This window comes from Brienomyrus brachyistius, chromosome 12 (genome assembly GCF_023856365.1).
Source record: "Brienomyrus brachyistius isolate T26 chromosome 12, BBRACH_0.4, whole genome shotgun sequence".
In the NCBI taxonomy this organism is placed as follows: Eukaryota; Metazoa; Chordata; class Actinopteri; order Osteoglossiformes; family Mormyridae; genus Brienomyrus; species Brienomyrus brachyistius.
Genome location: NC_064544.1, coordinates 23249047 through 23393225, shown reverse-complemented (window position 1 = coordinate 23393225; position 144179 = coordinate 23249047). Strand labels below are relative to the sequence as shown.

The following is a 144179-nucleotide window of genomic DNA, read 5'->3' as shown; positions in this document are numbered from 1 at the left end:
TATTGTGGTGCTTAGGTGCTACACTCACATTGTCATCCTTGTGGTGGGTGTGGCTCTCAGTACATGCTCCTTACCTCTTTTCAGCATCTTGAGGTTGGCTTTTGGGCTGAACTTGCTAGCGCAGCCATGCTGGCAGTTGTTTTAAATGTTTTCCACTTGTAAATTATTTTCTGGACAGCGGAACGGCTGATTCCAAACTGTCTTGAGATATTTTTATATCCCTTCCCAGACTCATATGCATCTACAAGCTTGTTTCTGAAGGCCTCGGAGAGCTCTTTGGATCTCACATGGTGATATCACTCACTTCAACAATCAAGGGCAAACCAGACTAAATGTCTGTGGTTTAAATAAGACAGGCTCCATTAAAAAGCACTGGGACGATCTTCTAATCATTTTCGCCTGATATGGTGCCACCTGAATCTAATTCTAGGAGTTTTAAATAGTGATGAATGTGAGTAGAAATTAACATCTGAGATAATATATTTTTGTAAATAAGTGAATTTGCTTCCTGTTTTTGCATAGATGATGCAATTCCACCAATTGATCTACAGATATAATTTGAAACAAAATTTAATAAATTTAATAATTTAATAAAATTCTCCCATGCTTATTTAGCATAAAGCTCTCAGTTCCTGTTATGTGGTGTGAAAACGACACACAAATGTGACCAGGAGCTACAATAGTCCCTGGTCAACACAGCCCAGTAACAGGGACCAGGTTCTGGAACTTTGGTGTGAAAGCATTTAGATGTAGTGTTTTAACATGTGGTACAGGATTAACAGAGAGTACTGTATCATGATGATGATCATGATAGCAGCTTAGTGCAGGTTGGCTAGAAATGGAGGTTGGGCGTGTGGGAGGGGTAGGAATGAGTCAGGAGGTTATGCAGCATCCTAGGGAATACACTGTTATCCCCACATCATTTTTTTGTGTGCCCATCACAAAATGGCTGCTCCAGAGCCCTTGAAATAGAATACTGCAGTAACATTGGACATGGAGATAAAAGCAAATAGCTAATAACATGCTAACCCAGTGTGACGATGCTTTAGAGTGTCCAGGAGCACCATAAACGGACTGTTCCAAATGCCTGGACATGGCAGCCTTGCAGGGCTTACCTGAGCCCAGCCCTGGGCCTGCCGACAGTCGAACAGTGAAGCGGCACACAGATCCTCCTTCACACAGATGCTAAACTTGCACTCTCAAGGTTGGCTAAGGATCTTGGTCTGATAAATACCAGCTTCCTCTGCCCCCCCCCAACTGAGAATCTGTAACAATAAAATGAGTCATTATCACCTGCAAGGGTCCTTTTCATCAGAAAGCTCCCATGCTGAATGACACTCACTTAAGGTCCTCCTTCCCTGGTGCTCGCAAAGGGCAAAGAGGATTAAAAATCTCACTTTGTCACTTAATGGATATTGAAGTTTTTCTTTTCCGCTTAAGAAAGGCTATGAAAAAACAAGCTGGCTCAGAGCAAATTTAAAAGAGGGTTACAGCTGTCTGAACGTGATGGATTGGGGTGACTTGGCATATTTTACGCCCCCCCCCCCCCCCCAGAGCACCTCTGCCAATGCACACCACTTGCGTCACACCCCCGCATCTATTCCTCTTTGATAACTTTGACATAGTAGCTTCCCTTCAGGGAAGAATATTTATAACCTTTTGTTTTTCATTAATACAAAGGCAATGTTTTCAGTTTTATTTATGCCACAGACTTGATTGGTTAGTCCCATAGAGGCGTTTTAAACATTTTTCAGTGACAGTTTATGTTTCACTGACAGTTTGACTTTAAAGATGGATTCTTTCACCTTCCGAGACTGAAGAGAAGTGACTTTATTTCAGAGAAGCCGAATGTGACTCCTTGCTGATAGGAGCAAACAAAGGCAGAGATGTGATCCACGTGACCAAGTAACTGCTGAACATCATATCTTTCTTTTAGTCCAGATCCCCCATTATTAGAAACTAGCCTAAATATCAAGCAGGGTCCAAGATCCACAGATATATGATCATAACTAAACGGCGATTAGATCTTTACAGATCACTAGTCAAGGCAGAGAGACAGGGCCGGACAGGGTCTTGTTTTTTGAGTAAACTGCAAGATAATTTTTGAAGAAAACAACTGCAGTTGAGCTATAGTTAAGTGATGTCTCACCATTTAGCATTTTAATTAAATGAATGGAGGTGCATTTAGTTACATTTTTTTGCTTACACTTCCTTTTACACTTTTTTTTCTGAACTTCATAATTTAGTTTTCAAAAAGCAAGAAACCCACAAATGAAAACACAGCTCGAAATGGACTATAAATAATGGAAAAGCTTCAATGAACACTGTAAACCCTACACTCACCTCTTTATAAACATGTTTGCTGGGAGGTGGGGGGGGGGGTTTGGTGGATTTCTCCGATCAGAGACTTTGTCTGGGCCCCTTGTGCTGGTCGGGCCCCATGGAGCTCTGCTTGAATCCAGCCCTGTCTATGTTCGCTCAGATTACTTGGAACATGGTTCAATCTCCTGGGGATCAGATGTAATTTTGTCAATTTGAGACGCCGATCCTAGGCTATGTTCACTGTCGGCTATTTAGAGAAGAGATGTAGGTTTTGGTAGGCGTTTAAAGTCAAAGACAGATGTCACAAAAATTCAAACTAAATTTTTGACTCATGCTTTAGTTTTATATGAATTTCAAAGAAATGCTCTGTTACTATTTTGGTGTCAGTATTCATTAACAATAATAACAAGGCATTGGTGTGTTATTCTCATATTCATGCGGAAAAATACAGCAGCATTCTGCTAAAATGTAATACATCTGGCCTGCAGCTCACAACACCCTCACTTTATCTTATTTCATTTAGCAGACATTTTTGTCCAGAATGATGGACAAATGAGGCAAATAACACATTACAAACATACATCTGTCGATTAGCCATAAGTGCGGCTTCATCATCAGTCCCTAAACTGCAAACCCCCCGAGAAGAATAACCGATAAGATTTCATCCGACCCAGTTCCTCTGGTCCCCTTCATCCAACAGGACACCGCATGCCATTGTGTGTGGGGCACGGACTCTATTAGCTCTGGGAAAACCAAGAGAAACGAATAAAACTTTAACGCAAATGTGAGATCAAAAGGAACAATAACAGCCATGGAATCTGATATCTTCAGTCTTCTTCAATGGCTGGAAGTGGCTCCCTTTTTAGATCCTGTTTGTCCTTTGAGGGTTTGTTTATGAAAAGTCTTTATGGTGGGAATGATTTTTAGGTCACAATTGAAGAGGTGAAGCGGTTGGTTGAGACTGGTCACGATTGCAGAATAACCCTTTTGATTTCCTTGTTCCTGAGGAAATGGGGGATTTATTTCTTCAGTTTTTGCTCCCTGTTCCTTACAATGAGACCTTATTCATTTCATCACATGTTGAACTTCACAGTTGAGAGTCTCCGCTATACCTTGTGATGTTTGATTCCTCGGAAGAGGTCAGTTACACCAAGCTTCTAGAGAACTGCAACCTTTCATATCCTTATTTTTAATAATTAGTTGCCTATCCATCTTCTAACCACTTATCCCAGTCAAGGTCCCAAAGGGGACCTGGATCCTATCTGGGGCAGCACAGGGCACAGGGCTGGGGTACATCCTGGATGGGATGCCAGTCCATCAAAGGGCACACACTCAAACATAACTCATACTCTATCGGCGATATATAGAGATGCCAGTTAAGTGTCTTTGGACAGTGTACGACCTGGCACTTAATGCCAGGTACCAGCAGAAGATGGTTGACTGCCAGTGCAGAATGTGCATGAAACATATTGCTGCCAGTGTGAGTGCAGCACAGACACAAAGGGGGGGCATGCACTGGACAATATACAACTGCCAGACAAGTTAATGGGACTGTCTCCAATCCTTCCCTCCCCAACCATCAGTTATGGGATTTAGAAGACAGAGCCCAGACACGCCAGGACAATGTCTTTGCCCAGACTGACAAAGCTGTTCCCTTCCGAATCATATACAGAGTGACAGTGGACTGCATGTTATTTTAATATCCTGCAAAGAGTCAGCCTCTACCTGTCAGGAATATCACCACCATGCTCTCGTACACTGTGGACTTTAGAATGAGGGCGGGGGGGGGGGGGTCATTCTTATGCCTTAAGGGAAATGTCAAGGTGACCCAATCCCAACTCTGTAGGAAAAACAAAACATACAAAGGAAGAGTATAGATCATAGCAAAGAGTATAGATTATAGCATTATGCTGTGTACAAGTTGCAGGGGACAGATGGAACTAGACCAACCCACCCAGAATTCATTTCTCTATTGGTTTGAAATTCCTTGTTGGTCATTATTTCTATATTTCAATAAGTTTAGTCATGAATTAAACTGCATTCTATGTCTCCTTCCCAGAGGCAGATATGAGTGGTGGGGAAAGATAAAATAGTGAATCAGGCTTGTTGATGCCAGCTTAGCACGCTCTGCTGCGTCTGAGTCTCGAAGCTCTGTTTCGCACGGCAGCATGTCTGCTTTAAGGTATGTAACACTGGATCTCACCAAAAAGCACTCTGCAATTCACATCTACACAGGTGACATCAGTATACTTAAAGCAGTTTGGAAACCTTACTTTCAGGAGGCCAGACAAGGCTTTAGGATGGTAGGTAGGTATGAGAGATGCAGCAGGTAGCACATACAGTATGAGGTAGGCAAACGTGCCAAGGTAGTTTGTGGCTGATGTGTGCGAGTGACCATAAGCCAAGCTGAATTCACCAGCTATAAATTCCGAAAGTTGGTGTGGATATAGGGAAGTTGTTCAGCTTCACTATGTGTTGTAGAGAAATCAATGACAGGTCTTTCTGTGGCAGGTCTTTTTAGTAGAAGAATGTGAAACTAAGACTTCAGTTACAGATCAGATGTAGAGTTAGTTCCTGGAACAGGAGCAATATTATTATATGCCCATCCCTCAGTGATTATCAGAGAGACAGGAATCGCGTCAACCTGCACATGAAAGCACGTGCGTATGAGCAGTCCGTCATCTCGACCTCATCACTGTTGTAGAGTAGTAGGCTAATCCTGTTGAGGTCCGGCTGACAAGGTGACAGATCCCCTAGATATGGCCATACGTCATGTCAGCCATCGTTTTATAGACCTCACTCTTATCTAAGCTCGACAATGTGAACCGTTCACATTCCAATGTGACGCTAGTCATTGACAAACCTTTAGCTAGCAGCTGTTCTACAAACATCAACAGGACATTTTGTCTGTAGGTAGAACCACTTGGATATCAGCATGAAGCACGGTCAGGACAGCCAGGGAGGTATACTCAAGTGTAGGATGACCAAAGTAAAAACAATGAGGGCTAATTAAATCTGCAAGTGAATTTGAAAGTGAAAGTGAAAATTAGACAGGGCTCAGGCATTTTAACTAGGAAACACAGCAAAGCACAGCAAGAACTCGAAAAATAATCTGAGGAGCTACGTGTTTGATACAGAATTATACCAAGCAAATGGTGAGGGAGTTCTGGTGATGGTAAAATTAATCAATTTCCTGTAAACGTTTTATGCCAGCTACTCATTGACTCCCTGCAGACCAGTAGCTTGTGGTTGGCATGTTGGTTAATGCAGACTCACAATGGGGAGAATTTCAGGGGGAGGATGGAAACTAGAGTCACAGAGACGCAGAGACTACAGGGAATGGGTGCAGTTTACACACTAAATAGAGCCATTGTTTGGAAAGATCACATGAGATACTGCGTCTGACTCTAACGTCGATACCATGTAACACCTCTGTATGGTATCAATCATTTATATCAGCTAGCAGTGTTCATTTTAAAATAGAATCACTGCACACTATCCACTATAGACTCTCCTCTCCTCGTTATGCAATAAATGATGCTGTTAAAATTCCCTTAAGATGCAGAATCAATGCAGTTATAGAGCATATGCACATGACGTCACAGCAGGCAGAAGTCACTGCGGTTATACCCACTGAGGGGCAAGAAGACTGAGTGGCAGCATTACGTTCAGCTTCAATGCTGCTAAAAACATGAAGGAACTGTCAAGCGATTTATTACACAAATCAATTAAAAAAGAAATCTCAGCTATCTTTTTGGAAACTGCCAAAAACAAAAGAAAAGAAGCAAATGAATCACTGCAATCTGCTGAAACAGCTGGAATCCAAGCTATGAAATATTGATTTGTGGTTGTCCTTTCTGACCAAATAAAAGTTTTAATGAAATACAATTATATGTACAAACCTGTCCATATACAAACAGAATATCTATTGGTGTCCTACTCACTTTAGACATTGCTTTGTGTTTCTCTCAGGCCACTAAATCAGTAACATATAATTCGATTTCAGTTTCAATTTCAAAGGTTTTATTACCTTTCCTTTACACACTGTGCAACGTAATGGTACAAAATGTGTTTATTCAGGTTCTGGTGCACAGTGCAAAGAAATATAGGAAGATATAGTAAATTAAAGGAATGGGATTAAAGACACAGTAAATATAAACGTAATGGGAGATTGCAGTCTGAGAATGACGTGCTAAATGACGGGTACCCATATAACTACCAGGACCCCCAATTCCTACTTGCATAGCATTGTCCACGGTCCGCTACCTCTTTGTTAAGTTGTACTTTTCATGTCAAGTCTAACTGCTTTTTATTTAAGAGGATAATTGTTTGTTTCACAGTTTCGTCAATTAAATAAGCCAGGCTGCAGCATGTTTTGACACTCAGTCCATCTGATGGGTCATGTTCTTGCAAGAAAGTGAAGTCAATGTGTACCCTCAGTACAGCAGGTGTGGGGGGAAGGGGGGGGGGCATGGCTGACCATCCAGACGGGTTTTGTAAACAAAATCTCCACCCCTTGGAGCCATTTAGTAAGAGCTCTGATCAGATGTATGAAATGGAATTTCTGCTCAAAGCAGTAAAGCAGCAGTTCATGAAACAAGACCGAATGGTACAAAGGATAAGATCATCTTGAAAGGCCGCGTGTTGTTCAGCTGGTGGGTGTTGAATAAGTGAGAAGAGAAGTTTGCTTCTTTCCCTAAGCGGTTCAATGTACAGCATTGGGGTTAGCATTGTTCCCATCATCCTCTAGGGTGCACCATTGAGAACACAGAGCACAAAGGTCTCCCAATAAGAAGAACATGGAAGCGATATACTGAGATATTTTGCTGAACTAAATCCCACACCATTTCAGCTGAAATCTAGACATCTGAACTGAGACAGAGACAGTCATGAGTTCCGGTTTCAGGCTCTCCCACACTGTATGTCTGTCCGGCATGGCCTTTCCTCCTGTACTGCAAGATCCAGCTGAGTTAGTTCTGTCAGGAAGGCGAGGAGGTGGAAGCAATGATGATGCGATCACATAGAGAGACAGCCTGCCGGCCCTCTGGGCCTCTGGTCAGGCCTGGAGCAGCCCTGATGGATTCGCTCTTTGCTCATTGGGAAATGCCAAAGCTCCTGGCAGGACTCTCAGAGGGAAGGATGGCCCAGGGGTCTCCATATGGTCTGCACCAGACCCCCCCCCCCCCCCAGGAAGACAGCCTGCCGAGTAGCAGGACAGCATAACACTGCTGACATTCCCTCACTAGCTTTGAGGGGAATGCTCCAGAAAAGTGGATACAGTACATCAGCAGAGCAGGAAAATCTACAAATATACGTATACTTAGCTGGCGCTTTTGTCCTAAGTGACATACAAGTGAGTGCCGGAGATGAGGGTCAAATGGAGAGTCTAACTGGATCACTCTACCAAGCACAGGATCTGAACCAGCAACCTTCTGACCATTAGCACATGATCCTAACCATGCAGAACCACACACCACCCCAGAACTCGAACCAAAATCAGATGGGATTACCTCTAGAATAGTGTCAGATGAGGCTTCTTACTTACCTCTAACGAAACACAGTAAACTTCAAAAGACAGGCACAGGAAGAGCCAGTGGTTGGGTAACTGCTGAAACCTTAAAATACCACAGGCATCCAGGGCAGGTTCGACCCGCAGAGTGAATTTTCGTGGGTTAAAGAAATGTTTGTCGCAGATCTGGGCCCCTGACTCGTCAGTCATGTAACAGTAATACCCCTCTGTCACTCTTCATGCTGGCTATCAATCAAACAAATGTAACACTGGCAGCAGATTTCAGTTATTGACAAAACAATTTACAGTCAGTGTAAACCTAGCCGTCACGTCCCGTTAGTGCATCCATCTTTGGACGTTTCTGAATGAGACTGAACAGTGAAAGAGCTGTGCACTGCTCAGAGGTCAGCATGGCTGGGGGGCGGGCCAAATGTAATGGGATTCCAGTCCTCATGTCACAAAACATGATGATGTGATGGTGGCCCCCTTCGTGTTGGGACATCTGCTATCTCTAACATGTTTATCTCGGGGGGGGGATTGGGCAGTTTTTCTCTTCCTTTCAACATGGCACTTGACATGCTGAAGGATAAGGAGACAAATAAAAGGGTGTAGTGAAGAGTAGGGGGGTGGTGAAGCTTTTGGGCCATGGTGATATCAGGATGATGTTGAGGAGCAGATCGATCATTGGCTGGATGTTACTGTGGCTTATTTTTCAGTTTGTGAGAATGAGCTGGATACAGACAGGACAGAGTGTCCAGTGAATCCCACGTGTGGCTTGTGAATCGCTCATCGTCCTCCTGTGCTCGATACCATCTTCTCATATCTTTCTTCTTTTCTTGCTTTTTAAGAGTTTGACTCGACGCTCAGTGACAGGAACATCGTGTTAAGGCTCTTACAGCCGTTTCCAGGGGTATGGTAGCAAGCGGTGGACTGGAGCACAGCACCATCTAATTGGAAAGAATCACACTGTAAGTTAATTGAAAAAAGCAGAGACACAGGATACCGCTGATGAGTTTACTGGTCCAAAGAGAGACCTGGAGCCTGACACGCTGAGGTTAAGTCCTTCTCTTCCACACTCTATTTCTCCAGCCTGACAGCATGTCTGGTTGAGAGGGCTATGTGAACTGCACTGGCTTGAGTTCAACTCCCCCCTCCCTGCTCACAGCAACAGGCCTCTTCCTGGGGGGAACAGCTTGCAAAAAAGGCCAATGTTCATCCACTCGAAAAAAAACAACTCCCTCCAATCATTTGCTGGAGTGACTCTGGAGCCATCTCATTGGTCCGCTGGTTGTAACAGGAGACACATATTGCTGGCAGCCTCCCAGTACTCTACCTCAGGGTGGGTGTACCCTTATCATCACCAATGGCCAGGGTGGGTCTGTTAGCGAGGCTTGCTGCTACATCCTGTAGGGCTACTTGGACATTTCACCATTCTCCATGAGGAAACCCCTCCCCGTGTTCATAGGCCCACTGCTGTTCACCCCATATCCTGACTGGTCCACCTAGAAGATGTATTCAGCCCCCTATTGTTATATACAGTAGGAGCAAAAGTGTCATTTGGCAGACCAAAGTACTGAACAGCTGCTTATACTTATACAGTGTGGCTTCCCACCACAATCTGCGGTAAAAATCTGTACCTTTGCTTGTCACTGGGGTTGTATTCTTAGCTGTAGGTAACTGTACCTTTTAAAGAACATTTTTGTACTATTAATGTGCTTGTGAATCAATTAAAAGTGTTTGTACCTTTGGGATGTTCCTCAGAGTGAATTTCTACACCTTAGAAGGTACAATTACAAGGGTACAGCCCCAGTGATGAACAAAGATACACTTTTTACCCTTTTTTCTCAGAGTACAGAGTAACTATGGCAGAAATAAAATTGACCAGGATAGAGCTTCTCACTTAATTTTTTACTTGTTACCATCAAATATACTCTTCTGGGCCATGTCCTACATGAATGGTCAAGATCTTCTTGACTTGTTCAGCATACTGTGTTTCACGCTGACCAAAGCAGTTGCATATTGTTTCTGCTCGTCACAGTGGGAGCAACAATAGAGCATTTTGTTGTGACATTTTGCATTGCTGACTATCTCCAGCCACCAGTCCCATGTGATGCCCTGGTAACTGTGGCTGCTCAACAGCCTCACTCATTCTCTGGGGAGGGACCTGAAGTTTTTACTGCATAGTTTCAGATATCACTGACCCTGTTGATCCCTTTCCATTGATTTCCAGTTTCCAGCTTCCCTGCTCCATCTGGAGCTCTGGGAAGTAAACATAGCAGATACACCAACATGGAAAGACCTCTTCAGATGACCTTTGACTAGGATATTTTCAAGAATCAATTTTCAGTTTCACAGATTTTGGCTTATCTCAGCCCCAAATCCTTTATGTGCTCAGACTATGAAGTTCTACCTTCCCACTTTAACATCAAGGCTTTCTGCAGGATTGCAGAGCCCACCTCAGTGGCTCACCAACTTCGCCTTTCCCTCACTTTGCCCTGGCTACACGTGTGTCTGGTTGTGTTTTTTTAGGTATTCCTTTGCTCTACTGGCCCCAAAATAAATATGCTCCAATGAAACATGCATTTTGTTATGCTACATTTTCAAACACTTTATACGCTTTCTTTTTCTTTTTTCATATGAATAAGGTAGACACTGAGAGTAAAGGGGTTGAAATCACATTGTTATTATGTGAACTGAGCCAGTAGCAGCTCTGATCTGTAAGGTAAAGCATTCTTGAATGTGAGAACGGTGCTATATAAATAGCACATTATTATAATAATTATTATAATTATAATAACAATAATAATTATTATTATTATTATTATTGGGACACCAGTGGGAGCAATGTCAGAGGGGTTAAGTTATAGAGGACAGCTTTATGTTTTAATCATTAAATGTCACATTCCAGCCAGGAGGAACTCCATCAATGTCACTCAGCTCTCATAGAGAATCCTCAGCATGGCACCCACACCCTCCAGGGAATCCACAGTCAGGGAAGCCCTCTCCAAAAGCCTTATGTTCCCCCGAGATTTCCATTTCTGGTCACGCCCTTTCCCAGCTATTTTATGTTTCTTCTGATTGCTCTTACTATTTTAGTTTTCTTGTGGTATGAACATGAGATGTTCTTGTTTACTGAGATTTCGAGCAGTTCCCTGTTACTTGTTTCTGCTTTTCCAATGCCGTTTGGGTTCTAGGCTCCCCGTTTGCCTTGCCCATTGATCATTGTTTGCCCCTTGCCTGACCTACGCCTGCCTCTTCAACCATTGATTTTTGCTTTGTGATTTGGATTCACTTTTGTCCATGGCAGTTTTGACCTTGGATTGTTTGACTTCGAATTTGCTTGACTTATTAAAGTTTCCAGTCACTTCATATCCATGTCTGAGGCCTGGTTTTCCTGCTACACGCTTCAAATAAATAAACGATTAAAGTTAAATCTGACCTCACCCCCCTTCCCCAAGAAAATTGACATCATCCACCTATCTCTTAGCCTTGAATGTGACTAAGCGGGAATATACCTAATATTGTTTCCAAGCACATGAGTTCTGGCCCTCATTCAGCCAGACTCCTCAATGACTTTCATGTGAACTTCGGAACAGAACACTAGCCTCCTCAACCACATAGTTTACCCTGGGGAAGGACAGCATGACTTTCCTGCCTCCTGCATCAACACAAATAACTGAGACACCATAAATTTACTTTACATAGCTTCCAAAACCAATTATGTCCATGAAGGGTTTAGAGAAATGTTTCTTGAGCTGGTCTTCAGGTGCTGTCTTGGGCTCCTAGAAAGCTGGCTTGAGAAACACTGATTTAGAGCAGATTTGGTCTAGAGAAAACTCCACCTCCAGTCCAGCTATGTTTATGACCCACTCATACTCCAGGGAGTCCAGTTCAGTCACTGGAGATTACTTACTACTGGTCACTGAACTTCAGTTTGCCTCCTTAGCTCCTAATTTTTCGAGTAAAACAGGGTGAAGTAACGTTACTACTTAATGAACGTAAGCTAATGCTACATTAGCTCTTACGTCTGTGATACACTGGAAATGTCAATCCAGCCCTTTATAAAAAAAATATCACTTACATGACAGGACTTCAGCACTCATTAAAAAGCCAGCCAATGCAATAAATGCTTGTTAAGCCTTAAATGTGAGGTTTTTAAGAAGCCAGCATTTCCATGGGAACAGCAATACGCTGTCTTATGTTTAGTCACATGGAGTCCTTTCTTTCCCTAGAAGCTAATGAGAAATGAAATCCGCTAATTAGGCTCCTCTTGTGTAATCCATGTGCTAACGATGCAGGTACAACATTCAAGGTCATGCCTGTCACTTTGTTCCAAGGTACAAGGTGATTTTGGCCTAGGGAATAAAAAAGCAGATGAGCACTCCCTATACTGCCCACCTACCCACCCAAAACATAGCACCAATCCAGAGAAAGAGATAAGAAGACATTCTCAACTAACAGCAGCTGGGGTAAGACTTGACTTGGGTGTGGAAGGTGACATCACAGAGGAACTATGATCTTATGAATGAAGACATTTTTGTGGTTGGCTGTTTGCAGGTGGATAAGTGGAGTTCCGGGGGGAGGTGTGGGGGGGTTTACTGCACCTGGTGATTTTTGAGAGAGCTGCCTTTCTTTCTACGCCTGAACTTCCCCATTGCTTTAGGAAGAATGGGCTTGTTTGCATGTGACGACTGGGCTGCAATAACAGTTAGAGGTTTTTGACTCTCTTCACATTGCTCTGTTCCTTTATCTCTCCATTGTAGGCAGAGACAATGTGAAGAAGGGCAGGTCCCAGACTTCAGATTGCCTTTCATCTGTACCTCTGTGAAGCATCGGATTGTCATTGTCATTGCTATTACTGATAGCAACAAAAGAAATATTGCTCTTTTGGACATTTATTATAAGTTGATCTTTTATTAGCTTGAATTAATCAGAGGTTCAAGTACACTACTCGAAAGTATATGCCCAACCCCAACCATCTCAAAGTACTATTTCAATACTAACAAACTGAGTAACTTTACATGGTCCCAGTTCTAGAGTTCATCTAATTCAATATTTTGTGAAAGAAGCCTAGTCTAAATTGAGTCCAAATGATCTGTAACTCATGTTACAAGGCATGCTGGAGCACAGGCTCGCTGACATTTTATAATCCACCTACAGCAACACGCCCCCTCTGGTTTCGCCAGTCTCAAACTTGGCTGTTGGTCTTTGGGTTCTGCTTGCTCACCTGCTCAATTGTGATGCACGACTTCTGTGCCTTATTTAGCTGGGTTATTTTAAACCTACAAAATGTATAATTCCCATAACTAAGAGCAACTCTTAACCCAAGAAAGATGTTCTTCAGTGTTCAAAGTGTTGGGCAATAACAGACTATCAGGAACCTTGATCACGCTCACATTGTTTCGTGTCCCAAAAATTTACATTCAGTGTATGGTGTGTAATTCTCAGTTAACCTCAGAGAAAGTCTAGGCATATGTATTTATGCTCTCAAGACCATGGTGGTGGTGGTGGTGGTGGGGGGGGGGGGGTCAGCAATTTTGTTAATACAAAAGGTTTCTGTGGTAAGCCTGCGAAAAAACAGCAATTTATATGAAATAGGAAAGTGTGTGTTCTCAGTCAAGTGCAAAAAAGGCACATTTTCACAGAAGAGCTGTTTTAAATTGCTAGGGATTAAAAAAGGTTTGAAAACAAACCTTTAAGTAAATTACTTTTGCATCTAGGAGATTTATAACTGCAAACATGTGGGGTATAAACTTGCAAAAACTGCCAAAAGTTTGAGCAAGAAATAAATAAGATGATATGGGTGGTGAAATTAACATTTTTCACTCAGCAGAGAAGAGGGCTGCTTTGGTTCATAACACACATACTGTAAAACTCCAAAGTTATTACATTTGAAAATCCCGCACACAAATATCGAATGCTACTTTTTTGAGACGGGAGACTTTGCACTTTTCAGACAATGTTAAACTTGAATATCTTCTTTTTTACACTTCCTCTTTGATTTTCCTTTCTTGTGTAAAGTGCTGTTTCTGACCTAGAGATGATCGCAGGACACCGACAGCATTTACTGGTCTCTGCCGACACCATTGACTGTATTGGTCTGGTCGCCTGTCGTGATCCTGGGCCAGTTGACTGTAGAGACGTGGGACTTCACTGTAATCGCAGGAATCACATGGTGCTGGGCAAAAAGTGGCCAGGTTTTAATAGAAGGTCAGTCCTATTAGAAGACGTTTCTCACCAGTACGGAACCTTATTCCTGACGGCCCTGGATGGCTGTTCCGTTTAGTCTGATCCACAGGTGAGAGGGCAGATGCTCTCGTAAGACTATCAGGATGCTCACAACCTCGACCTTTGAAGTCCTACCTACAGTGCCAATAAGGTTATGATGTAATGTTATTCACCTGCTTTCTATACTTGTCTGCCCAGTATAAACTACCATGCTATAATTATATTTTAATTGCTTTATAATTACATTTTAATTGCTCTCCTTGTCTGCATAAGCAGTGCTATTAAAGTACTCCCAAAATGGGCCTGTATTTTATTCAGCTCTTAGTAAACACTGATGATGTCAGAAACAGGAAGTTAAATGTGTTCAGTCAGGGCAAGTCAGGTGGGTAAGTGCTAGACTGCAGCATCCCTAGACACCGCTCACTGATGGTTCCGAGAGCTGATTGGCTGATGTTTCAGAGAGCTGATTGGCTGATAGTTCAGAGAGCCGATTGGCTGAAGAGCACAAACAGGCCATGAAAATAATGCCAAGACCGGCCATGTTGCCCTAAGAAGACACATTGGACAGACAGTGCCATCAGCAGGGGATGAAGACAGATTCACCTTGTGTCTGTGATGAGATTAATACAAACACACAAGAAAAACAAGTTTCACAAAAGTATAATTATTTACAATGAACTGGAACATGATCATTCTTCCTAAAGGAAAGACGATAACCCTTCCTTTTATGTTATCATAAATACTAGCTAATTATCTTGTAAATTTATGGTAAATTATTGTTTATTATCAGTTAATTACCACAGGTAATAAGTAGGTAAATACTACAGAAACTACAGCTGAAATACTAAGTACCATCCCCATTATTACCCTTTAACCCAACCACATACTGTGTAATTGTGACCAGCTTAGGTTGGTAATAACTCCAATATAATTCTGTACTTCCTAGGAAAGTAAGCAACTAATTGTCAAAAACATCTCCTTTGTTACTCATTCATTCGCATGACAATTGTACTTATCCAAGGTTTATATTTGTAACAGTCCAAGTTTAATTATGTAGTATCTAGAAATTACAATAGTATTTTCCAATTCATTGCTTTTCCTTATATAGTTATTGTCCATGGATACAGCTGCTTATAAAGGGTTTATTAAATTTGACCTCATGCTTACCTGGTAACAACCCGGGACTGTTTTCCCCTGGTGTCATATTACATATTATTAAATATTGGGTACATCCTAGCAGATGTTTTTGCAATTTACTCAGTAAGTACCATGTACATAATGTATTTAATGCAACATTACTAAGGAGAACATGGCAATTTACTCAGTAAGTACCATGTACATAATGTATTTAATGCAACGTTACTAAGGAGAACATGGCAATTTACTCAGTAAGTACCATGTACATAATGTATTTAATGCAACGTTACTAAGGAGAACACGGCAATTTACTCAGTAAGTACCATGTACATAATGTATTTAATGCAATATTACTAAGGAGAACAGGGCAATTTACTCAGTAAGTACCATGTACATAATGTATTTAATGCAACGTTACTAAGCAGAACATGGCAATTTACTCAGTAAGTACCATGTACATAATGTATTTAATGCAACGTTACTAAGGAGAACATGGAAATTTACTCAGTAAGTACCATGTACATAATGTATTTAATGCAACGTTACTAAGGAGAACATGGCAATTTACTCAGTAAGTACCATGTACATAATGTATTTAATGCAACGTTACTAAGGAGAACAGGACAATTTACTCAGTAAGTACCATGTACATAATGTATTTAATGCAACGTTACTAAGGAGAACAGGGCAATTTACTCAGTAAGTACCATGTACATAATGTATTTAATGCAACGTTACTAAGGAGAACACGGAAATTTACTCAGTAAGTACCATGTACATAATGTATTTAATGCAACATTAATAAGGAGAACATGGCAATTTACTCAGTAAGTACCATGTACATAATGTATTTAATGCAATGTTACTAAGGAGAACATGGCAATTTACTCAGTAAGTACCATGTACATAATGTATTTAATGCAACATTAATAAGGAGAACATGGCAATTTACTCAGTAAGTACCATGTACATAATGTATTTAATGCAATGTTACTAAGGAGAACACGGCAATTTACTCAGTAAGTAAACTGAAAATGTACTGTAAAAGGAAGCCTGGTTTGTTTCATGGTACTATCAGGCTCTTACTGTGATGCCCGGCCCGTCCGCTCCTCGTGTGTGCCACGCCCCCTGATTACCCACGTGTTCTTTCCCGATTGTACCCAGCTGTGTCTAGTTACTTTGATTAGTCCTGTGTATTTAAGTCCTGGTCTCCCCGGTTTCCCTTGTCCGTCATTGATGTTAGTCAGCGTCTGATGTTCATTGATGTCTTCTTCCCCGAGTACCCGCTAATAAACCCTAGTCTTCCCCGAGTTCTGACTACCTGACCTGCTTTCTGCCCGCTCGCCTGCTCGCTCGCCGTAACCCCGATCAGCAAGCGTGACACTTACCATATATTTTACCATATATTTTGTAATAGATTATTCCCTTTTCCATGCAATAAAGACAAACTTGTACCATGTAGGTTCTGCAACGTTACTAAGTAAACACAAAAACTCAGTAAGTAAACTGTAACTATACTGTAGAAGGATGTTTGGTTTGTTTCCACGGTATTACCAGAGTAAGAGGGTAATATCTATACAACCACCCATTGTCTGAAACCGCTTATGATGTTCAGGGTGACGGGGGGGTATGGGCACAAGGCAGGGAAGATCCATGGATTTTCTTAGTATTTCAGTTGTAATTTCTCTGTGTCTACTTACTTATTATCTGTGGTAATTAACCAATCATATATTATAATTAGCCATATATTTACCAGGTAATTACTTAGTAATTAGGGGACTGTAAAAGGAAGGGTTAAGGAAAAGTCTTGTGTGGCATAGGTAATTGTTCATTTTTGGCTGCTAATTCGTATCCATAGAATAGACTGAAGTTAATCTAAAGAGAAGGGAGTACCCATTCCATCCATCCATCCATCCATCCATCCATCCATCCATCCATCCATCCATCTTCTAAGCATTCTGGGTCATGGGTGAGGGGATACACCCTGGGTAGGATGCCAGTGGCAAAACAATGTTTTGTAACATATGTAATGTATATGTCTTAGGGGTTAGCCTGAAGACTCAGGGGTGCAGATCCCACCTCTGCTGCGGGGGTGGAGTTTACATGTTGTCCTGTGGTGTGCATATGTCCTCTGGGTACCCCTTCCTTGCGCATATATGTGCCTGTTGACGGCCTGGTGCTCAGTCCAGGGTGTTCCCCAGCACTGCATTGCCTGGGCTGGGCTCCAGGCCTGAATAAGCAGCTGGAAACCATGAGTGAATGGTACATTTCATTTATTAATGCTCTTCCCTATGACCCTGCTCACCATAACAGCTGGGTGCATCAGTTGTCGATGTTTTTGTAGTTTGTTGTTATTTTTACTGCCTATTTCTTTATGCTTTCATAACATGAAAAAGTAGTTAAACAGAAACTGAAAAAGAAATTAAGGACTTAAAAATGCTAATAACTAATAAACAGCAGTTAAGGTTCAGACGGTGATTACAGTCTATCATTTTCCTCATTAGCACAGCTGTGGGTTATTACATATTTGTTGAGATTAAATCTCACATGGCATGTTAGTGGTACAATATATCATAAGCTAACATTTCTGTGATATGTCATACAGCCCCAGATGTAATAATATTTGTGGGATTTGGTGTTTCCCAGAAGAAATACCCAAAATATCCCTGGTAGATATATGGACGCAGTTTGGCCTATAGCCAGAATGAGGCTCATATAGCCAGCTAGACTGTATAGTTTCCAAAATGAAATGAAACTGATATAAACATTTTCATAGCATTTATTTAGCAGATGCCTTGTCTAAGCATATAAGTGAGGATCAGAGCAAAGGTTCAGACTCTCTGGAGCATTTCGGGTTCAGGGCCTTGCTGAAGGGCTCAATGGTGGTGTCCTGTGGGATTTGAACCCCTGACCTTCTGATCACTGGCACAGATTGTTAACCCTCAGAGTCACATGCATCCTGTTAGAAAGAAGCAAACAGAAGAATCAGCCCCCCCTCCCCCCCCATATGATGGAGCTTTGCCTCCATCATACTGAGAATTAGTTTTGCAAACAAAAGGTTATGCAACTGGAGAGAAGAACAGAAAGCATGACGTGTGGAGCTCAGAGCAGGCGACCTGGTTGGCGAGTGGCTCCTTCGGCCCAGACGATACCACCTGCTTGTCACTCAGGCTGAGCCTTGGCCCACAGCCTCTCAGTCTGTGTCACACATGCAGACTCACTATGACAGCAGGCGAACGTCCATATAAACACACAAACACAAAGTCTGTAAAACTGGCGAACATGCGTGTAGAGACAGATTTTGCATGAACACACAATGAAAACATGATTCGACAGCCCTGCTCAGAGACTCAGAGAACCACGAGTTGTTTACAGAGGATGGTTATGTATCTGGCATAAAGAGACGGCCAATGAATAATCCAAATAATATGAACAATCCCAAAGTATTACAGCTGTGGGGTAGTTAAATCTTAGAAAGGAGTTTGAGAGTTACATCTCTAGTAACATAAGACCAACTGAACACTCCGTGAGGTATAGCCAGAGAGTTAATGTGAAACAGGCCAACGCTTATGCAATGTGCTTTCAAGCACAATATCTGGGGTCAGTACAGAGTGTTGCGTGCTGAGATCCAGGGGAGCGTAGACATGAAAGATGACGCAAAGCGGACTGAGTGATCTAAACGCAGAAAAAGGAGAAAAAAATATCCCCATGACTGTTTATGTCAGGGAGCCTAGATTTTTAGCACATTGGGCGGGGGGAGGGGGGGGTTGTGGCAGCTGAAACATAGAAAGTACACAAAGTGCTAAAGCTTCGGACCAAACCTACAGCACTGAAGATCATAAGGAGCTTTGCAAACTGTACAAGAACTTCACTTTACTGCTGTCATCTGACTGCTAAAATTTCCTTGGGTATTATCATACATATCTGAGGTCTGATAGCTAACAACTTTTGTAACACTTAAGGTTGCTACAGTGTGGTTTTTAGTAATTTGTAAACACATTCATAATGCATTATAAACATGGCTATAAATATTTATCAAAAGGCATTATGAATGCTTTATGAAACACTCATCTATGATGTATTACAACGGTTGCCAACTCTCACGCATCAGGTGTGACATACTTTCAGACTCTCATGCTTACGCAAGAAGTCTTACAGCAAATCTATATTATTCCAGTATAAACCTAATAGATACTTCCATAATACAGTACAAAGCATACTGAATTATACTGACCATTATTATGCATTATAAAGGTATCTATTGTGCATTATAGATAAGAGCTTCATAACACATTCATAATGCATAATACACGTTTATTTTTTAAGCCTTTTGATAAATATTTATAGCTATGTTTATAATGCTTTATGAATGCATTATAATGTATTATAAATGTGTTTATAAATTCATAAAAACATGGCCTTAAGTAAAGTGTTACCATGACTTTTAGCTTAATGTAATTGTGCATGTGTGTGTGTGCTTTTGGAAGCAGTGAGTTCTCCTCAGCGTTGGAGCTTCTCACCTCCCCAGGTGTGTGAAGCGGTCTGGCACTGTACTGTATATGCAGCTATAAGGGCTTGATATGCAACACAGGACCTGATTGATTTTTCTTCTCCTTAACAGAAGCAGATACTTCCCTTGTCCCTCAAACATTCCCCTCTAGAGCCCAGACTGCTCTGCCTTCGTCATCCATCACCATGGGTGTCACCACAACAAGCACTCCATCTACAGTCTACTTAAATAAAAAAAAAAATGTTTCAACAGCAGAATTCTTGAAAAAAGCAATGGATGACTCCAAAAACCAGGCAGTCCCCTTCTAATAAATGATGTCAGGAGCTCGAATTAGAAAATTCTTCTGGAATACATCCTGGGAATAGTGACCTCCTGACTGTGTTACTGAGCACTCCTGAGACCCCCCCCCACTCCCCAGCCCCCCCAAAACCCCCAGAGCCTGTTGGCGCCAGGCACGGCTAAGGATCTTTTCCGTGTCTGTGCACAGCAGCAAGGGGCTAATCCAATCGAATTTCTGGCTCGCTCTGTGCACTGGCCAGCACATCCAATCGCATTCTTGGCCAGCACGGTGGGCACAGTTGCCATTGCCCATGAGCCTGATTACCCGAGCCATTAAAGGCTCCCAGATGGCAATGTGCAAGGCACTGTCCAATGACATTGGAGCATGACCATGCTCCTCCCACACACCCAACAGCAGGTGGCAAGCTGATCTCCCAACCTCTCTCTGTCTGTTTGTCTATCTGTTTAGATACTTATGCTTAATTACATAAGAATCTGCAGACTTAACTGTCTGCTCCTCTGTCTGTCTCTTCACTCACCTGTTCGCCAGTTCTGTCTGTGTGCCTGTTTTCACTGACACTCTAGTAAACCACCCTGTTTTTCTGTCCATCTGTCTGAATGATCTGTCCTTCTGTGTGACAGTCTTCTAGTCTCCAATATCTAGGTACCTCCTTACCAAATGGGCAACTGTACAGTGCTGGGTCAGAGCTTTGCCACTTTGCCACGTGCTGGGCACCAGCAATATTTCACAGCAATGCTGAGATGTATCCGTTTCAGCTGAAATACATGAGTACTGTCTATGATTTGCTGATTACTCTTGCCTCTTCTGTGTGGCTGAAAGCAGAGGAGTCAGATGCTTTTTTCAATGGATGACAGGTCTTTGTCTTCAGCGACAGGCCTAATGAGACTCCGCACTTAGCCTCAACCTCAATTAATCACGTTAAACTTTGCCTTTGCCTATCTGAGGTGACAGGCTCCTGCCAGGCTCAACACCACAGCCATTACCTCCCATGCACAGTGTGATTTATAGCCGCCTGTCTGCTGTGTGGGATCCCGGTGATTAATCAAGCAGGGGGCCGGCTCGGCCAAACCCCTTACGTTTGGGGATCCGTGTTCTTCTGAAGAGGATGTTCCTTTTGTGGGGGGGGAGGGGAGTGCCCAAGGTAACTGATGAAGTGTTAATGTTGGCTTTCACTGTAGGTTCCTGAATCTGTGCTTTCTTTACGTATTGCAGCTGCAAACTTACTCTACCTTACAAATATCACAGGCAGTCAAAGGGGATCTGTGCCCCTCCCCCGCATGGACCTTGGCTGTGGGGTAGACGGAGCAGCTGTAAGGGGGTGCAGGTGCACTGCACACTCATGATTCCGGTGTGTCATCTCGGTGGCAGCATCTCCAGATGAGACCCTTCACAACATGACAAACACCCTCTCAGCCTTTGTTTGGCTCAGTCTGAGGAGCACCGGGCCTCATGTTTGGTTAAGTTTGAGGAAGAGCACAGAATCACACAGTCATTTTCTTTTCATGACACTGTTTAGTAGGTTTATTTGGCCAGATTCACTAAAGTTTTCTTGGGTTGACCTTGCAACTTCTTACACACTTTTAATTCCTTCACTACTTCACTGCAAAAGTGCTTTAATTTGGCCCTTGCAGCTGAACGTCCTGCTTCACATTGAGATGAAGGCATTCAGAAGACCTCCCTCTTCTGATCTGGCAAGGCTACGGACCTCACATGAATCCTTTGCTCTGCCTCGTGGTATGTAAGCGCACTCGCTCGCCTCACTGCCGATCATTAGGGAGCCTCTTCCCAGGGTGACCTTCTGTCCCCAGATCGACACACTCACAGTTTTAATGGGCTCGAAGGAAGGCTCACTTCGGGCTCTGGGTTTAATGAACACCCCGTATATGAGTCTCATCTCTTTCTTGCCTCTGCAAGAGCTTACATCTGAAAGCAGTTGAACCCTCCTGTAAGAATAAAGAAGGCGCTGCTGTGAATCGCTGTTGCTTTATTCTTTCCTTCAAGGCTTTAGAAGGACAGAGTTTTACTGTGCCCTCAGCTAGGCATGCAGGCAACTGGACGCAGATACAAAACAAGGGAAGCTTTTGAGGAACGTCCCTCTCAGCGACGTGGACTGTAATCCGCCGAGCCGTGACTGACAGAAGCTGTCCTCCCAGCAAGCGCAGCCGTGTCACACAGCAGAGATCAGCTTCCGGAAGCTTCTCACGCCAGGTTCAGCACTCCACGGGGCACAAACCATCTCCCGTGTGGGATCAGGGATAGTCCGACTGGCTTTGCAACAAGGACAGGAATTCACTGCTCTGCCGGAAGGCGCCAATCTGTTGGAGCATATCACTCACTGTGGACAGGAATTTCGTGTTGTAGCCAAGGCTGTGTTGATGGCACAGTCCTCTCTGCCTGCATGCTGTCCTGTGGGTCCAGCCTGGCCAGAAATATCACCGATGCCCTCTTCATTTAATTATGCACATTTTGACTTTGAGTTGAGGTTACCCCTTTCCCGCCACATCAGCATCTATCAATCTGCCCGTTGTCCAAACTGGGGGGTTATCAGGGGCCATTTGGGGGAGATGAGGATCCAGGGGCAGGTTTGTTGTTTTGGGAGCCCCACTCAAAAAGTCATTTCAGGGCCCTCCCCCAGTGTAGTGACTGCCTGTGGCCAACAGGGGGCCGCCAAACCTCTGCATGTTCTGAGTGATGGTAAATACCGCAACCGCCCACATTTTCTGGCCCTCTAGTTTCTTTGTAACGCCTACTGATCATGGGAAGCCGCTGATCAGTAGGGGTGTGTAATCAGAGGATGATGATGTTTGAGGGCTGTCAGAAGCTGGTCTACAGCTGGAGCATGGAGTGGCACTTACCCAAGATGCCTCTGGGCTCACTACAGCCTGGGGACCTTGCTGAAGGGGCAAAAATCACATGGTGACACGCCCTATGTGAGCCGTGACAAGAATGTTCTTATAAATTTATCCTGTCAACAATGATAAATATGTTAATTGTTTGATTTTATTTTGCCTTTCCACTTGAGCTGAGGAGGCACAGAAGGGATTAACAGCAGCCCACACAAACACTTACTAATCAGCGCAATGCAGGCACGTGTGCTTTGACTTTACAGTGGGGGCCAACATCGTGTCACAGGTTTGAATACAGCCCAAACATATCAATCGTTCATCTGTATGTTTTTCATACTGTAATGAGACCTGCCAGTGATGCAGGAAAATGTAATTAATCCTCACTCCAGTGTCTCCTGTGCTCTTCTGAATGCTCCCCTAACAAAGTGGCCTTGTTCTGACAGGAGACTCAGGCCTTTCAGTGACTGTGAACTGACCTGGGTGCGTGTGAATGTCCAGGTGCCCAGTAATGACCTGGAGCTTCCCAGCCTAATGCCCTGTGGCTCATTAAGGATGGGCTCAGCTTGAATAAAAGCCCACAAACAGCAGGCCTCAGAAGGTCCACTCCTGCACTGGGCTTTTCAGATGAAGCTCCAGGTTTGTGTTTGTCATGATGCCACCACTGGTCCGGCTGAAAAACAGACGCTGTCATGTGATACGGGCAGCAGCCAGATGTGGCAAACGGCTTTCGCTTGACTCATGGCTTTACCAAGAAGCCCACTTTCTTCAATTTCCTGACCTTACTGCTGGTCAGGTCAGGCTACTTCTCAGGCATATGACAAGCCTCCTGTGGCTTGATCCAGTGATGACTTCCTGTTCCACTGGAGAATAGTCATACTGTAGGTAACCCAAAGCCATTTCTACATGGGGGAGATCAAGGAATGCACCAGGGAAATACGACAAAAGATTGTTTACCTACATAAATCAGTCAATAGGTTTAAAAAATATCTGCTTGCTTGAAAATGTACATTTCCATTACTTGAGCAATAATGAACTTGTCCCACTGGGGCTGCGATGAATATGAAGGACACAAGCCCGCTTTGCCTCCACGCACTGTGAGGAGGGTGGCTGAGAGGTGAAATCTTCTCCAAGGATCATTGCTATACAGCTGCAGCAGTTGATTGCATCCTTTCCTTACCAAATCTCCAAAACTACATTAAGATAGCAGCAAGCTATTGGGCAGGCTCACTAAAAGAGAGCCTCCGGGGACGGGTAGCTACAAATACGCACACGCCTGGAGTTCGCTAAACATCACTGGAATTTTGATTGGAAGCAGGTTTTGTGGTCAGATAAAACAAAAATATAGCTGTTTTGTAACAAATATCAGATCTGGGTTGACATAAAATACACCAAGGTCTCATGGAAAAGAGCACAGCTCCCACTGTGGAGCACAGTGCTGGAGCTGTGATGCTGTGGGATTTTTCTTCCCAGAGCCTAGACCTAAACCCCACTAAAAACTCATAGGGTGAGAGTCTACATACCTTGAAATCTAGAAGTACTTTGCCATCCATGTATCACTTCCCATACTGTAGGACTCTTTATATTTCAGTGCCATAGGGTCTCATCCCAGAACAGAACATGCATTTCATTCTCCCACTACCGTCGGTAGCCTAGCAGCTTTGGCTTGTTATTTACTCCGACTTCCTGTGTTGGATCCTGCAGAGATCTTTCCTTATTGCTGAGAGTGTCATCCATGGTGCTAATGCACTGTAGGACCACAAGAATCATTAGAAAGACCACCAGGCTGGGTGTGCTGCTTATCCTGCTGAGGATCCAGGCTCTCCTCCAAGATTTTGTGTCAATGGAGGTTGTGAGATCAAGGAAGAAGCATTAATCCTTAGTTTGTACACAGTTCAGTTTAAAGGCTTAAGTAGTCATAGATCACAACCTTTTGGGGATTTAAAGTAAATATGGACTTAGACATGGGGATATGAAGTTGGATCACGCTTTTTTAAACTCATGGAAGTCTACCCACAATGCCCCTTTCTCCTGTAAGCCTTGCATAATTAGCCACTTCTAAGCTATGACAACCTAACAAAAAAAATTGTAGACTGAATGTTTTTTCTGCTGTAACTCGAGAGTGGAAGTTCTCCAGAAGGTGAAATAATGTAACTGCCTACATTAAAAAGCAGAGAAAGGACAAAATCAGAATGAGAAAAGTGCAGTGGTGATTCCTGGGTGTAACATGGGACAAGCATTAATTACAGGAAGCATTTGGTGTTTGTGTATCCCTGGTCAGGCTGAAAATGGATTGGCTCTTAGATAGAAATAGACAATGGTCCAGATCTGATAAACGGTTTTTCTGCACAATGCAGACAACCTTATTTGTTTTTGACTATAGTCCACATATGATATGACACTGTGTGACACCAGGCAGTTGCAAAGATTCATTTGTTATCGTTCAGCTTTGCTGATTTTAGATCTTTTATTTGAAATGTTCCACAAATGAGTCTTTTCTCCTTTGCCTCCAAGGTTTAAGATGCAGTGTTTTTTTTTACTCTAAATCGATGCGTCAGGGTTGTTGATAAGTGGGATGAGCTGAGTTAGAAGCCTCAGGCTGTCTAACGCAAATTAGAGCACACCTGCAGGAGCCATCATGGACCCCGAGCTGCTGAGGCAGGCTGCTGTTGCTTTTTTACAGTTCGCTGATTAATCAGCATTATGCAGCCTCCTGAAGATATTTGCATCATTGTCTGGGCAGAATCGATTGACTCTCTTGCTGCCTGCAGTGAGGGAGCCTGTTCTTTCACAGCACAGATGGCTCCGTTTCCCAAAAATGAGTGTGGAGGTTTCTGAAGATCTGCCATCCTGCTGCATCCTGGCTTTGTGTTCTGCTCCAGTTCCTGCCCACCGCTGCTGTGGTTTTCCTCCTGAAGACTTTTTGGCAGCACGTATGGCCATCAGTCGTTTCCACAGCGTCTCTAAATTCTGAAGTGAATACCTGAAGTCTCAAGGTCTTTTACGTTATGGAAGATTAGCTTCCATCCAGACAGGAAACAGATCCTAAAGGCCTAAAGGATGAAATGGGGATCTTTACTACCCTTGAGGTTCAACAAACCAGGTGAGGAGAACAAAAACACAAAGCATCTCACAAAGGCCATACAGACAGGGGAATTACCTGAAAGGATTGATTGGGCGTAGCGTTTGGTCTCTGGGGGTTTTCTCTTGTCCTAATCCTCTGTCCAAGCTTTCAAAAGGTAGGGAAAACTTTATAACTAAAGTAAAAGTTAGTAAACTACTTCGGATGAGTATATCACCCACTCACTCCTCCACTGGGCCAGCGGTGGATGAATCTCTTCGTCTAACCAGTTTCCATCATGAAACCAGAGAGGTTTTTCTCATTCTGTGAAATATTCAGTAAAAATATGCATTTAACTTAAATGTCCAGCATATCATTTGCTGCAAAAAGAGATTTACAAAGGCAGCGTGTACACACATATCTATGCACTTATATTCAATGTGTATTGTGTATTTTGTGCTAAATGTCACACTTTAACACATCTTACAATCTCAGTAGCCTTACTGCTTAATATTTAGCGGAACTCTTTATTTCACCCCGAAAGGTGATAAAGACTCATTTGAGGAACTTTCTGAGCATAGCATGCATTTCCTTACATAAAAGGAAAGTAAGATCACAAACTTCCAAGATCAGGCACCAAAGAGCAGCAGATAAAAATCAAATAAAACCATCTGAGCGTGATGGGGAACTCAAACTGAACCCAGAACTGAGTGCTGCAGCTCCCCACAGTTAGCGGTGATGAGATGGTTTCAAGCTCCTGGCAAAAAAACTCACTCTTATCTCAAAACGTTAATGTGTGATTATTCGCTGTAGCTTTATCTCTGGCTGCCCATCTTAGGGAATTAATCTATTCGGAGTACATGGTGTGGACGAGGGGGGCTGTGGTCCACCATGCCCTGCCCCCAACCGAGGCCCTGGGCTCCTCCAAATGAAAGCGAATAAATGCTGCCTGCTAGCAGCGATAAGGTGGCCCTGCTTCTGGCCTCATCTGCTCTCCCGTGGTGATAGCACCCCTCACGGTCCTTATTATGCTCACGTGGCTGATGTGAAATCAGCTAGACCAGGTCTAAACCTCGCTGTATAGTCTGTCCCCAAACTGCCCCACCTGCTCCATCATTCCCTCTCAGTCCAGACCAGCACTAAAGCTTGTTGTACAGTCTGTCCCCAAACCATCTCACCCACTCCATCATTCAGCATCCCGACCTCTTCAGTTCGGAGATTATTAGTCATGTCATATGGCACCTCTTTTCTGTTAATTTCTTATTTCGTCTCCCTGCATTCAGTGTGGAAATCCTGAGATGTCCTCAGAATCACCTGCTGCATCTTCTAAGCTGAGACCTCAACTATTCTTTTTATCATTTTCGAGGACAGTAGGAGACCCTTGCTTGTTGCAATGAGCGTGTGGATAATTTGAGAACTTTGTAAGGCTTTGTGTGAACCCAGCTTCAAGAATGAAAAAGGAACAGATGTGCAAGATATCCTGCCTAAACCATAATGCACTGCAAACAACTGCAGCAATTGGCTCGGTGAAATGCTGTCAAACACTGTAATGAGTCTTAGCTGGTGAACTGAGCTTCTCAAGTTATAGAGATAATTAACTAATTAACTAGCTTTAATTAGTTTTAACGATGTTTATGCGGACAGTGGGAAAGTTTCAAAACAGTACTTTCATTAAAAAATGATGTTTGAAAATTGAGACTACATTTCATTTCGAGAACCACATGTATTTTATTATGGTTCTAGGATTTCATTTTTGGGATTTTTGGGAAAGGGGAGGACCAGGGTCAAGCCCCAAAAAACATAATAAACACAAATATATAACACAATAAACTGTTTGAGAGGGAGGGATAACTGTGGTAAAATGAAACAGCAAAGTAATTTGGTCATTTGTTATTATTTCAGGAACATTTCAGGAATGAGGGATGGCGGGGCCACAAACCCCCCACCAGGAGTATCGATTATCAAGGTCACACATTCAGTTTGTGAATGAGTCACCACTTCAATATAATTCTGCTTTATTTGTTCAAACATGCTTATTTAATATGACTTAATTTCCCCTTTGTGCTTAAACTTGGCTCTCATATTTCCTTAATTGCCTCTTTCTGAGAGTCTCTTACACAGCTCGTAATGCTGTGATTTGAAACAAGTAACTTCAGTTTTGCAGTAGAAAGGGGGAAAACAGACCCCCGGAATGACGTTAAACAAAATCCACTTGCTTTCCTCAATGAGCCCCCCCACCCAGCCTAGGGCCACGTCTTCCACTAACAGAGCCCAGGCGAAAATTCGTGATAGTGCAAAGGAGAGCAGCGGAAAGACAGGATCACCGTGGGGAAGTTTCCTGCGTCTGCCTCGCTTTGTGATGTATCCATCCTACAGCGCCTCCCTTTGTGCTAAAGGTCAGCCGCCCCTGTGCGGCAGGAGCCTGGCGGCCGGGCCGTGTGCAGCTTTCTGATAAGACCCTGGGCCCCTGCTAAGCTGTGGCGCCATCGGGGGGCACTTCCAGGGCGAGGAAGCACGCACACTCCTCAACCTCCACCACCTCCACCTCTGCATGCCACCCATGAATATTTACCATCATCGCTGGAAAAAGCAAGAGATCAGAAATACAGCAAAACTGATCATCTCGAGATGATCCTTCCCCCCTCCAACTGCATGCCTAAAGTAACTAAATATATTGGCAATGATTCTGAATAGTTTCAAGTGCCAGCATTGCCCGTCTTCATAATTAATCACCTTCTGCTAATCAATGACAAGGTAGAGGAGCTTCCACTTTGTGCCTGGAGGCCTCTCAGCTCATGTAGATGATCAAACACCATTTAGAAATGTCCTGTCTTACTGCAGGGTCTGGGGTGGACTTACAACATTAAATAATTAAGGCTCTTTCTACTAAATGATTCTCTAAATAAAAACTTTCTTAAATTGCACAATAATTATAGCCATGATTTGTGTATATTAATATAATTTGTGGGAATTACTACAATTGAATTGTTTCACATGAATTTCAGAAACCGGTGTCCCACATTCTATGACTGACATCACTCTGAGCCAATAAAAATACATGGGGGGGGGGGGTGTGCTCTATCACTCACTTCAAAGTCCCCTGAAACCTCAGAAACAGTGTTTTTCAATGGATTCATCTATTGATTGTACTTTCATGGGGTTCGCTGCCCCTTGTAATGAAAGCTCCGTCAGACTCGTGCCAGGAATGGAGAACAGTTCAAAACCCAATTATGTTGGATCCGCAGATTCAGTCATGAGACGGTATCCAGTCTGATCTGTGGGTTTATCCAGCCCGACCCAAGCACAAACCGATGCATACAGATCTCACTGGAGATTGCCAGACTGGCTGCTTAAATAGCACTTCCTTGGCTTGTCTATAAGCACCAGTGTGGGACGTGAGAGAAACACTGGCCTTCTTTTGAAATCAGGGATCGCTCCCACTAAATGGAATTCATTCTGCCTGTGAGCAGGCAATTTAGCCCAACTCCAGAGTAATGTGACCTTAACCTTCACTTACAAGTTTAAAGGAGAATCTTGCTTTGCTATACGGGCACATTCACAATGCAAGCTCTGTTCAAGCCAAACCGGCTGTGGAACTACCTCTCACTACTAATGCATTTCTTTCTTATTTGATTTGAGACCAGCTTCGCCTATGAGACTAAGTGCGATTGGTCATGGTACCAACGGCTGATTGTTGACTATACTGTTTGACACATTCACAGAGGTAATAAGCGAATGACTGCAACTTTTCATATATAGATAGGTATGTATAATTGCGATTTTTCTCTCTAAATAAGAAGCAAACACAGCAGCTATCCAGCCCAGCTGGAGTACACACCGTTAATATTGTAGTGCTGCTTTTCACAACTGATGCCAGATTCTGGTTGAATGTTGCCCTAACATCAATGTGCCAAATGCCAGCTAAAGGGGAAATGATTGTTCCCTGCTTCTGCATGTCCCAGATATGGGGGTATGAAAACACAAAAGTTGAGCTGGCTTTGTGACAGTCCCCCTGCACTATGTGTATCTTTACAAATTACAACACGGAACCGCAGGGCTGCAATTTGCATTTTGGTTTAATACAGATTTACTGCCATGCCCTCAAGGCCGTGAGGTGTCTGCGTTCCGCAGCACAGTTGAGAGGAATTGTTCCTCTCTGCCGATTTCAGAGCAGCTAGCTTCACACACACATTTCCACATGGAACCTTAAATAATCCATGACCTAGAGGAGTTCAGATCAGATCATTCCTCTGCCTATTTCTCCAACACGTCTGCTGTCTAAATTACATCTGCTGGGTGTATCTGAGCCAAGTTCTGAGGCAGGGAGTAACATAAGTTTATTTATCATTAACTTTCAGTGACTATAAAGGTTTTTAAGGGAGTAAAACACATTTAAGTGCTAATAATGAATATTAGAGGCAGTGCTGTAAGGATCACAGTTTCCCTCAGAGGTGGATTAAAATCCAGACCAATATTTTGTTTCAACCAACCAGTTGAATACTTTGTGACTGTGACTCTTGAATGTTTATCTGGTTGGTTGAAACAAAATCTTAGTGTGGATTTTTACTTTCTAAACATGAACTACCCACCTCTGACTTCCCTCTTCGTCAGTTGATCCTCATTTATTGAAATGTTCCTATAATGTACTTTCTGTGCCTGTACGGTCCCTGAAGATTAACATTTAAGGAGATCCCACACGTGCCTTTGCACTCTGGGCCTGTGCACATACGTGACACAGCTTCTCTTGACGCTCTGACATAACGAAACGCTGAGCAGAGCCTTGGCAGGGAAGCAGGAATTTCCAGTATCTCTTCCTACACTTAGAGCATTGGGTTTTTGATTAAGACAAAAACCCATAAATTTGCGGCTCCTGCTTGGCTAAAACAGGCCTGAAGCATCGATGTTCATCCTCTGTGGTTGTGAGGAACTTCAGAAATGGTAAATTTCACTTATCCTTCTCTTTTCCTCTCTTGACTTACAAAGACTGAAGAAAGCATTTCTGATTTTAGGCTAGAAGGAAAAATGAGAACATAAATCAACTTTTCGGATAGTGGCTGTCAGCAGTGCTTTGGGTGACTGCAATCCAATACCCAAGAGCAGTGCTTTAAGTAGCTCCGTATTTACATGATGGCTCAGTGGTTACAATGGAAACACACATGAGGCAAAATTTGACATTAACCCTAAATGCTGCCTCCTTAGGTACACTGAGGGAATGAGGTCTTTGCTTACGCACTGAATCCCCAAACCAAAGCAAAGATCTAAGACTACCCCTAATTTAAACCTACTTCTTAAACGCCCCTGTTTATGGCTGCATTGCCAGCTCTCACTCATTTGATTGCTCTGGTGGGATTTCTGGCCAAAGCATTTGACATTTAACTTTCATAAGCTGGACACCATAGATGTCGACCTGGAGGAGGGGCTGAACTGTTGAGAAATGTTAATCATAAGATTTTAGGCAAATTCAAACGGTAAACTGTGTGAGTATTTTATCTGATGCGAAGTCTACTTTGAGAATGAAGTTTGCAGTTACTTTAAACTGAAAACCAGCCCCAATTGACCCTAACGTGTCAGACAGCTACTTGGTGTAGAAACAGGGCTGCCAGTGACGACTCGTGACCCGTGGGTCCATCTTCCTCGCTCATATCCTCAGGGCTTTCACAACGGAAAGACTTTGAAAAGGTACTTCCTAAGATTCTCTAACGAAAGTGGAGGGGGATACAAACAGTAGAAGGAGGGAAGCCAGCTGCTCGGGAGTCTCCTGTAAGTTACAGTCATCATGCAGCCGCTCGGGAGTCTCGTGTAAGTTACAGTCATCATGCAGCCGCTCGGGAGTCTCGTGTAAGTTACAGTCATCATGCAGCCGCTCGGGAGTCTCGTGTAAGTTACAGTCATCATGCAGCCACTCGGGAGTCTTGTGTAAGTTACAGTCATCTTGCAGCCACTTGGGAGTCTCGTGTAAGTTACAGTGATCATGCAGCCGCTCGGGAGTCTCGTGTAAGTTACAGTCATCATGCAGCCACTCGGGAGTCTCGTGAAAGTTACAGTCATCATGCAGCTGCTCGGGAGTCTTGTGTAAGTTACAGTCATCATGCAGACACTCGGGAGTCTCGTGTAAGTTACAGTCATCTTGCAGCCGCTCGGGAGTCTCGTGTAAGTTACAGTCATCATGCAGCCACTCGGGAGTCTCGTGTAAGTTACAGTCATCTTGCAGCCGCTCGGGAGTCTTGTGTAAGTTACAGTCATCATGCAGCCACTCGGGAGTCTCGTGTAAGTTACAGTCACCATACAGCTGCTCGGGAGTCTTGTGTAAGTTACAGTCATCTTGCAGCCACTCGGGAGTCTCGTGTAACTTACAGTCACCATACAGCTGCTCGGGAGTCTTGTGCAAGTTACAGTCATCATGCAGCCACTCGGGAGTCTCGTGTAAGTTACAGTCATCTTGCAGCCGCTCGGGAGTCTTGTGTAAGTTACAGTCATCATGCAGCCACTCGGGAGTCTCGTGTAAGTTACAGTCACCATACAGCTGCTCGGGAGTCTTGTGTAAGTTACAGTCATCTTGCAGCCACTCGGGAGTCTCGTGTAACTTACAGTCACCATACAGCTGCTCGGGAGTCTTGTGCAAGTTACAGTCATCATGCAGCCGCTCGGGAGTCTCGTGTAAGTTACAGTCACCATACAGCTGCTCGGGAGTCTTGTGTAAGTTACAGTCATCTTGCAGCCACTTGGGAGTCTCGTGTAAGTTACAGTCATCTTGCAGCCGCTCGGGAGTCTCGTGTAAGTTACAGTCATCATGCAGCCACTCGGGAGTCTCGTGAAAGTTACAGTCATCATGCAGCTGCTCGGGAGTCTTGTGTAAGTTACAGTCATCATGCAGACACTCGGGAGTCTCGTGTAAGTTACAGTCATCATGCAGCCGCTCGGGAGTCTCGTGTAAGTTACAGTCATCATACAGCTGCTCGGGAGTCTCGTGTAAGTTACAGTCATCATGCAGCCGCTCGGGAGTCTCGTGTAAGTTACAGTCATCATGCAGCCGCTCGGGAGTCTCGTGTAAGTTACAGTCACCATACAGCTGCTCGGGAGTCTTGTGTAAGTTACAGTCATCTTGCAGCCACTTGGGAGTCTCGTGTAACTTACAGTCATCTTGCAGCCGCTCGGGAGTCTCGTGTAAGTTACAGTCATCATGCAGCCACTCGGGAGTCTCGTAAAAGTTACAGTCATCATGCAGCTGCTCGGGAGTCTTGTGTAAGTTACAGTCATCATGCAGACACTCGGGAGTCTCGTGTAAGTTACAGTCATCATGCAGCCGCTCGGGAGTCTCGTGTAAGTTACAGTCATCATACAGCTGCTCGGGAGTCTCGTGTAAGTTACAGTCATCATGCAGCCGCTCGGGAGTCTCGTGTAAGTTACAGTCATCATGCAGCCGCTCGGGAGTCTCGTGTAAGTTACAGTGATCATGCAGCCGCTCGGGAGTCTCGTGTAAGTTACAGTCATCATGCAGCCGCTCGGGAGTCTCGTGTAAGTTACAGTCATCTTGCAGCCGCTCGGGAGTCTCGTGTAAGTTACAGTCATCATGCAGCCACTCGGGAGTCTCGTGAAAGTTACAGTCATCATGCAGCTGCTCGGGAGTCTTGTGTAAGTTACAGTCATCATGCAGACACTCGGGAGTCTCGTGTAAGTTACAGTCATCATGCAGCCGCTCGGGAGTCTCGTGTAAGTTACAGTCATCATACAGCTGCTCGGGAGTCTCGTGTAAGTTACAGTCATCATGCAGCCGCTCGGGAGTCTCGTGTAAGTTACAGTCATCATGCAGCCGCTCGGGAGTCTCGTGTAAGTTACAGTGATCATGCAGCCGCTCGGGAGTCTCGTGTAAGTTACAGTGATCATGCAGCCGCTCAGGAGTCTCGTGTAAGTTACAGTCATCATGCAGCCGCTCGGGAGTCTCGTGTAAGTTACAGTCACCATACAGCTGCTCGGGAGTCTTGTGTATGTTACTGTCATCGTGCAGCCACTCAGGAGTCTCGTGTAAGTTACTGTCATCGTGCAGCCACTCAGGAGTCTCGTGTAAGGGACAGTTATCATGCAGCCGTTAGAGAGTCTTGTGTAAGTTACAGTCATCATGCAGCCGCTCTAATTCTCAGACAACATCATCAATTTGGTTTTTCATAGTAGGTAACTTCAGCTTGGCCTGGATTTTATATAGGAGGCATCTGTCAAGCAAAATGGGCAAAACATGGTAACAAAAAAATGCCAAGTATGGAACACCAAAGACTGTATATTCTAATATACTCCGACTGTTTAGAGCTGGCATTCTTCTGCTTGAAAAGCCTGTGGTGTTTGAGGAGCACATTTTGATGCCCGAGGAGCACATTTTGAGGTCTAAGGAGCACATTTTTCAGAGCTGTGAACTGAGTTTTATCCCTCGAAGATGTTCTGTTTATCATCCATCCATATTCTCAGCTTATGGTTCTGGTCATTTAATCACAGAACACAAAACTCTCTGCAATAGTAGGTATGATGTGAAAGACAGCATCACCCGTGTAAGCATGAAACTCTGAGCGTACATGGCATGGAATAAAAACTCACCAGCTATGGGGTGAGCTCTGACAGGGAGCCGCAATGCGGCTGAATAGCCGATAATGTCTTCAACAGAGATAAGAAAATAAACTTATCATCCAGATTCCTGATAAAGTCCGTTTGATGGGTTTTTAAAGCTAATTGAATGTTCCCTTATCCATGGCATAAAGGCTGCGGGTGAGTTAAATTACCCGGGACAGGAGGCAGAGATACAAGCTAATAGATGACCCGTCAAATCGTAGCGGCTAATGTGGGTATTGTGCATATTTAATCGAAAGCAGGATCGTTAATCACTCTCTGGAGGCTGAGGCACTATCTCCATTGTCTCATTTCATTCACTTTCATATTAATTGCGTCACAAAGCCACACACAGCTTAACTTTATAATTACGGTAGTATTGTTGGTAGCGGTTTGTCGAAATATGCGCTCTGACCTTGGGAAGTCCCCCCCCCCTCCAATTCTGTGTGCTTGTTCTTACAAACACTTACAGCCAGAAAACGGTTCTCTTTGGCTTTCACATTTTGCCTTAGATAAGATACAAGAACAAGCAAGTGGATCTAAATATGACTCAATACTGGATCATATGGTATGATGAATGGAGTTCAAATATCATATGTAATACTTAACTGTAAATTCCCGGATTAATTATAACAATAATTATATAACAATTTAACAATAAATTTATTTAAAAAAAAAAAAAAACAAATGATTGGATTTGGTTCCCAGGCATATGTTACTTTGAAGAGGAAGGGCAGGTTATACATATTTGGCCCTTTACATTGTATATTACTTAACATTGCATCTCTTTTCAACATCAGTCTGGGTTTTTAAACGCACAAGTCTTATTAAATGCCATCCTGTTCAAAACCTGATACTTCAAAATAAGTTTAATGGGTTAAATTAGTTCTTTTAACTACCTGGAACGGTGTCTAAATCCATCAAATTTGGATGGGCTATTTTCTTACATTTTCATAGGCAGATTCATAAGAAGTGTCCCATGCCAAAATGCTGTAGTTATGTGGACAATACAAAGCAAATACTTTTGCCATTATATACAAAGGGTCCTTTTATTAAAGTTGTTGTTCAATCGATACTGACAGTAATCCATGTGGCATTTTTCGAAGCTTGTTTTATGCTGCATAAAAGAGCATTGATTGGAAAGGAGGACAAGGGAGAGAGCCTGAAATCCCTCTCTGCTTTCTTAGAGAGCTGCTTGGCTTACTTCACATGCTGAGTCCGCAGGTAATTCCAAGCAATAAATCACGCAATCGGCCTCACTGTAGCCAAGGTCCCTGATTACCGTTTAGCCGGATGAGCATTTTGTGTTTCTTTGGAGACAGATGGCTCACCTGCCATGGCCAAAAGTAGCAGCGGCGAAAATAACACAGGAACTTCATTAACCGAAAGGATATTAAAGACAACACAAACTAAAGATTCTATAATGTAGAAGAAGTGGAAATATACCAAAACTGGTGACAGTCATTCATAACATTTAAAAGTAACAATCTCCAATTCAAACAATTATGTATTTCTTTTGATTACATTTCAGGTAGAGATTAAGCTATAACAATGCTGGTCTGTTTGATGCATGGGAGGGTGTCCTGTTATGTTCACTACTTTTACTTTGGCCATAACCCAGTTTGTCCTGGGTTATATAGTAAAGTGAAGGTTTATTGTCAGATGCCAGTCATAAAGAAATCAGTATTTCAGCCAGACTGAACTCCAGTCATGAAGAATGTAGATGTTTGGGCAGGATTCCAAGTTGTCAGTGTGGAGTAGAAGATAAGGTTTAAGGTTACTTTATTGTCAACGGCTTTATACATGTACAAAGTGTGATGAGACAATGTTTCCCCATGGCCCCGGTGCAACATCCAGTAACACTGAACATCACATACAACAGGGCAAAAAGGTGCAAACAGGCAACACAATAAAGTGCAAAGGGTGCGATCACATTACAGTGCACAACAATTAATGGGGTTAAATGTCACACATCACTAATATTCACTATAGATATGTGAAATACTGTTGGAGAAAGCGCCAAAGCTTTACACTCCAAAACATATATGTTGGAGAAAGCGCCAAAGCTTTACACTCCAACTCTGCACACACTATTAATTACGAGACAACACACTCTGAAGTTTTACTTGCACAAGGGTAACCACACTCTCTGCAGGATGCGCTACAAAGGAATGTGTTACAAAGGGTGGTTCCCCTTGGCACCTTTATTTATAGTCAATGGGGGGCAGGGGTCTTGGAGTGAGAACAAAGAAAGGACTGTAAGAGTAAGAGGAAGTTCTGGTTTTACTCAGGTGGACAACTATTTAAACACGTGCTCAGGATACGTGTAAACTAATATAATCTAAATTATGAAGGTAAAGGAAAACAAAATAATGTATATACATATTTACACTCATTGCTGATTATACAGAAATGATAACAAATGATTACTAACAGTTTCTTCAACCTAACAAATACTTAGATCATACTGTCTCCTGTTTGAACGCTCACTTCACCTGCTCTGCACAGAACTGAGTTACAGTCTTATAGCATCACAGTTATTGTTTCAAGTTATCTGGGTAGTACGTATATATTTGCTCTAAAAACTACTCAACATTGGCTACCACTGTTGCCTCACACCTCTGGGACCCAGGTTCGAGTCTCCGCCTGGGTCACATGTGTGCAGAGTTTGCATGTTCTCCCCATGTCGTCGTGTCATTTCCTCCGGGTACTCCGGTTTCCCCCCACAGTCCAAAAACATGCTGAGGGTAATTGGAGTTACTAATGTTACAATCCTCAGTCTAGGGTTGAGAATCATCAGAAAGGTAAAGGAGAGGGGAAAACGAGACAACCAGGGTATGGGAAAAGGGAACACGGGAAACACAGGGATCTTTTTTTGTATTTTTTTATGTTTATTCACAAAGACTTTCACAAACAATAGGATAACAGACTTCGGGAGTGACACAGCCAAAACAATAAACAAAACAGCACTACCAAACACGTCCCAAACTAAGCTAGTTCTAAACGAAAAGAAAACGGGAAAACAAAATGACAAACCTAACTCTGACTCCCTCACCATACAATACAGTAAACCACACGCATAAACAAATGGGCAGTCACTCCTTACACATTTAACAGACACGAACATACAGAACACACCAAAGCCGAAACACAGTATCCGAGGGGCGAGGCAAGAGAGGAGTCAGGAGGAAGACAAGAGATCACAACCAGAAAGCAGTCAAAACCGGAGGCAAAGGTACAGAAGGGCAAAGCAAGAGACGAAAACCAGAAAACCAAAACTGTCAGACACCAATCGATCCAAAAGAACGCAAGCAAACCAACAACAAAACCAACCAAGAGCAGAGCTGCTGCTAATTTCCCGCCACGGCTTTTTTCAACACTAGATGCGGAAGCAGCGTCGAAGGTTGGGGCGTGGCCAGGTCCAGGAGGCGGAGTCAAAGGGAGCTGGGCAACAAGCAGGATCTGCAGGACAATCCCTCCCCTAACCTTACGGCACGTAACACTAAATTGCCCGAGGTGTGCATGTGTGAGTTACTGGTGTGTGAGTGTGCCCTGCGATGGGCTGGCCCCCCATCCTGGGTTGTTCCCTGCCTCGTGTTCATTGCTTCCGGGATAGGCTCCGGACCCCCCGCGACCCAGTAGGATAAGTGGTTTGGAAAATGGATGGATGGATGAATGGATATATATATATATATATATATATATATACACACACACACACACACACACACACAAACACACTGCTCAAAAAAGTTAAAGAAACACTTTGAAAACACATGAGATCTCAATGGGGAAAAAAACATGGTGAAAAAATGGTGTGGCAGGCTAATCCATTTTGCTGAAATTTCATTGCAGCAACTCAAAATCATACTCAGTACTTGTATGGCCCCCATGTGCTTGTATGCATGCCTGACAATGTCAGGGCATGGTCCTAATGAGACGATGGATGGTGTCCTGGAGGATCTCCTCCCAGATCTGGACCAGGGCATCACTGAGCTCTTGGGCAGTGTGAGGTGCAACCTGGAGGCGTTGGATGGACGAAACATAATGTCCTGGAGGTGTTATATTGGATTTAGGTCAAGTGAGCGTGGGAGCCAGTCAACGGTATCAATTCCTTCATCCCCCAGGAACTGCCTGCATACTCTCGGCACATGAGGCTGGGCATTGTCATGCACCAGGAGGAGCCCAGGACCCACTGCACCGGTGTAGGGTCTGACTATGGGTCCAAGGATTTCATCCCGATACCTAATGGCAGTCAAGGTGCCGTTGTCTAGCCTGTAGAGGTCTGTGCGTCCCTCCATGGATATGCCTCCCCAGACCATCACTGACCCACCACCAAACCGGTCATGCTGAACAATACTGCAGGCAGCATAATGTTCTCCATGGCTTCTCCAGACCCTTTCATGTCTGTCACATGTGCTCAGGGGGAACCTGCTCTCATCTGTGAAAAGCACAGGGCTCCAGTGGTGGACCTGCCAATTCTGGTACTATATAGCAAATGCTATTCGAGCTCCATGGTGGCAGACAGTGAGCACCAAGCTAACTAAAGGAAGTCATGAAGGCTATTTTTGATTGCTTGGTCAGAGACATTCATACCAGTGGCCTGCTGGAGGTCGTTTTGTAGGGCTCTGGCAGTGCTCATCCTGTTCCTCCTTGCACAAAGGAACAGATACCGGTCCTGCTGATGGGATAAAGACCTTGTACGGCCTTGTCCAGCTCTCCTTGAGTATCTGCCTGTCTCCTGGAATCTCCTCCATGCCCTTGAGACTGTGCTGGGATACACAGCAAACCTTCTGGCAATGGCACGTATTGATGCGCCATCCTGGAGGAGTTGGACTACCTGTGTAACCTCTCTAGGGTCCAGGTATCACTTTGTGCTACCAGTAGTGACACTGACCGTAGCCAAATGCGAAACTAGTGAAAACTAGTCATAAAGATGAGGAGGGAAAAATGCCAGTAGCCTCCACTTGTTAAACTATTCCTATTTTGGGGGTCGTCTCATTTTTGCCCCTCTTGTGCACCTGTTGTTAATTTCATTAACATCAAAGCAGCTGAAACTGATTAACAACCCCCTCTGCTACTTAACTGACCAGATCAATATCCCAGAAGTTTAACTGACTTAATGCTATATGTTATACATTAATAAGTGTTCATACATTATACATTAATCATACGCTATACATTAATAAGTGTTCTTTTAATTTTTTTGAGCAGTGTATATGCAAATGAATAGTAACACAATGAGAAAGAATTTCCTCTGTTCTCCAAAGAGGCTGATTTCTTGTTGGATGGCTAGAAGCACAGCGCTTCAGTTCCCAAACCTCCCTGCTAACAGATATTACACTATATTTCAACACCACCATAATTATACTTAATGAGACTTTTGCACAATACTTCACATTGGTAACCACCTACTGGCCAGTTTTCCATGGGTTTGCCCTAATGTGGAATGAATTTTGATCCCTCACCCTTTAAAACAGTTGGGAATCATCCTGCATGAATAACAAACAGAGACTGAGGACCATGCGAAGTGGCAGCAGGGAAGGTGAGCCGCCAAGCAGAGGAAAGCTAGCTAGTGTGGCTGCCAGCCTTCCCTCTTCCTGCATCCCGCATCCCGTCCCATGATCCCCATTTCTGTCATGTGCGACATCCGCTGTTGGCCCGGGCAAACACCCTGGAAGCAGATGATTCCTGAACCCAATAATGGAGAGTAAATAGGGCTCATTTCAGAGTCCCATGGTAATGGCAGTGCCAACTGGAGCAATGTGAGAACTATTCACGGAGACGTGCAAGACGAGGTAAACATACAGCCGGGAGATAAGAAAGTTTGGGTTGGCATTAGGACTGGGTGGAGCAGGGACTGTGTAAATACACCCCCAAATGAGAATCAAAGCTCATAATAAAAGTTGAGGGTGGCGTGTAGATTTCAGGCTAATTCCCATTTCAAAAACAGAAAGCAAGACAAAGGAGCATTAGACTGTTTGCATTTTATAATGGTGACACCGTTGTGTATAGTCCTTCTAGGCTAGTAGATATCACTGTGAATGTATATTGTACAGGAAGAAAATGTACTATGTATACAAATTCTGTTACTCATTTTGCCAGTTCTCTGCTCATATAATATATTGCTGTTTGTAGTCTGCAGAACATTGTGTTCAGAGTGTGCCCCAGCCTTGTACCCTAGACTGTCTGGGATAGGATCCAGGCCCCCCTGCAACCATGACCAGAAAAAGTGGTTAGAAAATGGATGGATGGAATTTGTAACAATAATTGGATAAATGAGTACTTCGTCTGGGTGTAACTAGCAGGATCAGTCCTGGACATATCTGTTATTTTCTTGTTTGGCCAGTTCATGTCGCTGGCCGTCCCGTTCTGTGTTTCCCTGGTCTTGTGCGCTTCTCAGTCCCTAGTATGTCCCCCTGCTTCCCGGGCTGCTGTGCAACTGAATGGGCTGAGCATGCAGATGAGAACTGTACACTCCGCCCGTTGTGGGATTGAGGCTCAGCAGAAACCAGCTTCAACTATGTTGGACAGTTTGGAATTTTGTTTCCCTCGTTAATTATCTTCTATGTTATGTGTTTCAGTATTGGTTCTTGTTTTGGGTTTTAGTTCATATTCTCCCAGGTCGTGCCGGTACTCATCTTGCTATTCAGTACCAGGTGCAGGTACTCCCCTTGTTATTCAATAGCAGGTGCCGGTACTCCCCTTATTATTCAGTACCAGGTGCCGGTACTCTCCTTGTTATTCAGTATCAGGTGCAGGTACTCCCCTTGTTATTCAGTACCAGGTGCCGGTACTCCCCTTGTTATTCAGTAGCAGGTGCCGGTACTCCCCCTGTTATTTAGTACCAGGTGCCGGTACAACCCTTGTTATTCAGTATCAGGTGCAGGTACTCCCTTTGTTATTCAGTAGCAGGTGCCGGTACTGCTCTTGTTATTCAGTACCAGGTGCAAGTACTCTCCTTGTTATTCAGTATCAGGTGCAGGCACTCCCCTAGTTATTCAGTACCAGGTGCCGGTACTCCCCTAGTTATTCAGTACCAGGTGCCGGTACTCCCCTTGTTATTCAGTACCAGGTGCCAGTACACCCCTTGTTATTCAGTATCAGGTGCAGGTACTCCCCTTGTTCTTCAGTATCAGGTGCAGGTACTCCCCTTGTTATTCAGTACCAGGTGCAGGTACTCCCCTTGTTATTCAGTATCAGGTGCAGGTACTCCCCTTGTTATTCAGTACTAGGTGCAGGTACTCCCCTTGTTATTCAGTATCAGGTGCCGGTACATCCCTTGTTATTCAGTACCAGGTGCCGGTACTCCCCTTGTTATTCAGTATCAGGTGCAGGTACTCTCCTTGTTATTCAGTATCAGGTGCAGGTACTCCCCTTGTTATTCAGTACCAGGTGCCAGTACACCCCTTGTTATTCAGTACCAGGTGCCGGTACTCCCCTTGTTCTTCAGTACGAGGTGCAGGTACTCCCCTTGTTATTCAGTACCAGATGCTGGTACCCACCTTTTTATTCAGCATCTCCGGAAACAGAAAACCAGGAAAGCATGGGGCTCCTGTCTCAAAGTCTGTGCTGATCAACTGGCTGCAGTCTTTACACAGATCTTCAACAGATCCCTGGAGCTTTGTGAAGTCCCCTCCTGCTTCAAAAGCTCCACCATCATCTAGCCCACCTGAAGAGCACCACTGACCACCGGCTCGATCCCCTGCAGTTCACCTACTGGACAAACAGATCAGTGGATGACTCAACATGGGTCTGCACTTGATCCTGAAACACATGGATTACCCAGGCGCTTATGCACGGATCCTGTTTGTGGGCTTCAGCTTGGCTTTTAATACAATCATTCCCGAAATCCTTTCCTCCAAACTCTCACAACTTCGCGTTTGGAGCTTAACATGCTCAAGACTGTGGAGATGACGGTGGACTCTAGGATGCACTTCTTCCTCTCACTATATCCAATAGCCCTGTGGCAGCGGTGGAAAACTTCAAGTTTGTGGAACCAACCATTTCCCAATTGGGAGCCCAACATCAAGTCCGTCCTCAAAAAGGCTCAGCAAAGGATATACTTCCTGCGGCATCTAAGGAGCTACGGTCTGCCATGGGTGCTGTTGAGCCAGTTCTACACTGCAGTCATTCAGTCAATCCTTTCCTCGTCAATCACAGTGTGGGTTGGAGCAACCACTAAACAGAACCAAAGGAGACTGCAGTGAACAGTGAGGACTGCAGAAAAAAATCATCTCTGCCCCCCTGCCCTCCATCCAGGATTTGTACTACTCAAGGACTAGGAAATGGGCAGAGAAAATCATTGCAGATCCGTGACACCCTGGACACAATGTTTTCCAGCTTCTCCCCTCTGGCAGACGCTACAGAACTCTGCATGCAAAAACCACCAGACATAGGAGCATATTCTTCCCTCAGGCCATCACCCTCATAAACAGCTAAGCTGTGTCACCTGCTGTCTCTCAATTTCCCCCCTTAAACTCTGTTTGCACTCAACCTCGCACCTTGTATTTTGTACAGTGTGTTACCCATATGTCAAATTTTATTTCTTGTATAGTGTAATTTATTGTTTGTACAGTGTCATTTATTGTCTGTGTACTAGGGAGTCTCAAGCAGCTGGAAGCGAATTCCTCGTGTGCCCCAGCACACTTGGCGAATAAAGCTGATTCTGATTCTGATTTAGTACCAGGTGCTGGTACTGAAACATGTCGGCAGGTGTAGGAATCAGGATATAATAATCACAAGTCACATACCGTCAGACCACAGTCAGACAGTATTGGAATTACAGTATTGGTATTTCATGCCATGTGGACAGCGCTGATATTATACACCATGTTGACAGCACTGGTGTTACATGCTCTGTGGGCAGCACTGGTATTATACACCATGTGGATGGCACTGGTATTGTACACCATGTGGACAGCACTGGTGTTACATGCTGTGTGAACGGCACTGGTATTATACACCATGTGGACAGCACTGGTGTTACATGCTGTGTGGACGGCACTGGTATTATACACCATGTGGACAGCACTGGTGTTACATGCTGTGTGGACCGCACTGGTATTATACACCATGTGGACAGCACTGGTGTTACATGCTGTGTGGATGACACTGGTATGATACACCATGTGGACAGCACTGGTGTTACATGCTGTGTGGACAGCACTGGTGTTACATTCTCTGTGGACAGCACTGGTGCTACATGCTGTGTAGATGGCACTGGTATTATACACCATGTGGACAGCACTGGTGTTACATGCTGTGTAGATGGCACTGGTATTATACACGATGTGGACAGCACTGGTATTATGCACCATGTGGACAGCACTGGTGTTACATGCTGTGTAGACGGCACTGGTATTATACACGATGTGGACAGCACTGGTATTATACACCATGTGGATGGCACTGGTATTATACACCATGTGGACAGCACTGGTATTATACACGATGTGGACAGCACTGGTATTATACACCATGTGGATGGCACTGGTGTTACATGCTGTGTAGACGGCACTGGTATTATACACCATGTGGATGATACTGGTATTATACACCATGTGGATGGCACTGGTATTATACACCATGTAGACAGCACTGGTATTATACACGATGTGGACAGCACTGGTATTATACACCATTTGGATAGCACTGGTGTTACATGCTGTGTAGACGGCACTGGTATTATACACGATGTGGACAGCACTGGTATTATACACCATGTGGATGGCACTGGTGTTTCATGCTGTGTAGACGGCACTGGTATTATACATGATGTGGACAGCACTGGTATTATACACCATGTGGATGGCACTGGTATTATACATGATGTGGACAGCACTGGTATTATACACCATGTGGACAGCACTGGTATTACATGGTGTGTGGATGACACTGGTATGATACACCATGTGGACAGCACTGGTGTTACATGCTGTGTGGACAGCACTGGTGTTACATGCTCTGTGGACAGCACTGGTGCTACATGCTGTGTAGATGGCACTGGTATTATACACCATGTGGACAGCACTGGTGTTACATGCTGTGTAGATGGCACTGGTATTATACACGATGTGGACAGCACTGGTATTATGCACCATGTGGACAGCACTGGTGTTACATGCTGTGTAGACGGCACTGGTATTATACACGATGTGGACAGCACTGGTATTATACACCTTGTGGATGGCACTGGTATTATACACCATGTGGACAGCACTGGTATTATACACGATGTGGACAGCACTGGTATTATACACCATGTGGATGGCACTGGTGTTACATGCTGTGTAGACGGCACTGGTATTATACACGATGTGGACAGCACTGGTATTATACACCATGTAGACAGCACTGGTATTATACACGATGTTGACAGCACTGGTATTATACACCATGTGGACAGCACTGGCATTATACACCATGTGGATGGCACTCGTATTATACACCATGTAGACAGCACTGGTATTATACACGATGTGGACAGCACTGGTATTATACATCATGTGGACAGCACTGGTATTACATGTTGTTTTATTTTCACAGGTTCGGTTCTCATTTTGCTTCCTTGCTCCCGTTTGCACCCCAAGCATTCTGTGTTTGTTGAAATAAAACATCCTTTCACGGCCAAATGCATAATTATCTTTTCTGCTCTTGCTGTGCTTTTTCTTCTTGTCGTTCATGGTCTCCTCATATCAGCAAATCCAGATTAAGCGCAAAAAGTATTACAGGAAAACATTTTTCAGAAGATCAAAGTGTTTCGAATGCAGAACATCATTAAGATAAGGTATGTGTTAAATCACACCAACAAGCCTTACTGAGCTTTTTCCCATTATGACCTGGGGCTAGAGATTATCAAAGAAAAACATCAGCTGCACGACTCGATCAGCCAATCAAACAGCACCTACCTGACCTCCTAATGAACTTGGGCTGGAGCAGTTATCCAGAGATTCACCAAATAACAGAATCAGGGTTATTAAATGTCCAGAGAGGAACAAAATTATGTCTGAAGGCATACCCCTTTCTTATAAATCTCACTCTCCTTTAATTAGGCTGAAAGAAACTTAGCTGAAGCCCAGCTCTACAGAAATAGAATAGCCTGTTTCCTCACTAATGCCATTCACAGCTTGATTTAAGATTCTATTCCTGAATCAACACAACACAATGCAATATAATACAGAAATAACCTGACCACCCTACCATGTCAACTGCCTTTCCCCTCCCAAGTAGGTTTAACCTTCATCTTGAGGTGAATTTAAAATATTTTCTTTCCTAGTGTCGGTAAGAAATGTTTCATCCAGAATTTACTTTATCTGTTGCCTGGTTTTTCTGCCAAACCAACTAACCAAAGGAGATTAAACTTTCAGTCTTCTTTTAAACTTAGTTCTTTTTTCTTTGTCCAGTTCCTGAAAAAGCTCTTGAGGGAAAGAGGAATGTGTATTGTGTATTGTGTACACTGCATAAGCAATTATGCAAGCTCATTGCTGGGGAATAGGTGCGGAGAATAAAATAAGAGAATAACATGAGTTCATGAAGGTTAGTCAGGATGCTAGAGATGATATTATGGATGCCAAACAGATCAATAACAGGAGCACAGAACGGTTCACTCCGGCAGCAAGAACACATATTCTAGCTAAATAAAAATGTGTACTTATTAAACTATAGTGGAACATTAGCTGCAATAGCTATCAAGTGATAAATTCAGGTTGCAAATTAAATTGCACGTGCACTATTATGCTGCCATGTCTATACATGACCTACTCTCATGCAGATGTGGAAAATTCAACCAAGCAGTTAAGTACTTGACTGTGACTCTTTGTATTTAACTGCTTGGTTGAAACAAACTTTTCAGGATTTGTACTTTCTGGACTTTCTGTACTTTCCACCTCTCATGTGTGCAAGCGTATTCTTAGAATGAGAAGAGGTTACCTTACTCCTTCTGGAAAACCTAATGATCATCATGTATTTAAACTGATAAGCATTTAGAAACAGATGGACTCTCATGCTATTTAATTATTTTTTATATATTTTGTTTATCTGTCTGTTAATTTGTTGTTTCAGTAACTGTCCTTAGACATGTCTTTGTTGCTGTTAACCGATGCTGTTATTGAGAGTGAACCAAACAGTTTTCCCTTGTTTGTACAGTCATGTTATGACAATAGAGTGATGAATGAAATAGAATGAAAACTGAACTTTTCAGATGTGGAATCAACAAGGTCCCACCATGGGAGGGTGTAATAGCCCCGTCCTGCTCTCTAAATGCTTCTGTCTGATTTAGGTATAATGTCAGCAGCATGACTCTCGGGCCAAGTCTTCTCGACCTCCAGGTTCCCACATGTGGAATAACGCTTACAGGAAGTTCAGTCTGGATGAGACAGCCACCAAGCACCAGTCATGTACAGGGTGTGATCCTGCGGGAGGGCAGGGGGAGGCTCAGTGTGGTGGGTAGGAACCGCTATATAAACTGCATCCATCGCAGTAGCTCAGGTGACTGACAGAAGGCGGCAGTGAAGGAGACAGTAAATGTACTGGAGGGCAGAGAAGAGAGAGAGAAGGGCTGTGGAGGAGAAAAGAAAGGCCCCGGGAATTACTGAGGTAAAGTGGTGGATGATCAAGATGGTAACAATGGAGGGAGAGCATCACATATCCAGCCATCGTATATCCTATCGTCAGTCTGCTTATCCTGTATATCAAGAGTTTTCAACCTTTCAACCCAGAAACCCCCAAATGAAAGCAGACCAGAGCAAGGGACCCTCATCACGGCTGATTGATTAAGATGAGTAACTAAGGACTCGGGGGAGGGGGTTGACTTCAGTACAGCATTTTGTATATTTTTGAGTCGGAATGGTCAGTCTCCCTTCAATATTTTTTTGCTTACTAAATGTCACTGGGAACCTCCTATGATCAGCTTCACAGATCCCTAAGTAATGAGAGAGCCCCCTACGGTATAGTAAGGGGGCTAGACCCTATTCTAGGACGCATGAGGTAGAAGGCAGAGATGCACCCTCAATGAGACGCCAGTCCTCTGCTAGGCAAACATTCACAAACCTCGGTAGAAACCCACAGAGACTTCATACACACACAGAGGTCTGGGGATACAGCTCTGTCCACTCAGTCACTGCCCTGCCCTGGAATGAGAGAGTCATCTATCATAAATTACCATGTGAACTGCAGAGAGTGGAGCTCAGGTTATAGGGTGGAAAGGGACAGTGCTGGGGCCCTGGATGGTAGTTCAGAGGAGTAACCATGGATACAGAGAAGCACACAACTCAAGAACAACAAAGAAGTTGGAGTGGGTGGCTGGATGAGAGCTCTGGTACCACATTGATCAGAACCATAGACCTGGCTTGCATAATTTTCTCACCCAGGAGACACCATTGTGTGGTATGTTATGGCCTCTGTTCTACCATCAGGCCATAATATAAAAATAAAGCAGGTTCCCAGATGTTGTACTTTCAATTTATATTTAGTAATGAAGGAAAACTCTTCAGGTGAGCAATTATAAATGAAATGACAAACACAACAAGATTACACGAAAATGGCCGGAACCCTGGTCACAGTCATAGTCTCACAGATGGTGGAGTGGATGCGATACCAAAAATAACACAGCTTCTTTATTGCTACCAGCAACAAGTCCTTTTATGCTACAAACACCAATAGCATTTTCTGGCACAGATTTTAGCCCTGCCCACAGACAGATCATCCCTCCAATCCAATTGGGCCAAATGTAGTAAATGGCAGGAAAAGAAAAGCCCTGTCCAATGGCCACCCTGCCTCCATTACTACCACCCAAACAGGCTCCTTCAGAGTTTAGTAATCAGACATTTTCTGGGGTTAACTAAGACCCCATAGCATCTTTTATAGACAAGTGACTATTTCCTGTTTATACATTTGTTTCCCTTATTAAATTGACCGACAGTCTATTCATGACTATTCAGTCTAACATTCATTTCTGAGCAGCATATCCAGAAACCTGAGCATCATTACACTTAAAACCCTGAGACATGGAAAAGCAAAATTTACGCAGGCAGGTGAGAGGGCAGCTAAAGGCTAAATCACTCTAGTCAGGCTTGAGCGGCAGGAAGGAAAGAGGAGAGGCTGACTTCCTTCATATTGTTTCTGCATTCATAAATAGATATATAATTCCTGGAAGCAGCAAGTGAATGATTACAAAGATTAATTGATTTTACGAAAATGTAGATACCCTATTTACAATCTATAATCTATAAACTAGCATGAAAATTAGTATTTCCCATCCATCTGTTTTCTATTCCCTTTTGTTCTATGCAGGGTTGAAGGTGCTGGAGTATTTCCCAGAAGCTACGTACACAGGGCAGGGAACAACCTATCGCTGGACACAGACAAACCATTCACACCAGTAGCGGATAGAGATTTTTATAATGGATGAAGCATAGTGTGGACAGTTGTTAGTATGACCAAATAAGGTCTTTTTTTTCTTATTTTAGTCGGTCAGCTACTTCTGTGTAAATTCTTCTCTCCTTCATGAAAAGACTTCTTTAGAATGAAGTCAACATTAGCTGCACTCAGCCATGTTGTTTCAACACCTCTAGCTCAGCTTTAAGACAAGCAGCTTAGTTTGCAAGCTAACTGCCATGTCGGTGGGTGTCTATGAGTGTTTTCATCCTGTTTCAACGGGAAAATTCACATATATGTTGTCGAAAGCAACTTCTGTTTAATAATCACCACTGTGGTTCATTTAGTAATACAGATTACACTTTTAATCACAAATACAATGAATTTACATTGATTACTTCAATACTTTCCATGTAGTCTTAGAGGAATTGCTTGTGATTCATACTCATGGACACTTTGGCAAGACCAATTCATCGTACCGTGTTTTTGGGGTGAGCAGGGAAACCGGAGATTCCGGAGGAAACCCCACTATGACACGGGAAGGTAATGTAAACTCTATACACATGGAACCAGGGCAGAGCCACAAACCCCAGTCCCAAAGGTGTGAGGCTGCAGTATTAACCACTGCCAGCCTGGTTGCAGTCTGATACTATGACTGGGCTTTGAAAGCAAGGAGGGAAATACATACATACATACATATATACATGTGTACATAAATATATAAAATATAAGTGCCAAACACACTTACCATGGTGCATTGAGAGATAAATACTTGCCTGCAGCACATTTTTTAAATCAGTTATTGGTTTAACCAGCTGCTTGGGTTTTAGATAAAAAAGGTTTTTCTTCACTAAGACGTATGAATTATGTTTCTGTCTGTTTAATATGCGATACACAGCACTTATAGTCCATAATCCTATCTATTTAAAACTATTCATAGAGACTGTGTTAAAGCTTTGAGAATACATTTTTTTTGCTTTTACGCATATATTATAGCAATTAATAAATTAATAAATTGACAGAAAATACCTTAAGATATTAATTAGCTACATACTCATGTTGAATGTTTTATTTCATATCCAGTAAATGGGTTGATTCTGACATAATATAAATGGGTTTTTTTTATGCTACACACTACATAAACATCACCAAGTATAATCATTTAAGCATCCATAAATACCAAGGAAATCACACTGGAAATAGATTTTATCTTGATTTATTTTCTGCACAACTTTCTGCCAGAATACTTTTCAGTATATCATATATTTCTGTATAGTATTGTTGCAAGTATACTCTCACATGTATTTTATAGCTGATTTCTTAGCTAGCCTTCTGTCCAGAGTGACCTACAATACCTTGCATTTATATAGCTCGAAAATTTTACTGCAGAGATTCAGGCTAAGTACCAGCATCAGGTTTCATCAGTGAATGACCTTGGGGTACATGAACAGGAAACCATCTGGTTACCAGATTGTGTGCCCATTCTGCAAAATACACTGCTGATCTGCTCATATACAGTTTGCACAATACAGTTGATCTGTTCATGTACATTCCCCACAACACACTGCTGATCTGTTCATATACAGTTTGCACAATACAGTTGATCTGTTCATGTACATTTCCCACAATACACTGCTGATCTGTTCATATACAGTTTGCACAATACAGTTGATCTGTTCATGTACATTCCCCACAATACACTGCTGATCTGTTTATATACAGTCCCATTAACACACTGCTGATCTGTTCATATACATTCCCACAACACATGCTGATTTGTTCACAAATATTCCCGACAATACACTGCTGATCTGTTTATATACAGTCCCCATAACACACTGCTGATTTGTTCATACACAATCCCACAATAGACTGCTGATCTGTTCATATACAGTCTCCACAATACAGTTTATCTATTTATATACATTCCCAACAGTACAATAATGATCTGTCCACATGCATTCCCCACAATACAATATTTGTCTGTTCATATGTATTTAAATGAGACCTGGAAATTATAACAACTATCAGAAAGCAAATGCACAGTATATGCTCAGTATAGAAAAGCTTGTTTGACCTTGAATGTATAGTTTGCTCTTTGTCCTGTAATGATTCAGTTAAGCCCTGAATGGCTTTCCATTATGAAGGCACAAAAGGTGCACTTCTTACACACGTGTTTTAGGGTCTGTATTCCTATAAAACAGCACAGTGACACGTCACAGCTTGACATTCCCTAAAATGTGCAACTTCCCGTATCATGTTTTTTTTTGCTAATATTTACTATTAAAATGCGATAAAAGCTACCATTCAAAATTCAGAAGCTGTATGGTTGCTATAGCATTCCTAACATCCAGAATCACAGAGGCCTCTCTAACTAAGCGCACCAATTCTCATGCAGAAAGAGCTACCAGAATTGTTGCACCTGTGATGAAAAATCATATTTGATTGTTTTGCCCTGAAATTCTACCTCCATATCACAATCATTATTTTCTATAGAGAAATTTCCCCATTAGAATAATGTCACAAAGGCTGCCCCCCATGGATGAGGAACACAGCTGAGGTGTAGCCCCCAACCCCCCGCCCCTGCCCCTCTGTGGGATCATCGTCAGCAACGGGGCCTGGCTTCCCCCCCCTCAAACCCCACACACGCATCACAGAGGAAGAGCCACTGCTGCCTCACGGTCTCCCTTCTCCTTTTCACAGCCGGCTGATCAGGCTAAATGAACGTCAGTTCATGTTTATCATTTACTCTCAGATGTGATGTTATGCCGCTGAATTGTGACTCCTGCATCTCTCCAAACCAGAACGACCCGTTCATCTCACGCTCCAGGTCACGGAGTTTTATGTTTGTTTTCTTCTAGGCGATGTTAGTTAATGAGCCCCCCTGCACTTACAATGCATCTGCCAAACAAACAATGCGCGGCAGTCATTTGTATGGGAGCCTAAATGTGATTTACAGCTCTGCTTTGAGGACTAACCAGAAAATAACATTTTAGTGCTAGTTTTCCATTATCTTGTCCATACAAACCACATATAAATGCAAGGCAAACAGAGTGTAGTTCATTTCCATAGCTGTTTCATTCCTTGGGTAAAGGTACAAACAGACCTAAGGAAAGATCTGAAAGCTACACGTTTACAGAGCACAACCACGGGGCCAGAGCAGCAGACAATCAAACGCTGGTAGGAAAAGAGTGAAGCCTCGTTTAATTAATTACCTTTGGTACACTTTGATCCGAAAAGGCAGATTCATAATTAAACAAAGCAGTTTAATAATTTGCAATATTTGTATTAGGATAGTGGACTGAATGATGGCATATTTCTCAATGACATGTAAACACCAGTGTATTGCAGTGACTGAAAACAAAAACAGCAACGATTGATAATAAAATACCCATTAACTGAATACACTGTCAAATATTTACCTCAATTTAATGTGCTTGAGACAGTTAAATTATCAGCTGAAATGATCCCCCACCATTGGAGGATGTGTGGATATTCGCAGAGGGTCCTCCTGGGCTGTCTCACATGGGCCGGGAGGGCGGCCCAGCCCGTCGTGATGATTAAGGTGCTCTGCACTACAGGGGATCCATTCAGGCATTCTGAGTGCAAGAGCCGACATGATTAAGTGAAATGAAAAGGGAGACATTTGGTTACGCACAACCAAAGACATAATTAGCTATAAAATAGCAGCCTGGCATTGCTCCAGCTTCTAAATTACTGCCAAGCTAAAAATATGACAGTTCTTCTGTTCCCCTTCCTGTTTACCACCGTAAATACAACTGCGGCTTTGTTCCAGACTCATCTTCAGACAAGGGCTGGCATACCGGCCTCGAGTCCATGTCGCCTGGGGGACAGTGTGTCCAGGCGCTGGCCGCTCTGCACTGGCCAGGAGGGACCACTCTCAATAGTGGCCTTGCTAATATCCCAGAATGCCAGTTTTCATGATACACACCCTTCCTTTTCTGAATGGATGGAAGTGTATGATTCACAATGACACATTTGTAATGTCTCAGCATATAGATTCACTACATATTACTTTTACATACATTCAACCTTTTAATACAGATTCACAATACCTCTTTAGATGTGTATTTATTAGCATATATGTGACATAATTGATCCTAAAGTGTGATTTTTCACATGTCAGGATTAAATACAATTTAATGTTTATTAACAAATGACACGCATTTTAAATTGCTGTCTCGTTACCGAATGAATGTTTTAAGCAATCAAGGTCTTTTATGGTAAAAGCATTTGAATCCTTATGTTTAGTAATTAGTGGAACCTCTTTTAAAGGCCTCAACCAAAGGCTTATTGTAGCTGCTGATCAGACCTTAGAGACATTTTGGCAAAGTTTTTTCACAAAATGGAATTAGCAGCAATTATTCTTTTCAAAACTCTCTGGCTTTTTCAGTGCTGAAGATGTTGGTCCACCTACACCCAGAGGTCTCCTGAAGATCCAGCTCTTCTGGAAGACAGATTCACCTGGGAATGTGGCTCAGACATCCCTGGATATTTGCCCTAAGGCCATGACCTAGCAGCATACAGCCTGATTCTGAACACCAACAACACCCATCCAGATGATGGCAACGCAGCAAGAGAAACTTCTGTTCTTGGAGTAGGTGATCTGCCATGAACGGTATCTGTTTCTCTGTCAGACTAAGAGCAGATCCAAGAGAACCCAGCCCATCTGTCCACCCCACCTTGAGTGGATGAGGCTTTGTGGCCTGATAACACAGAAGGACAGAGTGTGGGAAACAGGAATTTCGAAAGGGTTGTTTCAGTGTGTTTTGACTGGCTACGTGCCTGATGGAAGCCTTGAGAAAGTCAGGTAGGACTCAGGAACAGGAGGTAAATACACTAAGCGAGCCTAGAGGCCTGATACACTCATCTTGTTTTCACTTTTCTACAATCTGAAAGCCACAGCACAGCATTTTTGTCAAGGCCTATAAGGTCATCAGTCAACCACTCAACTGAAACATATTTTTACATAAATCTAGACCCTGAAATCTCAGTCACAGGCCTGCATGATCCTTACAAATTCACTCATTCGCACATAGACCTACCACCTGTATGTAAACCTCACTGATAACACTGAGTTTATGATGCGTATACAGATTTCTGAAGCATTCACTTTAGTCACTGTACACAGTTTAAGACGCACACCAGGAAAGTGCATATTTCACAGCTGAATCACAAACTACGAATGTTGATGATGACATCAAGACTCATGTCACACCCTCATGTGCAATTTGTCATCTAATTTGTCAGCTGGCGTATATATCACAGAAAGTGTGGCTGGATTTGGCCGGAAAGCCATGCCAGTCATAAGCCAATGTCCCAACGGCGCCCCAAGTGGAAGATCTGGCTTCCTGCCACCTCCCAGTCCCTTAATTCACACCTCATTTGCTTCTCCAAGCATGTGTTTTTCTCATGAGGTAAAGCTTGTTTGTGGCCTGGAAGACTGGAGGGGACTTAACACAAAGTCACTTTACCTATATTCGTTTAATAATGTAATATCCAGAGTGACCCGGAGAATGTTATACCAAAGAATGGTCAGTATTTGCAATGAGGGGGATCTCTCAGGACCCCTGTCCGACATTTATGCAAACTTGTTGCACTTTCACGTCATGGTGGGGTCGCCCAACAGGATCCCCCAAGACCTCTGGGAAAGGTGAGTATCATAATGAGGAGTCCAGGGTCAGGGGTCACCTCCCAGGGTGTCCACAATCACCGCACCCCAAAATCTAATGGCATACAGTGTGCTTCTTCAAGACAGCAGAGAGATCCACAAGGCAGAGGGAATGGAGAAAGGAAAGAGGTGATCACCTTGACACAAACTGTTTCATGAGCCAACATACAAGAAGAACCATCTTCCTCTTGAACCAAAAACTACATGGAAACCCCTGGAGAGCCAAGCCAGACCCTCACCTTGAATGCTGTTTAAATGTAACTGATGTATAGAGCACATAGCAGACTGACAGGGGTTTGGCATTGGAGAAGTCTACAGACATCAGAAGCCAGCCAATTTACACTAACTGCAGCAAGTCTGCCAGGAAATAAGGTAATGTATAATCATTTATCAGCAAAATCTGTGATTAATATACATCAGCTGTCACATTAATTAGAATGACACTTAATTCTAATGCACATATAGTAACAGGGGGCAGACTTAATTGTGAATAAGGGGAGAAATGTGTGTAAATAAGGAAGGAACCCACCTCTTCCCGTCCTGGCTGGGTCCCCCACCCACAGGGCACTGGCTCTCTGGGGAGAAATGGGGAATGCAGTCACAGTGACTTACGGACAGTTTGTTGTAAGTGAGCGTGAGGTCACAGCTAGCCCAGTTCACACCTTCTCAGTCGAATGTGCGAGTCTCAGTGTGTGATGCCTGGTGTGAGAAGGACATGTTATAAAGTAGAAATGAGAGCGACAATAACTGAATAAAGCAGGCAGAATTACAGAATTCAGCGACTGCTTTTCAGCATTACAGCATGGCTTAACCCGTACACACCTGTACTTTTCTCTTGGAAATTATAGTTCTTCGTAACGTCTTGGGTGGCATCGGATCCATGCGATGGAGACTAATTCATTCTCACCACTAAGAAGCTTTTTCCCATTTCCAGTAAGGAAGGAGCGGTTGTTGAACAAAGATCCCATACTGTTTTCTTTTCTGTATGTGTTCCTCCATGTGGGGATAAAAGATAACAGAAAGGCGGCTGTTTTTATCAAAGACATGACACTATTTATAAAACTGTAAAAGCTGATTAGCTCTCCATTTATTTCTAATTTAAACTGATTTATACATGTTATAGTGCAAAGTTACAATGCCATTTTCCTGCAATTATCTTAAGTAATAGTTCCCTGTCCTAGCAATTAAACCACCTGCTGCTCCAGTGTCAGCCCCATATTACAGAAAGTGCTTCACGCTGCCAGCACAATGTTTAGTTCCACGCGTCCAGCTAGGTGAATAATCGGGGCCCCCTGCCACCCACTGTCAACCGACCCCCCCAAAAAAACTACAGCAGCAGCTTTTATTTAGATTCCCCTGCACACTGCGGGCTTGGAAACCCCCCTCAAGGGCCTGACCTGGCATCTCCTCTATCCCTGGGTGCTAAACAGCTCAGGAATGCCGCCCCAGAGAGTGATCAGCGCAATCCCTTTGCAGCAAAGATCAATGGATCCCCTGTGTCAGGACAGATGTTTATAGTCTTCAGTGACACACAGCATTCCATGCTAAGCAGGCTAACCATAAGAGCAGGCCGTAATGCTGGGCGCCAACCATGCGATCCTCCGCGTCTCCAGGCTTCTGGGCTTTAATCGCTGTAAAGGCAGGTCTCATTATGCTGTGCATATTAATCATGAAGATAAAACCAAAGACAGCTAAATTCAGTATTAGTTTAAGGCAGTTGCTCAGGAAGCCTGTGGGCTGTAGGATAGAGGCGAGGTTGGGGATGTTGCTGATGAATAATAAATGATCTTTTGAATAACCCCAGAAAATCTCAAACTGAGAAAACCAGCATCCCAGAATGGTCTAGGAGATTTTTAATACTTTGCTTTCCCTGAGCTACTAAAATGGCCAATCACATCCTGGCAGGGAGGCTTATGTTTCTGTGATAAGGGGTATAGCTCCCCAGTTTAAGCATCACTAGGTGGAATAAGAAGGATGTATTTATGGTCTATAGTTTGTAAAAAACAAACAAAAGCCAAAAAGCCGTTTATTTATGAAATTACGTACTGCAAGCTCTGGTGGTGTTCCTTCACAGCAGTTAGTAACCCATAACTTCAGCTCAGCTTCATGCTACATGGTTTCCATCCCTTCAGGAATTCATTGGCTTGGCCAATCATAAGCCTGGCCCTCTCCGAATGCCAACCAATCACAGGTATTTTATGTTTATTATAAATAGGTCAGAAGCAGGCTGTTTTTCTAGGGAAGACCCAAAGACCCCACAGTGAAACCTGCAGCCCACCCTAAAGCCTAGGGCTGGAGCCCGGCCCAAAGCCATCCGCAGTCTTCCTGCTGTTTATCCAGTACAGGGTCATGGTGAGTGTGGACCCAAACCCAGGAAGGACAGGGCACCTTGTGCAGGATGGCAGCCCAGACATTCACAGGCACATAGTGAGATAACAACTCACATAAGCACATTGCTGTATGGACCATTGGAGGAAACCTGTAATACCTGAAGGAAATCTGCACAGCATGGGGAGAATACGAGAAGCCTACACACACTCAGAGCTGGGGGTGCAGGGGGGAGATTGGGGGGTGGGGGGTGGAATAGGGCTTCCAATCCCGAAAGCATGAGGCTACAGTGCTGCCTACTGAGCCAAGCTGCCCCCCAGGTCATTTGCTACAATATGTATTTCACAAAGGCCAAGTTATGGTCTGTATATTCCTATGCAGAAATACAAATAAAAACAGCACCAATAGGGATGATCATACTAACTCTGCTTGAATAAACTTAAAGAAACAATTCTGAATTAATATACCAATGTATGTTCTCTGTGATAATTTGTGCGTCTCCTAAAAGACCTAATTACTGGTGCCATGGCACCATTGTCTCGCGCAGACACATCTGTGATGATGCAATTCAGAGCCATGCTAGCATCCATTAACAGCTGGGGCCTGATGAGATGGGAGCGTGCTGGCTGTGGCTGATCATGCGTACGCACCCGGGAGCAGTAAAACCACCGCCTGAGGTACCTCGCTGTTCCTCAGCCCTCCAGATGTGTCTTCCTTGGAGCTAAAACACGGTTAGACATGTTTATCCAGTAACCCATCTCTTGGGATTTGGACATTGCAGTATAAAACCTTCAGGGCTAAACATCCAAAATCTTCATAGCTACACAGCTAAACAATAGTAGGGCTATATAGCTGTTAACCATCCAGAAACTGAAGTCACAAGTCGCGTGTTTCCAATAAATCTGCTCCTGATATGAAGCTGTCATCCAATTATACTAAGAATCAGACTGAGCAAACAGTAGCTATAGGATATATTCTTCCTCTGCCCCCCCCCCAGGTCAGTAACAACCAGAAGCAATTTAGGTTTTGGGTCTGTATGGGATTTGAGTATGTATGGGTCTACGAGTCAGACATGTCGAGCATGAATCATTGGTGGCTTTAAAACAGGAAAGAAGCTGGACTTCCTGTTACTGGGATGAGTCAGATGACCAGCCCTTCATTCACCTGTGGCCCATAAACCATGCCATGAAAAGAGCCTTTTGTCTTTTTTGGGCCCCACAGCTAGTCAGTGTCATGCTTCCCCAAACACTATATTACGTCCTTGTATTCGTCCCCACTGCCAAATCCGGATAGGCCATCTTTTGTTTGGATTTATTTATTTGTAAAGTCCCAAATCCCTAATAAAGTTCCTGTTCCACCCCCATCCTTGTGTCACGTGGGCAGGCCCACCATGTGTCTTGCTCATTCCCAGGGACAAGACGATCTGGGCAGGTTGACACTCTATGGAGAGCATTGCCAAACCATTTAACTTGCCATTTTGACAGTCGAGGGGGGAGCTAAATATTACACTTCTGACGTTACCATGGCGTGACAGACCAAACCATTTAGTTAAATCGTTTTTGACTATTATGTCAAAGAAAATCAGGAGGATAAAGCATAAACTTTTATGTGAGTCACAAATACTATAAAGTTTTCAATAATATGTATTTTTGACCAGTCATTCAAACAAATTATTTAAAGGTTAGACCCAGGGCTTGAGGTAAACTTACCCAGTTTTCCACCTGTCAGCGGTCCTGCATGCGGATTGTGTGTTTGCCATCCCAACGAAAGACACAGGCCTTTGCTTTTGTCACAGGCTCTAGATCAGATTTAGATCAGGTTCTGACATGAATTCCTTCTTCTTTCCTTCCTTTCTAAACCAGTACTTTTACTTCTACTATGTGCGTCAGATGATCTACTGATAAAAAAGTGAATCATCAACCTTTCCACACTTTTCAGGTCAAAGCATGTTCTCCTCATGGTTTTACCTGCATCTTTCATGGCCTATATACTGGAAGGTACTGCTACTAACTCCCATGCTTGACCTGCATGATGTGTGCAATAGATGCCACTCGTGCTTCCTTTTGGTCGTCCTCACATAAAGACTGTAAAAACCTTGTAGGTAGGCTTGCCCCTATAGGTCAGAAAATGTAGTAACATATTTACAACTAAACCACGCAGAGTTGTATTCCCCACTTTAGCCATAAATCTACTTCTCAGAGTGTCACTAGCCTCTTGGCTTCTCCTGCCAGCGAGATGCATTTTGTGTCTAGTGAGGTAATAGAAACACCAAGACTATGTGGCTTTGCTTTGGTACTGAATTCACTCATCATTGACTGTAACATGTAATTGAACCTCAATCTAAGTGCATTAAGGAATGAGCTGAAAACTTAACTTAAATTCTTGTTTTTATTTTCTTGATGGAAGTCAGTAGCATTCCTATAAACTCCGAACTCTGGAAATAATTCCTATAAACTCCAGCAGATTTGGATGGGATACAGGATTAACTTCTTGTAAATACACTTCTTGTAAATATACTTTCTGCCCAAATGTGTATCAGTAAAGCATAAGTCATTTCATGTTTAACGAATATGTAGTTTAATTCTTTCATAATGTTCTCCTTCTCTCCTGGCATGTGACCATCCTTTGTTTACTGAACTTCTGCTGTATCATCACAGAACTCATATTTCACAATCGTTTTCGTTGCTGTTGGCAACAGCAATGCTCTCTTGACATCAATTTCTTCTATAAAAGTCCTGCGAAAGAGGAGATAACTTTGGATAGGGTTACAGGTAGTTTCCAGCTACCAGGAATGGCATTTTTAAACAGGAATCATCTTGACAAGAGGCTGGTTTGCAGTTACAGTATACAGCTCGGTACTCGAGTGCCAGTAGGGCATTATTCATGATACAAATCAGATTGATTAAACTTCTTGGAAATGCCTCACAGTACGTACAATAGTGTCTGCCACTTCCTCTTGAGGTTTCCGGCTCTGTATCCAGTCATGTTGAAGGTGCTACTGTCCAAACTTACCCCACATCCTTCAGAGGATATTCCTGATATATGTGGTTACAATTAATAGCCACTAAGAGGACTGATCATCCAAAGTGAATTTCCTTCTTTTTCACAAAAGTCTTTTTATTCTAGGAAATTCCACCAGTCAGCATATAACAATTGTACAATTATTCTTTTCACAAAAATTTCCTGCCAGCTAATGATAAATAGCAATTAGAAGGCAGCTGCTGTTTCAGTTTGCTTCAGGGTCTTTAATTCCAGATGCTTAAAAATCCACAAATTCAAAAAGTAATAAACACAGTAGCCCCACAAGCAGAGGTCAGACATGATGCTCCACACGAGTGACGTTCCATTAATCAGCTCCTTAGCGAAATACTGCTTGTGATTTTATGTGTTCTGTGTCATTATGGTTTGGTGGTTCACAAGCCCTTGGTCAGAGGGGTTGGCATGTTGACCGTGGAAGGCATCCAGCTAACAGGGAACCTTCCCAGAACTTTAGCCAATGTTATGTTAAGGTCTTATGAAAGGAGACAGAGAATGTTATTACTGTAATGTTAATGGAACATCCTTTTCATGCTTACATCTTAACAAAGGCTCTGTCAATGTCAGTACAATAACATCATGTTTCATTAGATTATTTGGTGAAGATGAAAATTCCAAGGTGTGTGACGTGACATCCAACCAGTCTCCTGTTTGAGCTACACATCTCGGAACAAACATGGCTGCCTCCACCGACAGGCTTTTGTTGTTGTTGTCTGAGCATAAAAAGTTAATGGAAAGACTATTTAAAAGGTATAGAAATTAGCTTTGAAGTGATATTCTTTTTTTTTCCAAGAGTCAAACAAGTTGACAACTCGCTGACAGATTTAAGAGTGTCATACACATTGATTTACAAATGCACCACCCATCCTTGGGCCAACGACCTTTGAAATTCAAAGTGACAGTGATACCCACTGCTCTACCACCACCTTCACTTGCTTCTGTATTGTTATTATTAGTAGTAGTAGTAGTAGTGGTGGTGGTGGTGGTGAGATGATGTTCTGGGAACATCAGGAAAACTGTACACTTTTAACTTTTCGCTACTTAATCATCACATTTGCTAAACATGCGTGGAATGGAAAATAGTTAGTAGAGTATGTGCTAATATCCCATAATCCCTCATACCATCTCAGTAGCCCACATGTGACCTCCCCACATCCTCATGGTATTTCATACATATCCTCCATATCCAAGTGTGTTCTCTCCCCTGGGAACACTTACCCAACATTTACCCAACACTTAGACAGAAGTTGCCACTAATTTTTATAAGGTTCAGAGTTTAAACTCAAAGGATCACAAGCAATATGATCATTAAGAATATGGTCAAAGGGGGGGCTGTGCTTGAGCGTCATTAAACAGGAAAGTCAGCCTGAACTGCTGTGGTCAAACCTCCCCCTTGACATCATTACACTGGGGTGGCATCCAGATGCTGTTTCCTACATGACCAGCGAAGCCCTCCTTACACAGCAAGCTGACATGTGGGCTACAAGACTGCTTTCTATAACAATAATATCATGGACAGTCAAGCAAAGTCTCCACAATCATGATCTTCACAAATATTCCGAATAGATGGTAAGTGTACAAATACATGTATCGACAAATATATGGGACCGGGCCATCTGTTTTGGAAACACCTCTACCAGCCTATACCACTCTATGCTTCTGAATGCTTTTAATGTTGCATTTTCTCTGCTGATTTGAATGGTTGTTTAATTAGGTTCTTGCTTTGTTTGCAAGTGGTTATGTAGCTCTTGATCTGATGCTAATTCTCCTTCTACTTGGGCATTCACTGAAGGCAAAGCCTACCCGAGTCCCTGACAGCGCTGTGCTTCTGAATTACTGCCGTGCTTATATGTTGGTTTGAAGGAAAGCATCTGCTAAATAAATAAATGAATGTCATTTATGAATACATAGAGCATGCTAATGTTATGTGTGAAGGGTCTCCATCTCTGATTTTGAAGACCTCAAATCAATTAGCAAGTGCTAACCTGCCTCACTAATGTGGTTCTGATTGCTGTGGCCAAAAGGCTCCAGAGAAAAGGTTAGCTAATCAATAAAATTTGAAAGGCTGAAATAACAAGCAAACGGCTTAATTATAAGTCTTACTCAACGACAAGTACCGACTTAATTAACAGCGAGCGCTAGCTTAATCAACACTGAACACTGTCTTAATTAACAGTGAACACAGATTCTAGAAATGGGTATTTTAAGGTAACACAAAATCTGCTCAAAAAGGTAAGGCACCACTGTAATACAGATGCAAGTATTACTCAGGGAATTGCACATTGCATTTCATTGTACCTGCTGTTTGCAATGAAATATCTATTCTATTCTATTCTATTCTATTTCACATATGAAACATTAGAAGCCAATTAGGAGAGTCACTGTGGAATTCTGCCCCTGGTTTTAAGCTGTCCTGATCTCCCACTTGTACAACCCAAACATAGCTCACTGAAAGGCATATTACACACTTTATTGTTTCACATTTGTGAGTCTTAATTTGTATCAGCAAAAGGGACAGAAATGTGTGATCTCAGAGTCATAATGGAATATGTGAGGAGCATCCCACCCTTTTCCTTTAGCAGTGCCATCCCAAGGCCCCTATTTAACAAAATAACCCAAACAAACCAACCCTCATAAGGATATATGTGTCAAATCAAGCTATCCCTGATTCAAGTCACACGTTTGAAAGAAAGCAAAACAGAAACACTGAGGGACAAAGGCTACATCTGTAATGTTCAGTATGCTGAAACAAAGGAGATTTGCGTGTGTGTGTGTGTGTGGGGGGGGGGGGGGGGGTGATGGCTTTAGGATAGTTTGGGCTGCAGCTGCGTGACAGAGCACAGCTAATGAGCTTTTATGGAGGGTCTGAAGACCGTCACGCATGTCACACATGAGCTGCACCTCCCCGTACCTGCCAGAGAGCCGCAGCACCGTGTAAAGGGACTCCTGCCTGCCATTTTCCAGCTCATTCTGTAATGGGACACTGCGCCCAAGATCAACACCTTTGTTTGTGATTGGATCTAATTACCTGCGGGGTCAGACTTTCCCACACCGGCTTTTCAAACACAGATTTCACTACAGTACTCCTTTGTTCCTCTTTTGGAAGATGACATTCCTCTCTTCCGTCATGAAGAACTGGAGGTTTGTATGGATGCAGTCACATAGCCCATAGTAGTAGGTGTTTGTGGAGAAGCTGTCTGTCATTACCTCATCTCTGGGGCTCCACAACCACTGTGCTATGTTACTGTAATTATAGCCTCAACCAGCACAATCCTTCCATAATCACCTTCTTAGACTGCCTAAACAGGAGTGATCTGCTTTGGACTACAAGTACAATAGATCATAGTAATTATTTTGGACTATTCATGCCTAAGCAGACAATGAAAGGGAAAGTACCAGCTGAATCCTGAACCCAGTTAGCTAAAAATGCTCGTTCCTTTACCTTACTGGTCTCATTCCATGGATTCAGCACAAAAATGGGTAAAATGATGTAACAAGAAGGTAGGAAAACATCTTAAGTGTTGCATCTCACCTAAGCGGCGCCATGATTAATGCTTGTAAAATGTGTTGTTCCCTGATTTTTTGCACCATCATTTTGGTGCCCAACAGAAGTGCCTATCCCTCTTGGCAGAGCAGGTTCTCCTGCCTGAACTCAGCATGTTCAGTCGGATCTGTGAGAGGTACAGGCTGGTCCCCAGGTTACCTCATACTCCAAATAACTTGGCTTCAATTGCAATCAGCAAAGGTCATAATAATTAAGCATCTGATTCGGCAGATTGCAGCAGGAAAGGTGAATTTCAGGTACAAATCCATATAATGTCGATATTAATGTGGATATGTTTTCCATAATGTCCACACTAATGTTCAAAATACTATGAATATGTATATATGTGTATTTTAATGTAGTTTTAAACTTCAGTCCCCACTTCACACACAATGTAACTTCTTATGTGGTATGTGGATGGTCATCTAATCATTAAAGGATTATTACAGATCTCCAGAAAATGATTCTGCTATCACGATTAAACAGCATAAAAAAATAATGATATTTATTGGTCTTTCAGCTCCCTTATATTATGGGATTGAAAGAATCAAATACAACCACAGAAAGTGACATGCATGATGTTAAAGGGTGGGGTATACTGGGTGGGGGGCAGGCAGTCATGTGACTTATTATGTGATTTATTCATGCAGAGTTTAACTTATTCCATTACATTCCGGTTGAAGTTCAGATTTATTTCAATAGCATATTTAAAATAAGCTCAATAGGTTTAACCAAAGTGCAGAACAGCAGCAATAAAACTCCAATATTGTTGATAAAAATTCCTTATTCGCTGACATGAATATACTGTGTATCAGTGTGTTTCCGTTTTTCTCTGCCTCAAGACCCTGAACCCCTGTTCTGACACCGGTTTCTACATTTTTGTTCCTGCCCCCCCTGCTCCTTGTTACTGTGCTGGTGTTTGCGTTACTTTGACTGTATTCCCATCCAGCCCATGTCCGTCCCTGAAATGGGAAAACTCACGGATAAACCCGCCCTCATTACTGGTCACATGGTTTCGCTCTCTGCCCTGACGTAAGCTGCTCTCACACACAGTCACTGCAACAATTTCTTGTTAATGATTACTCCCGTTATGGCAATGTGACTAAATCATCACTGTTATCTTTGGTTTTCGTGAGCCTCCTTGTCTTCACCTCGTCATCATCAGGTCCCTGATACAGACCCACTTTGATAAATATATATGGGACTTTTCTGCTTTTGAACACGCTGCCTGCCCCCTCATGTCTGGTATCCTGTCCTGGGGATCCCCTTCATCCAGACCCTCTGTCTCTCTGTTCTGGGTAAGCATTTAGAGATTACATCTTAATATTCAAAACAAATCACCCGCATACTTCAAGTAGTATAATGGTTATCATGCATAACTTTTCACCGGCTGACCTTTGCCAGCAACTACAAAAGCTTAAATCGAATGCTGGATATTGACTGAAGTGATCTGGCTTTCACAGTTAGCTTCCTACATAGCACTCCTCAGTGGGCTGAGGTCAATTTGCCACTCTGGCCTCATTCTGTGCTTCCTGGTGCATTATGGGAGTTTGGGAAAGGAATCCGCTGACAGCTGGATTGTGACCTCAATAAAATATTTTCAAAAGAAATATTTTCCAAAAGAAAACTTACATGGAATGTCTCTGTTCTATCCCGGTGTTTTTATGGAGTTTATTTATAAGATTTATAAGTTTACTCTGATGACTGAGATGGTCTGTTTAATATATATTCACTGACCTCTAGCATCATGGTCTCCAAGAGTCACACAAACGCAGCTGTGGAACCGTTGCTATACCTTTGAGCCCTGCAATACACAGTCATGCAAATAAGCATATAATTACACAGCTGTAAACTGTGAGTCATTCTGGATAAAAGCTGCTGTAGTTAAGGAGCCCGTGTGAAAATGTACACAGCACCTGGATGAGCCAACACACACTCCCAGTCAGGGTGATGTGGTTCCTGGTTGAGTTACCTGGCCTTAGGCAGGTTGGTCAGACTTACTTCCCGTGATCCAGGTGGCTCTCAAACACCCTTTCACACACTCCGAAACTGTTCTGACTGCATAAGCAATGAAAACCTTGATGCACAAAACTTACAGATAAGAGAAGCATGCCCTTTAATAGTAAGCCGTACATATAAACCTGGCCATTGTGCTGCAGGATAATGAAGCATTTTAAACCAGAACCTGGGAGTGGCATGCATTCATACCTCTGGGACCAGGGTTCGAGTCTCTGCCCTGGTTCCGTTTGTGTCTATTGAGTTTGCATGTCCTTCCTGCTGTCTCTGGTTCCCCCCACACAGTCCAAAACCATGCTAAGGTGAACTGGAGTTGCCAATTTGTCCATAGGTGCATAGGTGTGAATGTTGTGTGTTCCCTGCACTAAGCTGGTCTCCCACCCAGAATTATTTCCTGCATTTTGCTAATGGCTTCCAGGATAGGCTCCACACCCCTGTTTAGTAGGTATGGAAAATGGGTGGAAATCCAGAAACAGTATCAGAATGGAACCACAGTTCTTCCTGTATGTTAAATAAATGTAATCTGCTTCCTGCGATATATAAATGTAACATTTCTTTTGTACTCACATGCAAGACATTTAGGAGGCCCCATGTCGGAATGCATTACCTCATCTAAACTTCTGAGAAGGCCAGCAGTCCATTGGATGATGGGCATGTGAAGTCGTTCTTTCAGAAGTGCCAAGGATTCCAAAGGGGCAGTCCAACAATGACCACTGGCGATTCACACGGTGCCGGACATGGGAAAAGCAGCACTCAGGGAATTATGGGAAAGCTCTGACATGGTTGAGGTGCCTGTTTTCATTTGGGCCTATCACACACACACACACACACACACACACACACACACAAATATATATATATTTAGAGAGCAGGATCAGAAAGTCCCTGAAGAAACTGTGGGTTATGGGTTTTGCTTAAAGGCCCAACTGTGAGATCACACTACCACCCCTGGGATTTGAATCAATGATCTTCTGAGGGCAGGCACCACATACATTAAAGGCATAGAAACAAACAGCACTTTTCCTAAAATATTTGTCTTAAATAGTTCTCCGTAACTGCAGTGCTTCAGTTATTGCATAAATGGTGGTTATCCTTCCATCCATTTTGTAAAACCACTCATCCTATTCAGGGTCATAGGGGAGGCAGGGAACAACCCAGAATGGGGGCTCTCACACATGCACTCCTATGGGCAATTTGGTAACTCCAATAAACCTCAGCTGGTTTTTGGACTGTGGGGGGGACACTGGAGTACTTTGAGGAAACCCCACAATGACACGGGGAGAACATGCAAACTCTGCATACATGGAGCCACGGCAGAGAAGCAAACCCAGACCCAACATACAGGCAACAGTGCTAACAACTGCTCTATTAACAGTGGCTATGAAATGAATGATAAAATAACAGAGAATAGTGATGGCAATGGTTAAAATGATACTGCACTTTACATCTCCAACAGACCTATTAGGACACAGTTTCTCTGTACAAAAGTACCTTCTCATTCAAGCTTCATTTTCTTTTAAATCAGTTCCAGGCTTATGCGAGTTTTCTGTGAGTCACACGAAAAGAAATATTACTCTTCATATATTACAGTGATTTTCTGTTCTTTAGACTCCCCCAGGAGTACGACAGAAACAAGCATGTGAGAAGGTTAATTGCTCTAATGAGCTGTTGCTCTTCTCTGCCCATGTATTCATCGCAAACAGCATCCCCACGCTGAACCATTAACTAGCACTGCACAGTGTCTAGGTGGGCCAGTAACTATTCATTATAATGACCGACTCACTTGTAAATGGAAATTACCAGCATTGATATTGTCCTCCGGTTTTATGCAGCAGAAAGCAAATCAACACCTTCAAATGGCATGAAATCATACAGAACAATTAAAGAGTTAATGATGAAACGCTTTGTCTTAAGGCATAATTAATGCTCGGCAGGTTCTCTGGTGCTGCTTAGTTGCACTTGATTTCCTGCTCAGTCAGATTGGGGCTAAACCAGGAACTAAGTGCCTCGTTCAGGTGTCCCATAGTGATGTTAAGATGCCAGCCATAGAATCTGATCCCACAACTTTCTGGAGAAAGTTAACCTACAGAGCTAGACTCCACCCCACAATCTGAAACTATTAAACCATTTATTATGCTTATTGTGCTTTTAGACGCAGATTGTAGTTTTTGAAACCCATAACCAGGGCTATATTTTGGGTTAAATGACTATCATTAGAACATTTCATAAGACATTTCATATGTGATTATCCATTTGAAAAATCACACTCCACAAACTGAACGTGAATTTTATTACAATTGCGTTGGATCAGTATAAAAACCTGTGAAGGCTCGCGGTCACAGCGCTTCCTGTAGGTTCGACCGAGCAACGAAAACACCACAGTTGAAGATGTGAAACTGCTCAGTGGGAGGATCTAGCCAGGAGTGACGGCGAGGGAAGCGACTGATAGTGACCCCACCCATGACAGTTGGGATGGTTTATTTCACAGTCACGAAAACCCAGTCTTGCGTGGGCTAGTAAGTGATAACCTGCCATGACCAAAAATCTTTATTTCTCTACCCTGAATGTCAGCGGGACCCTCAGCGTGAAGCATTGAGGTTAATATGATGAAATGAGTGTGCTGTGGTTCAGCGATCAGTAATGGGTAGATCGGGACATACTGCGAGCTAAGGGCTGTCTGTTAGCCCCACGGAGCAGTGCAGACCTGTACAGACTGCGGCTAATTGCGAGGGCGGAGTTTCCCATCATAAAGACTTAGGAAACCGGGAGGGGGAAGAAAAGTGCTGGTGGGAGGAATGGAAGCCAGGCGCTTCTTTGACAACTTTCATTTTTCACACGATTTGCTTTTTAGTGATTTAATAGACAAAGGGGGATATGAGATATATATGATTAATAAAGACTTAATTGTTTTTTTTTAATAGCCAAATTCAAACTGACTGCAAATCGGTGATTTCCCAATTGACTTGAAATAATCTCGCCCGTACGGCAAACACACGCCCACAATAATAAATCCGATTTCTAGAATGCAGCAACTCTGGTCTCTAACCACACCTGAAGCAGCATGATCGCTTCTTTACAAATGCAAACCATACAGTATACATATCACATCAGTTATTTAAATCTTGTTTCGTGTCAATTTTTAATTCTTAAATGCTCTTAGTGTTTTAAAACTTCACGCGTCACATCTGCTGCTTATGTGAAAAGGAAATTATCGGTATTACATTACTGTGTGTATTATTATATAAATAATACGAATTTTGGAAGATAAAAAAATAAATTTGTAAATTGGCAACTGGAGATGCTGCTGCAATGTGGTCGCAGGGAGATTGAAGTAAATACTAAAGCATTTTTTAATTTTGAAAATGAAAACATAAAAACTCGCAGCTATTGCTCTGAAACCATTAAACATTAGAATGCGGGAAACAGTTGCTTTATTTACTTGCCTACATAGTTTCATTTAACAAGTAAATGCGTTTTGTCCATGTATGAAAACTAGGCGCTGCATTCCCTGCTGCATAAATGCGCCAGATTGTCGCTCGAAACCGAAACGTTCTCCGAATATAAAAGATCTGCCCAAGGAATTATAATAGAAAAATATAATGCACAATACAAGTATAATCTTTAAGATGGGGATCCAGTTTTGTGATTTCCTTTTATCATAGGCCTACATGTTATAGTTTCCAGACATCAGCACTCGTCAATGTCCATATGGTAGTGGTGTAACCATTAGTATTTCATTACTCTTTCTGGCTTTGCTAAATTACGAAACTGTATACGCTATGGTGAGTCGGACGTAACGATTTGGCTGTTTAAACCGCATACGCAATATTTCAGTTCACTTTGTTTAAACACATTGTAACTTTTTCGGTGAGTCAGCCATACTAACAGCAGTACGCAGTTAGTGATTGAAGATCCAGCGCAGGGAGTGACAGTGGTCTTCCTTTGACGTGAATCACACACCCTGCAAACATCTGAGCGTCTCATCGATCCCCCTCCCCGCCTCACCCATCTGTAACCGATCGACTGCTCGCCATCCCCGTGGTCGGTATATTGTCTCTGAGTCACAGCTGGGGGTGGGACGGGCAGCCCCTTTGCCAGCGGGAGGATGGGCGTGTTTATGACTGACACGCTATACATGCGCTGGAGGGGATCGGCAACTTTCACTACCTAATCCCGAGGCAGCCGAAGTAGGGCAGGCGAAAGAGACGGGGACAAGGGGAAGGGGGCAGGACGGTGCCGCTTTTGTGTCACACAACTAGTTTATTCAGTTGTAGTCAGCCCGAGGTGCTTTTAAGGGTTGATTTCTTTTAAATGAAAGCCGGAAACCTATGAATATTTTTTGTAATGAAGCGGATATACTGCAAGGTAAGCGATCGTAATAACTGCAGTTGATTTAGCTGTTTTATGTTACGTTGTGCAAAGGAGTCCGATGCATTGCTTATGGATTTGGAAAAGGTCCTTTAAAAATATTTGTCGATTATTTTGGATTGTACGATGTAATCTATGAATGCAGTTTAACACATGCATTTCGAAAATAAGTTTGTGTTTGTTGCTTGGCAACAGCGTAGTACTATTAATTTCTGGTGATTATTGCTTTTCTGCGTATATTTTACAGCAGTATGTTTTTATTCTTCCCAAAACTACACGTAAAGTGCATTTGTTGCCAAATAAAACTGGATTACAGGATTAGTGAAAATCTGCATTTTGATGCAGAAAATGAAATGTAATACAGTATAACAGATTGTACAGGTATTAGTATATCCCTTCACTGCACGTCAGGCTAGGGCTGCTAAAATGTAAAAATACAAGGTACAGTTTACTGCGAGCGTCGACGGGCCGGCTTATGTTTCGTGTTGTTTTTGTTCCCGCGCACATTTGATAAGCAAGGAATTTAAAAACAATTACCTATGTGATTTGAAGGTGATGCAATGTAGTACGATTTTATTTTGTTTCTTTATAGCATATATGCTTAAATTATATGTAGCCTAGTATCTACTTAGATGCACTTAAGGCTTGTAGGCAATATTGATAATATGTTTCGGTTTTAAATATACTCCCGGGATTTTATTTTTATTATTATTATTACGCGCCTGTTTAGTTTTCCCACATTAGAGGACTTCGCAGCAACTTTAAGATCAGTTTCTTTGTCAGTAGGACTGCGCGCGCCCAGAGGGTCCGCCACTCTTGCACTTTTGTCATTTCGCTTCTGGTCAGTGCAGTGGTGCAGGTATCTTACGAATAACATCTTTCAGTTCGGTGGTATGTTACAAAGGCATCTACGCAATAGCCACAGCGCATGGGGCTGTACTCTAAATCAGTTCGTTTTTTTGACGTGAACGATGACAAGTGTAATGCTTTGGCTTTGATTTTGCTATTGAATAAAGTAGAATTTAAAATGCACGTTTGTTTTTTAATCGTTTTGCAAGTTTTATCGAGGATTGTTCGGGCGTGTGTAATAGAAATGACTGAGACATTGTGCAATTCCAGAAAATTACCTCAGATCTTATTCTCTTTTAATTTAAAATGTTTCCTCCAAGGCTGATATGCTCAAAATCATGCATGTCACATTATTTTAATCACCACACACACAAGCACTTTTTAAGTTTAGAATATTGAATTGTATGCAGTCCCAAATATTCTTTATTGGCATCAAAAATAATGACAAATTGATCTCTCTACTAAATACCACAGAGGTATCAGGAAGCAGATTTATTTGACCTAGTTTCAGTCCAAAACAAAGCATTTTCATGACTTTTTTGTTTCTTTTTTTTCATTTCAGTGATAGGCTGAACCAAGCAAAGGCGGAGTCTGTAGGAAAGAGGCTCTTTCAGGCAGACAGTTGTTCTCATGTAGAGCCTCATCCAATGTGGCGGATAACTGGGACCACTTTGCCAGGCTGATAAAGACCTAGCTGAGCACCTCCCTGATGGCAAGCCTATTCTTTGGGCTGCTTCTTTTCGCAACGTGGCCCCCATCTGTGCTGTCTCGTCCCCCCGGGGCCATAACCTCACCGTCACCAATGCCGGATGGCGGCCAGCCTAATGGGACAAGACAGAGGCTCCCTCAGATCATCATCATCGGCGTGAGGAAGGGTGGCACACGGGCCCTCATCGAGATGCTGAGCCTTCATGGCGATGTGGTGGCAGCCCGCAACGAGGTGCACTTCTTCGACTGGGAGAGCAACTTTGAGAGGGGCCTGTCCTGGTACGTAAGCCAGATGCCCCCCTCCTTGCCTGGGCAGCTGACCGTGGAAAAGACCCCTGCCTACTTCACCTGTAGCCAAGTTCCGGAGAGGCTTCACCGCATGGACCCCAACGTGAAGCTTCTGCTCATCCTCAGGGACCCCACAGAGCGGGTCCTTTCGGACTACACACAGGTCTTCTACAACCGGCTCCAGAAACATAAGCAGTACCATCCCATTGAATCAGTGCTGCTAAAGGATGGACAAATGAACCTGGACTACAAGGCCCTCAACCGGAGCCTGTACTACCTTCACATGCAGAACTGGCTGCAATACTTCCACCTTGGGCACATCCACATCGTTGATGGTGACCGGCTCATTGAAGACCCCTTTCCTGAGATGAAGAAGGTGGAGAAATTCCTTGGCTTGTCACCCCAGATCAATGCCTCGAACTTCTACTTCAACAAAACCAAGGGCTTCTTTTGCCTGCGGGACCACGGCCGGGAGCGGTGTCTGCACAGCTCGAAGGGGAGGGCCCATCCAGAGGTGTCCCGCCCCCTCTTGGACCAGCTGTACAGCTTCTTTCACGAACCCAACAGAAAGTTCTTCCAGCTTGTTGGAAGAACCTTCAACTGGAACGACAGAACCAGATTCCAGAAGTACCATCAGTAAATACATGACGCACTCTGAATTAACTCATGTACAGCATACAAAATGGCATATAAACAAAATATATTTTTTTATGTTTCTGTTTTCTTATTCACTTGGGACTCTACTGCTGTACGTATCACTGTGCCGTTTGGTGGCCAATCATCCCGTGGCACCGAGATGCATTCAGATCGCTCTTCTTCCTCGAAGCTAAAACGTGCTGGAGACTCGTGCAATGTTATCCTGCGAAGTGGTCAGTGTTACGACGTGCATTACGACTGAAACATACCAATGTGATAGTCACACTCCAATGAAGAATCTGCACTCTGTCACATATAGACGGATTTCTTTTTGCTTTTTATATCTGTGTCTAGCTGAATGATTTCCTTTGTGCTAACAATTAAATAATATACAAACTCGTCTTGTATCTCTGTGATGAAATTTTTTAGATATTTAGTGTCAAGTGTGGTGCATTTTAATAGTTATATAAATACTGAGACATTAAGGGATGTTTAAATTCGGTAACACTTTACCTGAGGAGGCACAAATAATGTAGTAGTACTATCTTACTTAATATATTAATCAACCAGAAACTAAGCAGCAGCGATGTACTGATGCCATGTTCGTTCATCATTAATCAGTCAAAATAGTTCATGAATTTCATGCAGTTACTATATTTGTTCATGATTTATACTTGACTAGTAACTGTGTTGCCAAGTCACTTGTGCCCTTCAAGTGAAGTTTTACCTTAAATTCTACCAAACAAGCATTAGTGGGTTATTTTTCCTACAGTGCAGCCTGTAGGTTAGTATTATGTAAATGTCAATGACAATTTTAATGAAGGATTGACACAAATGAAATGTATTTTTATTATCGTGTTTCCCATGATTGTTGTGTGTTTATTGTAAAACATTTTCTGTATTTTTATATAGACTCGGGTCGATTGTGGAGTTAATTCCATATAATGCGCAAAGTGAAGAGGAAGGTAAAATTTAAAAACCCTCTCTGGTCCAGTTACTGGAGAGTAATGTGTATTTATTAAAGTTGGGGATGGCCGTGAGAGCGTCCAAAAACTGTGTCTTACGCTGTTTAACCCCGTTTGTGAGAGGCTGGTGTGGATGGTGTGTGGTCCAGTTTCCTAATGAACGAGGCTTGATTTTACTGTTATTTATAATTTAATTAATTAATTTAATGCAAATCAAAACTCCCCATTCAGATCAATAGATTTTAATAATATGTTCATATCCCATTACCAGTTAAGTGATGTAATTATCTGAACAATACTCACCACAGTAAAAAAAAAAAAAGTTTTCTTCCGCATTCCAGAACCTCTGAATTATAGCTAATTTAAGTAAACCTAGTTTTTATGCATTTTTCTTTTCACTGTTTTGGAAGTTATAGCATACTGGCCATCTTAAAGGCATATCCAACTCCAAGATCTTATACAAAACAAAAACAAATCAATCCAGTCTGGTTGGCTCTGCTATGGAGGGGGTAAGCATGCCCCGGCAGTACAAAACAATATTAAAATGAGAAAGCGTGATGTGGAAGATTTTGATCACTGTTCCGCTTCGACTCAAGCAAAGAATTGGGATCTTATTTGTCATCTCTGAGAATGTTCTCCATTATCTTCCTCAAGCTCTTCTAGATGCATTGCCTTATCAATATGTGATTCCCTAGAGATGTACTGCAAAACAGACAACCAATATTTCCTGTTATGCTGGTCCATTTCTTCAGAAACAATGTCCTGCATTACCCTCTCCAGTTTCCTGGTCCAGTGCATTTCCTGTTCCAGTCAGGCAATTCTACACTGGTTATACCTACTCTGCAGGAGGTAAACATGCACCTTGGTTTTCACATTGGTCATCCTTTAGATCCTTCTCCTGATTTTATTTTTATCCATTTTCTAACCACATTTCCTAGTTAGGGTTACCTGGAGCCTGTCCAGGCAGCATAGGGGGCAAGGCAGGGGGACACCATGGTTGGGATGCCAGTTGTCCACAGGAATTTAACACTATGAACAATTTAGCAGTACCAGTTACTCCATGTCTTCATACAGCAGGAGGATACTCACATGATACAGGAAGGACATCCAGACTCCACTCATGCAGCCCTATAATGGTATGGTCAGCATAATTACATGATGAACTTGATCTGGGTGGGGCATGGATTAGAAACACAGGTTCCTAAAGCAATGAGCCCTACTTTAACTCTTTTAGGCAAGACATGCAGTCCAAAATAATTCTGTTTAGTCCTAGGTTTGTTTTGTCAATTCATTGAAGACAAATGGACCTAATTTCCCTTATTAGAATTTAATAAGGAAATAAGAAACCTAATATAGTTTTAATGCAATGAGAGCGCAGTATGACCTCTCACTGACCCTATTTGTGTTATTGTTCTTCCTAGTGAGAAAACAGAGGGACATTGTACTCAATTACACTGTCAGGGACAGTAGCAGTGGTGCTTGTAGGTGATTCAAAATAAAGATCTTGCGGAGGTAAAATCTTTGCTAGACTTTCATGTGAGGAGACACAGAGCTGCATGAGGATTTCTGTATTAAATACATAGTTTTAAAAACCCTACAGATGGTTGATTATAGGCTCCTGTTTCCTTCCTCCTCGTGGCAACACCTGCAGCCTTTGGCAGACGAGTCCTCTTTATGCATTCAGGAATTATGGGATGTGATGTTAAAAAGCCAGGCGCCGGTCACTAGTGTATCTGCGGCCACGGATTGTGGGATGCGATCTGAAAAAGTCAAATGTTGGTCACTAGTGTATCTGTGGCCACAGATTGTGGGATGAGATCTGAAAAGGCCAGATTCTGGTCACTCGAAGGTCTGTGGCTGTGGGATGTGTCTCTGTAAACAGCATGAAATTGCATAATGGTAAGCATATTGGTTAATTTATTCACGTCTCAATCCCACGTGCAGCTAATGTGGTTGTCATGGAGAGTTTGTGTTTCCTAGGCACAGCTTCTCCCCAGGCTTAGGTAACTCCCAACCTGTTTGGCAGAAATGAGCCTGTTACGGATCATCACAATATCTGAGGAAAGCAAATATTTTGCAACTATGCATTTCCGCACGTGAGGAATTTGAGTTATAAGGCAGGCATTTGTGGGGGAGACGGAGGGGAAAGATTCACTGATCAAAATTTGAGACTCTGTTACATAAAAAGTCAGTGTATTTAGCGTGAATTGCTGAAGGGAAACTTCCTTTGGCATGCAGGCTTGGAAGTTCCTGAATAGATTGGGTCTTATTTTCAGTGAAACACTGAAAGTGACTGAGGTCAGCCTTTATGTCTGGACAGAAAGACTAAGCATCTCACAAAGAAAAACATAACCCATGGTAGTACCTTTACCTCTGCTTACAGTGCGCTCCCCCCCACGTGGTAATTTTGGGGGGGGAGTTCCATAAGGGCTGGGAGCTTCCTGAGCAGCTCTGCTTAGGAAAACACGCTGCGCTGTTAATATTGCCACAGAAAACATTCACCAAGCAAAGCACTGAAGCAGTGAAGCAGAGATTGTATCCAGATCACCAAGTTATCTTTAGGTGGATCCAAGACCCCAGAGAGATGCTCCTAGTTCTGTGGTTTTGCCTTTACGTAAATCACTTCATCCTATCAGTTTTTAAACTGGCCTTAATTAAACTACAATTACTCAGTTTATAACTAATTCCTGCATTATACAGGGGCTGGACAATGCAACTGAAATACCTGGTTTTAGACCACAATAATTTATTATTTTATTTCCAAACGGGGTAGTGCAGTCTATGCAGTATTGGTTCGTTTTGGATATGACAGAAATATGGGGCGTAGCAATATAGGTAAAGATACTAAACATTTTTGTACTTGTCACTTTTTCAACAATTAGTGCAATTTTATGACATTTAGCTAGAAGTCATTGGTGTTGTGGATCATCAGATTTCTTTGCTGTGTAGATTATTTTCAAAATTGTTTCTCAAATGTAAATATAAGTGGTATGTCTATATATAAATATTAAATGCAAATATAAAACTTAAATGTAAATATAAATGTTAAACGTAGACTCTAAATGTTGAGAACATATGCAAATTCCCCATGAAAAAGTCAGACACTGGTCATTAGTGTATCTGCAGTCACGGATTGTGGGAAGTTACGTTCCAGACCATCGGCAATAGGTGAGAATCCACGATACAGAATGACCATATAAATCAGGGGTGTTCAGCCTTATCCACAAAGGGCCAGTTTTTGGGGTAACCTGTAGGTCAGCTGTTCAAAACCAGGTGTGAGGCCTCTTCAGATAATCAGTCCTCTAATTAGTAATCTAATTAGGGAGTTGCAGCAAAAATCTCTAACTCCTGATATAAATAAACTTTTTTTTTTTTTTAAGATTCACTGACCTTACTTTTTTAAGCCTTAAAATATCCCTCCCACATGTAAACTTATTAAAACGGACCTTGTAAACACATATGATATGTGGATGCCGGGCTAAGGATATGAGTAACATAATAATAATATGTAATGTATATGTATGTACATACTCTGCACACATAGCAGAGAACTGTGATATGTCGGGGAAAAATAGCGGGGGAACGATAGGTGAATCTAGCAGGGATCAATGTATGTAATACATATATGTATGTATGTATGTATGTATGTAACAGTGGTTATACAGAATAAGAGAACACGCACACTGTGTGCGTGTGTGCGCGTTATTGAGTTATGATGGCTGCACAATTCATTTTTCCTTGTAATAACAGCAGAAAAAATAAAGTAGCAGGGTCTGAACATCAGTGCTCTCGCTGGGCTACCACGACCGCGATGCTAGTAATCAACAAAAGCCAGCCAAACAACATAAATATGCGCATGTTAACATGATTAAAAATATTTCATATCGTTCATAAGTGGCAAGACTGTAACTCTAAAACGTACCTTTTTTACACTTTATTAGAACTAAACGATTTCCCGGTTGCACTTCCTGTTGTGGTTGAGCGTGCACATGACATCATTCGCTGAGCGTGCAAATGGCTGAGAGTGCACCTGACATCGCTGGTGCCGAAATGCACGTTCTGCAGCCAAACTTTTTGACTTAGCACGGTTTCATCGTTACCGCCCATTTCTATGCAGATGGTTGTGGGGAATTTGCATATGTTCTCAACATTTAGAGTTTACATTTAACGTTTATATTCACATTTAACATTTACGTTTTACATTTAGACATTTAGATATGTTAATATTTAATATTTAGTACAGGATTGTTTCTTTACTCAGTTTGTTGATACCCCTACCAGGGGAGAAGCCGTTCTTGATCTTGTTTTATCTAATAACCAGGATAGGATTGGAAAATTAGAGATTTTAGAACCACTGGACGGTAGTGATCATAACTGTTATGGTCGCCGGTGAACGGGTAATCGCGCGGGCAGGCAAACAAGCAAGCAGGCGGGATACGGGGACAACGGGGATTTATTGAAAACACGGGGAGCAGGAAACATCGGACGCCAACTAACATCAATGACAGACACTGAACTGAGGCAAGACTCGGACTGAAATACACAAGACGGAGCAAAATAACTAGACACAGCTGGGTACAATCAGGGAAGCACACGTGGGTAATCAGGGGGGCGAGGCACACACGAGAATCGTACGAGCTGGGCGTGACAATAACATGGTTAAATTCGAGGTTAATTTTAGTGTCCAAAGAGCAAAATCCAAAACAAAAGTATGCAATGTTAGTGTAATCCGGGGTTCGATTCTTTTTTTTTATTTTATTCTGCGGAGTATGAATAGAACATGATATATGTGCTGCGCTGATGCAGGCACCGCATATGTTGTTTTGTATTCTGTTTCCGTTTACTTTAATTGGGTACTGTTATGTCCACCAATCGGGAAAAGGGGCGGGAGCAGGAGACGCTGGCGGGAAAGAGGAGACGCTGGCGGGAAAGAGGAGACGCTGGCGGGAAAGAGGAGAGGCTGGCGGGAAAAAGACGGGAGACGCTGGCGGGAAAAAGACGGGAGACGCTGGCGGGAAAAAGACGGGAGACGCTGGCGGGGAAGAGAGAAGCGGACAAGACTGCTCGTCTTGTGAGCGACTGTTTTCAAGCCGTGGAGCGGTAAGAAACAACAGCGTACCCAGTGAAGAGAGAGAAGCCGGCTGGAGCGGGAGTCGCAGGACTGCTCGTCTTGCGAGGGGCTCGCCATAAGCTGCGGACAGCGGCGAATCACCAGCACAGCGCTTCGGAGAGGGAGAATAAATTCGCCCTACAGGAGGGAAAGACTGTGGGACGAAAGAAAAATATTGATTACTCCAGGATTTGGAGCACGCCTGAAATTGGGTGGACTGGTAGGCATATTATTTTATTTATTTTGTTTTTGCTCTTCAGAGTGAAGCGGCCATTTTTCCGTTTGTGGTCACTACGGACTCAAGCATCAACCAGGCCTGCCACGATCTTTTGCTTTAATTTTCTTCATATTTAAGTGTTTGATGGACTACCGGATGGAGGGTTATTGTATATTTGTTGTTGTTTTTGAATATGTTTGAGTGTATTATGTTTGGGGGGCGGCATGGTGGTGCAGTGGTTAGCACTGTTGCCTCACACCTCTGGGACCCGGGTTCGAGTCTCCGCCTGGGTCACATGTGTGTGGAGTTTGCATGTTCTCCCCGTGTCGTCGTGGGGTTTCCTCCGGGTACTCCGGTTTCCCCCCACAGTCCAAAGACATGCTGAGGCTAATTGGAGTTGCTGAATTGCCCATAGGTGTGCATGTGTGAGTGAATGGTGTGTGAGTGTGCCCTGCGATGGGCTGGCCCCCCATCCTGGGTTGTTCCCTGCCTCGTGCCCATTGATTCCGGGATAGGCTCCGGACCCCCCGCGACCCAATAGGATAAGCGGTTTGGAAAATGGATGGATGGATGTATTATGTTTGGTGTCGATTAGTGTAATTTAGTAAATGTTTTAAAGTTAACTGCGTCATTGTGTATTACGGAGAAGAAGATTGCACCGAACTTAGCCTATGCTGGCTTAGCACAGGCTCTGATTAGATCGCAACGCATAAGGAAAGGAGAGGACGAACGAAACCAGGGCCCCCCGGTTAGTGTTAATGCAGTGTACGACCCCATAGAGGGCCGACGGGGGCGCTACATAAATTGGAGGCACCGCTGGGATCTACGTTGCGTTTATTAAAATTAACTGATAGTTAGGTGCGGTCTTCTGTTTTAGAAAATTGCCAGACGTTTGTCAAATGGAGTCCCAGTTATATTTAACGTTTCAGGGCGAGCTTGTTCGTTGGTGTCAGGGGGAAGGTCTTGAGGCTAGCCATGCCTTCTTAGTGGTTGGAGTAGACGAGGAAGTTACCAGTCGGCAAATTGAGGAAGTACTTCAAGCCGTTCAGGGTTGCGGACGCGTGAGAGTGAGAGGTAAGACGTACAGTAAAGAGGCCGATTGCCTGATAGTCCTGTGCGAATGCTCGGAGGAGATAGACCTCTCGACTGCCCCCAGGGAAGTTAAATATATTGATGGAGCCCAAGTGTGGAAAATCGTAGTGGCTAACCCGGCTCCTATGGCTCCAAGTGGGTTCACAGAAAAATTGAAGGACCTTTTAATGACTGAAGGGAAAACGGTGGCTGATTTACGGAGCTATTGTGCTGCCAGTAGTTCTAAAAGGGACAGCGAGGAGTCACTTTTTGAAGTAATGGGAGAGTTGTTAAAACAGGTTTATAAGGGTCAGTCTGAGGGTCAGGGTTACCGCCGCCTCAGGGTCTTTTCAGGCATCACTCCCACTCCTGCAGGGGAGGAACCCTTGGAGTATTGGTTGGAGCAGGCAACTTTGATGGTAGAGGAGAGTGATTGTCCTGATAGAGAAAAGAGGCGTAGAATACTGGAAAGTTTGAGGGGCCCTGCTTTAGAGATTATCAGGGTTCTGAGATTCAGTAAACCTGAAGCCAAGCCCGAAGAATACCTGGAAGCTATAAACAGTGCTTTTGGGTCACCAGAATCTGGCGAGGATTTGTATTTTGCGTTCCGTCTTATGCAACAAAAATCTGGTGAGAAATTATCAGATTATCTTAGGAGACTGGAACCTTTCCTGGCAAAAGTGGTAAAGAAAGGAGGAATATTGGTAAGGGATATGGATAGGGTAAGGGTAGAGCAGTTACTCAGAGGAGCAGTGGGCGCTGATTTGCTGTTATTACAATTGCGCCTCAAAGAGAGGAGGAATAACCCCCCTGCTTTTATTGACTTACTTACCGAGATTCGAGAAGAGGAAGAGTATGAAAAGTCACGGCAGCGAGTAAGTGTTAGGGTTCGTAATGTTGGAGCTCAAGAGGATTCTGTTGTGTCAGGATTTGAGATGCAGGAGTTAAAGGCTGATCTAAAGGCCTTGAAGGCTAAAGTTATAGCAATGAGCAGCAATCCTAATGCTACTAGGGATGCTGTGGAAACACAAATTTTACCTTTGGAACCATTATCTGTGGATAAGGACAGGTCAGATGTTGTTGCACTGCAGAAGAGAGTTAGTAGGCTTAAACAGAAAGTAAGGACATTAGAAGAGGACGGGGGACGATCGGTTTTGGCTAGTGCTGTGAAACCGATTTCAACCGAAGGCAGTTCACCATCTTCTTACAAGACATATGGCATGAGAGAGGCTGACCGTTTCTGTTACCGTTGTGGAGGAAACGGGCATATAGCTAGAAAGTGCATGTATCCAGAAAATGATAAGGAAGTCATAAAAAAACTGATAGCTTCACTGCGTAGAGCCAGGGAGAAACATAGTAATAGTGACCGAGAATCTGGGAACGAGGCATTGCATTGTTCTGTAAAAAAACAAGCCATACAGTTCAAGTCAGTAAATTCTGTGCCAAAAGGTTTAGTAGGGCCTGTATCTACAGTGCAGCTTAGGATCAATGGTCATTCGTGTGCAGCACTGTTGGATAGTGGGTCACAGGTAACTATTATCTTTGAGAAGTGGTATGCACAGTACTTGTCTAATGTCCCCATCCACCCTGTATCTGGTTTAGCCATATGGGGCGTTAGTGAAGCCAGTTATCCATACAAAGGCTATGTGGTGGTGGAGGTTCAGTTCCCAAAAGAGTTTACAGGTGCTCCTGAGACATTGTCTGTTCTGGCACTGATTTGCCCGGGTCCAATTACCCCAGATCAGACTCCAGTAATCTTAGGGACTAACGCCAGTTTGTTTCAGAGGCTCACTTCTTTGTGTCAGGGAGCACAGGGTGCAGTGTTGACGCGTGTTTTGAGGGCCACCGGTACGACTGATGCATGTGCCCCTGCGTTGCGTGGTTCCGATGATGTGATAGGTCAAGTGAGATGGACGGGGCCCGGTCCGTTAGATATACCACCTCAAGAGAATTGTTGTGCATTGTGCCACCTAGATTTTTGTCAACCAGTGTCCAAGGGCTTGCTGTTGACTGAGGCTTGTGATTCCATACCTTTGCCTCAAGGAATACTTCTGCAACCCATTGTTGCCCCAGTTTCGGCTGTAAAGGGAAGTAGTTTCTCGGTTCTACTGCAGAATGAAACCAAGAAGGAGGTTACGATACCGGAAGGTACACCATTGGGAATAGTGCATGAAGCAGATATAGCTGCTTCTCCTGTTAGAGCAAACGGTTTGGGAGAAATGGATCCCAATCTTATTGATTTTGGAGACTCTCCCATTCCTTCTGAATGGAAAGAGAGACTTAGATTAAAGTTGTCTGAAAGACGGCAGGTGTTTTCTGTACAGGAATGGGAGGTTGGGCTAGCAAGTGGTGTAACCCATCAAATTCGTTTATCGGATTCCCAACCTTTTCGAGAGAGGTCCCGACGTTTGGCCCCTGCTGACATTGAAGATGTACGTAGGCATCTGACCGACCTCTTGGGGGCAGGGATAATTAAAGAATCACGGAGCCCTTATGCGTCACCTATAGTGATAGCCAGGAAAAAGAATGGCAGTGTACGGATGTGTGTCGATTATAGAACTCTTAACCGTAAGACAATACCGGACCAGTACACTACTCCTCGTATTGAAGACGCACTGGATTGTCTGGCAGGGAGCCGGTGGTTTTCAGTGTTAGACCTTCGCAGTGGCTACTACCAAATAGCCATGGCGGAAGAGGATAAGGAGAAGACGGCGTTCATCTGTCCCTTAGGGTTTTACCAATTCGAGCGGATGCCGCAGGGGGTCACGGCAAACTACTCCTCCATCATTAAACCTTTAACAGACCTCACTAAGGGGTATCCTCCCACACAAATGGGAAGAAAGCAAAAAGCTATGTGTGACAAGTCCTACTACAAGGAGTCAGAGCCATTTGGTGTCAGATGGACCGATGGTTGTACTCAGGCATTCCAAGAGGCGATTTCCCGCCTTACTCACGCGCCTGTACTTGCTTTTGCAGACCCCAGAAAACCATACGTGTTGCATATAGATGCCAGCCTAAATGGGTTAGGGGCAGTGTTGAATCAGGAGTACCCTGGAGGACTGAGGCCGGTTGCTTTTGCCAGCAGAGGGCTGAATGCAGCTGAGAAAAGATACCATATCCATCAGCTGGAATTCTTGGCACTGAAGTGGGCAGTTGTGGATAAGTTCCACGATTACCTGTATGGTGTGAGATTCACAGTAATGACTGATAACAACCCACTTACCTATGTTTTGACCACAGCAAAACTTAATGCTACTGGTCATAGATGGTTAGCTGCCCTCGCCACATATGATTTCGAAATAAAGTACCGCCCGGGAAAGAGAAATACGGATGCCGATTTGCTGTCTCGAAATGGGGCAGGGGAAGAGGACAGGTCTTGGAGGAATCTTTCCAGGGGTGAGGTAAAAGCTATTTGTGACCATGTGGAGGTACGCAAGTTACCTGAGAATCCTGTTTGTTTGGCAGAGAAGTTGGGAATTCCGGGAGAGGGTGTTCCCAACCTTTATTCCTGTGCCACCCATCTTGACTTAGGCCAGCTAGAACAGTTTACACAAGAGGACCTTAAGAAGGCCCAATTGGAGGATGGTGTTCTGAGGGTGGTAGAGGAGTTTGTGAATACAGGTCAGTGGCCTTCCGATTTAAACAAAGCTCATCCAGAGATTTTGCTTTTTAAGCGTGAAAGGGGAAGGTTGAAGGTAAAGGATGGTCTATTATTTAGAGTCACTCAGACTGTGTCTGGGAAAGAGATATGTCAGCTGTTATTGCCTGAAAAGTTCAGAATGCTTGTGGTCCGGGCATTACATGATGACATGGGACATTTGGGTATAGATAGAACTGTGGATTTAGTCAGGAATCGGTTCTACTGGCCAAAACTGGCCCAGACGGTAGAACAATATATAAAAAATTGTGGGAGATGTGTTGCCTGGAAGAGCCCTTACACCCGTGCAGCTCCCCTACATCAGATCGTTTCAGGTGGTCCCATGGAGTTAGTCTGCATTGATTTTCTATCACTTGATCCTGATGCAAAGGGGTTTGCTAACATATTAGTTGTCACTGATCACTTTAGCCGCTATGCTCAGGCTTATCCCACAAAAAATCAGAAGGCTATCACAGTGGCTAAGGTATTGGTGGAAAAGTTTTTCGTGCACTACGGGCTGCCGGCACGAATTCACTCAGATCAAGGTCGTGACTTTGAAAGTAGAGTGATTCGGGAGCTGTTGAGATCTTTGGGGATTCGTAAGTCACGAACAACACCATACCACCCACAGGGGGATCCGCAGCCTGAGCGTTTTAACCGAACTTTGCTATCAATGTTAGGGACATTGACATTAGCTCATAGAAGGCACTGGAGTCAACATGTGAATCAACTTGTGCATGCTTATAATAGCACAATGAATGATGCCACAGGGTTTTCTCCCTACTATCTGATGTTTGGTCGAGAAGCCAGGCTGCCGGTCGATGTGTGTTTTGGATCATATGGACATAGGGGGCAGAGTCATTCTCACTATGTGGAGGAGTTAAAGAAGGATCTGCAGAGTGCTTTTCAGTTGGCTGCCAAGGCTGCTACCAAAGTGCATTTAAGGAATAAGAGGGCACATGATAAAGTGTTGCGCCATCAGGTTGTAGAAAAGGGTGATAGGGTGCTTATGGAAAACTTGGGGTTGAGAGGCAAAAGAAAACTGCATAGCCGGTGGAATCCGTCGCCTTATGTGGTAGTGGGGAAGATCCCTGATATTCCTGTGTATCGGATAAAGCCAGAGAGTGGCATGGGGAAAGTGCAGACTATTCACCGAGACCACTTGCTGCCTATTGGGTACATGGTAAGAATGCCTGATGAAAAGGATGTCGAGTTTCTAGGGCGAGGGCCTCGGACTCGTAACCAGCAGGAGGACGAGTTGGAGGGAAAGCGAGACTCAGAACATCAGAGTACGCAGGGTTTCTTGGCTGGGGAGACTAGTGAGTCGGAGGATGAGGTTGAGCCATGTTGGAGGAATGTAAGATGCAAGCAACACCCCAAGCCGGAGTTTGAAAAAAGAATTGTGGAGCCTGTGGAAACTGTAGAGGATAACAATGAGTTCAGTGTAGAAACAAGTATGGGAGATGAGGTAGAGAGGACAGCTGTAGAGGTAGAGGGCTCTGTAGAAGAAACTGAAGAAGTGGAGGCTGAGGGTGAGGATGAGCATTTACCTTGTTCAGTTGTGAACCCGGTTTCCAAACGAACCATTAAGCCGGTCATTAGATTGACCTATGATGAAGCTGGAAACCCCAGAGACCAACCATTGACCATAGTTCATAGGGGGGTAGTAGTTAAGATTATGTGAAACTGGTTTAGTGAGATATAGGCTATTGAGGTCTCATAGGGACATGAAGACCATTAAAAAGGGGGGGGAGAGTGTAATCCGGGGTTCGATTCTTTTTTTATTTTATTCTGCGGAGTATGAATAGAACATGATATATGTGCTGCGCTGATGCAGGCACCGCATATGTTGTTTTGTATTCTGTTTCCGTTTACTTTAATTGGGTACTGTTATGTCCACCAATCGGGAAAAGGGGCGGGAGCAGGAGACGCTGGCGGGAAAGAGGAGACGCTGGCGGGAAAGAGGAGAGGCTGGCGGGAAAAAGACGGGAGACGCTGGCGGGGAAGAGAGAAGCGGACAAGACTGCTCGTCTTGTGAGCGACTGTTTTCAAGCCGTGGAGCGGTAAGAAACAACAGCGTACCCAGTGAAGAGAGAGAAGCCGGCTGGAGCGGGAGTCACAGGACTGCTCGTCTTGTGAGGGGCTCGCCATAAGCTGCGGACAGCGGCGAATCACCAGCACAGCGCTTCGGAGAGGGAGAATAAATTCGCCCTACAGGAGGGAAAGACTGTGGGACGAAAGAAAAATATTGCTTACTCCAGGATTTGGAGCACGCCTGAAATTGGGTGGACTGGTAGGCATATTATTTTATTTATTTTGTTTTTGCTCTTCAGAGTGAAGCGGCCATTTTTCCGTTTGTGGTCACTACGGACTCAAGCATCAACCAGGCCTGCTACGATCTTTTGCTTTAATTTTCTTCATATTTAAGTGTTTGATGGACTACCGGACGGAGGGTTATTGTATATTTGTTGTTGTTTTTGAATATGTTTGAATGTATTATGTTTGGTGTCGATTAGTGTAATTTAGTAAATGTTTTAAAGTTAACTGCGTCATTGTGTATTGCGGAGAAGAAGATTGCACCGAACTTAGCCTATGCTGGCTTAGCACAGGCTCTGATTAGATCGCAACGCATAAGGAAAGGAGAGGACGAACGAAACCAGGGCCCCCCGGTTAGTGTTAATGCAGTGTACGACCCCATAGAGGGCCGACGGGGGCGCTACATTAGGAAGGCTAACTTTAATGATATGAGACTAAAACTAGAAACTGTAAACGGGATGGAGTTAAATAGCAAAACGGTTGAAGAGGCTTGGGATTTCTTTAAAAGGTAATTGTTGCAAGTGCAAGAGCACTTCATACCTGTTTCCAGCAAAACTAAATCTAGGAAACTACAACCAAGGTGGTTTACTAACAAAATTAAGAATAAAGTCAGGAGGAAAAGGGCTCTGTTCCATAAATGGAAATTAACTAATGATTTAGATACAGGAGTATCTAAGTCTACAGGTCAAGTTAAACAATAACATTAGAATCTCCAAGAGGAATATAGAAAGAAAGATTGCATTGGAGGCTAAGGATGACAATAAAAGTTTCTTCCAATATTTTAACTCCAAAAGAGCTTTAAAAGCTGAAAACACTAATTTGCAGGATAGTAAGGGCCTTATAATTGAAAATGAAATTGATATAGTAAATGAGTTGAATGATTATTTTACACAGGTGTTCACAGTAGAGAACACGATGAACTTACCACCATTTAGTATGAATACAGCGTTGTCTATGACCAATATATGTATAACTGAGGCTGATGTGGTACTAAGCCTAGCTAAGCTCAAAATAAATAAATTACAGGGACCTGATGGCATCTTACCTATAGTTTTAAAAGATATGAGGAATATTATTACCCAACCTTTAACTTTACTATTCCAGAAATCGTTATCTGCGGGTGTGGTACCTTCTGATTGGAAGCATGCTAATATAACACCCATATTCAAAAAAGGGGATAGAAGTAATCCAGCAAACTATAGGCCAATCAGTTTAACTAGCATTACTGGAAAAATAATGGAAGCTATAATCCAAATGAAAATGGTAGATTACCTGGATGCAAATAACATTCTGAGGGATAGCCAACATGGATTTAGGAGAGTTTAACGAATTTACTTGGGTGGTGTAGCAGATATTGATCTAGCAGCAGAGAGGCTACAGCGGGATCTGGATTTAATTAGCGACTGGGCTGATACCTGGCAGATGAAATCTAACAGATAAATATAAGGTAATCCATGCAGGGAGCAGAAATACAAAGTACAGATATTTTATGGGTTCCACTGAAAAAAAGGTAGCTGATTATGAGAAAGACCTCGGTGCGTATGTTGATGCTTCCATGTCCCACTCTTGCCAGTGCAGGGAAGCAATAAAAAAGGCCAATAGGATGTTGGGTCACATCTCTAGGTGTGTGGAGTTTAAGTCAAGGGAGGTGATGCTATGATTATATAATTCCTTGGTAACCTAGAATATTTGTGCAGGTTTGGTCACCATACCTTAAGAAGGGCAGTCGTAAGCTAAAACCCTGGGTTAGTTTCAGTCAGAGCTAGATAAGATTTTAACAACTCTGAACTATTATTTAGGTTCTCCCCAAACAAGCTTGGTGGGCTGAAAGGCCTTCTCTCATTTGTAAATTTCTTATGTTAACGTTTATATTTATGTTTAACATTTATATTTAACATTTACGTTCAATATATATAGATATACCATTTATATTTACATATGAGAAACAATCAAATTAGCCACGCCCATCTGTGTAAAAATGGGCGGTACCAATGAGAGTGCGCTAAGTGGTTGCAGGTTAGGGCTGATGCAGGACAACATGGCGAATTCTGCTCGTTTAGAGGCTATAGAACGTGCAGTTTTGGCAGGTGTTCGCGCTGCGTTACATGGTATTGCTACACAGCCGGGAGCAACATTATGTACACCTTCCACTATGACATCGGGAAGTTATGAATGTATTTTGGGCTGGGAGGTATACCTGCTCACACACACACACGGAAAACCTGCCCATTAGTCCCCTTAGTTTGTCCTCTTCATGCTGCCAAGGACCGAGCTCCTCAGCGCCATTTAAAGGCTGATCGGTTAATAACAATGAGACAGGGGGTGTCATGCCTGGCTCGTACGCTCCTCATGTGTGCCACGCCCCCTGATTACCCACGTGTGCTTCCCTGATCGTACCCAGCTGTCTCCGATTATTTTGATCAGTCTTGTCCATTTAAGTCCCAGTCTTGCTTGTATCCCTTGTCTGTCATTATGGTTAGGTGTGGTCCAATGTTTCCTGCTCCCTGTTTTGCCAATAAATCCCCAGTATTTCCCCGTATTTTGCCTGTCTGCCTGCCCCTTGACCACCTGCCCGCACGATCGCTGCAAGGTTCTGTGAAAATCGTGACAGGGGGCTTGTGGTGGATCTGTGGGTCTTCTTCTTGGGCCACCTATCCCCCACCCTGAGCTGGGCTTCCCGCCTGTGGGGGGCCTGGAACAGAGTGAGAATAAGCTGGAAATGCCATGTGGTGGGATACCTGCCCACGGCATCACGTCTGAAGCTGCAGATGGTCAGGATCGCAATCGATGCATCATGCAACCGCTGATGGAAACATGGGTCAGCTGCTGCAGTGATAACTCTCAAACCACACAAACAAAACTGGGCTTTCAGTAGATCGGGTCTGACACCTTCAACCTTTAACCTTCCCATTCTTATTCACTATGGAAAAATCACATGCAACGATATTGCTGAATTTCTCCTTTGTTTTTCATTCAGAGTCATTTTTTGTTAGGACAGAACAAACCTGATTTTTCAGTTTTTCATGCCTTGAGAACACAGCCTTATTTTTGACCACCTAACATATTAAGAATTCTTCAGTGTATATTGGATTGACTGAAATATGTTGAGCACAGCCAGAATAACAGAAGAAAACTAAACAGAGAATATCATGAAGCTTTGCCTACAAAAACAGCAATTGAAATTTGTAATATTTAAGGTTGTATTTGAATCCAAAGCTGATGGATGCATTAATCTCAGTGGGAGCTGTGGTTTTATGTCTGAGACAGACAGGAGGGTGAGGGAGAGCCTCACAAAAGTGGGCTTTTTTGCTTAAACAAATGATGTTTTGGCACTGCACGTTCAACACAAGCGCCCCTGTGGCTCTGCTCACTCTCCAGAAACAGGAAGTGAAGATGTGGTCAGACACACAGAGGCTTGCAGAGACCTGGCTAAGCCCTGTAATCTCGCCCTCTTTCTTACATCCTACATGGAGGGGGGCCACAGTATCTTCAAGCACCACTGATGTTGAGGGACAGTAATTTCATTATAGGAAACGTTTCCAGAATATTCCAGCACCGCTTTACGAAGGTGAAAAGCAGCATCTTCTCAGGTTGGCTTGTCCAATTTCTCATCCAGTTTCATCCCAGTTTCATTCTTTAATTACCCTTTCAGAGTCTGGATCACATCATTTCAATAATATTGAAAAAGAATAGAGCCAAGTCACGGTGACTGAAAAATCTGCAGCATGTACAGTACCTCATGCAAATATTAATTTGAGTGCTGCACGGGTGCTGTGTGCAAGGCCCGCTCTGCAGCCATACATGCAACGCATTTTCCATTCCACTCCCCTGAGATTCCCACATGGTCGGCTCCAACACGTCATGTAGAGAGTTTGCCTTCCTGCCAGACTCCCTGTGAGACCCATATCTTTTATGGTCATGTTTATTACTCCTGTGATATTTATTTCTTCAAGCTTCACAGCCAAGTTAAACTGTATATTCAGCCAACAAGCAATTAGATGGTATTTGATTTTACTGATCTTACAGTTCAGTGACTTTTTTGGAAAATTGCACACCCAGGACTGCTAACAGTCCTATTCTGTAACCCTTAACAGCCCAACTCTGTAACCCCTAACAGCCTAACTCCATAACCCCTAAGTGCCACAGGCCTGTAGTACATGCCCACAAAAGACCATGCCTGTCCAACCAATGCTAGGCCTCCAGGATCATAATCTGTCTTGAGGAGGTATAGTCATCTCCCATAATTAGAGCCGCAGATGGATGGCGGATGGATGGATGTATGTAATATTTATTTCTCCTATCTGCAGGCCACCCTCCTTCCGTGCTCATAATCTCAGGGAGGTGCAGGGATTTCCCAGAACTGGAACTGCAGTGAATTGTTTTGTCTGCTTCACTGAGTCTTGGTCTCGTCTCACCGCATTAAAGCAGCTACTGAATCTACTCTGCTCACCACACCATGCCACCAGGATCAAGCTTACTGTACTTCATGCCATGGGCAGCGAGAGCTCCCCCCCATAACACTAGCAGAGGCCGTGGACACTTTCTGATGTAGATGGAGTAGAGGGGACCAGGTCGTATGGAATGCTAGTAATATTTTTAGCACCATTTATCATTATTTCCAATTTTAAAAAGTCTCTATGCCATTTATGATGTGCTGGTGAAATGAAAAAAAAGATTAACAAAATTGCTTACGTCAGCTCACATAGCTAAAGTTTAAAACGTGCACTTCATATGTAATGTGAAATAACTCATTACACGATATTAATATATACAACAACACAGACTTTACAACACAAAACTACCCAGTGGTATGTTACGTATGACTGCTGACAATAACCTTTCAAATGCAAGATGTGGCATGCTAATGTAGGCTAATATACCTCCTGTTTGACAGCATCATCCGTCACATAAATAGTTGTGCAATAGTTGTCAAAACATATCATGGCCGTAATAAAGTTAAAACACTAATGTTATACATAAGCAATGTTAACTTTACCAACAATTTGCATTGTTTTGCATGCAATGGTGACAACATTAGTCTGCCATTTCCTTCATTTCTTACTTTTTCACAAAAATATATTATGCACTTCCCTAACTCACCTGGGACACCAACAATTTCAGACGCCTTTCCATGCAAACAGGGACACGTATTAACAACTGGGAACCCCGTTACGGCAATGATCAGCTTCTCCACCACTGTGCTTGGGAACTGTTTGGTCAGAACAAAAGTTCACATGCTTGTGTTCTGTGGAACTTTTTTTAAGCGGAGCATTTCTACATTCCAATTGGTTGCCGCTGAACCATGTCATAGCTCATTACCATAAAGCTTGACCAAGCTTCAACTTCATTTTGACACTCATACCACCCAAATCATGCCGCGCCACTGCTCGCTGCCCGACGAGGCGCCCACCCATAGAGAATGAATGACTTCTAGTCACTCGGATGCTCTCGCTACCAGTGGTGTTAACATTACCACAGTGCATCCTGACAGCCCCTTACTGCATCCTCATGGGTCCATAGAGCATTTTCACACGCCAATATTGCATACTGACAGGCCTTTAGTACATCCACATGAGCCCTTAGTGCATGCTCACAGGTCTATAGTAGATCTGCAATGTTGACACACCCACTAATTTCCTGCTGTACCTGCTGCACACTCTCTTACTCCTGCCTATCAAAGCCACCCTGACAGGAGAACGGCATCCTCTTCACCTCTCTGCCTAGGGACAGCTTTGCTCCCTCGGATGGCAAAAAGGTATGTCATGAAAAGGACAGGAGAATGAGTTTGGGGCTGAGATGAAAGTGCTTCTCTGAATAGCCTTTACCTCAAGAAGAAAGTCATGCAGCTTTCTTACAAAGTCGGGAGGATGAGTGGTAACTCGGAATAAAACTGTGGCTTGATTCGGACCGAATTCCAAAAGTTCAATGCCAAATAACAGTATAAACTTTACAAAATGTAAGGGATGGAATGAAATGGCTGCCTCGTGCCCATTGCTTCCGGGATAGGCTCCGTACCCCCCGCGACCCAGTAGGATAAGCGGTTTGGACAATGGATGGATGGATGGAATAAAATGGAGAGAAGTGAAACAGAACAGAAACAGCAGCCTTACACTTTAAAAGGCAGGCCTGATGACCCTGCATTAAACATCTATACAGCATCCTCCACTTAAGGATTAAAAGCTGAAGACACCAATGTGCAGAATAGTGTGTGTCTCAATTGAGAATGAAGAGGAAACCGATAATAAGTTTAATGATTACTTTGCACAGATATTTATTGAAGAAGATACATACCTGATATTACTTCGAATTCGACTCCACCTTTGGTATAATATATATAACTGAAGCTGATGTGTCACAAAGTCTGGCTAAACTCAAAATTAAGAAATTTCATGGCCCTGATGGCATCTTACCTGCATTTTAAATGAGATGCGGGATATTATCTGCAGACCTTTAACTTGGTTAAAAAATCTGTCTGTAGGTGTGGTACCTGCAAACTGGAAGCACGATAAATTAACACTGCATTATATTATCATTAAAAGCAGTGGGTACTGACAGAAAGCAGTGAGTAGTTATTAGAAGCACAATGTCAAAATGGGCCTGTGTCCTTTGCGGAGTACCCCAAGGTTCAGTTTTAGGACCCCTATTATTCCTAATTTACATAAACAATATTGACACTAACATATACAGAAAACTGGTTACAACTGCTGATAACACCACGGTAGGAGGTATAGCGGATTCTGAGTCAGCAACAGAGATGTTACAGCAGAACCTTGATCCTATTAAAGACTGGGCTGATAAATGGCAGATGAAATGTAATGTAGATAAATACAAGGTAATCCATGCAGGGAGCAGAAATATTAAATTTTATGGGTTCAACTGAAATTAAGGAACCTGATTATGGGAAAGATCTGGGTGTGTATATTTATACTTCCATGTCTCATTCCCACCCATGTGGGGAAGCAGATAAAAAGGCAAACAGGATATTCGATTACATTTGCAGGTGTATTGAGTTTAAAATCAAGGTCCAACGCAGGGCTACAAGAATGATTCCTGGCCTTAGAGGGATGTCTTATGAACAGAGGTTGGCAGAGCTGAATTTGCTGAGCCTTGAGCAAAGGAAACTAAGGTGTTAGGTTCATGTATTAAATTGGAACTATTTTATGTTGCGTTATGATATGGGTGATACGTAGCGTGGATCTGCGCATTGATGCAACAAGTAATTAAACGCAATGCATGTAGAGCCCAATTCATATGACCAAGTGGGCTGTTGGTATCGTGACAAAAACTGCAACCTGTGTAACCACAAGGGCCACATACAGAGAATGTGTAGAGTGAAACAAAACGAATGCAGCTCAGTTCAACCGTGAGTTCTATAATGACACAGCAAAAGCTAAATCTACTACTTCAACGCACAGCTTCAGTATTTCAGGAGGGCACTGGAACTGTTAAGCAAATTAAGGCACTTAACACTAGATTAAAAGGCAACACCAAAATTCTGTTCCCTATGAATTGCATCCAAAAGGTGGAGACTCAACCCAAGCGACTGAAAGAACAAGGCATCCTGTCTTGGGTTGAATGGTCAAATTGGGCAACATTGATTCTAATAGTGGTCAAGAGAAATGGTGGAATAAGGCTATGTGGTGACTTCAAGGTCACGCTCAATCCAGTCCCTCAGGCAGACCAATACCCATAACCACGCATTGAATGCATTTTTGCTTCACCCACAAAGGCCTTTTTCAGTACAACAGGCTGGTTTTCAGGGTTGTGTCTGCTCCTGCAGTGTGGCGGTGAGCCATGGAGCTGGTTCTACAGGGCATCCCGGCACCCAGTGCTATTTAGATGATATAAATATAACAGGCCCTGACGACAGCTCCCACCTAAGCAGTACTAACTAGATCGTGGACTTAGAGCGAACAATCAGCCAAAGATAAATGTGAGTTCTTTAAAGACATTGAATACTGTGGTCATACAATTGCCTGAGAGGGTCTCCACAAATCCCATGCCAAGATTGCCACCATCCTGGACACACCGAGGCTCTGCAATGTTACCCAGCTTCACTCATTTCTGGGCTTAGCCAATTACTACAACAAGTTCTTGTCAAATCTGGTGATGGTGCTCCATCCATTGAACAACGTGCTGCAAGCGAGGACCCCATACATGCAAGTGGATGAAAAGCTGTGACCTGGCATTCCAAATAGCAAACCAACTGATGACATCAGTGAAAATACTGATGCACTACAATCCAGACCTTCCCCTATGCTTACCTCAGCACATGGCATCGGGGCTGTCTTGCCCCATATAATGCCAGACAGCTCTGCATGCCCTATTGCTTTGCCTCTTGGCCATTAAATGCCGTTGAAAAGAATTACGCCCAAATTGAGAGGGGCTGAGCCTTGTTTGGGGTGTAAAGAAATTCCACCAATATTTATATGGCAAACATTACATATTAATTACAGATCACCAACCCCTAGTGCCCATTTTTAATCTATCCCAGCTATGACTGCAGCACATTTACAGAGACGGGTGTTATTCTTGGGAGTAACGATGCAATAGAGTACAAGAGCACAATGGAATATGGCAATGCTGATAGACTCTCATGGCTGCCACGTGAGCAACTCTACATCCACAGATCAGGAGATGTTCCACCTAACTCAGATGGAGAATTTGTCCATCATCAGTGCTCAAATGAAAACTAGAGACTGGTCGAGACCCAACGATGGTAAAGGTCTTGGGACTAACAATGGAGGGGTAGCCTACTAGAGATACATTGGATTTGCCTGACTATTTTAGTCAATGTGAGCAATCATCTGTGTGCCATGGTTACATGATGTGGGACATCAGGGTTGTAGTGCTACCCAAATTGTGCGTGTCGTGGTTTTTTCTCCTTCCCCGCCAAATCAGAAGTCAGAGGGCCGCTTGTGCAGTATCCAGAATTCAGTCTTTATTGCAACAATGAAGTTACAACCAAGGCCGGACACATAAAGTGTGTCCAGTACTGTTTTACACCAATTTTTATAAGTTCTTATCATTGAACAATATCTCGTCACTTAAGCATCATCATTCGTTCAGCCATTCACAATCATTGTTTTTTCCCTTAATCCACACCCCTAGGTGATAAGTTTCTCCATCATTTCTTTTACCGTTTGGTCTCTCGGCTGAACATAATGGTGGCGCGAGCAGCTCCACTTGGTTTTTTAAAAATGCTCAGCCGTGAACTTCTGGTGAACTCAGGCGAATCCCTTCCTTCAGTAGTAAACTTTGGCAGTTTCAGCGTTTTACACATTGTCTAACTAAAAGGTTGATAATATATTTGTCCTTTAACATAGTGATAAAATATACGTTAATAAAAGTGAATATTCATAGATTCAGGACTAACAAAGTAGCTAACAGAAACTCAGACTAAAAAAAGGTGCAAATACATACTCAGTTGATTACATTATAATGTTTACATTGTAATGATTAAATCATGGATATTTGGCATACTTTTTAATATCATAATACTTGTATTCTACGTTATATAGTGCTAAATAATATTCCATATGCGCTAAAGTACTAGAGGCGTTTCCTGAGGAACACATGGGTGTTGTGAAAATGAAGAGCCTTGCTGAAACCTACGTCTGGGGGTCAGGCATTGATCACCAAATAGAGGATTCAGCCAAGTCATGTGCCGGGTGTCAGCTGACGCACAAGCAACCTTCACTTCCTCCCATCCACAGCTTGGAGTGGCCAAACCGTTCACGTGGACAATGGAGGGCCTTTTCTGGACTGAATGGTCTTGGTCGTAATTAAGGCATATCAAAGTGGCCGGAGGCCTTCATGGTGAAAAATGCTGAAGAACAGCAGTAGCAATAATAACTCCACCCAAAACAGAGTAAGACCGGGAACTTAAATACAGAGCGTTAACAAGGATAATGAAGGACTGGTGTGAATGATTGAAAGCTGGCAGAATGGACAACAGGTGAAATGAAGTTAAATCAAGAAACACAGGAACTAACAGAATTTAAACACTTGAAAAATAGCAAAGACAGGTGAAAAGAGAACCAAGGCAAAGCAAAAAACCGAATACAAGTCACGACACACAGGAACTAGAAATACAAAACGAAACACTAGGGAAAACTACAACATGCAGAGAGGAAGCAGGTTTTGAACACACATGACAGAGGGGTGAGTGGTTGCACACTCAGCTCACTGAGGCAGGTGGCCGTCCGGGTAACGGGAAACATACTAAGGACTTTGACAACAAGGAGGAACAAGATGGCCAGTGACCTCTGCTGGCCAAACAGGGAGGAAACATGAAAGACTGGGACAGATGGGTGCAGTCCCTGACACATTGCGGCTAAATAATTTAATCTCTCTCGTCTGACCATAAAACTTTTCTCCAGAAGGCATTTGGTTTGTCCATGTGGGCAGCTGCAAATTTCAGTTGAGCTTGAAGGTGTCGATTTTGGAGCAGGGGCTTCCTTTTTGGTCAGTTTCCTTTCATCTGAGGGAGACATTTGGGATTTTCTTCTAGACCTTGGTGACAAATCCAAATAACTTGTACTTACATACAATTGTTTGAACTGATGATTTTGCAATCTGCTGTTTAGAAATGACGCCAAAAGACTTTCCCCAACTTGCACAAATGTACAATTCTTTTTCTGAGATCTTCACCAAGTTCCTTGGACTTTCCCATTGCTCTGAGTATTGATCAATCCCATGAGTGCCGTCAAACAAATCCTTTTTATGCTGGCAAAGAGGAACTGCCGGCTGCAGTCAATCATGAGCACTAACGAGAAGTTAATAGGCCTAGGCCTTGTCAAGTTAAAAGACAATCTAAAACTTTCAGTATGACTTATTAAAAGATTTAGGTGAATGTATGTATATATTTGAGCCTGTATGTATAATTTTGACCCTGTGTGGATTGCAGAAAATTCAAACTAAATTCAAACTTGTGCACCCAATTCTTCTTTTTAAAAATCATTGACGATGTATGTTGTATAATCATTCCACCCTGGAAAAAGAATGGTTCAAATAAATCATTAAAAGTCAAAAATTAATATGATATTCATGCCTCAGATGAGTGTATGTAAACTTCTGACCTCAACTGTAACTATCTAACTAATATGATTGCCTACTTCTTGTCTGGGTCACTCTTCACACTAACTTCTGAACAATTAAAATCTTTTATTTAGATGATGAAGTATACCTGCAGACTAAATTTGTGTTAAAAATGCAAAGTTATTTTTAATGAGATAAATTTACAATAGTGTAGGTAGTGTACCCGTTCAATTACTAAGTGGATCTATCAAGCAAAATTAGAGGAAGGCAGTTAATGTGAATATTTGCACTGAAGGAATGAAATTTAACAGCCATAGTCCAGAACACTATATGATGTTCATGATTTGTTACCAGCAGGCTGCTGCTTAGAATGATGACTGTGTAGCTGATTCCTGGTCTGTAATGCTGTCAGCAGTTTATTGAATTCAAAATTTTAAAAATCATATCCAGAGCTTTGTATAAATTGCAAAGCTGAGTGCTGAATATCCATCCACCCATCCATCCTTCTGTTTGTCTGTCCATCCATCCATCTATCCATCCATCTTCCAGCTGCTTACCCTGCTCAGTGTCACAGGGGTACTGGAACCTAGTGCACTGACTAGAAGCTGTACAATATTCTTGCCCTTTGCTAGCTCAGTGTTGCCATGGTTCTGTTATCACGCTTTTCGTCTCTCTCACCAGCCCACAATGCTGACTTGTGCTGTTAAATGCCACTTGGAGCGTAAACACTCGTGATTATTCACACACACAGACGCCCCAGCACACAGTGCCCTCCCAGCACGCTGACCCCAGAGAGAGAAGGTGTTGGATGCCACCCAGCCAGCCTCATGTCCCCTGGTTGAGCCGGCATAAGCTACACCGCGCACGGCCACACGGCGCCGATCAGGGTGTCGCCGCTCTCATCCCTCTCCGTAATTGCTCTGAGGTTTGGGGGCCCTCCCAGTGAGGCCAGCATGCGGAAAGTGGGGGATCACAGCCCAGCTGGGCTTCTATAGCGCTATTGCTCTTTGCCTGGTGGGTGCTTGGTCTCGACCCATCTGGCGCTGAAATCTCATTCCGTGTCTAATTCAGTGAAATCTTCTCCACCTTCCCAGCTTACCCTAAACCTCTAGTGGGTACTTACCGTGAGTCAGGGGTGTATCCGGCTACAAAGTGTGCTGCTGACAACCCTGAACTACATCTGGTGTGTGTATCTCACAAAACCCAGTGTCCAAATTACAAATTAGCTGCCAGATTCTTCTGTCTGTGTGAGTTTGTTTTCTTTTTTATAATTTGCAAATCATCTGGCAAGGAGATCACAGTAATGTTTATTGCTCCCACAAGAAAAGCTTGCCAAAAACAGAGTGCGTGCCGCATGCAGAGGTCAAATGACACATATCTTCACCGTGGACTGAGCAGAGGATGTGGCGTGTGTGTTTACGCCTCAATCAGAGATAAATCATACATGTGTGAACACACATGCCTGGGGCAGCCGTTTCTCTAAATGGGAATCTAATAAATACCACATGTGGCAGATCACCATAAAACGTCATGCAGCTTTGTCTTTCCTTGTTATTGCATTTTTCTCTCCCCCTGCACATCCCTCCATCTCTGCTTTGTCTTTCCTTGTTATTGCATTTTTCTCTCCCCCTGCACATCCCTCCATCTCTGCTTTGTCTTTCCTTGTTATTGCATTTTTCTCTCCCCCTGCACATCCCTCCATCTCTGCTTTGTCTTTCCTTGTTATTGCATTTTTCACACCTCCTGCACATCCCTCCATCTCTGCTTTGTCTTTCCTTGTTATTGTATTTTTCTCATTCATAAATGATGCCACAGTTCACATCTAATTATTCTGATAAATTTGTTAATAATATTTCAAAAATTAAAATTAATAATACATCGCATATTAAGCTTTTGAAGCAGTCTGACTTTGTCAGCCTCGCCTGATTTCCTTCTATCAGCCATTGTTTGAGAAACCTCTAGTGATTATACTTAGCAATAGCAAGTGATTGGTTTTGGCACCTCTGCAACCCCAAGCTGCACTTATTCAGTTCTAAATGACAAGCGATCACACAGGTTTGCAAGTTTTCTGGCTGCTGAGATTGCTTGGAAGATCGAGTTTGATCCTGAAGCACACACACTCACACACACATTCACACACACTCCCAGTGACTCTTCCATGTTTCTTTATTAATTATCACCCATTTTGCAGCACTGACACCCATCTGTAACACATTGGCAATGTGGGACAATGAGGAATAAGACTCTAAAACAAGACTACCAATTAGAAGTGATCAGAGAGTAGGACAAAGACATGGTGTGTGAGAGTTGGCTGGCTGTCATGTGCTGGTGAAGAATGCCGTCACGTCTTCATCAGACTATGCTCTACTCCGACTGCCTGAGACTCACACGTCTGCTGATGTTATCGTTGTAGAAGGCGGAAGTGCAGCTGAGCTTGGTGTGGATAGGATCCTACTGACATAAACGTACATTCTCCAGGGGGTTCACAGGCTGTGCATGTATTCTCTGTTCAGAAAGACCTAAAGCCAGCCAAATCACATGACCGGGCATATTTTTACCTTACCTGTTTCTTCTTGCTCCCTGCTCAAAGCACATTTGAGTTGTCATATTTGCATATAGACTGTAAAGGCCCCCCTCTGTGAGATGCTGTCACTCGGAGGACAGGCAGTGACTGGATCTTGGGGGGATTCAGACGGGTCTGATTTGCATGCACTCTCTTTGCGTGTTTCTCTGGTGCTGGTCTACTGGGCTGAGGTTTGTATCGCCTGATATGCCTACTCCATACAGCCACTGTACTGTACATGTGCTCCAATCAAGGTGATACTGGAGAAGATGAGAAAAACTAGGAACCAAACTTTGAATGGCAGCTTTAAGTTGAAACGTCCAATAGGAGTCATACGTCAATATGTCACTGACTAATAAGGGCTTGAGTTGTAGCACTACACCTGGTGTTTGTTAGCATGTGTCCTAGAACTTGGTTTCCTATCTGATTCTAGTTTGTGGTTTGACACAGAAAGCCCAAAATAGATGGTTTACTTCCTTCCTAGCTTGAAAGGGTTTTAAAAACAAACAGGAGAGCTAGATTCTCTTGCACCTACATTGATACCTATTGATACACAGTTAAGGAGTCATTTTTTCTCTGACCTTAATTTGCTTCTAATTTCTTTATCTCTAATTTCTTTATCCTAAAGTACCTGGAGTCCCACAGCCCTGTAAACTGGGACTGGGGGGTGTAGGGGATTTGGGGTGGGACACAGTTGGAAAACATATCAATCAGGCGTCAAAAACATTATGCGGTTCGCCCCAGGTCACTGAAGGCCCATTTGCTTTTCTCCATTCTCGCAATATCCTTCTGTCTCAGAATTACCAGGCAGCCTGGCAACCAGTAGGGGGCCCTCTCTTTTTGACAGGCTCACTTATCAAATGTCGGTGAGCTGTTCGAGACACTTTCATCACCCAGATAAATCAGAGATACTGAGAGGAAGGGAGCCAGATGCCCGTGCCGGTTTCATTCCCCAGCAATACATTCAGTAATCACGCCTGTGGCCGTCTCAGCCCAGCCCTCTAGCGGTGGTCACACTGACATACCAAATCTAAGCAGCTACATTCATCAATTGGATTAGGACACCAGTGATTAATCCAAAGAATTCCGTCCAGGTAAAAGGCAAATTAATGTATGTACAATGCATGTTCTGGACATATCCAGAGGAATAGAAAGTGTGATTTTTTTCTCTAGTGTTTTCTTTATAAAATCAGATGTAACAAGGTGAGACTTGCTGTTCTGAGAGGAACTGCAAACGCAAGCAGGTGCGATTTGCTCGTACTGGTGAGTGTTTTTCCCAGGTGCTGCAGCATGTGTGAGTATGTGTGTGTTTGCATATGTGCCTGTGTATATGTGAGTGTGTGTATAGGCGAGCTGTGTGCGTGTGTGACTGGCAATGAGTGTGTGTATATGTGTGCGTGAGTGTGTAGGTGGATCAATGTGTGTATGTCTGCGTGTGTGTGTATACGCAAGTTGTGTGCGTGTGTGAATGGCAGTGAGTGTGTGTGCGTGAGTGTGTATGCATGTGTGTGAGTGTGTGGGTGTATTAATGTGTGTGTGTGCATGAGTTATGTGTGTGAGTCTGTGTGCGTGAGTGTTTGGGTGCATTAATGTGTGTGTGTGTGTGTGTGTGTGTGTGAGAGAGAGAGAGAGTTTATATAGCTTACAGCACACCCTGGTCTATTTACAGTGTACACTGATCCACAGTCTGTGGTTTATAGGTCAAGCTCTGTTAGTGAGGGCAAATTTACACAGTGGAGTTTTTGCCTATCTATCAATCTATCTATCTATCTATCTATCTATCTATCTATCTATCTATCTATCTATCTATGTGAATGCAGGCTCTGTGCGTGCGCAGTTTGCATGCTTTCCTTGGCTTGCATGGGTTTCTTCTAGGGACTCTGGTTACATTTCACAGTAAATGGTCCAAAGTGTGTGTGTGTGTGTGTGTGTGTGTGTGTGTGTGTGTGTGTGTGTGTGTTCTCCCTGGGATACACTCTCATCCCATCCAGGGTGTCCCCTTCTTCGTATCCTGTGTCTCCTGGGATAGGCTGCAGGCTGTCCCATAACCTTATACTGGATTAGCAGTTAAGGACAATAGATGCATAAAAGTCTAGGTACCTCTCCTAGACAGAGAGGTAGAAGGCGGCACAAATTACACAGACAAAATTTTAATCTAAGATACATTACAATGGAGGAGTTACGTCGATTTTCATTTCCAGAAAATGCAGATACATTTATCTTGATTATACAGATTATTTTGTAATATATCTTAGCAACTGGCTTTATGTGATTATGGTTGATGCCTTAACCGCTGCACCACCTGCAGTCCCAGCCAGGAAACTGGGTCAGATTCTGCTGCTGGCTCAGAGCTGGCTGCACATTGTACCGAGGACCGCTGAGAGCTTTCGGGGTCATGCCAGCCGCAGCAGAATGTCAGCGGATATGGGCGGCGATGCAAAATTCAGAATTTATTAATCGTGCCCCATTTCAATCATGAACTAGAATTTGAATTGAATTGAACACACCCAGCATAATGTTCACGTGGAATTTCAATTGGAATGACAGGAGGAAGAATTTAATTTCCATTACAAGAAATTCAATGCAAACACACAATACGTGAATTGTCATTTAATCTAGAAAAACATTTTTAAAAATTGTATTTACTTTGTCACATGGAGGCTGGCAGAAGGAGAGACGATCCTGGGAGTGGCTTTGCAACAATGGGGGAACTTTATTATGAACAGACTAGACCAACAAAGGACTGCGTGGGATCAAAGCAAAGGTATGTAGGGCAGAGAAACACGATAGAGCAGAGCCAACTTGAACACAATATTAGGTAGGGAGAACGGGGACAAAGAAACACTAATGGGGCAAGTACACCAAACACAGAAACTCACAGCACTTACAATGCATGGGTTAGGGCAACAGTAGGTACTTATATAGACAGATAACAAGGCTGGAACAAGTGACAGGTGTAAACCATGTGTCAACTAATTACCCCATTAGGAGAGAGAACTGGGAAGAACACGGGGTGACCAGGACATTCGCTGGTGAAATGGGAGCCTAATAGACACAGTAGGGACAGATGATAACATAATTTCTGGTGATTGTATATACTGTGGTTGTATACATACTAGTGGATAAAGTGTACTTTATATTTACATAATTGTAAGAATAAAATGTATATAACCTTTATACTATCCAATCAATATACCTTTGGTTTATTTTCCATAGGCAAATATTTATGTTTTTGTGTGCTGGCATTTTTTATGAGTCTGCAGTAACTTTCTTGTGAGTGTTCGTGGGCTCCCAGATGGATAGTTACTTGTATGACGGTAACCCTTCATACGGGGTTTGAGTGAAATGTATTCTATTTTTTAGCGAACTGCTAGTTTGATGATTTGTTTATTAAAAGCAAATGATAGTGTACATGGCAAAAACAATTGCTTTATTTCACGTAGTTGCTGCTATTTATTTTCTTATGTACAGAGCAATAAATTTTATGGTAACGCTTAAGTTTTTAGTAATTTATAAACACATTCCTAACAAATAACAATGCATTCATGAAGCACTATAAACATGGCTATAAATATTTATCAAAAGCCATAACACATTATAGATGTGTGTATTATGCGTTATGAATGCTTTAGAAGCTCTCGTCTATAATGCATGATAGAAACCTTTATAATGCAATGTTATGGTCAGTATAAGCATTACGGATGCTTTGTACTGCATTATAAAGGTATCTATAATGCATTATAGATGACGGCTTCATAAGGCAGTCATAATGTGTAATAAGCATAGCTATAATGTTAATGTAAGTAAAAAACTCCTTTTAAATATTTATAGCCATATTTATTATGCTTTATGAATGCATTATAATGCATTAAAAATGTGTTTATAAGTTACTAAAAACATGGCCTTAAGTAAAGTGTTGCCAGTTTTATTGTTCACTTCATCCTTAGCACCATAACAAAAAGTAAAACACCATGGCAAACAAAATTATGCTTTATTCCAATACATATGGGTCATTGTTCAATATTGGTACATTTAATAAGCAGAAAAAAATCTCCATTTAGTTTGTAATGTTCTGGCCTGTTACATTGAAGGTTTTGTATGGCATGACACCATATTTACTGGCATAACACCGCATTTGCTGCCATAACTCCATATTTGCTGCCATAACTCCGTATTTGCTGCCATAATACCGTATTTGCTGCCATAACTCCATATTTGTTGGCATAACACCGTATTTGCTGGCACAATACCATATTTGCTGCCATAACTCCGTATTTGCTGGCATAACACCGTATTTGCTAGCATAACACCATAGTTCTGCTAGCTCATAAAAGTCAGTGTGGTTTTTAGGGCCATTCACAATTCACTTCTAAATGGTGCACAACCCTGCATTGCATGGCCACAGCCCTTTGTATGAGCTGCAAAGCTGTGTTTCCCCTGACTCTCACCCTCTGCCCTGATGGCAGGCTATATGTCTGATCGGTAACAAATGCATTTCGAGGGTTTTTCAAACCCCAAATTTTACTACCTACTTAAGTGCCTGGTCAGAATACAGAAACAAAATGCTGATTGGTTCCCCCGGGTTAAGCACATCAGAATTAAAGACAACTTAAGAACAGACCGCCATAAACCCTATTATATTAAACATTTAGAGTAATTACAAAGTGAAAGGCTCTGCCCAATGAAAGGTGCTATTTCATGCAGTGGTTGAATTATTGAAATGGAAAGTTTATTGATAATTTAAATTAATCTTCAATTTAAATACACCAGTATGATATGCCTATTAGACTTATTTTAGTGCAAGAAATGGCTTGAACCCTTTCCAATGACATATAAGCTGTATGGGCAGCAAGTGAAGGTGATTGTGATGAAAAGTTTGTTGTGCGTGGGGGTTGGTTAAGTCACTGATGTAAGTACTGTGAGTGATGTTCCTGAAAATGTTTTTAAAAATTATTGATGAGGGAAGATCAAATATTTAATGTAGATGAGACTAGCTTATTTTGGAAGGAAATGCCTGCAAAGACCTACATTTCAAAAGAGGAAACTACCAGGCCATAAGACATCAAAGGACAGGCGAACAATATTGTTTTTAAAGTTCAAGCCTTCTGAATTGCTCCCTAAATCCAAGGGTTCTTTGTCATACATTAAGGTATCTCTTCCCGGTATTTAGAATTCAAATGCAAAGGTTCTTGAGCCATTTTGACCCTGCTGTTGAACGTTGTTGCTTGGCCATCAAAATTCCTTTCAAGATTCTTCTTTTGCTTGACAATGCACCCAGCCAAGCACTTTTTATGACCTTCACCTAATCTAAAGGTCATATCTTTAACCCCTCAACATCACATTGCTACTTCAGCCGATGGATCATGGAGTCATACCCTCCATTAAGGTCTATTATTGATGGTAGACCTATTGACAAGCAGTCAGGGCTACTGAAGGCAATATTATGAGCTTAAAGGAGTTCTGGAAAAATTACAACATAAAATAGCAAGACTGTGTATTGGCAAGAATCTGGTGATGCGATATGTATCATGATATGGACTGTCGTATTATAAAGAACATACCACTATATGCATAAAATCTGAGTTTAAAAAAGTTTTTATGTAACTTTTTATATAATCTGCATTTCTATTCATCCCGGTCCCTGTAAAATCCAATAACTTGGCACTATTTCTTGTGCAATCTGAGCAAAAATGAACGAACGTCTACCCACACTTCAGGTCCTTACGCTGGGAAGCCTGTCTAAGGCTTATGCACTCAGCCATCGGTAACATTACTCGTCAGGTAGGTTTGCTTCTAACGTTGGCGGTTTTGCTTGCTAACGTTAGCAGTGCGCCCTTGTGCTACTTTTGTCTGAGTTTATGTTGTTACATTGGAGTGGAAGAGTCAAATGGCTGAAGATTGATTACAACGCTGCTGTCTAGTGTTCAGAGTTTAAACACAACACAAAATGAGCTACTGTCTGCCACGCATCCTTGCATGTAAACTATTCATTAAAAATCGATACAGTATCGTAAAATATCTCACAAAAAGTGATATGTGTTCAATAATTTAGTGCAGCCTTGGTAGGAAAAATGAACTGTTTCTCTAATGTTTTATATAGTACTGTATACCTATACACATACATAAACACACACACACACACACACACACATTCTCTCTATTTCTTACTTTGTTTTTACTCTTACTATTACTACTACTACTGTTTTATTATTATTATTATTATTGTTGTTGTATACTGTTATTTAAGATGTTTAGTGTATTTCGAAGTGTTTTTTAAGTGGTTTATATATATGTATATATACTGTATACCAAGACATTTTACCAAGTTTACCTACGAATCAGACTTCCCTCAAGGAGTAACTGAGTAGCCAGCTGTCCCCTGTACCCCCAACCCCTTCCTTAGAAAGTTCACTCCCTCCCCCGCCCCCCTGCAGGCACTGGTCACTTTAACATCAATCATTAACCCCTCTGTGCTGCTATACCATGTATTGTTTACATACACACTGTGTATATAAAGCCTTGCGTCCAGCCCCTGTTTCACACGTCGTGTGAATTGCTCTTTAAGTGTTGTGAGAAACCGCCTCCATTACTTGCTGTTTGCATGCTGCACCGAGGTCCTTAGGATAGTATATGGATAGTAAGCCCACTGCACTCAGTTCCACTTGACTTGAAGTTTCTCTTTATGAGAAGCTCTGTCTGTGGGCACTTAGACAACAGAAATTTCCTACCAAAAAAAGACAGACATTTATAAAACAAATACGCCCATGTCCTCTATACTCTCATTAAGTTAATATAACTAGAGAAGTTTAGTATCAAATTTAAAACTTAGAAAGGGCATTACTCTTATAATTTAATATTTCTTATAATTTAAACACATTTCTGGTTTTAAATTAATTCTAATTTCCTGAACTAACATGTACAGCAAATAGCTGTAGCCATTTCCAGCTGAATGTTGGCCTGCGTCAAGCTGGATTTCATCAAGTCCCATGGGTCATTTGGATATCATGGAAGGTCACCCTGGAATACTGCCAAATGTGAGAATCTGCTCCATTGCCTAACTCCTCTAATGCCAGGTCACTGCCATTCAAAGTTTCAGGGGGCTGGACTGTGGATGAAATAGAGTAGATCGGGAGGAGGGGGGAGCAAATTTTGTCAGAAAATACCACAGTAGTATTGCTTTCTAAAATACCATCTACCTTGGTATAATGTCTGGACAGTATGAAGGCATAAAAGTTAGTTACTGACCAAACCTAGCAAGATTTTTTGACTACATTTGGGGGGAGTGGTGCTGGCAGGTAATTTTTCCAACCAGCTGGGGCAGGTGTGTAGCAGGACATTGGTCATCCACTGCAGGTGTCAGGGAGCTGTGTGAAAGATACGCATTTACGTGATTATGTAAGTTTTTTATGCTGAATGTTTCTATGGATACTAGCCACATTTACGATGCATGTTATTTGGACAGATGCGTAGTGGGTCGGCATGTATGTACTGCTGAATCTTTTAGATCCTTTAGTGCAGAAAAGATAGTAGTGAAAGGCTCTACAAATACACAACCATTCGCATTAAAGACAAGGATCTCTTACCTTCCTTAGGAAGTCAGTTTATGTTTGAGAAGTCAGAGTAATAAGCAGCCAAGAAGGCGCCACTCCTCACGATTAAATGGATCTGCAAGCCAAGTTTGCTTCAATCAATTATTTTTCATAAAGGAAGGAATAATATACTGGCATTAACTCGTGCAGGGGAACAAAATATTAATTATATCTAGTTTCATTATAAAATAACCTAATTTTCAGACGTTAGCCATCAAATGGCAACCAGGCAGGTATCGGGGGGTGGGGATGGGGGGGCACGCCAAGGTGGGCTGAAGTTATGTGACAAACACACTGATTCTCCTCACCTGAAGTCTGTCCCCCCTTCAGAAAACATATCCAAGACCAAGCTGAATCTAGATATATTTTTATATATTTTGGGGAATGTATAGAGAATGTTTTCCATTTCTGACAGTCAAGAAAGTGAATATTTGAAGGTCTCAGGAGAGTCCTTAGTGCAGATGCTTAACCTAAAATGCATACAATTTAATTCAGATTCAGTTTTGCTGCTTTACATATGATTAACTGGAAATTAAACCATACAATGAGTAATATAGGAATAATTTACACTTCTACCATGAATATAGAACTAAACTTGATAAGAAAGATTAATCTCAAAATTAATAATACCTTTTAACCACACATGCAAAACTTTTGAACTACTGTCAGGAAAAAATGTTTTTTAGATTCCATTGCAAACTTTTTTTCATTTTTAATCGTTCCGTGGATGAAAATCCTTATTCACTGACATTCTGTAAATGGATCACATTTGTAGGACGTTTCTGTATTGACTTCATGTTGCCTGAAGTGAGCTGGGCACAGGGGAACGCAGGTCTGCAGCATACTGTTGCAAAAAATCATTCACTTACACCACAGGTGGGACTTGTGTATAAGCACAGAAATACAGCTTGTGGAGGGAACTCCAGGTCACTGGGATAAATAAATGAAATCACAGTGAAGTAATCTAGGTGCTGTCAGCGTGTCCCCATGGAGGGGTACATCCCACCCGAGACCTTTCCCCAGGTTCAGCCCCTTCGTCAGCGGTGGTAAATAACATCACAGATGCTGTGGAACAAGATAAGATGAAATGCATAAACCGACCCCGACACACCGCTGATAATGACGTGGGGAGGGGTGCCTGGCGGGGGATCGGCAGGAGATGGAAAGGAAACTGCAGTAGCGTTTAACTCGGATGTTTTCTGTCAAAACTTAGATGATAAGCAAAATCACTTCTGAAATCACACGTTCTGACTGTGGATAAGGAGGGAAACCAGCTACACACATTTCATCAAACATAATGCCCCTTGTTTGCTAGTTAATTTAAAAAAATCTCAGAATGCCCATTGAATATTTGCTTCCCTGTCACAAACAAAGGGCAGAAACCCAGAAAACCTGCTCTGGAGGACACTAGGTTTTCTACAGCGTTTTTCAGAGCAAAGAATACTTTTATTCAAAAGCTATTGAATTTTAATTTGAATTAAAAATCTTCTAAATTCATCTGAAAGGGCTGTACTAGCCTGTGTCCTCCAGAGGGCGCTTGTTATTCCACAACCTATTTCAGAGCAAAGAAGTATTTTATTCAAAAGCCATTGAATTTAAAAGTGAATAGAAATAAGGCTTCGGATACTTCTGACCGTATAGGTGATAAATATTCTTAAAAGTGTTTGCAGCTTTGTGTCATTTGATAGCAACATTCAGTTCTCCAGCTTCTGTCCACAAACCTTTTCATGATTCTCTTGTTCTTTCATATCAAATCATGGTAACAAATCTCCTTAACACTACTCTCTCTGTCACATTATAGCTCTCAATGTTTAAATATAGGCCTAAAGGCTGCTCTGGACATCTGATTGGCTGTGGACTGGTACATGCTGGTCAGGAGAAGGATCGTCAGTATATGCTGGCTGGAGAATGGTGAGCATGAGGCGGGCAGGGGGAGCAGAAGGTCTGCATGAGGAGCTGGGAGAGTCTGCTTGGCTGCTCCTATAATCTGCATTTAAAGACCAGATTTCCCGCTTTTCGATGGTGGGCCATTTGTGTCAATGCACTGCATATGTTTTTAATAAAATGCCATCAAACTATTTGAATCCCACTGGGACCCTAATACCCAAGTATTAACATTGAGGTCCTTCACATCTTTATGGACCTTCCTGGAATTAGGTGTTCACTCAGGGCTCTGTGCGCTAGTGTAGGTGCAAATAAAGGATGTAAGTAGTGGGGACTGAAATTGCACATTACAATAGGCCTATTAAAGAAAGGTAGCTTAATAAAGAATGTGCACTCAAACACGAAAAGGAAAAGTTAAATAATTCAATCAAGTAGTAAATGTATAAGGCTAAATGTTGGCTTATCATACACTGCAAAGACCTTTGTTGAATTCAGAAAGCCGTCTAAGTCATGAAGGCTAATTTGTAGATAGTCCCTTAGCTCTCTGCAGGCCATAGAGAATGTATTGTACAGCTTCTAAAAATAGGCGATTTTTGAAGCAAAGAAAGTAGTAGCTGATTGTCTCAATTACTAAAAAATTTAATTTAGCCATGGAACCTTGTTACATCAATTCTTCAAGAGTGACTGAAGAAGGAACATGGAATGTCTGAATGTGAAACCAATTTTAGAATTGTGTGCATTTTTGTATACAAGTCCAGTCATTTGTCACAGTAGTGATCAAGATACTGTCAGATTAAGGCAGTTAATTTAAAAAATGTTAACGCTTGCATTTTTTTTTTTGCCGGATGTTTTTCTCCAGCGTGAGCTACAGCTCAGTGTGAGTAAGTGCATTAAGCTGAGATACAGCCGCATCATTAACAGTGATGCTTCAACTTATTTATATGGAAATGAAACAATCCTGAGGGCCCTTTGTGTTGCAGCCCTTAGCTTTTATGCTGCCAGGGGGCGGGTTGTAGTTTACGCGCTGGAGATGCACCCCCAACAAGACACCCTGCGGTAGATTGGGACGGTAAGGAAAGGCAGATACCTGGACCAAGGGAGGTGCCCAAGGCAGGCTATTAAACTCATGGAAGGAAATGCATGTTGTCCCTTTAATATTTAAGGCGGACGTGGCAGAGACAAACAAGTACTTTAATCACTATTCATTTATTTTAGGCATAATAGAAAAATGTGTTTTTTCTTTACTTGTGAAAGGGGTCTCCAGTAGCCTCGATTCTGCTGTTTTCTTTCAGTCTATCAGCACCGTGACTGATGGCTCCATTAGCTAATGACTTCAGTCTTACCCCCAAAAGCACAGGGGCTCGATTATCCCCCCTGCCTAGGCGACCCTGAAGAGTGATCAGTGCAGAGCCGCAGCCTGGTTGGCTCTTCATCGGCCTCCTGTCTGTTTGCCTTCTAATACTGCAAACTGGCAACAGATAGTTGGGCTTGAATTGCGGAACAGAGATGGAGAATGTGTGTGTGTGTGTGTGTGTGTGTGTGGGGGGGGGGGGGGTAGGGCGTCTTCAGCACAGAAGCTCCTTTGTTTGGAAGTGCCCATAACTTCTCCCCCTCCCCAGGCTGTGGTAAGGCATGTTAGAGTGTATGTTTGCTTGACAGCTCCTATCTTACCGAAACAAATTCATTCAGCCCCCTCCAGGCCAAGTGAAAAATTACTCTCTGTTTCCTTTTTTCTGGCATCCGTTCCATATGGCTTGGTGGGGGTGTCTGTATTCACTCTTTGACTGACTTGGAATAAGGCGCACATTGGCCGCGTTTTCCCAGCATGCACACAGATGGGGGGGGGGGGGGGGGGGTGCTGTCCCACGCTGAAAGGCTGTTGCGGGGGGGGGGGGGGGGCAGCACTGTGGAATCCCTAATGATCTGCATGGATGAGCAGACTGAGGCCGAACGGGCCGCCTGTGGGAGGCTCTCTGTGCAGCCCTCCGGGTACAGAAAACCCCCTCCTCTGGGTAACATGTACGTCTAGTGGGACTATGACTGAGATCCATGTGGGCTGTGATTCTCTCCTGCCGGGAAATTGCCATTAATAGGGGCACACCCACGTCTCACCAGCCAGCAGCAGTCACTGATGAGTGATTACTGTTCTTAAATCATCACCCGGAAAATATTCTGTTATTTTTTCACGGTATTTCACCAGATTTAGTAACGTTAACTGAACTGCATGATTTGCAGCACCATCTAAAGGACATTTAAGGTATGGAAAAACCCAAACGACCAACTCAAATTCTGAAAACACAAAGAATCTCATACAAAGGTTGCAATGGTCTTCTTCAATTAGGATTAGCACTCTCACTAGATTGGGCAGGAGAGCAGCTCTGACTACTGCAGAGAAGAGCAGATCTGGCCATTACTGAAGTAGGAAGTTATGGTTAATAGCTCCAACGGAAGCTGCCAACTTTCATTTTACTGGTCATAAAAATTATTTCAGAACTGGAGTGTGTAATCCTATTTAAAAATGTATTTTAGGGTTATTAATGCATGATTTCAAGCTGGGTTTATCTTCACAGCTTTACCTTAGACGTTTGTGGACAGGGTCATCTGGTATTGAACAGGAAACGTTAAAGAAAACAAGAAGGACGAAGGGGCATCGTCAGCTCCGGGGGGTGGGCGGGGACTCCTTACAGCCCCGATGCACTACTGCCCCCTAAGGGAACTTTAGGGAACTTCACACCAAGAAACATCTATATCATAAAAGTGATCTTTATTGTCACTCTTACAGAAATACTGAAAAACAGTTTAGCAACGCTGTGTTTAGCAGCATAAGAGTAATAAATAAGAGATATAAGAACAGGCAAAAAGAGGCCGTCCTATTACAGAATGAGTGTCTTAGTGCAATGAGTGCAGTGTGTTAGTCCGTAGAGAAAACAGTCATTCAGGGGGCTGGGAGATGGACGCATTTGACTGCCTGTGGGTAAAAGCTTTTGATAAGTCTCTTTGTTCTTGCTCTGATTGACCTGTAGCTACGAGAGGGGGGGGGGGGGGGGAGAAAAGATGGTGTCCAGGATGTGAAGAGTCTTTGATGATTTTACTGACTCTCTGGTGGAGTCTGCCAGAGTAAATGTCCTTGGGGGGGGGGGGGGGGGGGGGGGGGTGCCGTTCCAATTACCCGCCCTGCTGCCCTTACCACCCGCTACAGGTTCTTCCCGTCAGTAGTGCAGCTACTGAACCACACTGTGCAACAGTAGGTCAGGAGGCTCTCGATGGTCCAGCGGCAAAAATTGGTCAGCAGCTTTTGGGGGAGGTGTGCCTAACGCATCTTCCTGAGGAAGTACAATCTTTGTTGTGCCTTCCCCACTTGGTGAGAAATGCTTGTGGATCAGGTGAGGTCGGCAGATATGTGGACTCCTAGGCACTTGAAGCTCTCCACCCAAGAGTGCTCAGCCCGCTTGGCTCTCCTGAAGTCCACTATCATGTTCTTGGTTTTGGATATATTCAGTTCCAGGTTATTACTGTCACACTATTGCCTCAGCTGCTGGACCTCCTCCCTGTAGGCTGATTCGTCCTTGTTGTCAATCAGTCCTATGATAGTGGTGTCGTCAGCAAATTTTATGATAGTGTTGCTGGTGTGAATGGGAGAACAGTCGGAAGTGAAAAGGGAATAGAGGAGGGGACTAAGGACACACCCCTGCGGCGTGCCTGTGTTCAGGATGAGAGTGCAGGAGATGTGGTCTCCCATGCTCACGCTCTGGGGTCTGTTGCTGAGGAAGCCCATTATCCAGGTGCACAGTGAGCCCCTGAGGCCCAGGTTGCTCAGCTTTTGAACAAGCTTGTGGGTCGTCCTGTATTAAGGGCAGAGCTAAACTGCACAAACAGCATCCTCACATAGGTTTTGTCCAGATGTTTGAGGGCTGTGTGGTTATTATGGCATCCTCTTTCGACCTGTTTGCCCTGTACGCAAGCTGATGTGTGTCGGTGTCAGCTGCAGTAGCAGCCTTAATGTAGGGCATGATGGGTCTTTCCAGGCACTTAGTGATGATGGGACTTAAAGCAACTGGACGGTAATCATTCAGACACCTCACTGCGCTCTTTTTCTTGGGCAGTGGAACAATGGTGGCTGACTTAAGGCAGATCGGAACTACAGACTGCAGTAGCGAGAGGTTGAAGATGGTTGTGAAAACCTCCACTAACTGGTCTGCACATGCCTTAAGTCCCCTCCCTGCAACTCCATCTGGACCAGCTGCTTTCCTCACGTTGACATACATCACATTAACTGCTGTTCAAACTGCAACTGAGGTGTCAAGCACTTTCAGAAGCTTTGGTGAGACAACAGCTTCCCCTTTCAGAACTGAGGCTTCCAGTCACAAGACACATCCACTGAAGTTAACCCCTTCCATACACACACACACACACACACACACACGCATGTATGGTATACCTATCCTTATGGGGACCGCTCATTCACTTCTATGGGAAAGTTGCATTTTTAATTTCACTGATCAGTGATAGCGGTCACAGATTTTTATAAAATAGAGTTTTCCCTTATGGGGACCAGGAAACCGGACCCTATAAGGGAAAAAAAATAGATATTTATTACATTATGGGGACATTGTGTCCCCATAAGGATAGGTATACCCGCTCATGCATATGCACACACACGTGCGGGCACATACACATACACACAAACACGCGCACACACACACACATGCACACAATTTTTTGATTGCAGTCACAGATTTTTATAAAATTGAGTTTCCCTTGTGGGGACTGAAAAAATGATTCTCACAACGTCAAAACAACAGGTTTATCCACACAATGTAATATATACATGACACAGACACAGACTCACACACACACACTCTGGCACAGTGTATGCAGCCTGGGTCAGCTCTGTGACGCAGATACCCACGCCGTCCTACCCCCCATGCCCCCACCTGTGGCATTTTTCCTCTGTTTTATTTAAATGTCACCACATACTGCTCTGAACACCACTAAGTCATGTACTGTATTTCTTCAAGCTGTATACACACAAGTTACATAAACAACACACCTGCAGCACTTTTTCTCACCTTTAGATGTTCTCTAAGGTGCTGTGAGAAGCTCTCAGGCCGGCCCATCCCCTGGAGCTCCGCAGAACACCATAAAAGGTCATCTGGGTCATAAGGTCATCTAGCAGACCTTCACCTAGATCCAGATGCCCTTACACAAATGTCACGGAAACACTGAAATCCCCCAAACAGGTGTTTCGGAGCCTGGGGGGGTAGGCAGCATGCTAAATTCTTGTTACCCACCTCACAGCTAATGTGGTGGAGGTATGACATTTGTTGGAGGGAGCTAAAAATAACTCAGTCACAGTAAGTACAGCACTTACAGCTCAAAATACAGTAATTACCCCCTTGACACTGGTGAGGATTGGGGGCCGAAGATCCCTGCCAATGTGAAAAATTTGAGAATAATACTCATAGCAGTCTGCTAACCTGAATGATAAAACATTAAATATAACAGAAAAATAAACATAAAAAAGAAATTATGCCAATTTCTAAACAAACAACACTGAACACCTTGCATGTCAAATTCCTTGGTCATTTCTTATCTAGACCTTTTATGTAAAACATAAACCATCTAAATTATGCCCCTGTATGTACAAATTTACTATTGTACATACTACATTTTGGACTCATTATTAAAAATGCAAAATTAACGGCACTGAAAACTTTAAAAGAAATGCGAGAAACAAGAAATTTCGAGAAAAGCAAGATCTCACAGTCACAAACAGCTAAGATGTAAGTGAGGGTAGATGCCAGGACAAGATGCCTGGTGTCCCCAATATTAATATCTTTTAATATTAAAGTTAGCATGCACTCACAGTAACAAATATTATGTATTACTAATATCATAATAAATAAGTATTATATGATTTTATGTAATACGAAATTTTTGGCTTATGTGAGTTTCTGTGAACTTTCACCAAGCTTCAAAAATATTCCTGCTAAATTGTTCACTGGAAACTGGTGAATAGCTAAATCCATGAATGTCACTTGGATGTAGCTCCCAGTGACCTCACAAGCCATCGGGGGGGGGGGGGGGGCAGGTGTGAGTGTGCAGCCACTAGAAAACGGTGTGTGTGTGTGTGCGTGCGTGTGTGTGTGTGTATGTGTGTGCGTGTGTGCATGCATGTGTGCGTGCGTGTGTGTGTGTGTGTATGTGTGTGTGTGTGTGCATGCATGTGTGCGTGCGTGTGTGTGTGTGTGTATGTGTGTGTGTGTATGTGTGTGTGTGCATGTGTGTGTGTGCATGCATGTGTGCGTGCGTGTGTGTGTGTGTGTATGTGTGTGTGTGTATGTGTGTGTGTGCATGTGTGTGTGTGCATGCATGTGTGCGTGCGTGTGTGTGTGTGTGTGTGTGGTGGTGGTGGTGGGGGGGAGTTCTATAAAAACGCTATCTAAATCGGACTGAGTCACACTGCCTGGAGCCCCGAAACACAACCCTGACACACTTTACACAGTCATTTATCTTCCCGGAAAAGGTGGAGAATCACCAATTCTGGGGGAGCAGAGCCCTGTATAGCTTAGCTGGTGCTAGTCGTGCCGAACCCACTAGATTTGTTCACTCTTGCTTCATGGCCTGATCTTTTGGTCAGAATGGCTGCCGCTTTGCTGTTGGCCTCCATCTCCCCAAGACGGTGTTTGTATGAATGACTGACTGTCCACTGCGCACTGCCAGTTCCCTGCCTGAGCTCGAGGCCCTCCATGTTGAAAAAGCAACCCAGTTTGCAAGCTTCCGGTCCCTCTTGCCGCACAACAGCGGCCGTACGACCACAGAGCACACCTTGTAGTCCTTTCTCATGCAATGGCTGCGCTGAGATGCTCGAGTCGCACATCCTGCCAAGAATAGCAACCTTCATTTACCGCCGGTCAGGCTGAGTGACCCTTTCATCTCACCGTGACTTTTTTGCAGCACTCTCCTCGCTTTCAAGCTTTTATTTCTTGCAGCTTTAGAGTCCATTTGTATGACCTAAGCCCTACCCAGCCATAACCTTAACCATAAGAAACTAAACACATTTTTTTTTGATTGCGTCCGCCCATCAGTGTGGGGACCTGAAAAATGGTCACTACAACATAAAAATAACAGCTTTTTCTTTTTATCACATTGTAGGGTATATTTGCTACAGGAGAGAAATAAATGTAATGAACTGAATAAATAGATAAATAATATGTAAAAGTGACCAGTGCCTGTTCGGGTGCAGGGAGGGGGGGGTATAAAGTCCCTCAGGATTTGGTGTGACATACAAACAGTGGGCAGGAGGGGTGGGGTGAACGGGTAACAGCTGGCCGCTCAGCGTCCTGAACACTCAGAAGGGTGAACAAACGTGGACTGAGCATACAGCCTAGTGTAGAGGATGCTGTAGCTATTCAGCATGTCTCATTAGTCTGTATCATCTACAACTGGCAGTAACCAGACATGAGCGGCTCGATCAGCTCGATTTGTTGCTGATTCTTTTTTTTTATCAGAATAATCGTGGCCACAATAATCTGCCACATTCATAATCCAACTGCCCCCCCCCACATGCATTCCTGAGCATTCAGAGTGATGACTCTGTTCTCTTTCCCTGGAAAATGCAGCATGTGGCCTAGATGGCCTCTGATATCATGACTCTCTTGCCCGTTCGAGTGTGAGGTCCTAGAACCAAATCCCTGTCCTGGGTCCCCCCCCCCCTCACAGGAAACAAAGGCTCGCCTGTACGCGACAGTTACTTTGGGTCAGACCACCCCGGTGGCACTTCCTGTCACATGGCCGTCACTAGGCGGAGGGTAGGTGGTCAGGGCGGGCAGAGGACACAGTGACTAATGGGTTGGGGGCACCTGCGTTTACGTTTGGTGACCTGGGCCAACGCGATCGAAGTAACGGAATAGAATATGACTCTGCAGGGGATGCTTTGGGGAGGAAGTCGAGCCCTGAGCCCATCAGCAAGAAGTCTGAGGCTCCCACATTAGCATGACAGGGTAGCTGGGCTTTAAAAATCAAGGCTAATATGGACCCAGACTGTGCAGGACGAAGAGCAGTGAGCAGGAGCAGGCTGCTGTGTGAGCTGTTGTGTACTGCGCGTGTGTAGAGCTCATTTGGTGGTGTTAGATCAATGTGGTAATACGAGCGGATGCCTCTTTAAAGCTCGTAAGGCTCTCCCCAGCAAAGCACTAATTATAGGTGTTGTTGGGAGCAGCGTGCAGCTTGGCAGGTTGGATGTTGTGCTTGCGGGTTAATCGTTGCTAGTTCAAATCCTGTGATGTCACCGTGAACTTGTCTGTTGAATAATGGCAAATCTACATGTGCTGTGAGTGAATTTGCTATGCGGTCGCTTCCCTCAGAGTTGATCAACTGTCTTCCGAATGCCCCTAATGCTATTTGAGACCCTCCCTTCTCCCCTTAGTGCCGCAGGATAAAAGCCCCATCATCTCTGACAGCCATAATCATAACCCACTCACAGTGCCTTATTCTGACCCTCACTGCAGGACTTCAGGCATCCTTTTCTGTCCTCCAATAACATCCAAGGTGTTTATCTGGTCATCCATTCAGAAACTAGTCTGGGTCTTTTAAAACTATATGGACTAAAATTAATGTCAATATAAATGCAGTTTCATGCTCCCCGATCGCCCAGAGGAGGATGGGGTCCCATTCCGGGTCTAGGTTCCTCTCAAGGTTTCTTCCAGCTAGAGGGAGTTTTTCCTTGCCACTGTCGCCTCAGGCTTGCTTGGTGGGGGTTCGGGCCGGTTATATATAAAGTGCTTTGTGACAATGACTGTTGTTAAAAGCGCTATATAAATAAAATTGAATTGAACTGAATAGTCAGCTGTACCAGCCAAAGCATGTAATGTTTCCATCCAGCTGATGATAGGAAACCTAAATGAGCAGATTCCCTGTATGCTATATGGTGACATTTTTCAAAGAACATGCAAATGAAACAGGTTCAGCCTGATCCCCAGTTGTCTGCAGAGATGGACCTTTCAGGTCCAGAAAGTAAAAATCCAGACCAAGATTTTGTTTCAATCAACCAGTTAAGTGTGGACACGCAGTATTAAATTGGTTGGTTGAAACAAAATCTTGGTCTGGATTTTTACTTTTTGAACTTGAATTGTCTGCCTCTGGCTGTCTGGGATAATTATACTGTAGCTTTACTTCAGGGGTAGGCAACCCTGACCCTGGGGTGTCGGTATCCAGCAGGTTTTCTATCTACCTGGCGAGTTACTATCTGCCTGAGATCAGAGATTCATCAAAGACCAGACAGGATAGAAAACCTGTTTGATATCAGCACTCCAAGATCAGGGTTTACACCCTGGTTTATTGTATAGAGTGTTTTATTTGTGCAGGCAAATATGTTTTATTTGAAGCATACAACATCATTTTTGTATTTGGTTTCTCTCCTGCCTGTATCAGCTATCTTTAGGTAAAATCTGAAAAAATGAAAATTATTTTTCCTGTTTGAATAATCAGGACCCAATCTTATTTCACTTCTTCAAAAACAGGCGGGGCTGTCGCATAAAGTAGCATAAAAAACACTGTCCACAAATGAGGAGCTCTCTCTAAGAGCGAAACAAAGAGGAAGTTAGGACCTTCTCCGAAGATGTGGAGCACTGAGCAATACTCCAAGGTCAACAGGCGCGCAGACAGGTAGGCCTGTGGCTCAAATAGACAACTATCTCTCATGCTTTCTCACTATTTTCATTGTTTTGAGTGTGCAGATTATTTAATCTGGAGTTAATCTGAGGTAACCATGCTGATTTAAGGCAGGTTTCCCCAGACTTATGGAAATCACACTGACTTCCCTTTATGGCCAGTTCCCAAAAACTCTGCCACCTAACACTCTGGTCTAACATCTCTTTGAACCAACATTGATGTGCATAATGAACTTTATTGGATGCTAGCAATGTCCTTGGCTTAAGGTAGTTATCGAAGTACCTGGGCCATGATCCTGACAGTAAACTTCACTGATCTGAGCTTGTAAATAGTATTAAGGTGATAATTCTCATCTCTACATTTCACTTAAATTCTCGGTATTGCACCTTGATCTCTGTTTTCTCTGAGCTTTGCTACATCACCACCGGGTGGTTATGATATTCCGATACACGGTCCATCTCGCGGCATCAACATCTTCTCTACAAGCAAACAGCAGAATAATCTGCTTCATATTTTCACCATGCGGCAGCCAGCTTTCTCGAGTGCGGAGCAGATATGGCGTTCCAAACATCTGCTGCATCTTTACCAGTCGCTCACAGCTAATAACCAACCAATAGCAGATGAGCCCATTTCTGTTACTGCCACTCTCAAGCAAATGCAGAGCTAGTCACTCTGTGTAGAGCAACACAAAAGCCACTTATTGATAAACAATACAAGGGGATAAGGACGGTCATGGTTATGAAAAACAGCTTCCAGCAGAACAATAACAAAAACACTAATTAAGAGCAACAGTGAGGTGCAGGAGAAGTGAAAGGTTTACGGTGTGCATTTTCACATCAGTTTATGAGCAGAAATATTACAGTGATACTGCAGATTAAGACAATGATAGGTCAAGAGAAGTGAAAGGACTGTGGTGGAAAATTCTGTAGAGGCAGCTCAGAGGTCAGCAGGGACCTTAAGGTGGCACGAAAAGGAAGTGGCCTACTGTCTCTGTGATGGGGTGGTCAGCCCACGGGGTTGGGGGCGGGGGGAGGAGGCTCCCAGAAGTGTTCAGGTTTCAGAAATGTTGAGGCGTAGAGGTACAAGATGCGCCCACACACACACACACACACACACACACACACCCACACACACACACACACACACACACACACACACACACACCCACACACACACACACACACACACACACACACACACACACACACACACACACACACACCAAGAACAGGTGAATGCACAGTAAATATGTGTATGCGCTCGAATGCATTATACAGAAACAGACAGATAATGCGGTTCTTCAAACTGATTCATATCACTATGGATAGGCACAAGATAGAAATGCCCATTCTGTTCGAAACGCGGGGCTTTAATTTCACTAATTAGTCTTAATTACAATTTATTTAAAAGAGATTGCTATATTCTGTAGCTGACCACTGGAACTCCAAGCTAGCTAGCTGACCTTTGCTGACCTTTCCCAGCATGCAGTGTTAGTTTCAGGTGTCAGTTTCGAATATATATGTATATATTTATCCGTCCATCCATCCATTTTCCAAACCGCTTATCCTACTGGGTTGCGGGGGGTCCGGAGCCTATCCCGGAAGCAATGGGCACGAGGCAGGGAACAACCCAGGATGGGGGGCCAACCCACCACAGGGCACACTCACACACCATTCACTCACACATGCACACCTACGGAGAATTTAGTAACTCCAATTAGCCTCAGCACGTTTTTGGACTGTGGGGAGGAAACCAGAGGACCCAGAGGAAACCCCACGACTACATGGGGAGAACATGCAAACTCCACACACATGTAATCCAGGCGGAGACTCGAACCCGGGTACCAGAGGTGTGAGGCAACAGTGCTAACCACTGCACCACCATGCTGCCCCCTATGTTAATTCCTTCATTAAAAAAAGGAAAGAAAAAAACATTTTTTTATGACGTGACTGTTGCTGCGTAATTACTGATTACGAACATTCATCCATGTTCTGTGCCAGATCGCAGGGGCTCTGCAAACTGTTCATAAAACTTAGTTTAGCTAAGGCCAAAGAAATGCATCGCGAGTGAATATCAGGTTAGAAAATATAATTTCATGAAACTTCTGGTATAAACCACACCCACTTCTATCCGAATACACATTCAGGGACAGATCATTTTATCAGCTGAACAGATAGAGATACTGATAATGATGTGGCTCTGCTCCTCTAGTATACGCCCTGCTCACACCGCTGAGACGCTACCGTAACCTCTCAACTACTCACTGAGGTAGATATAGACCAAGAGAAATAAAATTAGCACAGACATGTTTAATCTAGGAGTTATTATGAAGTACCAGTAAGCAGAAGAGAACTGACCGCAGGCTCACTTGTGAAGATTTGGTTCAGCTAATTCCAGTTAAAGATAGCAGATGCTTCTTTCTCATAAGATACACATTCGACAGCTAAACACTGGTTCTCATTTCATGTTGACACCAAGGTGGAGATCATCATCCATGGCTGCTCTTCCTTAGGTGCCAGAAGTCCTAAACCAAGCAAATGGCAATTTTGCACGTTAGTCTTTTGCAGCATTTCTGATTTGGAAATCCCTACACCAGTGTTAAAACATTTTAAAGGAGTTTAATGAGAATGTATGCATATTTACTTTTATATGATGGTCTTCTATACAAATAGAAAGTACTGTATATATTTATGAACAATGTACTAATACCTGCATTGTCAGTCATTCAGCCAGAAAGACAGGAAAGCAACTTTTGCCGAATTAGACGGCCCCAAAAATAGCTTGTGAATTTTACTTGTGATAGATGTCAGGAGGATGTGAATGCAGTATGGGTAGACACTGTTTTACCCACAGCAAATACAAACTGGCGTCCTGCCAGAGCAAGTGGGACCTGGCACTCAATTTCTCAACTCTAAGATCTCCTATTAGGTATCATCTGTATCATTGCATTGAGTTGAGACCAAATTATCAAAAGGAAGAATGAATGAATCGACCAGGAGGATGAGGGCGACATGTGGATGGACCTTCCAGCAGGACAATGATCTAAAACATGCTGGAAAGGAAACTCTCATTTCTTCCAGAGGAAGAACATCTATCTTAAGAAGGACATTGCTGCCTTGGAAAAGGTGCAACGTAGGGTGACGAGAATGATTCCTGGTCTTAGAGGAATGTCTTATGAGGAGAGGTTAGCTGAGCTGAATCTGTTTAGACTCGAATAAAGGGGAGACTAAGGGGGGACATGATACAGGTGTATAAGACTCTAACAGGTCTGGATGCTATTCAGCCAAATGGCTATTTAAATATTAGCTTAAATACTAGAACTCGCGACCATAAGTGGAAATTAGCTTGAGATCATCCATCCATTTTCCAAACCACTTATCCTACTGGGTCACAGGGGGTCCATAGCCTATCCTGGAAGCAATGGGCACGAGGCAGGGAACAACCCAGGATGGGGGGCCAGCCCATCACAGGACACACTCACACACCATTCACTCACACATGCACACCTACGGGCAATTTAGTAACTCCAATTAGCTTCAGCATGTTTTTGGACTGTGGGGGGAACCCGGAGTACCCAGAGGAAACCCCACGATGACATGGGGAGAACATGCAAACTCCACACACGTGTAACCCAGGCAGAGACTCAAACCCGGGTCCCAGAGGTGTGAGGCAACAGTGCTAACCACTGCACCACCATGCTGCCCCGTGGGAGAACATTTTAAAACGAATCTGAGGAAGCATTTCTTAACACAGTGTGCAGTTAGAGTATGGAATAGTCTTCCTGCTAGTGTAGCACAAGCTAAAACCCTTCACCAACAAATATTAACTAAATACTCTTTTCCTGTATCATTCTATTTTTGCATAACTTTTTTATGGATTGGAATGTTCTGATTTCTTTAAGTGTTGCCATTTTATTCAGCTAATATTACTGTTTGGTCTAAATGTCATGTAAAAAGCTGCACTGGAAATACACTTAATGAAAAAAACATTTCCATGTTAAATACTTATTTCTCCCACTGTGCTCTGAAAGGTGACAGGGGCTGAGTGCGTGAGTGTGTTTGTGCGAACGTCTGCACTGAGGGGGCTGGGCTTCCGTCAGCACTCGTCTGCTGCCGTGTAGACATCTTCATTACAGCGCTGGGGAGGTGAGAGGGTCAGGGATGATGGCTGCTACCAGAAACCATTGTGTCATCCTCAATGGTTCAGAAATGGACTGAGGTAGGAGATCTGACAAGCCTGCAGCGAGATTATCGACTGCGTCACTGCAAACACTACTGCGCTTGAAGGCTCGTGTGATGTGCTGCGCAGAGACAGGGGGATGTGCTTTCGTATGCTCCGTACACGGCTGTGCTGCCCTATGCCTTTTCAGTAATAGGGGGTAGAGGGGATCTGACTTCAAGAGAGAATGCCAGTAGTCTATTGTTTGCTCAAAGAGTTAGAATAAGAATACTGACTGGATTCTCATTACCACTGGCAAGATGCTTTGTTCCGGGTCTACTGTACATAGAGCATCGGTGGTTCACTATTGTTAAAATACTAGGAAGAAACGTTAAAACATATTTAAAAGGCTGTTCCTGAAGGTGATTTCTATGGCTTTTGCAATTCTTGATGGAAGGGTGATTGTGAGTGTAGGCAACTCATACTTAAGGGGAGAATCAAAGTGTGGTGTCATTTTTGACTTCAGCTTCAAATAACTTCCTGGAAATCTACATGCTCTATCTTCATTTGAAAACAGGCCCTCAGGAAACTCCATTTGAATCTGTGCCAAAGCTCAGCTGCTGGGTGACTCTGTCAGAGCATGGCTTCCCACTTCATGGCAGCTCACAGGAATTGTCACAGTTACATAGCAGCTACTCTGCTCGGAAAATGTCAGGTGTTTTGAGAGGGAAGTCTCACAAAGCAGCAAGACCTTCGACGGAATAAGACACTGGAACACAGGAGCCACACACATGTTGTGTGTATGTTCATGCACAATCTGTTCTGTTAGATGTGTCAACATCGAGGAGCCTGGTTGCTGCAACACTGTAGACACGAACCTGCAAGAGTGAAATATAGCTTATTTAGACTGCTGCAGTGAGAGGACAGAACATACGCTTGTAGGCTACAGCGAACAAAGACCACATCTTTCTTAAGATAACATCATTTACGCTTCATAATGTGATGTCCATCATATATAAGATACAATGAGTATATGAGGTATAACTGACCAATGTGGTAAATGCGACACTAGAAGGGAGTTACCCTCAGTCACGGTGATGAAAAACGCACTTAAAACAACTTTAAAGTATATTAAAAATATCTGAAACCTTTAAGGGGGCTTTCCTTTACCTGGTCCTGCCTTTGAATTTTGAAACGGATTTTTGAAAATAGTTTGAGACACTCTCTGTCTTTGCTGAAATAAAATTAATATAATAACGTTGTGTCTCTCAGTGCCTTGCAGTACATATGCGCCTCCAAGCCGGACATCAGCAGCCAGCTTAGCGGCTCAGCCTTTTGGTAAGCTCACTGCGGTTATACCATTTTTAAAAGTTATTAATACACCTTTGCTTAATAAAGGTGATGTTTAGGGTGCTGTCGATTATCTCACCTCTTTCATTAAGAGTTCGTACTTGTTTTGCAGTCAACTACGACCCGAGCAAATGAAACAGCACAGACCACATCACAGCAGAGGTATGTGTGCATGAACATGCCGAATCTCGAAGACAAACCTGTCTAATTTTGACATTGTTGCAGTCAGTTCTGTAGCAATGTGATTTATTTACTTACAATTAAAAAACTTTAATTAGTAAATGGGGATGATGTGCTGTGTCCCAGGAGAGTGAATTTATATATGCCACAGCGTATTACTATCCTATGTCATAATACAGAGTTTTTATTTTCGTTTTGGTTTTCCAGACCAGCAGGGAAGTAACCAGGTCAGACCACCGGCAGTAAAGGTGAGTAACCCTTCATGTTCCAGGGAACTTGCGTAGACTCGCCAAGTACATCACACGTATGTGGATTAACAGATATTATTGGTGATTTGTCTCCTAAATATTGCTTATCCAGACAGCTGGATGCTTTACTGCAGAGATTCACAATCCGGCCCTCAGCGACCCCCAGTCAGTCCATGTTTTTTCTCCCTCCCAGCTTCACAAAAATATGGACAGTCTGGGGGTTCTTGAGGACAGCTCCGGGGGTGGGGTCCTTCATAACTCCAGTCATGGGGGGGGGGGGGGGTCATGCCCATCCCAATCCTGGAGCTCAACTCTACATGTTTTCACCCTGTTGCCCTGAGGGAGTCCTGTTTCCTCCAGCAGTCCAAAAGCATCCTTCTTGCATGAAACAAACTCTACACTGGCCATGGCATGTGATTTTATGTGCGATCATTTGTCCTGTGTGAAAGTTCAACAGCAAGTATTCATTCACAATAGAAGCTGATGTCCTTAACCACACGACTCCATCTGCTTCTGTGCAAATGTCACTTCCTCCACGAGGGCTACAGAAACTCTCAGACATGGCAGGGGTCTGAGGGGTCTGTTTGACCCGCTACAGGAACGCATGCAGAGTGCTGGGAAGGAGAAAATGAGGCCCGGACAAGCCGAGCTGGAAAGGCGTTCCAAGATGGATATGGATCAGGAGGATCCCCACATGGCGGAGAGTCCGGGGGAGCCTCTGCCCCCCACCCCCCCTCACAGTTCCTTCTACATCGGTGAGAAATGCTGCCTCTTTAAGCTCCTGTATTTGTCTCTCAGGATAAACTTCAGCTGACTTCCAGTAACACCAAAGCCCAAAGTTTAGTGGCGGGTGAATGCAGGCTGAATGACAGGCTCCGTGGTTATGGACAGTGACTTAGTACCGACAGGCAAATCAGAAAGCTGATAATATAAATCAGCAATAGCTCAATGCATTGATAAACAAAATGTATTAGGAAAAATGTATTAATGTTTTAATTCAGTTTTACGCTAATATATCTGCAAGCAGAGGTTTCTCTGGACCTTATCCACGTTGTGGACACCTGTCCACAATGAGCGCATAAACACCTCTACGTCTTCGTAGAGATGAGGCTGCCTCAGTCACAGCTGTAGATGTCAAGTCTGCTGACCCACATGGAACACAGATGCTTCCTTGCTTTAGTGATGTCTTGAGTCCATAAGTCATGTGACCCGGTTCTACAGCTGTGAGTCAGGTTCTAACAAAAAGGATATATGGGTTCTGCCTTTCAGGATCCGGACTGGGAACCCCTAAACTGATATGTTAGAATAAATAAGGTGCATTTATAGTAATAACACAGTAAGAAACATTTCAGTTTCAATGTTGTTAAGGTGTTTAGGACAATTATTAAGCTATTAATTAAGAAAAATAAAGTATTAACTTGTCAGTACCTGAAGCACAATGCAAGTGGAGATTGGCTTCACAGTTATTTCTCCATTGTATATCTGCTCTGTTGGCTGCTTTTAACTGTTCAGCTGCCATCTGTTGTGGTGAATGAAAATGCACATATTAGTGAAATTCCTGTGTACTCTACACAGCAATTAATACTCAACACAAATGTCTTTTTTTCAGACAAAAAACATACATTTGCATCCCCAAAGTACTCTCCTCCAGTGCCCAGTGTAAGTGGTACTTCTTTTCCACTGAATGTAATGAATCAGATGTACAGTATCATTAGAGTAAGGGTGTGATTTGTGACATGTTATCCACAGAGAGTAATCCCTCCTCCCAGAGTGCCCCAAAGGAAAACTCCAGGTAATGATTGGTCGATGATATTCTCATTGACTTCTCTGTATAAATTATACCTCTTTACTTCCTTCCCAATCTCACAAACCAATGGAGGTTAAACGACTTGCCATCATATGATAAGGTTTACTGTTATTATTCCAGGACCTGTCGTCCAAAGGGATCTGAAACCAGGCCGAAAGCAGGAACTGCACAGTGAGTCACCTTCTGCATTCATATGTGTTTCTTGTCTGGGTTCCTGGATAATATTCACCTGAGTAACAAATTTCGTTTTTGTTGGAAAGACCACTTTTCATGTAGATAACATAGATGACAAGCAGGTGAGTTAGATGAACAGGTCACTGATTCGCTGCTTAAAATGAGGTGTGTCCTGTGATCAGTGCACAGTTGCATGGCTTTTAGAGATCTTTGTCATCATCTTAAAATTTGCCTAGTTAAAGATTGCACTGTAAAACGAATTTGAAACACACAGACAAGGATACCTTTGTCACAGCAGATAAATCCACCCTTTGATCCATCCATTTCCCATAACACATGTAAGGCCACACTTGGCAATGAGAAAAACCAAGATGCAAATGTACCCAACTGCATGTCATTCAACTGTGTGAAGAGACCACTGCAACCTAGGAAAAAATGCAAAATCGCCACACAGAAAGTCAGGGCTGGGAATCGAACCCCCAGCTCTAGAGATGTGAGGCCACAGTTCATGATTCCCTGTAGTACACCTGCTGTCTGACTGGCTCATTGCTCCATACACTGCACTGAGAGCATTCTGTCAGTCTATTACAGGGGTCTCCAACTCTGGTCCTGGAGGGCTACCGTCCAGTCGGTTTTCTATCCTACCTGGCTTCTGATGAGCCACACCTGTTCTCAGGTAAATATCAGGAACAGGTGTGGCTCATCAGAAGCCAGGTAGGATAGAAAACCTACTGGACGGTAGCCCTCCAGGACCGGAGTTAGAGACCCCTGGTCTATAAATCATATCCCTTATATGGACTATGGCAGTCAGCTAGAACGGTATAACATTCCCTACTGATAATCAAAGACACGTTTTAGCAGCTAAAGTCATGTAATTGTCACATTATTACCCGTTCTGTTCTTTTTGTATTCCTTTCATACGTTGCATTTTTGGCCTTTACTAAGCAAATACTATACTCTGTGTCTGTGTAGAAGTGTGCTGTTTCAACATTAGCATGCAGAGAGCCCAACAGCGGCAGTGTGCAGATCTGACAGTATCGTTTAAAGGGCTGTGAATAAATACTTTCTTGTAGGTGAAGCCAGAACAGCGCATCAAGACATAGGCGTCAATCTGAAAGTGGAAAATCTGGTAAGTAGCTGCAAACCGCTGTTATCCGCCATCAGCCAGCCACAACGCAGACTTTATATCTATCAATATTAGACAGTCTGTTGGTACTTGAATCGACTGCTTACTGAAAAGTAGACCTATAAGGAAATTACTGTGGATGGAGTTTGTGCCATCTATTCATCTGAAATAGAATAGAATACGAGTATGATATGAGCCACAACAAATAAGAACTTATAGCCTTTAATGTTACTAATATGCTCTTGAGAACCATTTTAAGACCATTTTTCTAATGTGTAGAAGGGTCACAATACCCACTTCATCTCTGCTGAGGATATGCCCCCTAGTGGTGATTCCTATTGTAAACTTTTGTACTAAAGGCTTTGCTTTAGAGTACGACATTTCCCTAAACAACAGGAAGAGAAGCAGCTGCTTATTGCACACAAAACTCTGGAAATCAGGGTAGTGAAGCAGGCTTATAGGGAGCTAGTACTGTTCCTACATTGCTGAAAAATAATGTGCATCATCCATAAAACCTTTCAAAGAAACACTATTACGAATTTCTGAGAATGTCTGTTCGTGGGATGTCTGGTAACTAAAGCAGAAATTATTTGCAGAAAATGTTTAAACCCAAATTAGCAGAACTAGCTGTTGTGCTTCATTGACAAACAGCATCCAATGATATGAATTCCCAGCAGACCAAAGTGAAATGTGGTTGGTTAAGTCTGCCTGAAATCTGTCACATGTGAAAACACAGGCTAGGTGTGGGGCTGGGCAAGATACTTTGGAATGTAGTGATGGTTGAATACTAAGCACATTGCCATAAATGTATTCAGTAATGTATTCCTTGGCAATACATAGAACATAATGTATTCGAAATGCTTTTAAAATACAGTTTTGAAAGGCATGTGGTAAATAGCTGTGCTGTATCATTATTTGTTCATTTTACTTTTTCCTGCTTCTGAGTGGTGAACTTGTCAATTACTTTTTAGATATTAGCATCAACATGAATAAAACATCACCATAAATGGACTAGAACAGGGGAGTCACACTCTGGTCCTGGAGGCCCTGTACATTTTTGGGTTTCTCCTCTTCTAACACATCTGATTCAACTCCTTGCACCTCCTTGTGCTAATTACCACACAAAGTGCTAAGCTACACAGTGCTCTGACTCTCCGGAACTGGAGTTTGACAGCCCCGGACTATAATTATATGAAAGACCCCAAGTCTCCAAGTGTTTTGTCGGTGCTTGGATCATCAACGAGTGACCTCGTTTTCATTGGCTTGTTTTATACTCTGCAGCATGTTTTCTCTGGTGGCATGGTAAAGAACCGCGATTTTAGCTCTATTTAGCTCTTTATGAAATTCACATCATATTCACAAAGAAGTTCAGGCAGGCCTACCAAATTAATCAATATTTTTCAAAGTTTTCGCCTTGGGAAAAAAATAACATTGCAGAAATTTGTGAAAAAAATGTAATTCCATCTGCATTAACCAGCAAATGTTGTGTTTTAAAACCTGATACTACCAAGGGAAGCAGGGGAGCTAAAATGCTAGTTAAGTTTGTAGCTAACCCTAGTTTGTTTGAGTTTTAACTTGAAAGCATTGTTTACTTCAAGATATTTCTTTAAATTAGAAGTTGAAACCTTCAGTGCTGACAGTCTTTATTATTGGCAGGCCCAACTGCCATTCAACAATAAACAATTTTCCACATTTTGTTTGAAAGTTGGAAGAATATTGCTTAGATTTCCACAAAGCAAAAGCGGTCATGGTTCCACGTGCTGATCTCCAGCTTACTACTGCCCTCTATTGGGCAAAGGGAAAAATGCGTGTGACGATTTAAAACAATGACAAATCAAACAACAAAAAACAGACATATCTTTAAAAATATATTTTTTTCATATAGCAGCAGAAGTATTCTAAAATTATTCTCATCTTTCATCATCATCATCTAAAGTAACTGTATTCTAAATAGTGCCTTATAAAATGTAACGTGAACTGAATATGGACACTTGATCTTTGTATTCTGAATATGTGTTACATGCATCCTGCTATATCCCCGCTCTGTCTAGGTGTCAGTATTAAATCTCTTCAAAAGGGCTTATGAGGAACACTGAGGTCCAGATCCTTCTTGGGTGATTGTTGTACTCTATGTTGTTTTCTTGAACTAATTTAGAAAAGCCCAGTAGTATGAATGATGAAATCTATACTCTATATACATACAGTTAGATAATAGTAATTTGACTTTTGATCTCTCTTTCAGAGAATTCAAGCCCTTTCCAGGTAAGGCTAAAGGACAGAGAGGTATCAGTGTTCCTGTTATGTCAGACTATTTTTCGTTAATTTAATGGAACTGCTGGACAATTTACTCCAAGATGTCACTTACAGACACATGGTGTTACTCATACAAGCAGAATGTGCACCTGTGGAATGCAGAGACACCGATGACGTGCTAAACAGGCATGATAATAGGCCTCAGTAGGTGGGTACTGCAGACCCCCCCTGGGGCAGAAACACTAAGCCCCCACCCTGTAACGCTGTAAGTGAGCTAAGGCCTAGTAACAACAACGCAGGACTAGAGTAATGTGGGAGTGCATGTTCCTGGGGACAGACAGTTAGATTTTTTGCACGCTCACTTGCTATAACTGACGTCACCATTATGCCCATGAGTAGGGCCCATAACCCCAGTTTCTCTAGGGTCTGGCCAGACCATCTCTCTGACCCTAACTTTGGACAAAATCATTTGCTGGATAAATGCATGTTAACATAATGCAAATGTTTAAAAATACTTATTAAAATCATAGAACATAGTTAAATATTTACATAGCTTTTTACATATTTTGTAAATGAACAATATTTCAATAAGATGTATGAAAGATTAAAAGGTGTGTATGCTCTCATATGAGGTCAGTATTCCATGACCTTTGTACTTTATCCTTGTCGCTTGTAGCTCTGTTAACCTGTTTTACTCCTCTTTTATTTCATTAACAGGTCTGGGGAGAAGTCATTGGTAAGTAAAGCATTTATTTGACGTGAACTCTACTAACTGAAATCAATCCTTATGAGAATTAGGAGAGTTCTGAGCAGTAAAATCTGTGTTCCTTGTAAATTTTCTGTGCACATTTTATGATAAAATATATGCAGTCAGGATCAAGGATTGCAGAAGGTGAATTGATGGATGTATAAAGTCTGCTGAACATCATCTGAGCATCACGGTCAGGGGCGTTGGAGGGGCAGAGATACCCTGGCAGATTCAGGGGGCCAAGCGCTTGACAGGGGCCACAGTAGGGGCAGGGATACCCTGGCAGATTCAGGGGGACAAGTGCTTGAGGGGGGCCACAGTAGGGGCAGGGATAGCCTGGCAGATTCAGGGGGCCAAGCGCTTGACAGGGGCCACAGTAGGGATAAGGGATACCCTGGCAGATTCAGGGGGCCAAGCGCTTGACAGGGGCCACAGTAGGGGCAGGGATAGCCTGGCAGATTCAGGGGGCCAAGCGCTTGACAGGGGCCACAGTAGGGGCAGGGATAGCCTGGCAGATTCAGGGGGCCAAGCGCTTGACAGGGGCCACAGTAGGGGCAGGGATACCCTGGCAGATTCAGGGGACCAAGTGCTTGACAGGGGCCACAGTAGGGGCAGGGATACCCTGGCAGATTCAGGGGGACAAGTGCTTGAGGGGGGCCAGAGTAGGGGAAGGGATACCCTGGCAGATTCAGGGGGCCAAGCGCTTGACAGGGGCCACAGTAGGGGCAGGGATAGCCTGGCAGATTCAGGGGGCCAAGCGCTTGACAGGGGCCACAGTAGGGGCAGGGATACCCTGGCAGATTCAGGGGACCAAGTGCTTGACAGGGGCCACAGTAGGGGCAGGGATACCCTGGCAGATTCAGGGGGCCAAGCGCTTGACAGGGGCCACAGTAGGGGCAGGGATACCTTGGCAGATTCAGGAGGACAAGCACTTGACAGGGGCCACAGTAGGGGCAGGGATACCCTGGCAGATTCAGGGGGCCAAGCGCTTGACAGGGGCCACAGTAGGGGCAGGGATACCCTGGCAGATTCAGGGGGCCAAGCGCTTGACAGGGGCCACAGTAGGGGCAGGGATACCTTGGCAGATTCAGGAGGACAAGCGCTTGACAGGGGCCACAGTAGGGGCAGGGATACCCTGGCAGATTCAGGGGGCCAAGTGCTTGACAGGGGCCACAGTAGGGGCAGGGATACCCTGGCAGATTCAGGGGGCCAAGCGCTTGACAGGGGCCACAGTAGGGGCAGGGATACCTTGGCAGATTCAGGAGGACAAGCACTTGACAGGGGCCACAGAAGGGGCAGGGATACCCTGGCAGATTCAGGGGACCAAGTGCTTGACAGGGGCCACAGTAGGGGCAGGGATACCCTGGCAGATTCAGGGGGCCAAGCGCTTGACAGGGGCCACAGTAGGGGCAGGGATACCTTGGCAGATTCAGGAGGACAAGCGCTTGACAGGGGCCACAGTAGGGGCAGGGATACCCTGGCAGATTCAGGGGGACAAGTGCTTGAGGGGGGCCACAGTAGGGGCAGGGATAGCCTGGCAGATTCAGGGGGCCAAGCGCTTGACAGGGGCCACAGTAGGGATAAGGGATACCCTGGCAGATTCAGGGGGCCAAGCGCTTGACAGGGGCCACAGTAGGGGCAGGGATAGCCTGGCAGATTCAGGGGGCCAAGCGCTTGACAGGGGCCACAGTAGGGGCAGGGATAGCCTGGCAGATTCAGGGGGCCAAGCGCTTGACAGGGGCCACAGTAGGGGCAGGGATACCCTGGCAGATTCAGGGGACCAAGTGCTTGACAGGGGCCACAGTAGGGGCAGGGATACCCTGGCAGATTCAGGGGGACAAGTGCTTGAGGGGGGCCAGAGTAGGGGAAGGGATACCCTGGCAGATTCAGGGGGCCAAGCGCTTGACAGGGGCCACAGTAGGGGCAGGGATAGCCTGGCAGATTCAGGGGGCCAAGCGCTTGACAGGGGCCACAGTAGGGGCAGGGATACCCTGGCAGATTCAGGGGACCAAGTGCTTGACAGGGGCCACAGTAGGGGCAGGGATACCCTGGCAGATTCAGGGGGCCAAGCGCTTGACAGGGGCCACAGTAGGGGCAGGGATACCTTGGCAGATTCAGGAGGACAAGCGCTTGACAGGGGCCACAGTAGGGGCAGGGATACCCTGGCAGATTCAGGGGGCCAAGCGCTTGACAGGGGCCACAGTAGGGGCAGGGATACCCTGGCAGATTCAGGGGGCCAAGCGCTTGACAGGGGCCACAGTAGGGGCAGGGATACCTTGGCAGATTCAGGAGGACAAGCGCTTGACAGGGGCCACAGTAGGGGCAGGGATACCCTGGCAGATTCAGGGGGCCAAGTGCTTGACAGGGGCCACAGTAGGGGCAGGGATACCCTGGCAGATTCAGGGGGCCAAGCGCTTGACAGGGGCCACAGTAGGGGCAGGGATACCTTGGCAGATTCAGGAGGACAAGCACTTGACAGGGGCCACAGAAGGGGCAGGGATACCCTGGCAGATTCAGGGGACCAAGTGCTTGACAGGGGCCACAGTAGGGGCAGGGATACCCTGGCAGATTCAGGGGGCCAAGCGCTTGACAGGGGCCACAGTAGGGGCAGGGATACCTTGGCAGATTCAGGAGGACAAGCGCTTGACAGGGGCCACAGTAGGGGCAGGGATACCCTGGCAGATTCAGGGGGCCAAGCGCTTGACAGGGGCCACAGTAGGGGCAGGGATACCCTGGCAGATTCAGGGGACCAAGTGCTTGACAGGGGCCTTTGAATATGTAAAACTGGATGAAGATGGCCAAGGTGACATTGTCAGGGGGCCCAGGATTCATAGGTATGCCCCTGACCATGGTACTTTATGTAAGGATGAATCACTTTACCAACATTGCTTAATTGTCCTTTCAGGCTATGAAGAACAGGCAGTCAGTGGGTAAGTGTACTGATACCCACTCATAGTGATGCATACTGAACTGTAGCTAGTCAGTGTCCCATGACAGTGTGCAAAGGCCTGACACGGCAATACTTAATCCCCATAGACAGCCACCAACAGCGAGACTGTGAAAGTGTAAATATACAGAACTGTGCAAGTTTTAAGATGGAAAAGAAAATGATTTGTTATCAGTATGTTGGTGTAAGACTATAACTTTATGTATCAATCTGTCAAAGTGTGACCTTAATAATTTCAAAACCTAATATCACCCACTATTTGCAGCAACCATCAAAAAACTGTTAAAAAAATGTTACAAATCCATGGAATGTCCGGGGTGCCCCTGAGGCTTGGGAACTAAAGCCCTGGTCTTCTAGCCATCCAACTTTCTCATTGTGTTACTGTTCATTTGTATATATTGCTCAAAAAACATATATATGTTTTTTGAGGAAATATACAATTTAGCGCCCAGATAAATAGCAATAGACATTGTCGTTGATGACACAAGACTGTACAATATCGATTATATGTGAATATAAGTTTATGGTCCACATCCTGTTACTTTTTCCGTAGTATAACATTATTGGCTTTTATGACCAAATCCTCTAAGGCTGTGATAGGTGCAGCTGACTGATGTAGAGACCTACCAATTACAGAGCTTCCACGGCATGCCGGTGCCGGAATGGGACGGCCCCTCACACCCCCAAGGTTCTCTCAGGATCTGGAGTTCCCAGATGCCAATCCAAGGTGCGGTTCCTGTCTCTTGCTGTACTCACATTTTCACATCTGTGTGTTCATGTGAGGATTTTCCCATGCATGTGGACAGACAGCCATTTTTTTTCTGTCATGTTGTGATCCATGTTTCTCTCCATTTAGGTTTCCTAGGCCGAGTGAAAGACATTTCAGAGGTGATTTAATGTTAACGGCCACCTCATTTGGCAGTACAGTCCCACAAGCAGCTAGAGCTGTGTCGTATTATGTGTGTCATGTGTCTTTCAGTGAAGGCGACACCCCACAGGATGCAAGAATCCCACGAATGGATGCGTGTACAGGATGACATCGATGTGCATCGACGAGTTCCCTGCAGCAGGCCTGCAAAGGTTTGTGGTTGCTGGTGGTGATGTCACCCCTGCTAGCTGTCATCCAGCCTGACGCCGCTGCCGCCCGGGTGCTAAGGCATTTGGCCTGCGAGAGGCTTGCATTCACATTATTACATTATGGACATGATATGCAGTTAATAATATAATGACAGAATAAGGGAAGTATACAATGCGTTTAGGTGAACTGCCATTGCCCACTGTGTGCCTCAGGTTGCAATCTGTATAACGTGTAGTGGATTTTTACATGTTTGGACTTGTGTTAGAGTATATTTTGTATGATTCATTTGGGTTGGGAAGGTCAGTACTGTTATGCACCAGCTGAATGACTTTCTGCTTCCAGATGAGCAGTGAACAGAACTGGTACATTGGTCCCTGCCAGCGGGCCAAGACAGAGAACGCCCTGCACCTGGCCAATCAGGTAGCCCACCTCAGCCGGTGTGCTGAGGGCAGCCTCGTTCAATTATGCGGCACATGTAGAAACTCCACAGCTAACAGGCCTCAGTTTTATATAATGTACATGTATAAAAAGAAACAGAAACCATCAAAGCATCTGCTAAACAAATAACATATAAAACGCTAACAATGCAATATCTATCATTAGCAAAGGCTAATGCTACATGACCATACAGTATTAGCCTTTGCTAATGCTGCTGTGACCAAAAACGTCTATGAGGCTATTTTTCAGAGCTTTCACAACAGAAAACGTGAAGTCAACTTAACCGTGTACTCGGTGTGTTGTGCTAACAGAACGGGGTCTTCGTGGTGCGAGATCACTCCAGGAGTACAGAAGAGGAGCCCTTTGTCCTGGCAGTGATGCAGGACAACAGGGTGTACAACATAAAAATCCGGTTCATAAAGAGCACCCACAAGTTCGCCCTTGGGACTGGCTTAAGAATGAATGACGTAAGTTTAACTTTGAGCGCATTTATTGCGGGAGACCACTAAATCATAGAAACTAAAAAAATCACCTTTAACAGGGCATTTATCTTGGACCAAAAGTTAACTCAGTGCCGGTGTTTTTTATTTAAAAAGCTACACAGAACCTAAAAGCCAGGGCTTTCCTCACAGCCTTACACTTCTTTCCGCTTCTCAACAGATGTTTGACTCTGTAGACGATATCATTAAATTCCACATGATATTTCCCATACATCTCATCAACGGGAAGGATCTGTCAGACCACCAAAGGAGATGCCTGTTAACTCGCCCTCTGACAAGAGAAGAAATGATTCAGCTACTAGACTAAAATGCCCTGTCAGAAATCACCCTCCCCACTGCAGCATACTTTTCACTGTAATTTTGTAAATAATGAATGATACTTTGATAATTCAGCACCCTCCAGCCTGAACAGGGTGCATGTGTATGTTTAGATTTGTAAAATCACACCTCACAGTCATTTCAATCATACCTAATTGAGAATCATTAAGCTTTAAGTAAATAAACAATTGTGGTCAGCAAAGCCATGTTTTTAACTTACACGAACCCACCAAAAAAAGTTTACAAGCATGGTTACTGTGGATGTATATAGTTCTATTATTAATATTTTAATTTTACATTATTTGCAGTGTTAATACAAAGTATTTTAGTACAAAAGTATTGTATAAAAAAACGTTATTTTAACGTTACATAAAGGACATTTTTATATATTTTAACAATAAAACAGCCAGACACAGTGCATTAAAAAAAATGAATTTATTCATGGGAAAAAACTTGACAAATTAACATAACTGCAAAATTTAAATATGCACAGGCTAACGTTCATTTGCAGACATGAGAGCAACTGATTAGAAAGCAAACCAGCAAATTCAAAATGGAACAAGACTGAAAACCTAAGACATTACACTGTATTATTACAATCCTGGATCAGCGCCATCTTCAGGGGCCTCTCTTATCCTAATAGGATATATGCACTCTAAATACTGGAACTGGCAGTCCTGAAGCCAGCTATCTAGGTCCTTGTGCCCTACACAGGACACAAAAGTGGCTTGTGTACCACACCCATGGCTAAGCAATGTCGTTTGAATTGAAAGTCCTATATTCTGTTAATTCCCGATCTGGCCTTTATCAAAGGGATAGAGAAGCCAGCTCTGACCCTCCTGGGCAGCCACAGCAGGTGAGATAAACCCCAGACCCTCAGTTGCACAACAGATTGTGAAAGAACACGTCTCTCCGATGGTGGTGTTTAAACGAGGCCTCCTCCTGTCAGTAGTTAGATGCCAAGGTGTCCAGGCCGGACGAGTCCATCGTCACAAAGACCAGTCAGCAACATCAGTGCTCAGCACTTAAAGGGAATCTCTGTGGCATTTTAAACCAAGATACATGTGTGCATACATATACATACCAAATACCAGCAGTTGTTTAACAGTTCTCATGAATGTCACCCCGCCCCCAAGGCACTAAACAACTCAGAACAGCTTCCAACCCAGAATTCACAATCTAATGAATTCTGGCTTGTAAACCAGCTGCATGTATTATGACTGATGCCGGTTTTATAAAACTGCATGAACTGACTACAAAAAGTTAAAAACTCTTTTAAAACTCGCACATTTCCACAGCAGCTGAATACCATAACTCAAACTAAAAAGGGGGATTCAATATTTTATGGTGCATATGGGGAGACATTAATTCAAAGGACTGATTATTATTTGATGAGGTTTGGCTGGTATATACAAAGGCCCTCAAGGGGCAAAAAAATACACAGACTATATACTGGGTTTATCATATTTGTCTTTTAAAACACTGGGACATAAAGACATTTTCAGTTCTGCTTCATTCTATAGAAGGAGATTCAGCACCTTCTCTCCAAACTTTTATACCAAGCAAAGCCTCCCGCTTTACACTATCACAGAAGAACGGCAGAATTTGATAAGAAAGCTCAAATGCAATGCAATATGAAACTGCATCATATGAAACATGCAATGATCAGAGCAAAGATCAGATACCACAGTTGAACTACTATAAAATAAACTAAACCACTTCACGCTGATAAAATGCAAACAGGATGATACATAGGACTGCTTTGTTCATGCAAACACACCCAGCTCTGTCATGAGCTCTACATGACATGACAACATAAACCTATAAACAATACTGAGCTGATCAGAAACTCGCCTTTCAAAGCTACTAGTCCCATAAGTATGATTTATGTCAATACAGTAGCTCACTTTTTTTTAATGACTTTTAACACAGTTTTAGTGTCAGTAGTGATAACATTCCAGCAGTTGGCTATACCAGTCAATGTCACAATGCTAGCACATTATCATCCTTGCTGGGTCCCTATAAACAAACCCCACCACCTGGTATTTATTTCGATTAACTTTCTTTAGCTTCATTTTTAACAAGCTCTCTACTGTATCAAAAGACACGTCTTGATCAGTCGTCCAGACATGCTTGGACATCACCTTTGGGTGGACGGTGGACGCACGGGGTCTGGGGTGGTTAAGAATGACAACTGGTTGATTTGGGGCTGGGGATGTAACTAGTTGGTCCTCTTTGAGTGGAATTAGCCGCTGCCTGCTCAGGTCCCCTTCACTAGTCCCAGACTTTTCCAAAAAGACCTTTAATTTTGAAGTCTTCTTGTCTTTCTTACTCTTCTTTCTTTCTTTGGACTGTTTATACGAGTGGCTCTGCTCTTCCCCATACTGTGTATCCTGCTGAACCCAGTGTCCATCCATTCCCTCGTTCTCTGCACCAGATCTTCTCCGCTTCAACGAGAGCTTGAGCCCTTTGCACGGAGCTGACATATTTGTACTGGAAATGTTGTGCTTGCTGGCATCACTGGAAAGGACTGTCCTAGGCACCCAGTTTTCACTAAAGAAGGAATTCTCAGTGGCTCTGGCATGAGAGCTCTGCTGCTCTGAGGACTTTGACAGGCAGCTTGAAATTTTAAGCATGGTGCCCTCAGGAATAAATGTAGGCTGAGAGCCTTCGGCATTTTTTTGGTTTTCAGGGCTATTGACTGTAACGGTGATATTTGTAGGAATTTTGTTAAGACGGCTTTTGCTCTGATCCAGCACTGCAACCTTTTGGCTCGATGACTGATTTTTTGGCAGGGGGATTTGTGAGATGTTGGGAGTTACGTTTTTTGGGCAGTCCATTTCAGGATCATATTTAGTACCTTCTTGTGCGCTGCTACTACTGGTACTAACACTAACACTGTTAACTAACACTGTGCTGGCACTTGAAGTCACTGTAATCCCTGGTTCTTGTACAGCAGAGGGCTCAGTCCCACCAGCACTCTGGCCTTCCACAGAAGGTGCTACTGGAACTGACTGAAGCTGTCGTTTCCTGGTGGCTTCCCAGCCAACACAAGCAGGAATATCCTCTGGCCCCCGGTGCAGAGAAAACACTGATGAAATGATGGGTAATTCCCCAGATTGCAGGTCAGCAGCGTGCACATCTCCATCATTCGTCTGAGAACTGGGCCTGACAACAGGCATTGAATCAACAGGACAATTTTCACATTTCAAAATGGCCGGACCCTTTAAGGGACAGCTTTTATTGCTTGCTGTTTGGATCTGTGTGGAACCAGTCTTCGTCTGTTTCTCACATGAAGAAGAATCAAGTTCTACCTCTAGGGGTCTTTTAGAACTGGACTTCTGCTGGCCGACACACTCAGGAGTGACTCTAGTCTGTGAAGACACAACAGAGTCCTTGAGATTGATAAGCAGCTTCCTGTCCTGTTCTTGCCTTTCATCCATTAGCATTTGGCCTTTGTTGGTCGGGGCTCCAAGTTGAATTTTGTCTCCAAGCTCAATTTCGCATTCTTCAGGCTCCTCTTTCAATGTCATTAGTGTCTCCTTTGAGTTTTGTCTCAGCTTCAGGTCACCAGCAGGTGGTGCAGCTAACAAGTTCTTAATCAATGAGAAGTTGCTATGCTGCTGCATATCCTGTTTTGACACAGATGGGCTGGAGACCACGGTTTTCTCACACTGCGAAATAAGACCGCAGTGGTAGGATGCTTTAGCCACATTAACATTTTCATTTTCTCCCATACATTCTCCAGTTCGACCTGCCAGACTTTTCTCTGGTCTTTCTCCTTCAATAGACTGCTGTGAGACTAACTTAAGTTCCAATTCCTTAGTTCCATTCACAGTTTTCACTTCCACAAGTTCAAGAAAGCAGCCAGGTGGGATGGACAGCTCTGGAGGGTAAGTAACAGTGAGAGGCCGGTCTGGTTGAATGGGTTCATTCAGGGGTGCTAGGAGCTCCACCTGTACTTTAGCTAATCTGTTAGCATTGTCCAGCTTTTCCTTAGTGATCACCTTATTAGAATTACCGTCTGTACCAGTAGCTGGCCCACTAGCCACTGTGGTCCCTGGCATACGCGTCACAGAAGAGTGCAATGCTGAGGGGACCCGAAGACCATTTTTTACAGTGAATTGTTTCCTTTTCACTTTGTTGGCCCTTTCTACCATGATCCTGTGAACCCTCTCCGTATGTTTAACTATGTAGTCATTCCTTATCGCTCCATACTCACAGAATTGGCACTTAAAGGGAAAGATGCCCGTGTGCTGGACGAGATGACGCTGAGATTCACCTTTCGTGTAGGAAACGTGGCTGCAATAAGAACAGGAAAAAGTCATTTCTGCATGCTGGGACACATGCTTCTGGAACTGCACACCGTCTCTAGATGAAAAGCGACATTTGTCACAGTAATGTTTGTCTGAGGTTTTAAGCTTCAGTTCCAGTGAATGGGGAGGTGCTTTGCTGCGCTGCTTCCAGCCGCTCTCCACAAACGAGATGAAAACATCTTGGTGCTGACTTCCGGGATTCATGTTGCAGGAATCAGTCCGACATACGTGTCAGTCACACAGGTGCATCAGATCTCTTCCCGTAATTCCCACGTAGAAAACACATTCCATCATTCCATATCCGAAGGTAAATGGCACCCTCACATGTGCCAGTCTTCAGGAGCTGATCTCACTCAATCCATGCTGGCCAGTTTTTTGGGGAAGCCTGTTCTATATGCTAAAAGAAAAAAAATATATATATATATTAGAGCAATCCACAATTTTATAGCAATAAACACAATTTATAGAAAGAAGACAACAATTTATTTATATATACATAAAATGAGACATTTTTGCAGAAGCTGGAAATATGGACATTTACACCCTCAACTTGGTAAACAGTCTAATAGTGTGCCTAAAATATTAATGAGCTATGTATTGTGACACCCAAAAGTTAGTGGTGTGTATTAATTCGGCATACCCTTATGTTACACCCTTATGTAAAGACCAGTGTTGGACTTTAAAATGCAAAAAAGTCCCGACACAGCACCACCATCGTTTTGCCTTGTTTACCCGCAATACCTGCGCTGTTAAAAGGAGCCGCGTTTGCTGAGCTGGCACTTCAGTGCTTATCGATTAAATTCCGCTACCTGAATTTAACAAACATAAGGATATGCAGAATTTATACAAACTGCTGACGTTTGGGCATCATAATATGCATCTCATTAATATTTTAGGCACACTATTAACCCTCTGGGGTCGAGTGCGTCGCCGGCGACGCAGCGCACTTTTCGCGTCTATTTCAGTTTATGAATAATACATTTCAGTTCATGGCCAGGTGTGAATGGCTCATTCATACACATGAAAGTTGCTACATATTCAATGAAATAGTGACATAAGTTAGCTTTTTTCTAACTGAATGCTGCAGCTATATTTCTGCAAGTGTTCCAAACTGCATTTTGCAATGTCTATACTTTGATGTCAAATTACAAACTTCACATAAATCTGACACATTTACAAAGTACACTAAGATTAAGATGAGGTTAATGCCAAAACAAATAAGAAATAATTTATTTGCCATGAATTAAGTTCATGATATTGAATGAAATGTGTGACCATGCCCCAGTAAGTGAACGTGTGTTCCCTACCCCTAGACCCCAGAGGGTTAACCCTCTGGGGTCTAGGGGTAGGCGACTCCAGAGAGTTACATCTTACATCTTACAACATCTTTCGAAAATGGAGATACTGATATTGAAGATTTTTCCTTTCTCTTCATTATTTTCTGATTTTCCATTAAAGCCCCATCATTATTATTGACATATAGTTCGGTTTATAATTATTGACAACTTTATTTCCCCTCTCCATGTGTTAATATGATATCAGTTATGTAAATATAATTTTGATTTAGTCACTGCTTATTGTTAGCCATGTAACTTCTGTGTTAAAATGTGTGCATATGTGTTAGTCTGTTGTCCACCTAATAAAATCAATAAAAAAAAACAAAAATGAAGATATTGTGGGTAAACGAGGTAAAAAAGAGATGGGTTAGAGGTACATCTGGCAGTTTAAAATCCGACATGTTAATTGAACGTAAGGATAGTCCAAGATCACAATATGCCTCATTAATATTTTTGTAATATTATATATAGTAAATTGTGGGCGCAAGGAAATGTTGGTATAATACCGAAAAGCTGGCGTCCAGACAAATTTTTACGCCCATCATCTAAAGCCCTGGTGATTAATGAGCATGAGCCATATATAACCACAATAATATATCGTGCTGTACTACTTAAGATGAACGATGTGTCATGATTCATTAATGATGAACAAACATGGTTAATCAGTATTCCACTTGTTATTCATTACTTGTTCCTTCAATAGTTCCTAAAAGTGCCTTCAATAATTTTTTCAGTTGTTCACTAAGACTTTTAGAATTAACAGATATAGTAACTGCTTGAGATAAGATACATTAGAATTCATTAATGGTCAACAAATATGAGATCATTACTGTACATTTGTTATACATTATTTACTCCTACAGTGGTTCCTTCAGTAGTTCATAAAAGTTTACAGAATTACCAGATATAAAAACAAATATAGTACTTGCTTGAGATAAAAGATGTGACAATTCATTAGAGATGAACAAACATGAGATCAGTTTGTAACTAACGTGTAAAGTGAGAATAATGAATGCATACGCAATATCATAACATTGTTTGTGTCCCCCTCAAGTAAAGCGTTAGCCAAAGATTTTAAGTGAGGAATTAAATATGTTACAAACTCACAGCACTACTGTACTGAGAAAATGCCTTCAGGTAACTGGGCATTGGCACTGCAATAATAAATAACGTCATAATGTAAACTACATTCACTTCATCATCATCTCACTCTCACTATAGTTATTGCTCTTAAATTACTTTTAGAAATGCGAAATAACAGCTGTAAACAAACAATGTTTTTACGCTGGGGCAATTTTACACAATTTACGGTGCAGACGTACCCTACAGAACCAATTCAGGTCAAATGTAACAGCAGAAGTATCAAGATCATTTTAATGACCTTCATAACTCATCCACAGCACAATATCATACATATTACTGACACGTGAGGCTGCAAGAAATCTTCTGAATATGAGGACGGTTTGTAGAGGAGGCAAGGATCCGCTTCAAACTTAAGAGGCGTGAGCAGGGGTTTTTAACGCGAAATAACTGCTAAAAAATCAGCGCAAATCGCGACTCGACTTAAAAGGCTCAAGCCGATCGCGGTTAGCTGCCTTATTGTTGTTTCACACATCTGTCAAGCGTGATCGCGGGGCGAAATGAAACGCGTTTGCAGTGTGAAGAGATGGCGAAATGAACCGAGTTTGCAGCGTGCTGGAAACGCAGATCGGCCGGACCCCAACTGCTTTGTTTTCGCGGACTGCAGTGCCAGCACCCGGTGGAGAGATCGGCTCACACACCCCGTTGTTAACTAACCTTGCGACCACACGCCAGGCGCTCCAGCTGCGCTTTTCAGCACCGCGATCCGGGATTTGGGTTTTATCTTTTGTTAATGATTATACGGCTGTTTGCGTTGCTATTCCTTAGGGCTCGACAGAAAAACAAGGCGGGGGAAGGTGGCTTGGTCTCGGTCGCACACGATTGGCCGGAAAGCGACATCTCCAGTAGATGTCTACACACTATTGTATATTCAAAATTTAACCCTCCGGATACCTGACCAATGACAAAATGATAGAAAACGAAACTTGCGGTTTTAAATGCACGTTTTATTGGAGATGTTTTGCGATAAGTTACTAATAAGCTAGACGTGATGCATGATCAGCGATTTTAAAAGAGTATTGAAAACTTTGCTTACCTGATCGGGAATCTCAGCAGATAACCACGATGGAGATGAATACAGGAAGGCAGCTGGCTGCACGGTCACCTATTACAGAAGCGCAGAAAGCAAACATGAAGATTGTGCAAATGTAGCACTGTAATTATTTTATATATATATATATATATATATATATATATATATATATATATATATATATATATATATATATATATATATATATATATATATTATGAAAAAGATCTTGTTGAATCGATGTCAGTGTGCGGCGCGCGTCCTTAAAAATACACGTCACCTCCCTTGGCAACATGCCGGACGTCGTTGTCCCGAAGTCTGATTGGACTATGCTGTAGAGCTCTACTCAGCCACTCTTCTACCGTAATGTCTATAATACTCCGAGCATGGCTTGATGTGCTTGTCTTAATTAACGTTAATGTTGTGTATTTTGCGAAAATGCACGTCTTTTACTTTAGATATTAGCCACTGAACACTTAGATTATTAAGCTGACATTGATATTTGCATACGTAATCACAAGCACAACAGAGCATCGCGCATTTTCCGACATCTCCTTAAATCTTTTTTTTTTATCTTCACCCATCGGCGCCATTTTGGATCACTAACATTTTATGTACGA

At 43.3% G+C, this 144179-nt stretch overlaps 3 protein-coding genes and 1 long non-coding RNA gene across 6 annotated transcripts; 2 read left to right on the top strand and 2 right to left on the bottom strand.

Moving 5' to 3' along the window:
• Nucleotides 1–51479: 51479 nt before the first annotated feature.
• LOC125704940 (uncharacterized) lies at nucleotides 51480–56702 on the bottom strand. Its single transcript, XR_007381295.1, has 3 exons — nucleotides 55394–56702; nucleotides 55101–55146; nucleotides 51480–52478 (listed from the first exon to the last, which is right to left on the bottom strand). It is a non-coding gene; the product is annotated as an uncharacterized LOC125704940 (long non-coding RNA).
• A 12822-nt stretch (nucleotides 56703–69524) lies between these two features.
• hs3st1 (heparan sulfate (glucosamine) 3-O-sulfotransferase 1) lies at nucleotides 69525–73402 on the top strand. The gene is made up of 2 exons (XM_048971407.1): nucleotides 69525–69860; nucleotides 71275–73402. Exon 2 carries the CDS (start codon nucleotides 71422–71424, stop codon nucleotides 72346–72348), a length of 927 nt encoding a protein of 308 aa, XP_048827364.1. The 5' UTR covers nucleotides 69525–69860; nucleotides 71275–71421; the 3' UTR covers nucleotides 72349–73402.
• Nucleotides 73403–101877: 28475 nt separating this feature from the next.
• On the top strand, nucleotides 101878–135935 carry LOC125704798 (cytokine-dependent hematopoietic cell linker). 2 transcript variants are annotated; one of them, XM_048970826.1, is made up of 19 exons: nucleotides 101878–102027; nucleotides 118258–118402; nucleotides 123839–123904; nucleotides 124029–124078; nucleotides 124304–124344; nucleotides 124943–125099; nucleotides 125954–126003; nucleotides 126094–126136; nucleotides 126272–126322; nucleotides 127399–127454; nucleotides 129694–129713; nucleotides 130422–130440; nucleotides 133358–133382; nucleotides 134036–134126; nucleotides 134256–134287; nucleotides 134379–134479; nucleotides 134820–134897; nucleotides 135227–135382; nucleotides 135576–135935. In XM_048970826.1, exons 2-19 carry the CDS (start codon nucleotides 118356–118358, stop codon nucleotides 135720–135722), a joined length of 1230 nt encoding a protein of 409 aa, XP_048826783.1. In that variant the 5' UTR covers nucleotides 101878–102027; nucleotides 118258–118355; the 3' UTR covers nucleotides 135723–135935. The 2 variants fall into 2 exon arrangements, with proteins under 2 accessions (XP_048826783.1, XP_048826784.1); XM_048970827.1 differs by lacking the exons at nucleotides 101878–102027; nucleotides 118258–118402 and adding an exon at nucleotides 122490–122626.
• A 218-nt stretch (nucleotides 135936–136153) lies between these two features.
• Nucleotides 136154–143697, bottom strand: LOC125704797 (zinc finger protein 518B). 2 transcript variants are annotated; one of them, XM_048970825.1, is made up of 2 exons: nucleotides 143563–143697; nucleotides 136154–140446 (listed from the first exon to the last, which is right to left on the bottom strand). In XM_048970825.1, the coding sequence occupies exon 2, from the start codon at nucleotides 140251–140253 to the stop codon at nucleotides 137725–137727; it is 2529 nt and encodes an 842-aa protein (XP_048826782.1). In that variant the 5' UTR covers nucleotides 140254–140446; nucleotides 143563–143697; the 3' UTR covers nucleotides 136154–137724. The 2 variants fall into 2 exon arrangements, with proteins under 2 accessions (XP_048826782.1, XP_048826781.1); XM_048970824.1 differs by lacking the exon at nucleotides 143563–143697 and adding an exon at nucleotides 143184–143332.
• Between the last annotated feature and the right edge of the window lie 482 nt (nucleotides 143698–144179).

Excerpts from the sequence above, each read along its gene's own strand:
- hs3st1 (XM_048971407.1), top strand. The coding sequence starts at position 71,422 with ATGGCAAGCCTATTCTTTGGGCTGCTTCTTTTCGCAACGTGGCCCCCA.
- LOC125704798 (XM_048970826.1), top strand. The coding sequence starts at position 118,356 with ATGTGGAGCACTGAGCAATACTCCAAGGTCAACAGGCGCGCAGACAG. Across the intron at positions 124,345-124,942 it reads TCAGACCACCGGCAGTAAAG|GAACGCATGCAGAGTGCTGG; the intron begins GTGAGTAACCCT and ends GACCCGCTACAG. Across the intron at positions 134,127-134,255 it reads TTCCCAGATGCCAATCCAAG|GTTTCCTAGGCCGAGTGAAA; the intron begins GTGCGGTTCCTG and ends CTCTCCATTTAG.
- LOC125704797 (XM_048970825.1), bottom strand. The coding sequence starts at position 140,253 with ATGAATCCCGGAAGTCAGCACCAAGATGTTTTCATCTCGTTTGTGGAG.